This window comes from Tachysurus fulvidraco, chromosome 3 (assembly GCF_022655615.1).
Source record: "Tachysurus fulvidraco isolate hzauxx_2018 chromosome 3, HZAU_PFXX_2.0, whole genome shotgun sequence".
Lineage (NCBI taxonomy): Eukaryota > Metazoa > Chordata > Actinopteri > Siluriformes > Bagridae > Tachysurus > Tachysurus fulvidraco.
Genome location: NC_062520.1, coordinates 17,341,388 through 17,462,298, shown reverse-complemented (window position 1 = coordinate 17,462,298; position 120,911 = coordinate 17,341,388). Strand labels below are relative to the sequence as shown.

Here is a 120,911-nt window from a genome sequence, read left to right as displayed (position 1 = left end):
TTCCTCCCCCTGCCTTCACTTCACACTTTCCAATGCATTGAATATTCTGGAGTGATGTGAAGGCTTTGACCTCACAAGCCTTCTCTCTCTTGGATTAATCATCAGCACAACACCTTGAGAGGGGTGTGAATATGGATAGAGCTCTCATCAGGATCCCAATGTGCTCTTTTACAGTGCAGATACACTGTGAAATGCTCCACTTTCTGTGTGGATTACATCAGCTTTGTTGGCTCCTAAAGGCAGCAGCTGACCTGCATTTTCCAGTTGGACTGCACCATCATTTCTCTGGGAGCAGAAGAAGCAAGGCCACCAGAAACAGAGCTCTACCCACTTTCCCCAGCTCACTTCCCAAGCAACCTCTTCACTCCCAAAATGTTGGTTCCAGAAAAGCATCTGAAAGATATTAGCTTGGATATACAGCAATTCATTTTCAAATGTTGTGTATCGATTAATCAAACTTCAAGTGACATCAAACAGTGTCTTCATAACCTTCTGCAGATGTCAGTTCTCTTCTCTTCTCTTCTCTTCTCTTCTCTTCTCTTCTCTTCTCTTCTCTTCTCTTCTCTTCTCTTCTCTTCTCTTCTCGCCATGCAGCTGCATTTTGGATCAAAATGCAAATAAATATCTCATTTACAATGTTTTCCAGCTGATAAAGCATGTTGTATGCATAAAGTATAAAGTATGTTGATACTGTAGTTTGAGGATGAGGCTCAGTGTACTGTATATCTCACGAAAAGTCTTATTATATGAGTTCTCATTAGTAAAATTAAAGAGTTCAAAATGCTGAAGTCTGCAAGTTCTTCTTCTTCTTCTTCTTCTTCTTCTTCTTCTTCTTCTTTTTCTTCTTCAAAATAATACTACTACTAATAATAATAATACTAATAATAATAATAATAATAATAATAATAATAATAATAATAATAATAATAATAATAATAATATATGAATATAATAAAATACATATAAATACTACTACTACTACTACTACTACTACTACTACTACTACTGCTAATAATAATAATAATACATTTATTTAACAAGTTCTTTTGCAGACTGTAGACCACACACAGTGAACACAGGCCAGTGCAGCCATATGGGGAACAGGCCTAAATGCTTAAGCCCATGTGCTGAGGTAAGTGCTTTGTTAAAATGAGGGCAGAACAGAAACAGAGCAGAGTCTTAATCTTCTGCAAAGACATAAATACATTCCTAGAGACAACTTTGGTCAGTGATAATGTTGCAGGATTCACATACTGTAAGCAGCACAAAAGCGAATTAGCTTATTATAGGCAAATGCTGCACATGTACCAGAAAGTACAGTAATTTCTCCCGGTGGTCCACACATTAGTCTTGCAGTGGCTGTAAGAAGAGATATGACCTTCACTACAGATGCATGATAAATATATGGGGATAGATGGGGCATGAAATTACTACATTTGGTGTTTGGTGTGATTTTTACCTGATGCTCTTGGATTTCTGTTGTACACCACAAACCACAGCTGTCATCATGCAGACAAATAGACCTATTTTGTCTAGCTTTCTGCTTCACAGAGATTTACAGGATTTAAAAACACCTATCGAAGTTGATGTATAGTGTTTCCTTCACCATTAAGGGTTCACTGTAAATCAGTTTAATGCTCACCTCCACAAACCAAATGCAGGTTTGTCACATGAAGAAATAATCCGCCACTTTTGGTGCCTCTGCCAAAACCAAGATTACTTCTGTCATTTACAACGTATCACTTTTTCCTCATACTCTATACACTCTGGACCTTTGTCTTTTTTGTTTGTTTTTTTCCCTTTGAGTTTTATTTTGTCACACTGGGATCTATAGTGCTGTGTTACCTGGTGTACATATATAAAATAACATAAGATACTGTAACATGAAACCATTAAAAGCTGTACATGTTATTATATGTATATGCTATTAGAAGCGGTATTTATGCCATTCAAGTATTTATAGTTGTTGATTCTGCAGTGCTTGTGATAGGTGTCCAAGCTCGTCCCTTATAGCGTATACAAAAGGACAAGTATTAACCTCCTGGATAATCTTGATAATTAAAAGGTGTGAGAAACATGGATCTAATAACACTGATGCAGCAGACAGATTACAAAATATAGCTTTGATAAAAGCAACTATTTGCAGGCATCAATCTTATCCTCAAACTCTAGGCTCAAAATGTGAAATATGAATGGCAATTTTCATGATCATGGCTTTATTGGCAACAAGCATTATTTGTGTATGGTTTATGTTTCATTTTAAGTCTCCATTCCTGCCTGGTGATGAAACTGTTCTTATTTTTTAAAATGCTTTTTCATTAGTTTGACCTGCAACTCCAATGTCAACTCCAAAGTATGTCTGTTTTTTTATTGACCACTGCTATGCACTGTGATTATGATTAATGATTATGACAAAACACATACACATTTACATCCCAGATGTAAACATCAGCCATGTGAAATGCAAACAAATTAGGCCAGGTCATGTGAAATTGATTATTTCAACATATTTTCAAGAACCAGGCATTACATTTATAATAATACAATAATAATATTTCACCTGTTTAATCTCTGGCAAAAAAAACAATCTCTAGATGTTTTTTTTTTTTTTTCAAATAGAGACAAACCTAAAACTTTAAACTAGAAAGAGTGTGAGTTAAACTTAGACACATCAAAGAAGGTTGAAAGTTCAAATTTATGAAATGTGGCAACCTGCAAAAGATGCTACTGTAAATCAGGTCTGAATGGTTTATCTGCTTCTGCTGTCTCGCTGGCCTGCATAGGCAGGCTCAGTCGGGGTCAGCCTTCAATTTTAGACTGATAGTTCATCACACACTGCAGAATTATGAAAGTTCACCCCAAGTTGTTGGTGCACTGTGTAATCAATTATGACAAAGTGTCTGTATGTGACCTTAGTGTAAATCTGAATGATGTCCATCTTTATTTCCTAATAGGTTTGTTCTGAGTTTGATTCAGTAAGGTTGGTCAGGTGAGTGGATGTTGGAGGCTACAGGTAGCATGGCTCTTGACACTCACAGACCTTACCAACCCCTTAAAGCTCTCATCATGCTGACTGATTATGTGGGATCATTAAACCTTGGGAATATGAGCACAAGCTGTGCTGGTTTTGGCGTTCCCCACTCCTACAGTCTGCTTTTAATCTGTCTGTTTCTGTTTTTGTAGGAGGAGATAAATAAGGAGTACATGAAACAAGAGAAAGTCAAGAAGTGGGATCTAATAAAGGTAGTTTTCTTTGCTTTTGACCCAAACCATATTCTTTGTCTTTTCCTCCATTTCTCACAGAAGGCTCAGGGGCTTTTGTTGCTAGCAGATAACTTCTGGATGCTTAAATAAGGCCAGGCTCTGGATCTCATTCAATTTGCCCTCGCCCTAAAAAATCTGGCATCATTTTAATTCCCAGACTTCCGTTCACTTTCCTTATTGTTCCCACAGAGCAAAAAGATTTCTTTCAGCCTCTGTCTCATTCAGTGCCAAATTGACAAAGGCTTCATGTATGTTGTTGCTTGGTGAGTTCAGCTCTAGGTGTGTGGTTGGGAAAATTGAGGATTCATAGGAATACACACACACACACACCTTTGGGCTCTAAGGCCCTTTACTAAGGAACTGCACTTTTGGTTTAATGAAAATGGACATGACCCACCTTGGTCTCGGTTCACAGAATTCTAGTTTTTCTGTGTTTTGTCTATGTTCACTGGGTCAAGAGTTAGTCATCAGAAATACTATACGCTGTCTCTATCAGGAGGCTGAGCTCATCCCAGGCCAGCTGTTCACCTCTGTGATTTCAGTGTGTGTGGTCTGCAGCGTGCTAGTAGAGATCACATGGGAAGGGCTGAGAATTGGCTATAGGAGTGTTTCACTGGGCTCAAGTTTTCCAAAAGCATTGTAAATTTAAGATCCTTAACTAATAGAGACCGTGTATAATGTTACGTTCCCACTGCCATTATAACAATGATCTTTGTGTTATCATGATTTTGATCCTTGTCCGGATGATTGTGTGTGTGAGTGTGTTTTATCATGAAGTATTCATTATTTACATGATGTAAACTCTATATTTTAGCCAAACATGTAACATGTAAATATGGTAGCTGTATCTGCAACTATATTGGCATAATTATCTGATTTAAAAAAAAAATTCACTTTAGCTATTCAATTTTTAGAAAGAAATAATGTTTTAGGAATATGACAAATACAGCCCAAAATACATTCGCTTTTCTTTTTCATTTGAATGCAGTTATCCTGATTTGACCCCTTGTAACACCCTCCATCTCTCAGAGCCTTTGTATACTCTATTATATGCTCCTTTCTTCCACATGCACTCCATATGAACAATAGAAAGAAGCCAATTTGCCATGCCAGCAAATGCTTGTTTTCCACACATGATTTGATTGCATCATTTAGTGAACAGTCCTGCAGTAAAGCTTTCACTGGGAGTGTATATCCTGATGTATCAAAATCTGACACTCAGCAATGGTAATGTATTTTAACAGCTGCTAATTATAAGCATTGATGGTTAAAGTGACAGATTAAAGAGTGGCAGAAATTTTTCATTCTTATTCCCTCACTTTATTTCCTCTGCCCAAAATTAGATTGATTTGTTTATTTGAGTGATCTCATTTATCAGCCCGGCACATGTATCAAGAAGAAAAGCGTTAGACTTTTCCCTGGTGCCCATTACATCTCTCTCTTCAGTAGAGCTTTTTTTTGTGCCTCTGTTCTGAGATTAAATAGTGCTTTTAAAATCTGTTTTAAATTTTGTTTGCTAATGTGGGTCGAAAGTTTGACAAAGTATATCATTCTTAGATTTTGGATTGTGAAGTAAAGACACATTGCAAAAATAGATATGGCAATGTCATATAGCTCTTTATGACTGCTCTATGTACATACTAGGTGGTGTTCTTCCACTCCGTGCTGTACAGCAGGGACTGCTCAGGAATAATTCTGGATCCAGGCTATAGAGCTGAAGACCAAGGCCTCTGTAGTCACTACAGTGTCCTGTGTACAGTGTACTTAGTCCAGTAAAACATCTGTGAAGAAAGGACTGAGTAATTTACTCAGAGGAAAGCTTCACCAATAGCCAATTTGCAGCACATATGGGTAGCAGTTCACATGACATAGAAACAGTGCTGAGATGTTTCTAACTAGCTAATGCTTATGCAAGCTTGCTCATATTTCACAGACGAGTGATGTGGATATATGAGCAACTCATTGGCTAGTTTGATTGAGCAACTTTCATAGCACTGCACCAGGCACAGTAGTGTATATAAAAAGTCTACACACTCCTGTAAATCCAGAAACAACAACCAGAAACATTTTAGTAAAAATATACAAAAAATAAAGAATGATTATTATGCAATAATCTGGTTGCAATATGTGCACACACTTTCATAATTGTAAATGTGGCCGTGTTCTGAAGTAATTATCATACAGCAGTCATCAATTAAATTTTCTGATTTACGCTTGGATAATATTAGCTGGTTCTGTAGGATCTTCTTGGTTTCATCTGACTGCTGAAGCCTTGGACCCGTAAGTGCTTACAAAGCATGTGTGGTATCTCGCTAGCTGAAGGGTATTGATCAGGAGAGGGGTATAAATAAATTTCAATATCTTTAGATCTACCAAGGAACACTGTAAAGTTTGTCATCAACAAATAGAGAACATCCAACGGTACCACAGTGACATCAACAAGAACAGGACGTCCCTCCAAAAAAGGCCTGGGAGGCTGCAAAAGACCTACAGCAACATTAAAGGAGCTGCAGGATCATCTGACATGTACTGATTAGTCCCTGCATGTGACAACAATCTCTCATATTCTTGACATGACTGTGTTGTGGGGTAGGATAGCTAGGTAGAAGAACTTTATAAAAAAAAAAACATCCAGTTCAACTAAATATCACTCCAAAACATGTGGTGACAATAGCAAAACATCCTAGTTTACTGTAACACTTTATGCCTGTGGACCTGTTGATTTAGCACTGTGAGGACTGTGTTTAAGGGTATGTCAGAAGTGATGAAGATCCTTTCTAACCTTTGTTTTATATTGGAACGTATGTGAACTCAATAACTTCAATATTTTTTAAACTTAATATTTTCTATATAGTAATGAAAAAGGATGAAACAATCCAAAGTTTCATAAATACCGTTGAGTTCTCCTACTTAACCTCATGCTTATTTAACCCAACAAAGACACTGTTTTATCCCACTCATAGTATAGAAGAGATAATGTACAAACATTGGTATACGGGATAAATGAATGCACCAAATGTCTAAAAATATTAATGTGAAATCTTTATCCCAGTAAGTTAATTGTTCTGTTTATTGAAGATTAAATGGGATTTCATTAATTTGGAGAATAACAATGAGATGACAATGCTGATTGTTTTGAATCATTATTGTTTTGAATCATCAAAATTAATTCCTGTGACAAAGCTGTCTGGCTTGAAAAAAAATCAATACGCAGCTAAATAGCCTAAATGAAAATTACAAATGAGGCGTGTTCCCATTTATGTGTAGCATGAACAACAAATTATTCACTTAGTCACCGTGGTCTGCTTAAACAAAAGATCAGAGGAGACAATGAAATCAGCAAAAAGTATTTATAAGTAATTAAATACATTTCGTGGAGTGACATGTCTGGTCTTATTGGTAAGAGAGTGAAATAGAAATGCTGTTGTAACTTAAAGGTGTTTACAAGGTCAGTGTATTGTTCTTAGAAATAAACAGTACTTTCAGAGATAAGAGAAAAATAGTACTATCAGGGCTACAATAATCAGTCTGAAGAACAGATAAAAATAAAAACAATAGATAAAAATGTGGAGTATAAATAATATCAGCACAAGATTATACTTTCGACTGTCGACTAAATCTACAGAAATGTGAGGGGGTATAAACACTGAGAAATTACACTTTTACTTTTTTCAATACAGAACTGTGTATTGGTCAGTGCAGCTCTGTGAACACTATTGTATTTTATCCTACTGTCTCCCTTGCTTATGTTAACACACATTTTCATGCATGAACCAATATTTAGCATTAGTATTTGTCTTGCTACCTAGCCAATTTTAGAATCCAAAGCAGCTTAAGATAGCATTAGCAAAGAAAATATTTCAGTTTGGTTTAAGTTAGCCAAATTAGGTATTTTTTTTATTTTGGGAATGTAATTAAGAGTACAAGTATTCAGTTTCAATAACATTCAAGTAAAGAATGAATAAGATAAAAATAACACTCAATTTAGTAATGAAGTAGAACTACACAATCATTTTCCACCAGTGCAAGAAGGTCAGACTAAATAGGTCTTTATTTCTGCATAGTTTGTTACACTATAGTGAAATCGCTGAGGACAGAAGCAGAGATGTTACTAGCAGAGATGTATTGTACACTTTTAATCCAGTTTTAAAGAACACAAAGAAGCTGAACAAAGCCATCAGAGTGGATGTGGAAAAAAGGTTTGTTGTTTATCACAGATAGTTTCACACTCAGAAAAACACACTATAAAGCATCACACACAAAGCAGAGATACATTTCATAGCAGCACATAATACATGTTCATAGCAGTATAATAAATGACAGGCATTTAGACATTGTTTTATTTCAGATTGTCAAGAGAAGGAGTTTTTTTAAATGATTTGTAGGCAAATTACTTAAGATACCATATTGAAGTACTCGATTATCATGTTCTGTTACTGTAAAACATGTGCTGTTTAACGCTCTTTCACTTTTGCAACATTACTGAGCAGTGATAAAACCAAAGGACACTTCACAGATGATTAACAACCTTTATGCTTCACTGCACATATGTACAAAAATGTACACAAGCACACCCAAGGACCAGAATGATGAAGAAAACTAGAGAATCTTAGCTAGTAAATATTTTCTGAGGTTTCGATGTTGTCTTGGCATGAGTGGAGCTTGATGTATTTGGTAGATACGACTTTCTGAATCCCCACTGCCTCCAACTTTCGCAAATGTCAGCAGGAAGATTTCTTTGTTTTCAGCTTGTTTTTGTATGCAAGCTCTCCTATTGCTCCATTCATAAAAAAACATTCCTCCTTGTTGCCTTTTCAAAAGCCTTTCAAACTTGAGTCATTTCTTCTCAATCAGTCATCTTGCTTCACAGAGCTTCAGTGACATTAGTCAGGGTGACTGGTGGGCGGAAATATAATGCTGTAATTAACCCACTTACCATGACAGAACTGGTCAGATCTCAGGTAATCTTACTCAACCTAGACACTGTTTTTTTTTTTTTTTTTTTTAGAAATCTGGGTCAAACCTGTAGGCGGCTATCTTCCAGGTCTATTCAGAGGCAGTCATCTCTGTTGGCACTATCACAACATCCGGAGTGTAATTTTCATCCTATTGTTTCCTGAGATTCACTTCATTGTCATCAGACAACTTTTTTTAATCTCAGCTTTCTTTGTTTGACAAAAGCAACAACAAAAACCTCTTGTTTGTCATTCAAATAGTTGAATCTGTTTGCACAGCATTCACTGAGACACAGGGTTTTTATCTCCTCGTCACTTCCCATATTTTCTAAATATGCTAAAAGTCTTCTGAACCAAAATGTTAATGGAAAAAGGCCAATGAATAGTACAATAAAAGCTAAGGGAGTTTAAATCATTGTAGAGAAGAGCTTGTACTGTCATGTCTGGCATACTTGCTATAAAACATAATGATTTAAACTGAACATGCCTTTTAAGTACATTACCTCCACTTTAGCATGATAAGCTTTTCCTCAATAAATCCATATGGAACTTTGAGCAAAGATCATGTTACATGTTTGTAAGTTACGAAAATTGGGAACTACCCTCTTGGGAAGTTCTTTTCATATTGTATAAAACCTTTTTGCAGTATTTATCCTCAGATGATAAATAACAGTGTCCCACAGTACTTTTAGATCAATACCTAACAGCATGGTCTGAATGTACTGGTGGGATCTCTGCTTGTTTTTGTTTTCAAGGATTTTTGTCTGGTTTTCTTCAAGGAAGTCCCAATGAACAACGGTTTAGATTTCACCATCAGGTGAAATTCAATACAGGTTTGCTTCCTGTGCATGAGATATAGTGATATGCTAACATTAGCATTACCATAAAATATTCCTCATGACTTGGTACTGATGGAGCTACAGTATTTGTGTGTGCACGTGAGGTGAATAAGGTGAGGATAAGGTCATTTCCTGTGTTTGGAGTAGGCAATAGGACTATGTGGAGAGGACAGAGAGGTGTCAGGAGGAGCAATGGCATTATCATCTCAGGATATGAAGGGAGGAAATAGATGATGAGCCTTTAAATAAAGAATGAACTTAACATGCCCTCACCAGTGGACACGGGGTCCTGCTCTACTTTGCAGCCTCATTAGTCTACATTCCAGCCTCATTAAGATGACATAAAATCTGGAAAAAGCACTCCTGTTCTCTTCTGCTGTTTTGATTAAACTCTTCCTGCTTCTAAAATCCCCTAGCACAAAGTATGCCAGTGACTTTTTTATAAACATTTAGCTCCTGAGGATATTAAGAGGTCAGCCTCACCCATAGAATGTTGTGGTGGGAAACTAGGCGCTGTTTTGGTTTGCTGTTTACTTGTCGACATTTGACTAATGGCCACAAGCGCAGTAATAAATTATGCATCCGAGCAACAGATGCAGTGATTGTTATTTTAGCATTTGGATTTGTTTTTTAAAGCCATGATGACCTCAGAATTGATGTTAGCTGATGGCTCTGTGCAGACACAGAAAGTGGTCAGACGTCATACACATGCACTCACTGACACCAACCATTGTTTTTCTGCACCTCATATATGAACGGAAACTGTAATAAATAGTACATTTACCCTGGTATGGCGTGTACCTTCCTTTAATGAATGCCAACCTCTGTAGTCTGCATACCATCCATCATACTTTCTTGGTACATAGCCCCTCTATCCAGTGACACACAAACACACAATGTCAAGTACCTCATATTAATTCACAGGACAGACAGCGAATGTGTGTTTATTACTGGCTTACTGAGAATTAAACTTCCTTTTTTCTTTCCCCCTAAAAGCTTAAAGGTAACATTGTTCATTTATTGTTATGCTGTTGCAAATGGCAGTGGTTCATTTTGATCTCCTGTATTCAATGTATGCTTGTTTAAATCAACCTAAATGTGAAGGCACATAATGTGAAATTGTACAGATACTGAAAGATATTCCTCCCAATTCCTTAAATACAACCTGACCCATATACCATCTGCTGTGCATTTACATTCCAATGTCAACTTTTGACTTTAATAAAGGATGACACGTGTGACAAAGCTGTCTGTGTTGTAAATAAAGTGCTCCATATTACCTCAATTTCTCAATGTGACCGAATCTCAAGTGATCCCCTCTCACGCTTGCTTGCTTCAAAGCTCTCCCACACAGACCATAGCACGTGTGACAGGACTTCAGACGAAGTGGGTCGTGCTAAGGTCATGGGTCTGCTCCCAATTTCAAGTGCTTTCTTTACTTAGACCTTTGACCTGCTTTGATAGTATCTTAACCATGTCTCTATCTAATCAGCCACTGAAGATTTTCCTGTGCTGCCACAAATGGAGATCCATCATGGTAAATAAAAAACTACAGAGTGTGCAACACTGATAAGGTGCTACATGGTACAGTAGATGTGCCTTCTCTCTCTCACGCTGACATAGACAGATGTGTTATAGTGTGTTGCTTTTGTAAAACTGACTTTCCATGCAGTTGCTCTGAGTGTGATGTTTTGATTGCCTGATACTTGCATTAGCTTGTTGCACTGGCAGTGAACTTTTAAGCAAATCAGCCCTTTTTAGAAATACACTTGTAGGGCATGATGAAAGTGAGAGAAATCTAGCAAAATGCAAAGTGCTTCTATCTGCAGCCAAGGTACACACACATAAATGCTCTAGTTCTAATTTCTAATGTTAACATGGCATTTGTAAATTTAGAACTTGGCTTGTGGAAATGAGTCATTAAATTTGGCAATAGGTTTGTTTGTGCAATATTCATGGGAACTGAAAGGTTGCCAGAATTTATGCATTAATACATTATACATTGTTGCTTACCGCAAAGCTACAGTAAGTTTCACAAATTACTTGTAATATCATTTGCCATTTTGCTCCCAGACACTTTGTGGAGAATTTTTCATTTACAATAATAACTGATAAGAAGAATAGTATGGTTAGAAATTGTGTGCAGAGAAAAAATCATCGATATCACTTTCCTTCATACTCCGAGATATATACCTGGAGTTAACGGCACAAACCCGCAGGCTTCCAAACAAAACATTTCTTCTTCATACGCTATATGTAATTTTATGCATGTCTGGACCTTATTAAATGTGATTCCAAATAGGGAACAGAATTGGAGAGAGAGAGAGAGAGAGTGTGTGTGTGTGTGTGTGTGTGTGTGTGTGTGTGTGTGTGTGTGTGTGTGAGAGAGAGAGAGAGAGAGAGAGAGAGAGAGAGAGAGAGAGAGAGAGAGAGAGAGAGAGAGAGAGAGAGAGAGAGAGAGAGAGAGAGAGAGAGGAAAGCAGAGAGTGACTGGCCTCTAGGCCTTTGGCAATGGTGCAAAGTGGAACCATATGCACTTCAAGTCGATCCCAAACAAATACAGCCACTTCCCATTCTGTTCCACTGTGGACACTATTTCCAGACACAGACTGAGCGCCTCACTGCATTTACTGAGGGCACTTTAAAGAGATGTGATTGATATGAGTTTTACAGAAATCACAGGATTGTGACTTTAGGATTTCTCACTATAGTACTATAACTTTACCATGCTTTATTGTCAAGATCTCAATTATGCATTTAAATAAGTCCTTCAAATCTAAATTCCACACCCAAGCTATTGTTTAGGGAATTAATCCTTTAGTGGCTGACTATGAAAAAGAAGGAAAAGAGAAACTCTCTTACAGAAGCAAAGCAAGTTTGATAAAAATCTTTCATGCACATTTAATTGTTTGCCACATCTAAGAGAACAGCTCAATTAGATGAAGTTAAGTGGATTCAAAATGGACAATATGAGCTATAATCAGGTTGATGCACAGTTTTTTAAACAGTGTACTAAAATGGCTAGATCCTTATTAAGCAGCTAACAGGATACAGATGCCAACAAGCTAATATTAACATAAAAGTACTATCTAGACCAATAGCTAAATAGTTTCATTGGATATTTCTATTAAATCTTCTTTATGTAACACTTGGACATTGTCACAAACTCCCTGAGAAGACTGGAAGAAATTTTGAGAGGAAATATTCTCCTGAAGGTGACAACAAATAGTGATATTACGAGTATTCTATAAGTCAAACAGTTATAGTGAGTGTGAAACGATCTTCAGCAAGGAACACCAGTGTTTATTTTTGTTTATTTTTAAATTTCATTGGAGGTTTTACATGTGAATCTATAGTAACCAAGCAAAGCTATCCACTGAAGAATGAATGAGACTTGGGTGAAGACTTTTTTAAATGCAAACTTCAATCTTCAGGTCAGGATAGCAGAAGTAACAAGTTTCACGATGAATCAGTCTCAGGTCACCAGGCATCTCACCAGGTAGCAGGAGAATCTTGACAGAGAGAGAGTGAGAGATAGATAGATAGATAGATAGATAGATAGATAGATAGATAGATAGATAGATAGATAGATAGATAGATAGATAGATAGATAGAGAGAGATGTATGACGGAGGGAGGAAGGGAGGGACAACATTTTACTTTTCTTTTACCTACAGTGGTTTAGGGAGATGTGCAATTGGCATCATTTTTGCATTTTTTTAAATAGATTTCTGTGCAAATGTTTGTGTAAACCAAGCTGGACTAACACTTTTGAAAACTTTATGTTCTCTATGTGTGTGCACGGCACAACTTTTCACATAAGATATAAATATTTTAATAATGTATACTATTAATAATAATATGTAAGCTCTAGTGTGTGTGCCCTGCGATGGGTTGGCACTCCGTCCAGGATGTATCCTGCCTTGATGCCCGATGACGCCTGAGATAGGCACAGGCTCCCCGTGACCTGAGAAGTTCGGATAAGCGGTAGAAAATGAGTGAGTGAGTGTAAGCTGTAATACTTCCTTTAGCTGAGATATTTGTGTATATCTTATGGCTATGTGCAGACAGACTGGCCTGTCCTCCATGGACACATGATTACTCTTAATTTATGAGTTTCTGTTGGCTCACTTTCATTATTTTTATATTCTTTAATTAATTTCAATTATATTAAATGCCTGGTTTTACATAATATTCTCAGTGGTATTTTTAGTCCCAGTTCTAGTGAACTAGTAGCATAAGGATGTGTTTTTTGCTAAAGACTCTAAAGCACATTGATTAATCGAGTAAGGGCATCTGCTATGCTGTTAACAAAATAAAAAATACACAATTTAAACTCAACAGAATATTTCATATAGATAAGTGCATGTAGATTAAATGATTTGAAATCAATCAAGTGTTTTAGATTAGTTAGTCTTATTATGTGTAAATTTGCAGACCCTCAAGAGCATGATTATGATAAAAGCAGGGACTTCAGCACATCTAGCTATGACAGCGTAATTTAAAGGGAGAGTCAGAAGGTAACACAGGGATGATAGCACCCTGTGTCATAAAGCAGGCTGTTAACAACACTTCTAACGACAGTGAGCAAGGTGACAGCATTCAGATGTCCCAGCTTACCAAAAAGCTTTATGTCAAACTTTATGTAAAACTTCCAGATTTGCACCTTAACCTAAGAGAAAAACTATTAACATAAGTCTTGCTGAAATAAATAAGTTTTCAGTGTAGAGGCTTCAGACTATGAATGAGTCTTAAACACTAATTGGAAGGATGTTTTTAATCTGGGGGACTTTGTAAGAAAATGCTCTATTCCCTGCTTAAGTTCTTATAAAGAGCCTGAACCATTTGATCAAAACAGGACTGGTGGATCAAAAAAAGCCACAAAAGTTTTCTCAGGTACTGTGATGAGAGATGATTCAGTGCTTTATATTTGCTACATTTATTAGCAAAATTACAATGGGAGCTAATGTCGTGTGGATAAGATGTGGGGATGTAATCAATCCTCTGGTTCTAGTAAGGACCATAGCTGGTGCTTTTTGTTTATACACCTTCTGGAACATCCGAACAGCAAAACATTACAATAGTCCAACCTAGAGGTGACAAAAGCATGAGCTTGTTTTTCTGAGTGATGTAGTAATATATTTCAGCAATATTTCAGAGATGGAAATGCTTTTGTAGTAATTTTATCTACATGAGCTTTAAATGAGAATGTGGAGTTAATTATCACAGCAATGTCTTTCATTGCTGCACATGGCGAATTGAAAGACATCAACTTTATTGAGATGGTGTGTCTCATCTGGCTTTAGTGAAGCATACAGCTGTATGTCATTGCCATAGCAGTGAAAGCTAAGAACATGTTTACGAACAAGCACATATAGAGACGAAGGCATTGGGCTTGGAGAGATGAAACCTTACACTTAGCTAGATCAAAACAATGTAAAGCACCACAGAAAAAAAATAACTTTATTTAATGTGGCATATATAAATAAAATAGACAAAAATCATATTGAAATACTTTTGTAAGGTTCCAAGTGCCATACACCATTAGCTCAGATATCTCAATCTGTAGCTCAATCCTCACAACCTAGCACACTGTTCAGAGGACTGTGATGTATCTATTGTTTGTATAGATTACTGTACACTATTTAAAAATGGACGGAGATTATTCATTTGGGGGAAATCTTTAGGTAACCTACAACAGAGATTTTCTTCTTCCTTTTTGGAGAAAACAACACAACTATACAAAGAACATCTAAAGAACCCTTAAAAATCTCAATATATTTGTGAGCTGTATTGTGTACTTATGGTCTCACACTTTCAGAGGTCTTTTTTATGCCATGCCTCAATGGATCAGAGCTGTTATTACTGTCTTACACAATATTAGCCAGGTACTTTAAATGTTATGGCCGAAGCAGGCACTAAAGTTGATATCAAGCACACATAGCCTACTGCATACATTACTATCCAACAAAAACCTTAAATAAATATACTAACTTGAGCTGTTCTTAAGGCAGAGCAAGAATGTAGAAAACACATCACTATAGATAAGCCTCAGCATCAGAAGATTATAACTAGCACTCCAGCTGATTGATTGCATGTTATCATTTCTGACATTTATTTTGCCAGGCTTCCATCTGCCACCAACTCATCCTGTTTCCTACTTGACATTTGAGTTGAGTTGACGTCAGGCATCGCAAAACAGTGTTTAATAGAATCTGATGGGCTTGGAGAAGCTTTTCACTCTATCCCATCTTTCTTATGCTCTGATGAAGATAAAGAAATTGGCTGCTGAAGAAGATACCATTGAAGTTTGCTTGGCTGTCTTTAAATTCATACCATATTCCTCCACTCACTTTCATTATCACAAAGCCTGTGATGCAGATTAAATGTCAGAGTACAAAGAACATCTATCTGCAAATGAATTCATTAGGTGACAAAATGAAAGCAGAATGAAACAAATTGCATTCTTTCAACTACTGAATCTCTGGGTTCTGGCATTGCAAGAAAGGATCTAGGTCCACTGTTCTGAAGCACTGTAGACTAGTGCAAGAAACCTCGTTAATGCTGTTACACCCTGCATATTGCATTTCATTTGAACCATCTGTTAAACACACTAGCCTACAACATGAGCACCTGTACCAATTATATCATGTACAACAGCTCGGCTCCTGTTAGTGGTTGCCAGTTAATAATAATTCACATCAGTGTTGCTACATGGCATGGCACAGGAAACAGAAACAGAGGGAGAGATTGGTTACTGCTCAGCTCAGTTAACATGAAACATCTAGGCTTCTGATAACAGGAATAAAGTACAGCTGGGTCACTGTCTTCTGTAACAACATCCAGACAACCAACAGGAACATGTTTATTGAGTTTATTGATCTGATAAGCTTAAAACTCATGCAGTTACTTAAAATATCTTTATACCATGATGTGACTTAGCAACACATGTTTTTGTCTTGTCTAGTTAAAAGAATCAAGCACCTTCTAATCACCAGTGGTAATGCCTTTACCTCCAGTTTTTGATTTTAAACCAGTAACCATTCCTTATGATCTGATACTTGAAAAGACTAATGGAACCAGGCCTCATTTTGCAAAAAGTGTTCAATGGACCTCATTGTCATCTCTTAATGTTATCCTCTCCATACATGTGTTAAATGGGGTTATTCATATGCCCTCTTACCCTGAGCTTTTGACACTCGATCAGTTATACTGTCATTGTAGTGCCATCTCTTGAAACAGTGATGAATTTTTGTTCTTTTTTTAATCATTTTATCTCACCCAGACCGCTATAAATGATACTTGAAATAATGTTCTGGACACTAATTATTCATGATGCAATGTGCCTGAGGGTCATGACACTAAAGAGGTGTAATTTAGATTCTTTAAACACTTCATGCAGGGTTCACCATCTGTGACCTATTTTCAGTTTTTTTTTTTGTCTCAAGTGAGCCCTAGTGAGATGCTGTCCCTATGGCGACCAGGTACAAATGGCTTCATAATGCAAATCTAAATAGACCCCACATGCTGCTTAATGAAAAGAGATGGTGCCATGAGAGAATGAAAGAGATATTGTGGAATGCTGCTGTGGAGAGTTAAGCTGACTATTTTTCAGTTTTCTTTGGTATCACAGGCTTAATCTGACATCTTGTAACACGTCTTTATTAGAGACCAGTGTCCTCTTCTTGTTGCTCTCCTTGGTGCTCTTCATCTCAGAAGTTATGTTTTGAAAGGAAACAATCTTTTATACTGAAATGGGTCTATACACCACTTTTATCACACTACTGTTTGACCCTGAAAGGGCTCTTTACTAAGCCACAGTATTTTGTACATCATTGCCACCTACCCACTATGCTCCTGGAGTAGATTCATATCCAAAATGTTTTTTACTCATCCTCAGTAGCTGTTTTTTAAAACATGGCTTGGCTTGTAGTGGATCTGGAGCCTTTCCTGGGAACACTGAGCGCCAGGTAGGAATTAACCCTGTGTGGGATGGCAGTCCATTACAGGGCTCACACATACATATATAAATAAATACAATACATACACATTCACACATACAGATAATTAATAAGTCCATTAACTGGCATGTTTCTGAGAGTTGGGAGAAGTACATAGAAACATCCCAAGTGGACAAGGGGAGAAGATAAACAGCAACTTCAACTCGGGACCCTGGAACCCTGGAGCTGTAAGGCAACTATACTCTGTGACCCTCCACCCCATGTCCCCCTTCCCCTGTCTCCAACATGTTTATACCAATAAACTTTCCACTTACTGTGGTGTAAATGTTTGACAGAAATGACTAAGATCTGTTACGTTCAACATTTTGACAAATGTTTATTTGCTGATTTGATAAAACAACTTTGAGGATTCTAATTAAAACAAGGTTTATGTGAAATCTCTTTATCTTCTGGGACAGTACATAAAAAAAAACAACTTTATCTTGGAACTACAAATGAAACTGTGTCCAACCAGCTCAATAATTTTAAACATCACAACAAAGGAGTTTTATGGGGTCATGGAGCTGGACGAGTTTTAATGTTTCTGTTTTTTCTCAAAGGAATCAATCAGCATTAGCCACCTGTTAGTGATCAAGCCCTATCACTTTCTTTCCTGTGAGCCGACCAGGGCCAAAGACTCTCTCTCTCTCTCTCTCTCTCTCTCTCTCTCTCTCTCTCTCTCTCTCTCTCTCTCTCTCTCTCTCTCTCTCTCTCTCTCTCTCTCTCTCTCTCTATTTTTCTTTCTGGTCTTGTTCTTGAAATGAGCTCATGTTTGGCCTATAATTTTACACTGGGCACTACTCTCTATTCTGACAGCCATGCACATCTGGTAAGAAATAAAACTTTCTTTATCTATCTCACAGGAGAGCCCATTATTTTTTGTATCAGTTTAAAGCAGATTGTATAAAAATGTGCTAGCTTTTCACAGATTTCTATGATGCATTTTAACACATTTTGGCTCATATGCCATCACTGTAACCACTCTGTATTAACGTTTGGTTGCTTCATCCTCACACCTATCCTTCAACACACTTCTCCTAACTTCCCTGCTGTCAATGGTGTCTGTTTCTCTCTCCTGGCTATACTGTACCTTCACTTTATTCGGAGGATCTCACAGAGGATTTTCTATTATCATGCTCTCCATCCTTGGCCCTCGTTCTCAGCAGCTCCACAGGTGATGCTGGCAATAACATACAAAATATCTTTGACTCTTAATGCCTTTGAGCAGTTCTGGTTGAGCTGAGAAATTGAGGAGAAACTGCCAGCCAAGAGCTCCAGCATCTCAAGCCATCAGTCAGTGTTTCTTCATCTATCAATCCATCTGACTTTGGGCTCACTTATACTGAAAAGACAATGCACAGGAAAGGGGGCATCTTCACTGAGGAGTCTTTTCCACAACATTACGCGGCTCCCTGAGAGATGCGTGCATGAGATCAGGGCATTTATCAAAAGATGAAGAAGAGAAATGAAATGCACAGTGGTGTGTACTATGTAGCATGTTGTGCACCATCTATTCTTGTCATCCTGTTTGCTAACTCACCCACTCCGTATAACTGTGGTGCACAGCAGTTTGTTAATCGAGACACACAATTGTGTATACTAGAAGCATCTGCTTTATTCTACATTCAGCTACAAAATGCATTAAACAAGATATAGTAACATATAGTTTAGCAATATGTTGCCATGTAATGCCAGTATAAAAAATGATTTACATTGAATGACTCAGAGTAATTATTGATTCCCTCTGACACATACAAGATTGCCTTTTAATTAAACATATGACTCAGCGAGTGTGCGCTGCCATTTGTGCCTCACAAAAACATGCATGTTTGTCACACAGAGTGAGTAAAAGACCAAACACCCACATAACCAGTCAGTAACCAATTTATTACAGCGCATTACCACCTGGATCAAAATGTTTCTCTCTCATAATGAAGAGGTAGAGACAATCAGCTGGTTCGGTTTCATGTTGAAGGTCAACAGATATGAGATGAATAATTTGCAGCTGCTGAATACTTTCCCTTTCCAAAAGCAGACCGTGCATCATCCTTCTTCTGCAGCGTACAGGGTTGGTATATCATAGATGTGGTGGATGATGGGAGTGGGGGAATACACCACCCCAATGCCCAATGGCCTGTGAAATGTATGGCAGCTGGTGTTTGTGCTGCAGTATCACAGACACTCAATGCCGACGACCAATTCTTCTGGAACCATGTCCATATAATAGGATACATCTGGTCCTGCTTTCTCACTGTCCTCATCACTGGCTTTTCTGACAGAATCTTGCTCATTCAAACCAGATGGGCCAGAGAGGAAAGCTGAAAAAGAAGATAAAGGGAAAATTTAGAGCGGTTACCCAGACAACGATATAAGACAGAATGATGAGAAATATGACAGACCGGAAGGAAGAGCAAATGTTCCAATAAAAGAACTTTCTAATTCGATAAAGGCATCGTCACAATTGAGATGGGGACAGACAGTTGAGCTCTGAATTGATTCAAATGTTTACCCTGAATTTTAAGGTCTTGTGATTTTGATGGTTTACTCAAGAAACTGCAACCATTTCATATTTTAATATGTACGCTCCCAGGAAGAACACATTCTTAGGTACTCATTTCTCTTTCAGCAGTTTGATCTGATAAGCTCAGCATCCTTTCAGCACATTCCTATTGGAAACCGTTACAGTCAGAATGGACTATTCATGGGCCATAACTTGGGCCTGTCTAATGAGCTCTCTCTTTCTGCCACATCACTCATCCCTACAGTGATGAAAGAGTTCTCAGTCCATTACAGGGACCTGCAAGAAAGAAGACATATTTTTCAGGCGAGACTTTAGTACACCTCTGAATGACTGTTATAAAAACATCTAACCAGGTCCACTTTATACTCTAAAATGACTGTGGATGTTTTACTTTTGGTGCTGAGCATTGATTTCAAATACATTCCCCTTTTTGTTGTTGTTTTTGCCATGACTGTGGTAAGCATTACTTCACAATGGTTTTCTCTAGTGATTCTTTTTCTATTCATTTATTTTCAAAGCTGCACTGTGTCCTTCCAGGGATGTAGAACTTGCTGGAGTGGTTAAATATTGAATTAAAGAATTACAAATGTCTTTTTTTTCTTCCAGATTTGCAAGTTATTTTCACTATTAACAGTTTGCATTGCTAATGCTAATTATCTTCTGAAGATTATTATTGGTTTGATTTAAAGGTTTGTTACAGAACAAACATCATGGCATCCAGATACTCAAATAGGCCCATCGGTGATTTAGGTCACTGAATTAATGGTTACACAACATGAATGTATGAATGAATGAATTTGTTTTTCATGTCTCACATTATTATTTTGTTATCGTCATCTTTTGCTATAACTATCATGTGACTATATTTTTCTTCTCAGTCTACATATCCGCTTTGTCCAGTCTGACTCGTTTCCTCCACCCTGACTCATCTTTCCCATACTGCCATAGCTCCCGACATTCTCGTTATGTCTCTCCCAGTCTCTGTCATCACTCTCTGAGCCAGGGTGACCCCCGTTGCAAAGCCAGCAGCAACAATGCATGCCCTCCTATTCCGCTAGCTCAGCAATACTCAAAAGGACCACAAAAAGAAAAACAGAATCATCTCCTTTGGAAAATATTATTGGTCCTGTGCTGAAGTGTACACACGGTCTGCCCCTTACTGTGTACACAAACACAGATGAAATTTTGCTTTCTTCATGTAAGCAGCTGCTGAATTACAACATCTTTCCTTCTGCATCTGGGTGGGAGGCAGCTTTAGGGAGTGGTGGAGGACTCAGGACAGGAGCTGTGACTTCAGGCTTCTGGATGAATTGAATAATAAAGGGGAGTTCTGCTAAGGGAAGGGCTGGAGCTTTGTGAATACCAGGCATATAGAGTAGGAGAGCAGTTACTCATGAAGCTGATTGAGTGTGTCATTAAAGGATTAGAATCATAGAGCTCAGGGGGACAACTGATGATGATGTGGCTAGCCTGCAGCGATGAAGCAAACTCACATCTGGGAGTATTGTGTATTTGACACTCCCCAGTCCTCCTAGTGCTTTGGCTCTTTCAGAAAAGTCAACTGAACTGACCTGGTTCACATGTGAATTGTTTATATGCTAAATAACCTTGTATTTGCTTTATAGTAATTTTTTCATGGATATCGCTTCACACAGAGAAAGAGCAACGCTTAACTTTTGTTTATTGTGAACTCTGTGTATTGTTGACTGTAAAAAAATAATAAACAGAGAAAAGGTTTGTTTGGAAAAATGCAACGTAACTTGACATTTCTGTGTACACACACTGAGAGACATCCCAGGTCATGAACAAAGCACTTCTCGTCTCATAGCCTGAAACATCAGCAAAGATGGAATCATCCAGAGAAACAGCACTTTGACTGATGAGTCAGGGCTGAGTGCCCATTTTCTAATGGGATACAGGCTTTAGTGGGAGATGGCTGGAGATCTGGTGCTTTATAATTTGCTCTTTCATTACATGTCATTCTTAACATTAGGCATAGATTTCATTATCTTAACAAATTCACAGTTTGAGGTCTAAAACCTTCTCCAGGCTGTTGAGAACTCTTCACCTGTAGGGCACTGGCGTGTTTACATAAACCTCGGCTCAATCCACAGAGTACAAGTTTATAAAAAGGGAAAATGTTTGCAATTGTAATTTAAATGTGCTTTATGGAGAATTAAAGCTAATTAAGTTACAGCACTCAAGAAAAGCCAGTGAGCCAAGATCCACATGGACAGAAAGATTTCCTACATTTGCACCAGAAACCCAAGGGAGGCAATTTATACTTTCCATATTCACCGCAAATTAAAATGAGTGAGTTTCATCAAAGGCTGGGTTGGTTTTATACCACTCTGAAAATCTTCTTTTAACAAGTGTATGGTCTCAGACACAGAATGTTCATTTTAGAGTAAAGAGTAAAAACACATCATTGGGCCTAATGATCCCAGTGGCGTATCATTAAAGATGAAAGAAATAAACATCTATGAAGTTTAGTAAGAGTTATATATCTAATCAAAGTGTTCATTTTAAAGTTTAAATCAAACTCAAATCCGTCTTTGAAGAAAACATGAAAAACATGAAGTGTGATAACCATATGACTTTCTAATTTATTTCATCAATGACTCAGGAGTTGCTGAGTGATTTCTGAAGTAGCGTTGAGGAATATCACTCCCACGCTAACAGTATATAGGTGTTAATTCTTTCTGCAGTTAACAATGCCAATGTGGTACTTGTGATGTGTTGTTTACTGCATCAAATGAATGCTTTAGGCTAAACATAAAAACATTTTTGTTTAAGCATTATTACAAATGTTTCACCTACACTGCTGGAGAAGATGTTGTGAATGTGGCGAAGGTGTTATTTGAATCATAGGCGAGAGGGAGCAATCGGCGGCATTCATTATCTCTTTTCTGGAATTTGCAATTAGTGAGTTTCCGATCAATGAGCTGACAATGATTCATCTGTGTGTACAGTTCTGCTGATGAACAAGCCTCCACAGACGTAAGCCAATCAGAGTGAGGTTCCTTGGTGGCTATATCCCAAGAGGCTTGATTATATTATTCCAGTTTTTTATGTGAGGACATTTACAAGGTTTGTCGTATTTACTGAAGGATTCCGTGATAGAAAATGTATTTTTAGATCATTTAAAATGTAAAAAAAAATTACGTTTCTGAGGGTAGTCATGCAGGATTAATCGTCTTTCTGCAAATTACAGCCACGCATACCCATAATTTTTCATAATAGAATTTTCACATCAACCATCAGACAAGGGAAAATGTATTCTCAGTGATTTCTGTAACTACTGGGATTTTCATGCAAAACAGTCTTTAAAATAGAGCCAGAATGGAGAAGTAAACAAAAATAAACATCCAGTGAGCAGCAGTTGTGCAGATGGAAACACCTTGTTGATGAGAGAGGTGAACAAAGAATGGCCAGACTGGTTCAAGCTCATAAAAAGACAATAACTCAGATAACCACACTAATTGTGGTGAGCAGAAAAGCATCTCAGAAAATATAACGCATCAGAATTTAAGGCGATCAGCTAGAACAGCAGGAGACCATGCTGTGTTCCTCTTCTCTCAGAGAAGAACAAAAAGCTGAAGTGGACAGACACTCACCAAATCACAACAGTTGCAGACTAAAAATGTAGCCTGATACAGTAAATCTTGATTTCTGCTGAGGCAAAAAGAATAGTAGGATCAAATTGTGGCATGAACTGCATCAATCCATGAACCCAAGCTAACTTGTCTCAATAGTCCTGTAAGGTTTTCTTGTCAAACTTTAGACATAAGTTAATAAGAGTCGATTATTGCTTCGAATGTCATGGCCAATTTTAGTATTGTTGCTGAGCCTGCGCATCCCTTCATAGCCACAATTTACCATCTTCTAATGGCTACTTCCAGCATGATAATGCTCCATGTCACAAAGTAAAATTTATCTCAAACTGGTTTCATGAACATGGCAATGGGTTCGGGGTTCTTCAGTGGTCTTTCCAGTCAATGGATCTGAGTCCAGTAGAACATCTTTGGGTGTGGTAGAATGGGAGATATGCAGCATGATAGTGCACCAGAAAAAATATTTAGGAATTTGTGGGCTAATTTGTCAACATGCACCAGAATTTCAAAGAAATGCTTTCAACATCATGTGAAATACATGGGATGAAGGATTGAGGCTGCATTGAGAGCAAAGTGAGGCCCCACCCAGTATTTGAGTAGTGATCAAATCAATAAAGTGCTCAGTGAGAGTAGATTGCATTCATAAAGCATTACATTTTGTTGTAGTTAAACTGGAGTTCATTTGAAATGAACTCCCCTGGATTAGTGGAGTGTGATATTAATGTAGGCCTCATTTTGTCAATAGATAAAATCTTTATTCGCATAGATTGGGTGTGCGAGCAAACTGTGCAGAAAACTGTTTCTTTACTATTACCTTTCTTAAGCTTAAAGAATCACACCCACACACTCCCCAAATCTCATTCATTTCAGAGGAACTGGGATATGACACACACTTTTTGCTGTTTTATTCCCTCACAGAACCAGCACACATTTATTTCCCATTAACAGCCTCTGTACTCCCAGCATCACAGTGTACTCCTGAGTGTTACGATTTCAGTATGCACTCTGATTCATTATGCCAAAACCAGTAATGGCTGAGATTTAGTTGTTATTCCTCCTGTTGTGAACAAATCGGAAATGAATTAACCTACTGAGTCTGAATGTCAGCCCAGTGTAGCTAAAAATACAAACCGCACCCATGAGCTCCACGTGAAAGTACTGAATTTCACTGACCAAACTCTGTGTCAATTAACGATTAATGTTAAATTACTTTTCCCTGCTAATACCACAGCCTCTGGTCTGGGACCAGGACTGAATGAAACCATAAATGTGTAATTTAGAAGAAGTGTGTACCATGCACCAGTCTTAATATTCACTTTAACGCTGTCTGATTGTTCTAGATTTCAGATAACTTCCTGTAATAAAGACTTTGAGCAGAGCTGTACAGACAGCATTGCAATATACACCTATAAAAGTTTGAATCTCAAATTAAATAAGAACTACTCTGCTATGAGTCAGATGTAGAGAGCAGAGAGGTATGGTGCAAACAACAGAGGCGTAGATGGGGAAACGTTTTAAGACAATTGCAAATGATTATTCTTGGATGGTTTAGATACTCTCTGATATAGCTTTCTGATTATACAGAGGCGCTTGAAAGTTTGTATTTTCAAACAAGTCCAAAAAGCAGACAAAGGTAAACACATCAGAAAAACATATATTATACTTTGGTAATTTTTTATTCAGGAAAATGTTCCAATATTATATGTCTGTGAGATGTAAATTTATGTGAACCTCTAGTTTTAGTATTAAATTAGGTCAATTTAGATTCCATCTTATTTAAATCTATTGGATGACAATAAGGTCATTGTGTGTGCCCTATTTTATTTAAATAACAGAGATATACAGTATCAAAATCTGATATTCATTGAAAAGACATGTATGGTAGGTTGATTGGCATCTCTGGAAAATTGTCCGTCGTGTGTGATTGCGTGAGTGAATGAGAGAGTGTGTGTGCGCCCTTTGATGGGTTGGCACTCCGTCCAGGGTGTATCCTGCCTTGATGCCCGATGACGCCTGAGATAAGGCACAGGCTCCCCGTGACCCGAGGTAGTTAGGATAAAGCGGTAGAAAATGAATGAATGAAATTAATGAATGATGTGTGTTTGTGGAAGTGGATCATGGCAAAAAAAGGGGTGGGGTGGTAGACTACTAAAATCACTAGTCAGATTCTGTACAAATGGAGGAAATTTAAGCCCATTTCTACCCTCACCAGAAGTGGTCAATCAACAAGGATCAGGTGAACAACACTGCCGTCAGGTGAACACTGAACAAACTTGGAGCCACTCTCAAAAAGAACATTGCTGGCAAGGAAGTTAGCTAAAGATTATGTGGGCAAGCCAGTGGACTACTGGAAAAATAATCTGTGGAGGAATAAGAAAATGGTAGGTAAATAAAATGTTTTTGGTTTAAAATAAGAAGTGATGTTTTTGGAGAAAGGAAAACACTGAATTCCAGGATAAGAAGCTTATACCTTCTGTGATACATGGTGGTGGTAGTATCATGCTTTGGTCCTGTATTGCTGCATTTTGGCCAGGACAGCTTGTCATCATTGATGTAACAAAAAATAAATAAATAGGTCATTCACAAAGACAAAATAAAAAAGCCACAAAAGAAATAAAGAGGAACAAAGATAATATTGGAATGGCTAAGTCAGTCCTGACCTTAATCCAATAGAAATATTGAAAACCCACCAAAATGCCAGTGTTGAAGCTGTTGTGTACTGGAGAATGGGATAAAATTCTTCTATGCTGTTGTGCAAGACTAATCAAAAGTTACCAGAAACTTTACTTGCAGTTATTTCTGCACAAAGGCTCACAACAGATACTGAAAGCAAAGGTTTTTATACTTTTGCAAGTCAACGATATGTAATGTTGGATCATTTTTCTCAATAGTTAAAGGAATATTTAGAATATTAAGTATAATAAATAATAATTATATATAAGTATATTATTTTTTGGCTCATTTGTTTGATTGTGTTTATTTGTTTACTTTTAGGCCCTGCGTGAAAGTGTGATGTTTTGGGTCACATTTTTGTAGAAATATATACATTTCTGAAAGGTTCAAGCGACATTGTACAGTATATGTATCAAACAGCATTGTTTTTTCAGAGTAATTCTACTATAACAATGTTCATAAACTTTCAAGCAAGACATTACACCACATCATTAAAGATTATAAATGATATCAAACAAATGCCTCCCTTGCTTTCTTTAATCACACTCTATTGCTCACCAGCTACTATGGTGAGAACCAAGATGATGAATTTTCCCATTTATGTTGTACTATTCATCTTAGAAGACATAGGTTTGGGCATGGAGATGTCTAGGAGACAGAATGTGAAGTGTTGGAGGCTTTACTACAAGAGAAGACAGCAATAGGTACAGTAAATAAGGTCAGATGTAATTTCTCCATACTAGCATGTTATTGTAATACATTTCAGGGGAAATAAACGTCTCCCTTAACTAAATAATTAGGTATATTAATATAACCACTTCTGCTACTGCCTGGCATGCATGAACACATCATGCGTATCAATTTATTTGTATAGATCACGTGGTGATTTATCTATATTTAACATATTCCCTCATCCTTCTGAAATGAATTCCTGGCTATGCCATTGGCTAGCATCCCTAGCTCTTTCTTTCTCAATCTTGTAGCAGTATTGCCTTATAGTCTGGGATACTATTATTTAAACTTCCTGTGTAAATTGCACACCAATGTTGGGTTGAACGGCTATGAACCTCACCGGGGTTGTTGTAATTTAGCTTGGTGACCATACAAGTGACAGCTCAATCTAAAGCTCAAATCAGACAGCCTGCCTTGATATCTGATGAAGACGAGATGGAATCCACATTCTGGTCCCAGGCATGTCTGAGTCACAGTTCTGGAGAAAGCAAGCACTCAAACACAGATGCCCCATAAAAGAACAAAATATAGTGCAAATTCATGTTTTTGTTAAGGCGAAGGAATGTATTAACAGAGATTTATCTCCAAGTTTTTCTAAATTCATCACTGAAGGCGAGGCATAATGATAGTTAATGTTTTAAATGGTGCTCATTAACACAGCAGAACACATTCAGCAGTCGAATTCCAAACAGAAATGCTGACTTTAACTGTTGACTCAAAAAGAAAGTGCTTGAGTAGTTGCTCTCCATTTATCACAATAAATATGAAAGATTAAAAAAAAAGAAAAAGAAAAAAAAAACAGATTTATTAACGGTAACACTCAATTAGGAATTACAGGATGGCAAATGATTTACTGTTATTTGTGTTAGGTTCAGCTCAATCTGGATCTTGGATAATGATGTGATGAGTGTATTTGACTGCTGTATATTATTTATAAATCAAATGCTCTACTCTAAAGTAGAGAAGGCTAAAGGAGTCAGCAACCATGTCATTTTCATTGTCTATGCACATTTATGTCTGCATGCCAGAATAAAGACCTACGCAGTGTGTTATATAGTCTGGTGCTCCAGCTTGGCATCCTGTTTAGCATAAACAAGTTTCATAATAATAATAATAATAATAATAAAAAAAAACACCTTCATTTTTTTTGGAAACTTAATTTACCCTGGAAGGAGAAGGTGTAAAATGTGAACTATATTTAAGACAACAGCATAATAATTAAATCTCTAAATTCAATATTCAAGGCTTATTTGGTCCTTTGTGTAGGCATCAATAAAAATCCAATGTTTTATTCCATCTTGTTACTATTCCTCTTTTCCCTCATTCTTGACTGTGCTGGCTTCCCAGCTTCGCATCCTCTGTGGCAGCTTTAATTTAATTAAGAAATGGTTTAATTACTCAGAGGAACAGGCACGATGAAAGGTGATACGAGAAACAGAGGGTTAAGGTAAATTTCCAGTAGCCTAAGTGGGACAGCAACCTGAATAGACCCAGGTATAGAGACCATTTTCACAAGTAAGAGGAATTTTAAACAGACTTCTACACACGAGACTTTCTGCATATAGTGTGACCAATAACGTGCTACTTTTGAATCAGTAGAACTGATGGTGCATTCAGTGCATATCTGAAGATCTCAGTTATTGGTTAACTGGATAACAGGGATTCTAATCATACCTTATGTGAATGTTTACCTAAAATCTTAGGTCAGTGAGATTTGCTGGATAGCAGTAAAATCTTTACAAAGGCTTGGTCAAGCATTCTAACCGTACTTAAATGATTTTTACCAATGGTTGAACTTACTATTTAACCTAGACTTTACTGTACCTTTTGTTCATGGTCAAAGGTGATCCATCAAACTTATTTCACATGCTAACATGTTAACTTGAAAATAACGCCAGCCTGTGAGGGCTATGCTATCAACACTACTCTATTAACATTTTTTGTGTTTAAAGCCTTTTGTCTGTAATGAATGAACCTGTTGAGTGGATGTACACGGCACCACGAGGATGGTAACTAAGGCACAGTGGGGTGTGTGATGAGAACAAGCTGTGCCATGGAGTCAATACAGCGATTAATGGAGCTAATTTTCCCCGTAGTTAAAAATCATTTCAGCAACTTCACTCCCCTGTGCTTCTTTATGGATGAAACCTGCTGCACATGAAACATGTTTATACAGATGTACAGAGAATTGAGATTTATGTTTATCTGCAATAGACAACGAGGAAGCAACATTTAAGAGAAATCTGGGACCGAGAGCAGTTTCCCAAGCCTGTGAGGTAAAATGAGACAAAATCACAACTAAAATGTGGGGATGACAAATGATATAGAGGTGGAAATAAAACGCACAGTGTGCAAAGATATACAAAAATATCATGACTCATGAAAGTATGTTCAATTGTCTTTATTGATCAGTGAAATGAATGATGAAATGATATAGCACAAAAAACATGGCAGGGTGATGCCAGAATGAAACCAAAATATATAAGAAGAAAGTAGAAAAAGCTTTGGTATCTAGCTGTTCCTCTTAATGTTTAAATCTGGTGTGTAACTGGTACGTAATGAGTATGAATGTATAATAGTACAGGTTTAGGTAAAGTCATGAGAATGAACATGAACTGAGAATATTAAGACAAGAATTGCAGAAGCAACAGGATGGTCTGCAAACCTGAAGTGCACAAAACATGGACATGAACTGCACGCTGATACAGAACACCGCGTATATCTGCATCATTAAACATGAATTAGTGTGCAAACTGATAATAAAGCTGCTTCAAAACAAAACTTTCCTTAAGGATTTCAATATTAAATCTGGTAACTGATTCATCAATACACCAACATACAAATATGGATATTATTGTTAAAATAAAGTGGATTAATTCCTGCTTAGGTCACAGTCACACAAATGTAAATCCGCACTGAATTAAAAAATAGAATAGCACCACAAGATTACGTTGCCAGTGTAGGTCAAATTAGCACCAATTCTCATCTTCCCTAACAAAGCAGGAACAGGGGGTTTCCCACGTCTACAAGCTTAGTAACAGCACTGGTTAGGTGTGAGGCGAAAACAGTAACATGCCAAAGGCCCAGGTTTGAGTGTCCATTTACAGTTATTTTTTTGTACAGCTCCTGAAAGGTTTCAACTTTTTCAACTGCAGATTCAAATTGGACCTAAACTTGTCAGAATAAACTAAAATGAGCTCTCTGTGTGAAGCAGCTAGTCTGTTCATGTTAATCATTTATTATTCTAATTCTATCTAAATCTATTCTAATAAACATGTCAGTTTTCTCTAAACCTTTAGGAAATATGGAGCTTCATACACACAGCTTCATGCATACACACATGCACAACAACAGCAACAGTTGGGTAAGAATAAAGAATAAAAATAAGATCGTAGCAAGGCAGTTAAAGAAAGACGGTTTGTATTTTGCTTTAGGCGTTTAAAAAAGTGCATATGTATGAGCAAAAAGCATAAAGCCATTTGTGTTATACTAATCAATTTATTTTTCTGTCAGGACTCTTCCCTCGTCCCATTTGGAATCTTACATATAGTTGTCTCATTTGTTTTAAAACAAATATAAAAGAAAACATCAGCATGATACAGACCCAGATTCAAACTATGCTTGCCAAAGAGCAACAACATGTTTGTCAGTTTCTGTCAGTTAGAATGAATTAGTAACAAATCAAGATATTTCTTATGACCAGTATCAGCCAAAAATAAGAATTCCTGATGACTGCTCAGCTCTTTTGAGTACCACTTGTACCTTGAGGTTGAGACCATTCGTATTTTTTCTTCTTTACTGTACCAAGAATATAAGAAAACAAATAAAAAGACAATTGCAAGCAAGGTACTGTATATTTAGGAGTTTCAGAACAAGTCCTTCCAATGCAATAGGCTGAGTTCAAGTTGCATGCCGCGAGGCGCATTAACAGTTCTGGTTCCATCCAAATCGATTTTTTTTTAACCTACCATGACCGTATGATTTATTTATTTTCTTTCATCCTCTGTAGTCAGGCAGAGGAGACAAACGCGGACGTTAATGCTCGTATGCACAAGCAGTGTCCTGAGATGCTCTTGTCCATGTGCAGTGTGTGCCAAGGCTTTGGGATATCAACACCACCCACTCTAACAAGGCAGTCCAGAAGAGCTGACACACTCTCTGCTGACTGCGAGTTCTTTTCAGAGAGGAGCACCAGCACTCCCGGCTCTGTTGCAGGGCAGGTAAACAGGAACAAACTAGTTATTCTCCGAAGCGCTATCTGACTGATATACTGACAAGAGCACATCAGAGAGTAGCAGTAATACATTTTCTGATGTAATGACTAGAATCTTTCCCTTTTCTCCCACTGACATATTTCACTTTAAGTGCACACTACTGCTTGCTCCTGATCCAGTGACTTGGCAAAACCGTGCAGTGGCAAAACTGGTTAACAAAAAGAAGGACAAAGGTAGCAATGCAACAGACACCAACCACTGGCTTGCTGACAAAGCAAAGCTCAAAAAAAGACCAAACAAGAAAAACATGATCTACAATTAAGGCTGTTAAAAATATTGCAGAATATTTTGGCCCCTGTTTTTTGAGACAGACTGCCAGAACAGTCATGAGTTACCTACTTCTTATCGCTTTAAGTTTAGGAGCAGGGAGGAAAAAGAAAAGAAAGCATTAACAAAATAACAATAATAATAATATAAAAATCCTTTTTGGAGAGAAAACTTTATTTGGTTTGGACTCTCTTTTGCAGGAGTGCTTAAAGGGAATTACTGTAAATATATCTGGTTCAAAGTATATGAATCAAAGCCAAACCAAAAAAAAACTAAAAAATAAAATGAAAAGGTAAACGCTTAAGATGAATTTGTGAATTCAAGTAACTTATGATTTTTTCTATTCTTTTTTCTCTCAATCACACGTGCAGTTGCGAGTAAAACCTGGGCTATAGCAATCAGCTTTTTCCCCCACTTAAAACAGTTAAGACCTGATTTGACGCAGGACGTCGCAATGCACCACGGGAGTCTGATCTGAAACCCTCCCTAGTCTTAAAGCAGGTGCGCTGAGCTGTAGGGAAAGGAAATGAGAGTAAGGATGATGCACCCTTCCTCTCTTGGAGGGGGGGTAGATTTAGGCAAAGGCCCTCTCTGCTCCTCAGAGAAATGGAGCGAGACGGAGGGAGATCAAGTCAGAGCCGTACGCAGGTTTAAGGTGGGCTGTACCACCACGGCATCTGCCAGGGGGGAATGGGAGTAAAGGGGCTGGCCTTGGCAGGGCTCTGTCTCACACCCACTCCTGCATGGAGCGCTTGCAGTACAGTATGTGGCGTGGTGTGCCCTTTTTCTTGAACTGAAAGATGGTGTAGAGCAGCACCAGCAGGCACAGTGCCAGGATGCAGGGGATGACAATGGCGATGGCTTTCACTGTGCTGGCCTCGTTGTCCAACTTGATGACGATGTCTACATCCTCGGTGGGGAAGTGTTCAGGGTCAATGGGCATCAGATCACAGCCCATGAAGTCCTTGAGGATGGAGCGAGGGTAGCCGGGCTCCACCCGCAGCCTCTGATTGTTGAACTTCCAGTACTCTTTATCTTTGTAGAAGTATGTGAAACCTGCAAAACATTCACAGACATTATTTCACGTCAGGATAAAGTCTATCCTTGATGGATGACTTACTAATAATAGCAATATGATCTGTATTTCGTTCTGAGCCACACAAATGTGATAAGATTTTAGTTTGTCCTCTGGATAACTTTAGCCTACTAGCCTATATTCCTCTAACCATTGTGCGTGAAGAAGCAAGAGTGCTTCTAAAGGTCCCTGGTGAATAAAGTAAACGTTAGCTTATGACATCCTCAGCAGGACAATCTGGCTGTACTCGTCCTTTTTCTCCACATGCATTATTCATCTAAGTTCCCTAAGAAAAGGGAGGAAAACAGTGGCAGAGCCAAAAAAAACTGGAGCCACCGGAGTCCTGCTGATTGAGGGGACAGTGGAGTGTGTGAGGCAGGTGGAAATCACTGTGGCAGTGAAGTGAGGTGGGAGAGAGCTGAGTCCCTAAAATATTCAACCTGGGATATCAAACTGGCTCAGTTCAACCCGAGGCAGAGCACAGGAGGGAACAACCATGGAAGAGTATTCAAAACTTTAACTTCCCAGAAAGTATCCAGTTTTCTTGGCGGTGAAACGTTTGAGTGTGTGTTAGTTTGACTACAGAGAAGACGTTTCTTCAAAACATTACGCATTTCTATACTCCGTTACCTGCCTGAATAGGAGTGTTTTTAAAGTATATGTTTTACACAAGAACGCTGGTGCTCATGCTGCAGATTAAGAGTAACCATTTTGACAGGACTGTGAAGTGTGTTTAATTTGAAATGTGAGTCAGGGATCGAAGGGCATGAGAGAAAACCACTGCAGAACACTGAATGCTCATAATGCTAGTGAGAATAGTTGCTATTACCACCTAAGCCTTTGCTGGGTGGCAATAATGGTTGAAAATGAGGGTAAATTTTCTGTTCCCTGAGGCATCCAGGTGATATGCAGGGCCAATAGTTGAATGAAAGCCAGTGACTGCATTGAGTGTGCTCAAGCAAATGATTTCCCTGGAATATAGATTCACCCTTCATGCTTTGATGAATGCTGGAGCTATTGTGCAGATCTGGCAGGCAAAGATGAGGACAGATGGCATGCATGTGGCTCTCAAACTGTACACCTCTAGCAATAAGCTCGGCCAATGAGACTTACAACGCCCACTCTCGTCAGCCAATAAGAAGAAGTAAAAAAAGGAGAACAAAAATTCTCTCCTGTGGTTCCTTTAAGCTGTGCAGTTGGAAAGAATGAAAGCAGGACAGCAAAGACTAGGCTCGACACTGTGCTGAACACCAGCGAAAAGCTAAAAGAGACACTATAGTAGGTTGTTGGCTAAATATATTTAGCAGCAATTAGTGAAGTGAACAGTCTGTACCATTAGATTTGTCCACAAAGGCACCCTGAGGAGAATCTGGAACACCTTTCCACACCGCAATGGACTTTGGGTATCCAGGATCCATAGTCCGCATATCCTCGTTGTATCTCCAATATCTGCATGGAAACAATTAGTGCACAGAAATGTGGTCATACTCAAACCACACACACACACACGCGCGCGCGCACACACGCATTCAAACAGCAGATCTGTAGATTAAGATATCAGAAACACAAACACATACAGACCTGTCTCCTTTGAAGAAATAGGTCTTGGCTACATCTTCCCACCAGACGGCAGTCTCAATACTCTGAGCTGGCATGCCGTTCCCAAACATGGAGATGTCCTTTGGGTAGCCAGGCTGGAGTATAGTGTCCTTGAACACCCAGAACTGCTTTCCTACACAAGTAAAAAGCGCAATTAAATACTATTATGTACGACTGCTACTGTAGTACTGTACGTGGAACTGGGGAGAAAGTTTGTTAGCCAAATGAAAACGCTGCAGTTCAACACTTACCACAGCAAATACCCTTTAAACACTGGATGTCAATTACCAGCTCTTTCTTGATTTACAGTTTTACAGACCCTCTGAAAAATTCCGTCCTTGTGCACATATATTGTTTTCAAATCAATGATCAGTGTAATGGTTTATTTTGTAGGTCCTGTCATTATAGTAATTCATTTTTTTTAGGGTCAGCAAACCAGTGAAGCACAACACTGGCAAACTGCTGACACCCTGCTTGGCACGAGCACTACTGATATGAAATTACTTTTATCTCTGTTATGTTATGATAAACATTTCTTTCTCTTCAATAGCCATTTCATTTCACACCTCAGGCTGGATTGTTTACTTTTAATTACAACGAATTTTGCCTTGCCCGGCTCGTTTTATGGCCCCCTCCAGTTCATACTCATTAAAACATGCACTTTTAAATATCAGGGGTTCTGAAAAAGGCTGCAGAGGAAGTTATTTCTTACTGTAAGAGTTACTAACATTTCTTTAGAAAGAAGGGCTTTTTGTGGCCCACTAGTGACCATACAGCATGAAAAGGTATCAGTGCTTTTGTCACACTAAGTCACACAGGGTCTATACCATTACAGGAAACAGGAAATGCCTATCATTTCACCTGAGGGCTTTCTCAAGCTCCTCATGGCAGGGTCAGCATTGCCAAAAAGCCCTGGAAGCCAGACACAAGCCAGACGGAGGTTTGGGGGCCTCTCAAGCTGTATGTGTGTGTGTGTGTGTGTGTGTGTGTGTATACACATGTTTGTAAAAATATAAGGAAGAGTAGGCCTTGTTCTTTTTTCATTGAGATGATACCATGGATTAAGATTTATCCACTTTCCCAAATTCAGAGCGAGGTTTTTCTAGATTTGACACATTAATGACAAAAAACATTAAACCAAAGAACTGTGCTAGTCTAAATGACCAGCTTTAGTAACTATAAAAGGCAGGATGCAGTCATGCTAAATGGTTGGATTATGGTGCAGAAGTAAAGGGAAGTCAGGTTGGAAAACTCAGCGAGGGCAGAATGAGACGTTTGGGGAAAACACCATAATTTGGTTTCTCCCATCAACTGTCGATCCTCTTGTTTACGATTAATTCAACAATTCAATATGCAAAGCTTCTTTCCAGTCCTTTCAGAACAATGAAAGAACAATGTACACAAATTATGCGTTCCTTATGCCAAGAAATATACATAAAAACTTTGTTGCCAGTCTTGAAAATGTACCCAATGGGATGAATAACATTTTATAAATTACAGCAAGAATAATTTCAGAACAAAAATGCATGTTAGAAGCCCTGCTACAACATACGTTAGTAACAAAGTCACTGAAATTAACGTCCACTCTGCCTGGATAAAAAGAAAAATCCTCTTAAGAAGCAAACTGTACAAAAGATAAGAGATATAAATCTGACTGCTCATAACACTTTAGGAGAAGGTTTAAGACATATTTTAGCCAGCTGTTATACAAGTGGAAATACAAGACATCTGACATCCAGAACCCTTTCCAATACATTACATTGGCTGTGTGTTATGATACTGTGGTATCTGACAGATACCAAAGCTGGTGCAATTTGCTACAAATGACTGTAACAGTGACTGCTGTATTCAACAGTCTAAACATGGAGCTTTCTTTAAAACATCAAATAATAAGAGACTTCTGTAGTGAATGCCTGAGGTAAAATCTCATCAGGATACACTCCAGATAAGTTGCATGAAACAGGCAGATGGTATTATCTTTTCCTGAACTCAACATCTAAACAGCACAAGAAATGGAGTACGGATGTATGGACATTTATGGATGACAGATGTTGGATGATGGCCATTTGTGTATGAATCATGCGTGCTGCTGTGTGTATATATAAAAAACAAACAAACAAATAAATAAATAAAAATGACAGGCTAGATGACAGGATGTCAGAGACTTCTACTCACAAGATGAAAGGAGCTCATTAAGAGAAACTCATCAGCAGTAATGGGAAATTGTAAACCAATTGGGATCATTCTGCCTGGATCTGCTCCCCCGCCACCAGTTTGTGATGTGGGAGCTACTTCTAGCCTGTGACTAGCTGCAGACTGCATTCAAACAGAGCATGTGGGTAGAAAAGAAATATTACAATAGATGACAAAGCAAACAAAAATGATTCTATAAGCCTGTGACCAGGGACCATTAGTTTGTTTCTCAAGTATCTGAAGTAAGAAGGAAAAAAAAAAAGCTTGCTTTATCTCGACTCATATTCCCGACAGATCTTGTAATTTTCTTCCTCCCCATCTCTCTCTCTCTCTCTCTCTCTCTCTCTCTCTCTCTCTCTCTCTCTCTCTCTCTCTCTCTCATTATTTAGAGTTCTATATACTCACATGTGTTATTTGCTAAACCAGACTGATGTGTTTCTTTATTGAAATACACAAGAAATATTCACCTGTGAAATGTTTTTAAAACAGATCAAGGACAAATACAGTGATTTTGTACAGATTAAAGACTTGCAGTCTCAGGAAGGCGAATGAAAGATATGCAGAGTTGTTTGTGGAATGAAATTGTTTACACGTACACTCATGCTATACGACAGCTTTTACCATCATGGATTAAGAGTCAAATTGCTTTGGTTACAGTCATTCAAATGCTCTAAAGATAAGGCTCTTCGCTTTAATTCCTTTCCTGTAAGGCACTGTACTTCCAGCAGCTCTTGTTCCAAGGGAAATGAGGTTACAGCTCATCATAACGCTACTCTTTCCACTACTGCTAGCCTGATTACTGCTTTCAAGCCAAGCCCAAACACCATATAATTATGTGCTCTTTGGATGTCTGGCTTCTGTTCTTACCTTTGAAAAAGACGAACTTGCCCTCGCTGTTCTCATAGACGGCGTCTATCTTGGCCGGCAGACCTCTCCAGAACACGTTGATGAGCATGGGATAGCCTGGCATTACGGTATTGTCTCTGACCCTCCAAAACCAATGATCCTAAAAGAGATAGATGACAACACAGTCAAACAAACTGTCAAGAGAAAAGAAGTCAATGCAGCTCAACAGAAACACAGCCAATCAGGATGTCTGACACTCATTAAAGGCATTCTGCAGAACTAGGGAATACATGAAACATCAACAGTGCTGTTTTTTTTGAGACCCCAGACCAGCTCATTAACACTCCAGACTGCTGTGCAGAGCCTGGGATGTGTACATTCTCTCAGTGCTCCCCTCCCGGTGGAGTTTCATCTAGTCTGACCTCATTAGAGCACAGCTGCTCTCTTAAAGTATTGAGACCACGTGACACTTATCAGGGAGGCTGTCACTTAACACCCATCACTCCTGATAAACACATCGAAATGTGAGACCTAGACGAGATGAAATGAGAGCAACCAATGGCTTTTTTTTTTTTTTTTTGGGAACTTAAGACTCGGTCATGTCTCTTTTGAGGAGTTATAAGATGTGACAGCTTTGAGATGATGATATCAATGCACAATGGTATGCTTCGTTGGACGACTTCTTGTCCTACAGTAGCAACGTGAGCCAAGTGGATGCCAAACATGAAATATGTGAAGCCTCGACGTATAGTTTACTTTCCATCAAATCTTAATGGAGCTGGAGCTGAGCTGCGGGTTAATTTCTCTGCCGTTTGTATTAAACATAACTGACAGAAAGGTCGGTGCTTATAAATAACCCAAAATACACTTTGTATCATATTAACACACATACTAAGATCACTTGGGAATTGCTCATCACTTAGAATGCAATAAATTGTTTCCTTAACCTGAATTTCTGCTCAACAGACTCCAAATTGCACAAACAGACACGTGGGAGTTTGTTATTAGGTAAGATTTATTACCTCTTCATGTTCGTTTCTCTTCTACAATTTCCAAAAAAATGATGAATGAACAAAAAGAAGTTTTGACTTGATCCTGCAACACTGACTGAAAAGCTTCTTTAAAGGTGTGCTTTGTCATCAAGGATTTCAGTAACTTTAAGATATGAGGTGTGAGCCAAGACTCACAGGAAGGGCAATAAGCTGGAGAAGCCATTACAGCTCAGATATATGCTGCACCCTCAGGCTCACTTCTGGCGGCTGCAGCATCGGAATACAGTCTACACAGCAGTACAGCTCACTTCCAGCCTTAGTCCAAATAAAATCTGAAATCTGTTCGTATGAACTGATTAAAATGCCTTAAAACTCTAGGAAGAAGAGGAGAAAGATAGATAGAGAGATAGAGAGAGAGAGAAGGAGAGAGACTTTTCATGCAGCAGCAACTCCACACCCATCACTGAACTCTTAACTCTTTTACTTGCACACACAATCTACACAATGCTCTCCAGTGATCTGTGTCCTCTAGTGGAGCTGTTGGAGAGTAAACCCCTCCTAGCCCCCAGTGTGCCTCAAAAGCACTGATTAATTTCAGTTGTTCAGCACTTTCTTTCGTATGACACGCCGGTGTAAGTGAAAACAGATCAAACTGTGAAATCAGAACCGTTTTCTTTCTTTCCTGTCTGTAAAAAGAAAATGTAGTGCCTCCCTTCCTCCTTACCTCGAAGTACTGAGCCAGGCCATGATGAGAACAAATTCAACTGGTACTCAGTAATCAGGCACAGGCAGTAACAACACTAACCTTTTCACAAAGGCAGCCTTTCCTGGACACACAATACAAATCATTTCATTATTCCTTTGTTTAGACACCCTGGCAGTGATTCCCCAGCCAGTGGCTTTATAATCGGTCCCACAAATACAGAGGATCTGAGAACCGGTGCCAGTCTGTCCACCACAATACACTGGGTTGTAGTTTATGTGTGAGGACATAAGGGTAGGGTTTGAGACACAGAGACAGACACAAAGAGAAGGAGAGACTGAAACACAACAAAGATCCAGACACACTTCGGAGTGTTTGCTTCAGTGCCGTTATTCTCTGTTTATAAACATTAATTTGATGCATTCATGCTGATTGCAGATTAAATCTAACTCTATGTTTAATATAGCAAGAAAGCATCTACTTGTGTTTCTTCTTATTTGTCCATTGTTTATGTATAATGTCCTCTACTAGTGTCTCTTATGGGTGTGTGCTGATGTATGTGCTGAAGCTAAAGAGTTGTTTGATTGTTTAACTGCTTGTTTAATTGATATAATACATACCAGGCCTTATGGTTTATTAGCTAGTCTCTGCCTAGTATTTTACACAATTTGAACAATCCGATCTCACCTTCAGTCACAGCCTGCAACCTTAGAGTAACCACAGACAAATCAACTGTCCTTTTCCTCACGTTACTAATGTGACACGCTCATGTTGGTTTCTTCTCTATAACAACAGGAGTTGGCCATTTTTGTCCACACAGGCTGCTCAGGTACTTGTTTAGTCTCCTGTCTTTTCAAGACTGGACTAATGCAACTCACTGCTGTCAGATCTACCTGTGAACACAATTTGTCCTCTGCAACTGATCCAAAATGCAGCTGCACGACTTGTTTTCACCCTGCTTAAGTACCAGCCAACTGCTGCGCTCCCTATACTGGCTTCTGGTAGCTGCACGCATCAGATTCAAAACACTGATTCTGGCCTACAAAGCCAAAAATGGACCAGCTTGCTCTTAGCTTAAAGCCCTGATCACTTCTCTCGCTGCACCTCTCACCCTCGGAGCTACCAGTACTGCTCTATTGGTCCCACCATCTCTCAGGGTAAGAGGTAGCTATACAGCAAGACTCTTTTCTGTTCTGGCACTGAGGTGGTATAATAAACTTCCCCCAGATGTCAGAGTCACTGGGATGAAGACCTACCTCTTCCTGAAATACTTAAACTAGCACTTATTTTCCCTGTTTGTCTTATGTGTATATTTAAAATCAAACAAACAAACAAAATAAAAACCCTGAAGCGAGTTTTAGGTTGATGGTATGCCAAGTCTGTAACCTAGTGAACCAGTGTTATTCATCAATGGAGACTTTTGTACATTTTTGAATGTTGCTCTGAATAAGCGTGTCTGCCAAAGGACAAATGTAAATGTAGATGAAAGTACAGCTCCATGTCACAAACATGAAACAGAACATGAATAGTTGCAAGCTTTGTTTGCTTGCTAGATTAGATGCAGGAAAAGGCAACAGAGGCACCTTAACAAAAACAAAGGGTAGTTAGTCCAGGAGAAGCCCTGTCAGGCCTGCAGAAGTGTGCCTGCTAGCCAAGCTTAATCTCTTACCATTGTAAGATGCAACCTGAAGGGATGAAGAGCAGACATGAAAGACCTGGGCGGTGTGTGGTACCAACAAGGGCTGAGAGCGAGCCTACGTGCAGAGATAAGCCTCGCTTATCCAACAGCATAAGAAAGAAAAGACAGGTGGGCTCTCAGCATTGGAGTGCGCAAGAGATGGTCCTTCAGCACACGCCTGAGCTACAGTACATCAAACAGCATACGGCTAGTACAATATCACACTTACACACTTCAAATACACACTTCCAAGCAAGGGCCAAGAGGAGGGAACTATCGGGAAGAACTGTCTAAAGAAAATACTGGAAACATCCTCGAAGAAGCCTGGCTACACCGATGTAAACAGGTTCTGTTTGATTCTAGACATAACAATACAACAACACTGTACAGAGGGAATAAAGGAAGTGCACATGAAATGGTTTGTGCGATTGAAGAGATGCTTGTGGATCAATTGCCACTGATTTTACTCAGCCAGCATGCACCACCCAAAAGCAAAGAATGAAGCAACTTTCGATGTCCGTCTAAATCAGGCATTTTGGGAGACGAGGTCTGCAAGCACCGAAAGCAAGAAGCAGAATTTAAGTGCGTGGGTGTGTAGCTCATGAAGAAGTAGCTTTGTGCATGCTAATCACATAAGCCAGATGTATGCCTGTAGGATCTCTTTCTCTTGGCTGATCATGAGGATCATATATCTGCAACTTGCTGACATAGAATTTAAAAAGAGAAAACAATATGGGGAGCGTTTTGACACGGATAGACTCGAGCGCAGTTGAACACCATGTGGATGCGGCATTTGCCAAAAGTGCTTTGGCCTTAAGTTTTATTGCTTGTGCATCCTAAACTGAAATGAAGAACTAGCTTAATTTAGTCCATGTGCCACAACTTTACTAAAACATGAACCAATGAATAGTCCTGCGTTAATCATGTTTTATTAGAGATTCCAAAATGTAAAGAATAAGCATTTCATTAGAACGACTGGGTTTGAAATACAGAGTATGGATACAGATTGTGCTTGTGGTGACAAATTTAGATATTTAAAAAGGCCACAGTTAAAACTCCTTCACTGTTCAGCACAGAGGAACAGAGTCAACAGAGAGCTACAAGGCTTTCAATACTTCTCCATCACTTCTGAAGAGAGCCTCAAGAGGAAGGGCTCTCATCTTTAATTAATGTCCCACATCTTTGGTTCATAGTGAATCAATTAATTTCATTCTGTGAGAGGAGGAAGAGAGACTTGATTTTTTTTTTTTTTTTATCTTATAGTGTGGAGTAGAAGCTGTGGCTGTAAAGCCCTGTAAAGTATGTGCCTCTTTCTCCCTCCCACTTTGGACTTCAGCGTCACTTGGTATATACTGTATATGTGTTATTGAAACACCAGCGATGGGGGGTGATTGATTCTTAAGTTTGATGAGATAGTGACAGCAGATCTCGGTCTTTCCTGCTGCTCAGCAAATGAGGCTAATATAATCCTTCACACTCTGGCTTGCTGGGTCTGTACTTCTGAAGTCCAGCTTAATGAGATAGGTCAATTACCACCACCACTGGCCCTTTACACAAGCCACATCACTTCCAGTAAAAAAAAAACAAAAAAACATGTTTAAGCAAATGGTTCTGTAGAAAACGTATATAACCAACCATGTGGCAGAGTTCAGTATCATACACAATTATATAACCATGTAGAACTACACAGAACAAGCATTCAGGTGATGATGAAGCTTGAATAATGAATTTAGGTAAGGAACATTAAGCAAACAGAATAATGTATTAAACGCCTACATTTCAAGTGCCTTGATAAAATACCTTACATTTTAGATTAACCCTGCAAGTAGATTAAACTGACACACTTATAATTGAAGATGATTAAAAAACACTGCAGCTTGACAGAACTGAGATTTTGTGAGAACCTGCTCTAACAGCAAAAATGATACACCAATAAAATCTACAATCAGTCGATTTCTCGTTGTGGCCCGTGTCCGACACCAAAAACCTAGCTGAAGTGGTTTTAGCTCTGGGCTGTAAAAATGAAAAGACTATCTTCCTCTTCATAAGCAGTTACAATTCCTGGCTTTCTCTTCCAGGCATCTTGAAATTTCATGATGCGCATCAGCTTAGGGGCTGCAGGCAGGAAAAAACTCACGTTTCAAGATATAAATGTGCACTGATATGCAGACCAGCTTCGTTGCCTGCACTTTAATTATTCACTGAAACACACCAGAACAGCTTCCACAGCAACAAGTGCAACAAAAATCTAAAGTCTTTTATTCCTTATTTTCACCCATAAATGAATACAAAGTGTCCAGTGTTTCAGTGAAACTTCATCCATAAATTAATAAGAGATTGAGGCACTGCTCCAATTACAAGTTTTGTAAGAAATAACCAGCAAAACTACAATTTGTAAGTGAAAATAAACTGTTTATCGGCGTGGTTTCAGTCTTGACTTGCTGCTGCCTTAATATTTCCGATTATTTATAACCCTTGAAAGAATACAGATGATGAAGAAAACAGGATATATTTCTGTGTCTTTAAGGGGGGTTTATGGCTTGCTAGGGTACCATTTTGTGACTCACAGTTCAGGAAACATTAGAATGGCTCCAGGGCTCACGCGCTCATCAGCAGTTTGTTTGGAGGACAAAGATGATGCAGAGTCTTCCTCATACATATTTAGGGCTGGGCGATATGGCTGAAAATGGTATCACGATATCAGTGTTTCATATCGGTCGATATCGATAATTATTGATATTTTTTTATGACCCATTTAAAATATGGAACAGGAGAAAAATATATTACATTTAAACATTTTTATTTTAAACTTAACGTTCCTCTGATCATAATCCCCTCGGTTATTAAGACAGAAATGTCAACAACCAAGGAAAACTCAAATAATTAAAATGTAAACATAAGTCTAAAGTCACAATGAACAATTAAGAGTTATCTCTTAACATTTAAGGTGCAAAATGAAATAAAATGTAAGAAATTCTTAATAAAATGTAATAAAATAGTGCAAAGTGTTAAATATAAACACAGAGAAACCTGAGAATTTAGTGCAAGTTTAGTGCTGGGAAGTTCACTAGCTGTTCACCTTCTGGTGAATAAAGTGTTTTAAAATATGTGCAGTGTTTGTAAACATAAATAAAACTGAGGTAGACTGAGATACATCTGTAATATAAAAAAAAACATACCTGATACAGTACAGTAACATTGTTTGAAATATAAAACCTGCAGAAATATGAAAAAGAAACTCCTCAAGTTATTCTTACTCTAATCATACTTGAACGTGAACTATTCACTTTTTTATTGCACTCATTTTCTGCTTATCAGTTGCCGGTTACTGAAGAGAAATCCAGCAGACCAGGGTTAGGTTACCAGAGAGTGAGTGCCTTTGTTACTGCAACCAAACGCTTCGCAACCTCTGTTTTCTTCCGACAAAGATTTATTGATATCGATCACGTGTCTATCGCAATACATATCGTTATCATTTTATCACCCAGCCCTATACATATTGTTCATCAGAATCAGATTTATTGGCCAAGTGTGTTGACACACACAAGGAATTTGGTTCCAGCAGTTGAACAGAGTTCTGCTGATTCAAGGTAGATATAATAAATGACAGCCAAAGCCTAAAGAGCTGAGTAGCTTGCAGCTATACAGACCCTAAAGAAAGTAGTAGATTTGTTGGGTCAGGGAAAAGACACTCCTTTCACGTATTGTTGACATTTAATTCACCAGGAGGAAACCAAACACATGGAACACATGTGAAGCACAGTGCTCTCACACATGGTGCTGTAACATTACCTGATCTGTGCTGTTTTCAACAGGAGTATAACTGTGTATTCTGAGAAGTAGGACACTGTATAGCATTCAGTTAGAGCTAGTGGTGTTTATAATGTAGGAAAAGAAAAGGGCCTTCATACAGGAAGACCTTGAGTGGAACTGCTGCCCCATACAGTAATGACAAGGTTAAATGACCTGACAGTTGAATCTCGAAAGACAGACTCCTTATTATAGGCTGTAGAACTTAACCAAAATTTGCCACGTATGAAATCCAAGTAATGTCTATTAAAGTACCTTAAACACAAACATCTCCCGGCGCAGGATGGCGAGTGTGTTGAAGTCACCGTCGCAGATGTTGGGCTTGCCGTTGGGATGAGTGGGTCTGTCCCCCGTGGGTAAACGTGGCGGTCGTGTCTGACGGTCGTGTTTGCGTGGGTCTGAGGGGGGGTGAGAGCGTGGAGGTGGGGCTGTTGGTAAAGGTTTTGTAGGCTGAGGAACCTTGTCTGGGGGTCCTACAAAGAAGAATGATACATTAGATTAATTGAACATTAAATCACATTTTTTAGAAAAGAGACATGTTTATATGTAAACAAAAATATTTTTGACTTTAGGAAAACTGCATCGTGGTTGTGTGGCACAGTAAAAAAGGCCATTAGTGCTCATGTTTATTAAGGAAGTGATGGGTGAGAACAATCATGATCCTGCAATGTTGAGGCAAGCTCAGACGATTACAGGGATAGTTACACCTCCGGGTATCCTAGCATAGTCTGATCATCATGGGGGAGAAGGAGATTTCATTCACTGACTGAAATAATTCGATAAAATAGATGGTGAGTTAGAAGAGAAAGCCCCAGCTACCGTTACATAACGTCAGAAAGCAGACAGATAGAGAAAGAGAAACTTGTAAGAAAAAGCAGCAGCTTAAAAGGACTTTTGAATAAAAAAGTAACTATGGTCATGATACTAAATCTGGTTTGGGGATTCTTTAGTAGAAAAGATGATGAGATTCTGAACTACAAACAATAACACTGAATTTGCCTAAAGAGCTGAACAGCTATATTGTTGCAATCAGCAGCATGTCTGGCTACTTCTGCCTTCTGTGTTGTGTTTGTAAAGAGTGTTCTGTAAGTGTAAAGTCAAACTAATACAGCCAAAAAAGTTTCTGTCAAAACACCTGACAATCACAGATATGTGTTTCTTGAACATCCTACACAGCTTTACCCACCCACCCACACACCCACCCACCCCATTGCTGTTATAATAACCTCCACTCTTCTGGGAAGGCTTTCCAATAGACTTTGGAACCTGAAACTGCTACTGTTGTTCTTGGGCAAATCCTTTAGTAAAGTCAGATGACATCCAGTGAGGAACCCTCAGGTGCAATTGTTCCATTTTACCCCGATTGTGATTAATGGGGTTCACTCTGTGTACCTTATATATCTGATCTGCTTCATGGTGCTACAAACACTATATATAAACTATGGCATGTTAGAAAAATAGAAAACTGCTCTGGTTTGCATGCAGTTTTTTTTGTGTGCACACGTCATAGGCTGTTTGTGACTATTATCTTACACCCAGATCTACTTCAGACCTCATCCTGTGTGTATGGACTTCTCCAAAGAAGAAAGGCTGGAAAGGAAATGGAACAGGAAGAGCAGAAAGTGACTTGAGGGGGTGGGAGTGTACTGAGGATGTGAACATCTGCCCAAGGAGCCCAGGGCTGATCTGCCTTTGCAGTTGTATAGGATGGGCAGAATGTAGAGGAAAAAGGAAATCAGTGAAAGAGAGGAGGGGGTGAGAGGAAACGCTAACCTTGAGAAGCTCAGCCCTGACCAAACTGTTGTCTTTTTTGTTGCCATTCTGGCTGATTACTGGTAAATTCTTTTGAAGAATTCAAATTTAAAGGATCTGAATAAAATATGTTCTCCATTTCTCAATAAGCGTCACTCTAGCCTGCTGCTACTGACATGATGTTCAGGTGACGGTACGTACTATAAGCACAATAGAATTCTTGTTAATTTTCTGAACAGCAGAATAAACTTGCCTATTTCTGAGATGTAAATAAAATCAGATAGCTAGCTTAATTATGAAGCTACACGAATAAGATATTATCCCAACATGTTGATTTAAAAAAGGAAATGGTTTCTAAACAAATGTCCAACACTTTTTCAAACCTTTACCAAAGCTTCAGTGACCAAGTTGATGCTGAGACATGATCGGTTTTGAGGCTGTAACTCTTACCATAAATCTTCTGGATTCCCTGCAGGTCATCATGAGGCAGTTTGAAGTTCTCTGTGTCCATGTACTGGTAGAATGGGGCCATGATTGCTGTGGGGTCATTGGAGTGCTCCAAACCTAACGCATGGCCCAGCTCATGCACTGCCACCAGGAACAGGTCATTACCTACACACAAACAAACACACAGAGAGTGAGTCTCTGACCTGACCAATGATAGATGGAAATGATAGACCTGTATACTGCATGTGCATGTGATTGTACTTTGCCTCAGTACACTATATATATATATATATATATATATATAAAAAAATAAAGTCTGACCATAGCTACTGATGGGACCTATTATTGTATCTGGCACTGTACCTAAAAACATCCACACATCAAAATGCGGTACTTTCCGATGGCACGGAACACAGTGCCCTTACAGGTCTGTAATCATACTGTGATTTTACACTGCAGTAAACTGTGGAGGCAAAAGAAACCACGGTAGCAGTGAGCCAAGCTCCTGTCTTCAACTAGTACCATGTGACCCTATCAAAAGACTGCGAAGTACAGACACAGATGTACATAGCCACATCACCAACTACAGAGCACTAATCAGTCCATCTCAGCTCTCTTGTTTCCTTCCTCTATTCTCTTTCATTTTCCTCCAGTCTCTCCCTTGACTCTGTTTATATGTTTTGCCTTCATCTGTCCCCCTCTTTCTGAACTCTCTGTATCTTTGTTCTGATTCTGAAATACTTCTTGACCGTGTCATTAACAGGGTAAAACAAAGACAAAAAAATCTCAAACTGTTTGCACACTTTTATTTGCTTTAATCAGACATCCTCAGCTCATTCCATCACGATTTGTTGTGTGTAAGCCCTGAAAGTGACCGTGTGAAACGGTCAGGGCTAAACACTGCTGGAGATAATAAGCATAATGAAGTCACTTTGGTTTTGTTGGAAGTAACTCCACTGAGCCGAGACATCACAAAGCATTAAAGTGAGGAACAGTAAATTCTTGTTTCAATTTCTTCTAAAAAATTGTGCCCATCCTTCTAGGATACATGCAAATATGTAAAAATAAGAGTGAGAAAGTGAGCGTGGAGAAAGAGAGATATAGGAATCACTTGTGTCAGGAGAGGAAATGGGGCATACTGCTATGTAATGGAGGTGTTTGAGATGTCTACTCTACTCTTTTCTCCTGAGAGAGAGAGAGAGAGAGAGAGAGAGAGAGAGAGAGAGAGAGAGAGAGAGAGAGAGAGAGAGAGAGAATTATTGAGTTGAAATGAGCCTGCAGTGGTTTTCTTCTCCTTTTTCTCCCTTGACTCACAGATTGGCATAAACAAGGGCCATGGGTTGAGCCATTTTGTCTAATTAGCAAACACTTAAGAACAAAGTCCTTGCCACATAAAATATACTAGCTAGATGAACAGAGATAAACAACCAGTGTGATAACAGCTTAGACATCAGTACACATCAGTAAAGAAAAGCACAGAGTTTACAGTCTGACTTTTGCCTGGTCAGCAGTGCATCTAAACTGATACAGCAACATGAACAAACTTCGAAAAAAGTCTGCAACATTCACGTTTTATCCAGAAAAGCAGATTGAACCCCATGTGGGTAAAACAGGTATAAGCTTTTATTTTGCTGGTCTCTGCTCAAATAAAATGGAGGCTGACATGTCTAGATTTTAATATTCCATGATCTCTGGAGTGTTTGACAGGATACTTTGAGATGGTCCGACTTTACAAAAGTCCACAGTCATAATTTGAATGTATTCATTTGTAGAGAGCTACAGCTACATGCGGTAGCTGTAGCTCTACAAATAAATACATTCAAATTATGAGGCTGCATTCAGTATCTTTTACATTACCAAAAGACAATTATCCAAGGTTAGTTTTGAACAATCTACGACAGATATTTCCCTTTGCTGTTTATAATTATATAATAGACATTGTATACACATTGTGTGCACTGAACTTCATGGCAGCAGTTTGGGTGAAGAACCACTTCTGGGTGTGATGGTCAGGTGTCCACCACCTTTTGATCATATGGTAAAGTCAGTGAAATGATAAATGTTAAACAACTTCCTGCAGGGAAATGTTCGACTAATAGCTTTGCTTCTTGTAGTGATGGTGCTGCCCAACACACTGCATCCTGAACAGCTTGCCCTTAAACACCATCACTTTATCACAGCAGCACATTCTGGGCTCTGAAGTCTGCCCTATTCATAATAATTGCCATTTGAAGCAAAGATGGGAAAGACATTTGAATGCTTTTTTTCCCCCAAGCTGCACTATATAATAAGATAGTAGGTTACTTTATGCTTCTCCATACAGGAGCTGACAACAATATATAATATATAAAGTTTTTATGTGAAGCTGCTTCTCATGAAGCAAATATAGGTTGACATAATATTAATTGCATCTCTCTACCACCTCTAGGCACATGTTCTCTCTCTCTCTCTCGCGCTCACACACACACACACACACACACACACACACACACACACACACACACACACACACACACACACACACACACACACACACACACACACACACACACACACACACACACACTTCAGGCAACACGGCCAGGTTAACCTTCAGCACTACAAGGCTGTCCTAGCTCCCTTGTAAGATCCACCTGAAGGAAAGGCAGCAGTTTGCACGAAAATTAGCAGTTTCACTAGGCTTATTTTTATGGTTTAAGGAAACACTCGGTCACTATACACTAGACCTCATTAATAATAGCCAGTTTATTACAAATGAGACGTACAGAGTACATGTATTGTCATGCATTAAACCCCCCAATGCATGTGTCATATGCCCCATATGCTATCTTATCATTTATTTGAGAAATCTGTCCCCTAATGACTACAGCCCCATTGACTCTCTATGTAAGTGCATTGATGAAATTAACAGTTGGATGCCTCAAAACGTCCTCCAGTCAAACAAAGACAAAACCGAAGTCATTGTATTCAGAAATAAAGATGAAACTCTCAAGGTTAACACACACCTTGACTCTAGTGGTCTAAAGACACAAAATAAAGTCAGAAATCTTGGTGTAATTTTAGAGTCTGACCTTAATTTCAGTAGTCAAGTGAAAGTGATAAGCAAATCAGCTTACTACCATCTCAGAAACATAGCCAGAATTAGATGTTTTATCTCAAGACAGGACTTAAAGAAACTTGTTCATGCTTTCATCACCAGCAGGGTGGATTATTGCAATGGACTCCTTACTGGGATCCCCAAAAAGACCATTAGACAGCTGCAGCTCATACAGAACACTGCTGCCAGAATTCTGACCAGAACCAAAAAATCTGAGCACATCACTCCAGTCCTCAGGTCCTTACACTGGCTTCCAGTTACATTTAGAATAGATTTTAAAGTATTGTTACTCGTTTATAAATCACTTCATGGCTTTGGACCGAAATACATTACAGATATGCTAATTGAATATAAACCAAGCAGACTACTCAGATCATTAGGATCAGGTCAGTTAGAGATATCAAGGGTTCACTCAAAACAAGGTGCGTCAGCATTTAGTTATTATGCCACCTATAGCTGGAATCAGCTTCCAGAAGAGATCAGATGTGCTTCAACAGTAGACACTTTTAAATCAAGATTAAAAACACATCTGTTTAACTCTGCATTTACTGAATGAGTGCTGTGCTGCTTCACACTGACTGCACTTTTTATCTAAATCACTTTTACTCCTGTTTTATTCTTTTTAACACATTTTAAACTGTTTTTTATTAAAAATCACATTTATTTTCTTTAATTGTTCTTTGTTTTTATTATTATTTTATCGTGTTTCTTATTTTTCATATATATATATATATATTCCCTCTTATAAATTGTTTTCTAATTTCTATGTAAAGCAGTTTGAATGACCTCTGTGTATGAAATGTGCTATTCAAATAAACTTGCCTTGCCAAATCTGTTTCCATCACTCTTTTTCACATATCAGTAAAACGGCCTTTCCACCTAAATGTAAAGCCTTTTTTGCCCACTGCTTAGACAGTTTTCACAGTTTTAGGATTTTCAAAAGAAAAGAGCTGGATGGAAAACCCCAAAGTGATTGTAACAAAAGAGAACAAGACAGCAGCTTTCATTCCAGGTGACCTTATACAATTGCCTCATCTTGAACGCAGGCCTCTCCTGACCCTCAGGCTTTGGATGCTGGCTCAGCTCCTGTAATGTACACAAGGCTCTCCACAGGGACCTCTGCTGCAGCATTTTGTTCTGGATGACAATGTTGGCCCATGCCTGCAGGGCACTTACTAAATATGCAGTTCTCCAGGGGAACAGTACATCAAGGAAACAATACTGGTGGCCTTACAAGATCTCTCTCCCGAGCCTTGGAGCACTCTGCCTTTCTCTTGTCTGTTTCACACTTACAGTATGCGTTCTTCTCATTTCTCTAGAGCAGACGGAGGCAGAAGAAGAGAGAACTTTTGTAGGACCAGGTGAAAACCTGCCCGTTAGCCCTTTCTCTCGATGCGTATCAACATAAGCCCAAGCTAGAAGTAATGCAGGGAAGAGTCAGTCATAATCATAGCACAAATCAAGAATGATCTGGAATAAGTATTCAAATATCAGACAGTTTTGATGATGGGAAAACAATTTGCTTTTATTTTGCCAACTGGTTTCCGTTTGTGTACTGAGGTTTGGGTTAGTGTTAGATATGGGTTGAGGCATATCATTATTTATGCCAATGAAGCGTCCTTACAAAGATAGTAAGACATTTACATTTGCATATATGGCATTTGGCAGACGCCCGTATCCAGAGTGACTTATATTTTTATCTCCGTTTTATACAACTGAGCAATTAATGGTGAAGTTACTTGCTCAAGGGCCCAGCAGTGGACACTTGTTAGACCTGGGATTCGAACTCACAACCTTTCAATCAGCGGTTCAACAGTTTAACCCCTAAGCTACCACATGGCGCTATATGTGAGGTTGTGTATAATGGTGTGTGTGTTTTCCATGAACAAACATTGCTCAAGTAAAATGCTTGCTCAAGAGTTCACAGTGTTCATAGTTGTCTGGTCTGAATCCCCTGACTGCGAATATGACGCCACATGGTCACATGGCCATACTCTACAAAACATGGCTTTTTATAGTCGCAAAAAATCTTATGATACTGTTTATTTTTCCCTGCAGCAGCCACAAGTCTACAGTCTCCCACGAGATGAAGCTATACAGCACTTTATCTAAAATACGGGACAAGACATTGCTTCTGCACAATAGTGGATTAAAAACATTTTGTACACCTTTTTTCTGATGTTTTTTTTTCTTTTTTAGCAGACATGACCATGAAATACTGAGCTCAGAACAAGGAGGACTTTCTTTTCTATGGAGAAAGAAAGAAAGAAAGCTGAGTGTTGACATTCCTAGCATTCTTTTCATTATAATTTGCTAATTCGAGGGCAGATCAGGTTCTCAGGCTCGTTCATGGGTGTGAAGAAAGAGCCAGACAGACGGGGTATTGTGGAGGGTCCAGCTGCCTCTCCATCTTTCCATTTCTCCTCTCTCTGTCTGTACTCCCTGTCTGCACTCTCTCTCTCTCTCTCATTTCTAACTTCTAATGTTCTTGACTTTTGCTCTGAATTTCCTTCTTTTCATTCCCTCCAGCATCTATTGTTGATTTTGCACTGTTTCTACACTCGACTGAGGCTTAAATACTCCAGCAGACTGTGTTATCCTGTGGTCTATGTCTCTCTTTGATGTGAGCTGACTGCTGAAGGTCAGGGGAGATTAAGGACGGCGGTCCGTGTCCAGTCGGCTTGGCGAGCAGCACTGGGCAGGCGGAAGAGGCTATTGCTCCTCGCATGGAAAGTTAATGCTGGAGTCAGTGGGTGAGCAGCTATTTTGAGGGCTTGCCTAGTGGGTGACAGCAGGGAGCTCTCTCCTTATACAGTGAAGGATACTGAGCAAATGCAGCTCAAAACACTAGCTCTGGACATCTAGCTGTGTCTGACACAGCCTTCACATCCCTTAAAAACAAAAATCACAGAAAAACAGCCTTTCGTACTAACAGAGTGGAAGGGGCAGAGCTCTCAGTAAACTTCAGGATCTCAAGCAGAAGAGAAGGAAACGACTCTTTAATCCTCCAGATAAACTAATCAAACTGATGGAAAACAAGTGAAAATAAAAAAAAAATGTCCTCCAGCACACTTTTGCCTCACAAAGCTGTAAAAGAGATCAAATCCATACTCTCCCTCTCCGTCTCTGTCCCACGTGCAGACGGCAAGCTGATAGGCATCGGACCCATGTGGCCAATGAATAAATAAGACTTTTTATCCTTTTGCGGTTGAAGAAGAGCTATGCCTTATCAGGTGCACAGGCACACACATCCTGCCAATCATCCAGCAAGCAAGGAGACCGGATCAACAACACAAGGACACCGTCGGCCCCTTCACAGAGCCGAGCCTGAACCATTAATCCAACCTGGAGCACGAGAGAGACAGAACCGCTGAACCATGTGCAGACAGTATAAACACACAATCAACAAGAGAAAGCTCAATTTGTTGTAAAATTAAATAAATAAATTTAATAAATTTAATAAATAAATTGATGCTGAACAATTGTTGGAGTCCTTTAAGATTGCTTAATCTGTTTTATCTGAATGAGAATGAAAGTGATCCTTTTGATTTGTTTGCTATTTTGTTTTCTTAGGGTACATAATCAAACAAATCGAACAGAACCCAACGCATCACTTTAAGCAGCTCAGATCTACAAAACAACGGTGCGACCCAAAACGCATTGCGTGTCCGGTTCACTTCCTGTTAATGGATCGACCCGGGGTTAAATCCCTTTCTCGCTGCAGTTGAACAGCACTAGAGTTCACTTACAACTTGTTTTAATTCGTATCTAATTCTGAATGCTGTGTTCTCACCTGCACAAATGAATTGCTCTGAGAAGAGGAAACACACCAGGGTTTGACTGAAATTGACTCAACACAACAAAACCTGCGGCGTCCTTAAAGCCCCGGAGTTTAATTGACTTAGTTTTCGCTACGTTTTTATACAGTCATGTTCTCAGGTAGAGGAAATATTTCTATAAGCATACTTATACATCGTTTCATAAAACCCCATGCCCTTTTGAAGCAGAAAAAAAATTCCTTCAACTTTTCATTTCCTGCATGAGTAAAGACACGTGTACCTTTTTTCTGTACAAGTATAGAGCTATTGCAAACATCTTAAAGAACATGAAACCCTCCTAAATTCATATCCTTATATGTCAGTGTAGAGCATGTAGACTGCAACAGAACTATTCTCTCTTATCTGCTAGTGTGGTGCCATGCTGCCAGGGTATCTGCAGGGCTATTTACAACTAGAATATTTTATAGGTCTGCTGTATTCATGGAATTTGCTCTCTTCCTGTCTCGCTGCACTACAAGCATTATTAAAGTTAGACATCTGTCTGCTAGTCAGATAGAAATCTAAGCCGAGGAGAGCCAAGGGGCCATTTGCACCGCCAGCCCTCAAGCCTGGTATTATGCTATCAGTCGTAATTTTCTTGGTGTACTTTTAAGACAATTGTGACAACTAGTCATAAATTTTCCTTAACACAAGGTTTAAAATGTAGGCAAGACCAATTCAATGATGATAGCTTTATACATTAGCCACTGCTTTGCATCTCCAGTCCAGATTTATAGCAAGTAAGAAGGTGAGGGATGTAACGCATAAATGGATTCCTGTCCACGCTCTTTACTGATGATATTACTATAAAAACTGTAAAAGCCCATGAGTGGTATTGTTTTGCTAGCTAAATGTGTCCATTTTTCAAAATGTCTCTCAATTCTTTCTTTATACTTTAACCCCTGTGAAATGGTACACTTATTTACAGGATTTCTTATCCCTTATCTCTACTGTTTTACTCCTAAAGAGAGATGGTGACACTAGAGCATAACACAATCTACAGCACAGGCAGCCGACCAAATATTTAGCAAAGTAACTCTGCCATTTAGATCGGTGTCTCTTTTAAAAGGCTCTGATGCTACATCTCTGGACTAGTCTGTAAACTCAAACTGCTTTAGCAATGTTGACTAAATAGGCTTCAGCTAAATTATTGACATATTTTACATCAGCTATATAAAGATGCACAGCTGTTATTGTTATTTTGAATAATATCAGATCATGTTCAGCATCTTGGACACTGCGTTCTTAAACCCGTCTCAACCCGTCTCATCAGTGACAAAGAGAGGACACACAAAACCTACATAAAACAGCCCCTCCAAGATATAATAACATGTCACACACACACACACACAAACACACACAAAACCTACATAAAACAGCCCCTCCAAGATATAATAACATGTCACACACACACACACACACACACACACACACACATACACACACACATACACACACACACACACACACACACACACACACACACACACACACACACACACACACACACACACACACACACACACACACACACACACACACACACACACACACAAAACCTACATAAAACAGCCCCTCCAAGATATAATAACATGTCACACACACAAACACAAACAGAGGTTTTTGACAATGCAGACATTATAGCGCTCAGACAATTGGGAGTGTGAGAAGAGAGAAATAGTGACAGAGGAATGGGAAAGAAAGTGGGAGAAGAATCACAGGATAAAAGCAATGTGTCAAGTGCTCACCGGCCTGGAAAAATATTTGGTTAGCTATGAGTCACTCCTCATCCTCACAGGATAACAGTATGATTTATACATTACTTTCCTGCCCTAAATTCAGCACAGGTCATCTCTAGCATTTTTCCTGGTCAAAAAATGCATCTAATATATGTTGGTCATGTGTGTGTGTGTTGTATGTGTGAGAGAGAATGTAAACAAAGGGAAAGCAAGTGGATGAGAAGCAGACGAGAACAGAAAGCCTGAGGTGAGCTAGGGCCCAGACACTGGTGAAGAAGTCCACTGGCACACGTCCATGTAGCTCACTAAGAAAAGGAGGAGGGGTAAGAAGGCTGTAATCCCTCGCTCACAGCATTACACGCTCATAGTTGCTTGGCACCTCCCTAGCAACAGACCAACCAGAGATCTGATTTGACAATGCGTGTGACAATGTTTGTGTACTTGTCTCCAAAAGAAGTACATGGCACCAGGAAGGTAAGAGAGAGACAGAGAGATCAGGTAGGAGATAGAAATGGACAGGAAGAGAGTAACAGCGCTGGCTCTTAGACCCAGACAGAGTGTGAAGATTAGGTGATTCATATAGAAAATGTGGAACAGCAGAAGGGAGTGATACGCTCAGAGATATTTGGAGAGCAGGAGCAATAGGTGAAACTTATGAAAAATGGCCAGAAGAGGTGAGAAATGGAAAATTTAAATAGAGACGGGAGGCAAAAATAGAGCTGTGACTTGTAGATGTGAGATTTCTAAAAGATCAGACATCAGTAGCTGGTAACTGACTCAGACACACACTGTGACGTGCAGCATTCGCACTAGAGAGGGCCGTTTTCAAAATGTTTTTTATTGACATTATTTCTGACAAGCTGATATTATTATATTATATTCAGCTCGCTTTGATGACAGACACAGGCTTCCTGTTGCTCTGGAAGAAAGCAACATCAGTTACTGAGCTACACTTCAGACAGAGGTCATAGGTCGCCAGACAATGAATTCAAATAAATCGAAAATGAATATGAACTTTATGTAAAGACACCACAAGCTTAGTTCATTTTAAACTGTTGTTAATTCAATTTTGTTTGTTTATTTAATTTTGGTTAGATTTGGTAGATTAAGTTTTGATATTTCATTGTAACAGCAAAATAATTCTTTGTTTGTATGAAACTCTAATAACAATTGAGACCTAATTGCTATCATTTCATTATTATTGAGGTATTAGGCTCAAATATTACTGCAATATATGTATTTTTATATTCTTTCCCTGGGAAAAAGAAAGTCCAGTATTTCTATCAAATAACCGTGTTAAATAATAACTGTGATCCTCACCAATGTCTATAAACAAAACAAATAACTTCAGCTGACAAAACAACACAACAGATTTCAACATGTAGTCATTTTTTTCCTCAGATTTCAGAAACCAGGTTAGATGAAATAAGTACACATTTCCTACTTCTCACAGTTATTAAGAGAGCATTTAACAGCCGGTTAATTAGGTATGAATGATGCACAAGTACAGACCATTCAAGAAAAGTTCCAATCTATCAAGGACGAAATGTCCCAACAAACTGTGTCCAAGTTCAGCCTGATTAATGCTCATAAACATGAAGAAAAAGACAATAGCTACCTACATGATCATGACCCAAAGAACTCGGTAAGCACATTAAATGTTTATGTTAAGGAAGGAATGAAAAGAAAAGTCTGATTTTCATGGAAGGGTGGCTAGGAAAAGTTTCATTTCTCAACAAAATAGAGCTTTTCTGGAACAATATGCTTCAGACTGTTTAGACGAGGTGGAAATGTGGAAAAAAAAAAACATGGTCCAACCAACCAACCATTAAACCAAACAAACAATAAAACAAACAAACAAAAAACACACACACACAGAAAAAAACACCTTATACCAACTGTCAAGCATCATGGTGGAGTGGTGATGATTTGCAGTCACATAACCTGAGAAACATGCAGTCATTTAGACCAAGTGGAACTCCAGAGTATAGCAGAATATTATTGAGACAAATGTGAGGCCATCTGTCCTGCAGCTTAAGCTGGGATGATACTGGGTCATCTAACAGGAAAGTGATACAAAGCACAAAAATCAAGGTTTAGGAATAGGCAAGTCAAAGTCCAGAACTCAACCCCGATGAGATACACAGGCACGCACGCAGGCAGGCACGCACGCAGGCAGGCACGCACGCAGGCAGGCACGCACGCAGGCAGGCACGCACGCAGGCAGGCACGCACGCAGGCAGGCACGCACGCAGGCAGGCACGCACACAGGCACGCACGCACGCCGGCAGGCACGCACGCACACACACGCAAGCACGCACACAGGCAGGCTCGCACACAGGCACACACGCTCACACGCACACACGCTCGCACACAGGCCCGCACACAGGCCCGCACACAGGCCCGCACACAGGCCCGCACACAGGCCCGCACACAGGCCCGCACGCACAGGCACACACACACACATGTGCACGCACACGTGCATGTACACATGCACACGTGCTTGCACGCACGGGCACAGAGGCCCACACACACACGTGCATGTACACTCGCACACGTGCTTGCACGTACGCGCACACAGGCACACGCGCAGGCACAGGTGCACACACACACACAGACGCACACACACACACAGGCGCACACACACAAAGGCGCACACACACAAAGGCGCACACACACACAGGCACAGTTCAGCTGTTATATAAAAACTGGTAATTCAAAAAGTTTTTCTGAATGCATCCAATGCTGTGTGAGAGAGAGAGAGAGAGAGAGAGAGAGAGAGAGAGAGAGAGAGAGAGAGCGAGCGAGAGAGAGAGAGAGGAGAGAGCGAGAGAGAGAGAGAGCGATAGAGAGAGAGATAGCTCTTTCCTGAAGTTACAGGTTAAATCTTCACCACCATATCAGGACCTACCATTGAAGTGTCTCTCATTACCTTGGTAATAAAAGTATGAATTTACTTTGAACACTTTGTTTTTTACACATCTGACACATTTTTACACATATTTAATTTACATAGGTTTACATAAGCTTATTATTCCCCTGTCCTTCGTAATATACCACTTTTTCTTTTCCCAAACCAGAAATTAAGACATACTGAAACATAAAGACTTAATTGCCCCCCACTGAGCCCCACCGGTACACTGTCTTTGTGCAGAGCCTCCTCAGCCAACATCAGTGCTCTACATCACTAAAGGCTAAATTCCCACAGCCATGATCAACAATCTATTGGAAAGCCTTCCCATTATACCAGTAAAGTGTAAACCAACTCCACATTAATGCCCTTGGGTTTGGAATGGGACAAGCACATATGGGTGTGATGGTCCGGTGTTCATTTACTTTTGATCATGGAGTGAACTTGGCCTTGAACACGGCAAAAAAAACCCAAAGCTGTTTTTTTTTCTTCCACGCTTTAAAAGAGATCATATTACTATTCAGATTTGGGGCTAGACAAATTATAATTCCATTTGCTCACCCACCAGGCTGGCTTAAATGTGGTGCCCAGTCCGATATCTACTGTATATGTTAATCCCATTATGAGGGCACCACGTTTGCTCAGATTTTACAGGCTAACTAGCAAAAAGTTTAATCACACAAGATAAATATTTTTAACACATCCACAGGCTCAGAAAGAACCCACCATTGTATAATAAAACTAAATGACTTCTGGGCTGTCATTTTTGAGAAGCAGTGAAAAAGAGGCATTAGGGGTTAATGGTCACAGCAGTCGTTCTTTATCTGAAGCACTTGCGCACAGTGTGTACTGGACCAACCCCAGCTGTCCTACATTACTAAACAATTTCTATTATATCTGGAAGGAGCTGCAGAAGTAACTAACTCTTAGATTAATAGTATGTCTATGTGAAATGGGTCATCTTAAAACACCCTGTCTGATAAAATATCATATCTAGGCTAAATGGGTAAAATGCAGGATAGATATATAGCTTATTTGTGCCATAATACTTTCACGGCTCAGATGAAAGGAGTGCAATACATACCATCGTGGTTAGGGTTCCCTAGGGTCCAGGGCTCGTCTGAGTCGAAATGTGTGTCTCCTCCAATGCCTGGCCCAGGGAAGTAAGCATGTGCCAGAAAGCCCCCTTCCCCATCGAAGGGAGAGCTGTCTCCATGGAAGCCAGAGGCAAATATGATTGTAATATCCACATCTTTCTTATTTCGCTCCAGTTCGCTGTAGGGAATGGCCTCAAAACGCAGCGGTGTCACGTTCTGCCACACATCAAATGCCCGTCGGATGGCATCATGGGTCTCCTCTGCGCCCACCTTGGGTGTGACGTTCTTTATGCTGTACAGAGGAGAAGTAAGAGGTCAGAAACGCCACTGATAAACACTGAGGATACAAGGTGCAATAATTCACCAGGAAGATCATTTGACAATGATGCTGATCAAGTCTCTACATCATGATGAAATGTGAATCTCTCAATAGCCCAATGAAACACACGATAAAACATATGTACTGCTTCTGTATATAAAGGTATGGGAGGAAAAGCAGGAAACTTGTGCTGCGGTTATAAAGAAGATCACAGACGTGACTAATTTTTCTTTTCTAATTAAGAATGATCATCATCATCATCCTGGGAAATTTTCAAATCCCTAAATGTCTTAAAAGCAAAAATAATCCATTTATACCTTTGTTAATTTTGCAGGTGAAGCAGAAAGGTCTGCACATTTTGAGAAACTGAGTCCTGAAGCATGCCAGGCTTCTGAGACAGTGGTCATTGTCAGTAGTACTATAGAGCTCACAGTTCAAAACACACTCCTCTCTCACCTACTGTACTGACTGATGTGGCTATTTTATGACCACCTACTGGTTGTGTGTGCTCGGAGTGACTTGAATCAATATTTCATTCGTCATTCTCTCGTATCTCTGTACATCATCTCAAAGGAATTCTGCATTTCTGTCAGTCCATTCACGACTAGCATATTACACAAGCTCTGCCTGTGTGTGAGAGCACTAAACTGTGTGCAGGGGAAACAGTGCCGTCAAATATTTTCACTGGAAAATATATCATAACACTAACCCTGCTTTGCATTTCTGCCGCTTATACGGATCTGCCTATAACTGCAAATCTTGCAGTGAATCCTAACACAGTAAGTTCTGGCTGACTTTTACCAGCTCATTAGAAAATTTCCTCTCGCTCTTCTGTTTGCTTTGTTTACACTTTCTCACACTCCCATGACTGGCTGTAGTTCCTACTGCTCAGCTTTAGAGCCTGAAGTTTGGATTTGCTGTCATTTAACACATCGACTTTCCATTCACTTTCATTCAGATGTTTCAATTTGGTAAAAAACAAATGAATGATTTTATCAGCACAAGTCTGCTATAAAATTAGTCAGGATACAGTCGGCTTTCAGTGTGAGGTGATTTTACATTACAGCAATTTTTAGTGTTGAAAAATAACGCCTTCAAATTTTAAATCTTCAATAACAAGCCCTTAAGATGCCTTCCACTCAGAGATCAGAAACAGGTTTGAGATCACTCTTTACTTTGAAGATAAAGATTTTTTTTTTTTTTTTTACTTTTTCCTGAATATACTGCCTTAGTAGGCTAGAGAAAAACAGAATTACAGAAGTAAAAACAAATTTTAAAAACCTGAGTGTCTAATTTCATATTAAACAACACTCTGGATGGTGGTTAGGGAACGAAATGTGACGCAAACATTCAAATGACCCAGTGGGGAATGCCTCGGCTCTCTCCGCTTTCTCCTCCATACTGCTTCACTGGCATCTCGTTAACCAGCTTTATTTCCTCACTAATGGTGGGTTAGATAGTTAGATATGTTAGTTAGTTAGCATGTTTTATTCCTGAATGATTCCTAATACAAACTGAAATCAAAACTTTGGGAAAAATCAGCTCAGATTAGGACAGAAATCAGATTTATATGCAGGGATTAGAATGAGGGTCAGAAAAGAGAATATGATGTAGTGTAACATTATAACATTTAAAGAAAAGAACACGTGAGCTGAAAAGATTAAAGTATATATACATCCTGACTGGACTGGAAATAGCTGACTTAAAGCGAGGAAACGTTGACTGTCAGAGAGACAGAGAGGCCAAAGGGAAGGTGATCGCTTCATTAGTCCAATACTGCTGCTGGTTAGTTTACAGAGACCTGAGGTGTACATCTGCAGTGTGGAGTTGCATTTACATATAGCCTTTAAAATGCCAACAGGATCAGTGTTAAATCCAGGGGGTCTATGAGGCTACACATACTTACACCAATACATCACAGGAGTTTCTTCTTCTTATTATTATTATTACATAACAAAGAGGTTTGTACTCCTCACACTACCTGTACGTGATATGCTTGTGTTGCCACTTCTGTCCCGTGAGTGCGTAGCGTCGTTTCCGTACACTGAATCTGGAGGCGCCGCCAAGCTGGTCTGGTACACCACAGCGAGGCTTCTTCATCCAGCTACAGCACAGACAGAGAGGAAGATAAAGAGAGAGAGACCTGGATTACTCTCCAAACAAAGCGGTCAGGACATCATGATCTTTGCAGCCAAGGCATTAACAGATACACGTAATTAAAGAAATAAATAAATAAAAAACACAAACACGAGGGACAGAGTAGAACATTCCCAAGGTTTCTGAGGAATATGAAAGAATCCACATTTTCCATTGCTTCAGCTAGCGATAAAGAAAAGAGAGTACTCAACATCTAAGCCACACTTCTGACTGAGAGAAACTGTCCACTACAGTCTATGCTCTGTGTGTGTGTGTGCGCATGCGTGTGCGTGTGTGCGTGTGTGTGTGTGTGTGCGCGCGTGCGTGTGTGTGTGTGTGTGCATGAGGATTATTCTGTGCCTGAGATACCACTCAAAGACATTTCAGCATTCCAGGCATAACCAAGTTCAGGAAGCACAACTAGCATGTGTTTGTGTATTTGATCCTACTCAAAAACCTACTAAAATAGTGACATCATGTGAAGTGTCATGGTTAAAGACTGGCCTGTCTTCTGACAATTTATCAGTTCACCCATGGAGAACACACTCAAAACCCTGTCAGGATTCTCACAGAACACGATCAAATAATTCTAGCTTCTGAAATATTAGTATTTTCTCTAATACTGTTATCATGATCGTGTGATCATAAGAACAATATACTGTGTGTAGGTGTGTGTAGGAGTGTGTATGCATGTTGAGTAAGACCTCGCTCTCATTCAAATTTTGTTCCTGAGCATTTCCTCAGCTGAACAGTATGTACAGTAGTGTTAGGGGGACAGATGGAGAAGGAGAGGGGAAAAAAATTCTATTAGCTGGACCATTTGCTAAAGTGGTTGCACACCCAAATTGGTTGTCACTTCATATACAGATGTGAGGGTTAGGGTTAAGTACGAAAGAATGACCATAGTGTATGTGCGCGTGCACACACACACACACACACACACACACACACACACACACACACACAAACAAACAACAAGCAACGATCACACAAGAGAAGAACTGGTGCCTCACCTTATCGTGTTAGCGCTACGTCATTACATAGAAGCAAAAGGAAACAAAAGGACACACAACAATTAAGATATTAGAGGCACAAAAGGTGTTAGCTGTTGATACATCACATTGTGAGGAGCGCTTAGTAGATTCAGCACATCATGAGTACATATAAATATATAAGGTGGACAATTTGGGCCTCGTGGCATCAAGCCCAATAAAGGAGGCACAGCAGCTCATATACAGCGAGGACGATGAAGGAAGACGTTGGGCCGAGTAGATTTATGATAACATCAATCTAATAGCTCTGATCGACTTTGTGAGCCATATCAAATCTGAAGGCAGTTTATTTAAAAAAAAAAAAAATAATAAAATCATGTGACTTGTGTTATGCCTGGCATTCAAGTTCCTCTGCATCAGCAGGCAGTGGGAGACGAGAGTGGGCACTGAGCTGGGTGGCTTGATCCTGGTGTAGATCGGAGTTACTATACTTACTCTACGGTGTTCTTGTCGAGTGCACCGGTGACGTTGAGGCCGTAGAGCCGCTGCATGGCAGCGATAGCGGACTGCATACTCTGAGCTGAGCGTAGGACTGACATTCTAGGGTCTGTGGGGGGGAGGTAGCCATATCGCTGTAGCCATGCCTGTAGGACACAAAAGACACATGACAAAGGTCAATCAAGGCTCAACTACAGAAAGTACCGCATCGTTTACAGTAAACCTGAATGCAATAACAGATGATCGATGTTGAGAATGATCATAAAAGTGTGTCTAATGCTGTATATTTCATATCACTGTATATTTTGCAGTTTAGAGTCAATAAGAAGTGTGGTACAGTGTAAGTGGTGCCAAAAAACCTCCTGCCTTCTTTCAGAGTTGCTAGCATCCAACATCATCCCTGAAGGTCTTCTACCCACAGAATCATAGCGATATCAAAAAAGTGTGTTTGTGTGTTACATTACACATAACTGCACATTTTCCATTTCTTCATGCCCTTGTGGTTGTCTTTCCTATTAATAAAACAGCAAACACACATACACACACCACACACACACAAAGGCCATCTGGCATTGTGCATCACCTTCACACCAAGTCACCTCAAGCTACTTCGATGTAAAGGCAATGCAGTTATCCAGCTGGACACGAATCCTGCATGTTGAACTGAGCTGCAATCTTAAAAAATTCTCTCTACATTATTTCAAAACATTTCACCTGAACCAGAAAGCTTCATTATACATCCTCATCCTCCTCCAGCCTTTCACTTTGTCTCCCTTTATTCGTAGTTCTTGGGTTTGTGAGTGTGTACTTGGCCTTTTCTTCACTGCGCAGCGGATGGGAGATGCCTTCAAGCGGAGAAATGATACCAGCCTGCACTCTGCTTAGTCTTCATTACAAGACAAAAGCACTGGTCTAGTCTGCCAACGTGCTCCCGAGTAAATCAGAAACTCTTATCAATCCACTGCCACTCTGTCTGTAGGACGTAGATGTTCATACAGGGTTGAATTATTCATTTTTGTCAGCAGGAATCAAACACGCATCTTGTCTTTTGCTGTACTATCAAACCGGGTTCACCTTCAGAGGCTGGGTGTCTGGCAGAGTGAGCTATTGTTCACTACGAAAATTAGAAACCACGTATGAGCAGAAAAGATTGTACAAAGCCACTAAAGACTGTTTGAGTTGAATTTAAAGACGTACTTCTTCCCCTCAGTGTGTAATCCTCTCTTGCTCATACTGATGCAATCTACCAGTGTCTAGACATTTGGTTGCTTAATTATTCTGCTGGAGGCTTTGCGTTTCTTTTGGTTTTGGGAACACTTTCCGAAATAAAATAAAGAGTTTTTTTCTGGATCGCTGTATATTCATCTGTATATTGACCTGTCTAGTAAGTATTGCAAAGCACATGAGATTTCCCTTTAAATAGACAGTTTTAAAGGACGTGAGATATGATTTAAACTGCAGAGCCTGAGTGAGCCACGTTACAGTGGCCAGTGGCCCTTGTGCTGTCCTCACTGTCTTTGTGTGTGTGTTTGGTGCTACTCACCAGATCCCTGGCATAAATGCCAGTGAAATCAGGTCACCCACAGAAAGACACACAATCTAATTTATTTGCTTATAGACACTAAAGAGCTGTGTAGTCTGATGATTTTCACAGATTAAATATAAATAATCAGCAGACAAAATGAACAAGTCTGTTAAACTGAAAATGACTTTATAACAGGATGTGTTGCTTCATTCATGTCTTTGTCTTCCATCTGTTAATGTTTGGATGCAAAGTGATGAAGCGCTGAATAGAAGTTAAAAGTTAAGAGCTCACTGAAGCATTATAACTGGTGCCACTTTATTAAATGCTCCCTTTAAACCTGACATGCGGAAAGCTGTTTTGTGTGCACTACATTTATGTAACTCTTATCTGATGTGGCATAGATGTGTGTGTGTGAGTGTCTGATAAACCAGCACAAACATGTATTTTGACAGTATGGGTATGAATAAGCCCTGCTCCTTGGGTGGGCTGACGTCACAGTCTTCACCTCACGTCATATCATGTCTAATAGCAGCCCACATCTTTTGTTTAGTAAAATACACAAGCAACACAACACTACTTTTGTTTGAAATCTTAAATGATAAAACAAAAAAAAAAAATAAATTAAAAAAAGCTTAGAGAATGTGTGTGGTAGTGAAGACGTACGCCTGGTTTATACTTCTGTAACAGCAACTACAGTGTATGAGACTTTCACACTGGCAATTTAGTCAGAAACAGAGCATGGCTCACATGAAGGTTTAGTGATGTGAAACCAGCAAGCACACTACAGTACCAAACCTGAACCTGAGCTCTGTAGGAGGTTCGAGTTCGAGTGCACTGGACCTAAGCCATGAACCCAGCGAATGTGAACGCAGCTCGTACTCGGCTCTGCACTTGTTCAGGAAGTAAAGTAAGCTGATCATTCGCTTCCACATTACGTGCACCACGAGTGGCACTAAATAGAACCAAAGTAACACTCCATGTATAAAGGCTCATGAAGAATCCCGAAGAGCTAAATGCATGAAGCTCATTCTGAACCTCATACTCAGGGAAAGCCCTGCATGGACGTCAGACTTGTGGTCTAATGTTTGTTTACACAGTCTGTAGCTGGGTTTTGCAGATATTGCATTAATCTGGCCCTGCTGCAAAAACATGGCAATTGGCAGTAAATTAAATATACAGGAACACCCAGTGGTGACCAGCACACAAATACTCTGAGAGATGCAGTGACACAAATCATGCAGGAGAGAGAGAGAGAGAGAGAGAGCATGAGACAAAAAAAAGAGACTAGACAGTGAGAAACTAGACACAGAGTAAGAGAGCGAGTCAGAGAGAGAGAGAGAGAGAGAGAGAGAGAGGAGGAGCAGGGGACTGATAGATGATTTGGCTCATTGACAGGCCCCAGGGTCACTCCCATCACGCTTGTACACTTATTCACTATGTGATGTATGGTTTTCTTTGCTCTGCCTGTGTAAGGATGTTAAGTTGCACTGAACAGGTCAATAGTGTTTCATGCTCAGCTGTCTATCATTCAGTGCTACTGTAATTCGAGAGGATTCATGCTTTAGCTGCACACAGTGTTCAGCCATACCTTTTTAAATCCACCCTGAACTGCTGTGCACGTTAGACACAAGTTCGAAGTGTGTAAAATTGATTTGAAATAAAAGCACCTTGTGAAAGCTAACATCACAGTTTGTTAAGGTCAAACGACGCTGTTTATGTCTCGTGATGACCGAGGTCCAGGTGACTGAAGGCAGTGATGAACTTGCTGCTCAGTGAACTTGTGTGAACTTGCAGATATGATCCAGCTCAGATCAGTTCACTAACAGGCCAAAAGAGAAGTAATTAGCTCAGTGGAAACATCAAAGCAGAACCTTTAATGCTGCCAGAGCGCTTCATTAGCGACACGACACCATCGGAATGGTGATGCAGCCATGGCAACGCCAGACAGACTGTTGTCAATGGAAACAGGAAGCGCTTTGCTGGTGGCTGTCACCTCCCATATTCCTTGAGTTCTCCAAATTAGATTCAGAAAAATGCTATATAATGTGCTGTCTAATAGAACATTTTAACTGATGCATGCAATAGAAAGGGGAGGTGTAGTGGGGATGAGAAATGAAAATGAAAGGGTCACGAGAGCGCTGATCTCCAAGGCTAGATTTTCTACTTGCACTAATTTATACTCTCTTCATCTGTATTCTGTTTGCTTGGCAGTTTGTTCTCATTTATCCTAAGCATCACATCACATCTGTTAAGGTACAAAACAGTAACATATCTGTAAAGCTGGTAAAGAAAAACAATCTAATCCTAAAGTAGAGGCTCAGTGCTTAGTATGTTTGCCTCAATGAGTTTTATGACACAGCTTGTCTGTTGACAGACGCAGGTTTTAATCAGGCAGACTATTTGCTGCTTTACAGAAACTTTTGGCTAGATTTCCATTTGACTTTTCGATGAGTGTACTAACAGGTAACTAACATTAGGCTCAGGTTCCACACAATACTACCTCCTGTGAGCGACTCCATATTATCCAGGCTGTGAAAAGTGTCAAATAAAAACACTTCATAACAGCCTACTTCAGTGTGTAAAAATCAAGGCTTTTAATTCATGAAATGTCACTTTAAATATTTAAATACTTCCAAAGAATCAGGAGACACACACACATCCCTACAAACACACATGCGTGGGACCTCTCACACAACCACGGGCCCTGACACACAAACACACATGGGCCCACTCACACACGCACACGCACACACACACACACACACACACACGTGCGCGTGCGGGCCCTCACACACGCGCCCTCACACACGTAGTTTTATTTTGTATTACTATCCAATTACAATAGCTGCATGTTAAAACACAGTGTACATGAAGCCCTAAGACTAACATGCTGAAGGTTTGCTTCAGCTCCTAAGCGGTCTGTTTCAGTTCTGATTCACATTCAGTGTCATTTCTGAGAATGAAGTGTTAAGGAGTGACTACGCATACCTGCAGTCAGGCAACTGACTCAGTAAATGACTGCGAGTGTACCAGAAGCCACGAGTGCCCCAAACACACATTTTATTCATTGCTTGGTATTCAGCAGGCCTTTACAGCTTTTAAAAGACTCCAATAACAGGCACACAGGATCTGTGAGCTCAGCATGTACATGTGTGTGCACCCATTAAACAGCGCTCACGTCTCTGTCCTCACACAAGCTAAATAATTCAGCAGGACACGTGCCACATAGTGCACACAGAGTCCCTATGACAACCACCCTCCCGCGTGCTCGGCCACACTGTACTTTTGGGCAAATGTCAAGAAATGCCACAGCCCTTGTAGTGACTAGCGCTAGTCTCACATTACACAGCTACAAAAGAGTGAAATCTGAATTCCAGTTTCAGAATCTTCCCTCATTGCAAATCAAATGTTGACAGTTCAGGGCAAACATTAAAAATCAGACACGTTTGTCTACCAAAGGCTTTTTAAACACCACATGTAAAGTGTGGCACAACAAAAGCACAGGGTGAGATTTCATTGAGCATACAGCATCATGCAATGAAAGCTATTTGTCATGAGTGCCGAGTGTCTCATGTGCCCATGTGACTGTGTTCATCACCACTGGAGCTTCCAACAGCAATCAGGGTTGAATTGTAGCAAACAATATTTCAGTGTCTCTCAGCTGCTGTCCACTGAGCTAACACAGAGAGAGAAAGAGAGCAAGGTGAAGAGAGAGAGAGAGAGAGAGAGAGAGAGAGAGAGAGAGAGAGAGAGAGAGAGAGAGAGAGCAAGGAAAAGAGAGAGAGAGAGAGAGTCAGTGAGTGGTAAAGTGGTGCATCTTTTCTAGTCTAGGCTTTCCTGCAGAATTTTTTGCAAATCCAAACAGATTGTCTCATACTGCAGATTCCTAATGAACTTGTTTATACGTTATGTGTCCTAATGTCTCATTTGTACAGATCTTATCCAAAGTCGTGCACGTGTGTAGAGTGAGATTTTGTGTCAGTGTTACCATAACAACAAGGAAGGCATGCATCTGGTCAGCATGTTTAGCTGTTTAATCACATCACACTGCTTGTGTTGTTAACAAGTTTTATATGATTTCTGCATCAGCAATACGTCATCCAAGTGTGAATACTGCATGGACAGCGAGCAGCGTTTGTGACCGCAGTAAAGTTGCTTGCATTTCAGCAACAAGGAATGCTCTGGCTGTTGAGAAAAAAAACAAAAAAACAAAAACAAAACAGCACTATATAATGCAATCCAACCTTACAATGCACGGACAAATACAGACTAGATAATTAAATGAAACAGACAATGGTTTACAATCTTATTATTCTTTTAGTTAATGGATTATTAAAACAACAGAAATTGTAAAAGATAGCAGAAGAATTACAGCAATCTGTTTACTCTATACCAAATATAGCCTACATCATGATTAACATATCAGTTTAATTATTAAGGGATTATCAGGTGGCATGAACAAACAACTACTAAGTTTTTACTTTACCTATCCACTGTTTTTACCCATTATGAGGCAGTGTGCTAGGTAAACACACTGACATATCATAGGCACCCCAGGGGCTCACACAAATCTGTTCTCCCAGTAAAGCCAAGCTGACGTCAGAAAGACCATGTGTGAGCGCAACATGCTGCACTGAGCACAGAACACAACTCCCTGTCTTTCTTTCCTCTCTCACTCCTTCTCTCTATAAGCACATGATGACCCACACCGTAGAAACAGAATGTACACACACCCCCCTTGCAAAGTGGCTAAATGCCAAGTTCAAGCTATGTTTATTGCTTAACAACCAAAACCCTTTCTTTAGGCATAAAAGACACAGGGTTTGATTTTGTCACACAATGCAATTAAACTGGAACACCCAGGCTGACAGGGCTCTAGTAGCGCCTTGCACAGTTCAGGAAAAGCATAAACGAACTGGCATATGACTGACGAGGGTTCTCAGTAGTGGGTCTGCGTAAGAAACACAAGAAAGAGAACAGCCCTGGGGAGGCTGCCTGTTCTGGAGACACTCTTTAAGCAGTTTATTTCCCAGCCATAAACACTGAAACATCAGTTCCTGCCACATCATATAAACATTCAGACGGGTCATGGAGCAAAACAATAAACCTCTGTGTTCATTCATGACCCTTTAAAGGAGAGTTAGATGTTGTGTTGTCCTCTGTGACTGAGCTTATGCCACGTCAGCATCTGGTGTCACACTAGTGCCTTTCAATAATTCAGAGAGATCTTGAGAAGCTTGAACCGTCAATCAGCATTGTGTGGAGAGAGAAAAAGAGAGAGAGAGAGAGAGAGAGAGAGAGAGAGAGAGAGAGAGAGAGAGAGAGAGAGAGAGAAAGAAAGAACTATACCTCATTTTTTTCTGCATGCATACATGTTCATGTGGATAAAGTTTAATGAGAGACTGAGTGACTCCCACCAGGCTTTGACACCTGATGCTCAGCAGAATATAAGCACACTGACTCATTCATGCAAAACCACTGCTTCAGCCACAGAAAGATGCAGAAAGGCAAGGTGCTGTTTTTTTCCCCTCCACATCTGATAAAGTGTGAAGGAAGGAAGTCGCCCACAGTGCAAGTAAAGCTCTTTATCCCAGCTCCTGCTTCTTTGATTGTTTTATCATAACATCAACAAAATGAAAGATAACAAACACTAAGGAAAGAAGACACTCACTTTCCCTCTCTCTTTCTCTCTCACTCACACACACACATACACACACTCCCATTCTGAACAAAGTGACATTTTAACTCAGAATCTGTTGGAAGACAGCAATGATATTTAGCTAATGTTGTGCTGTTGAAAAAGACAGATGGCATTATTTCTTATTAAGAATAATATTGTCAGAAAATTTGCAGCAAACTGAATGTATTAAAATGAATTAAAAGACTGAATAATGTAACAGTGGGACCTCCCCCTCTACCCCACTTTTTAATTTCATGCGTTCAGTCAACCATGATATACAGAAATGACTTTGCTGTAGTTTGTGGTCATATTTAGTATTTTCTTTTGCCAAAGCCAACTGCAAAAAGTGCTGGCGAGATAACGAGAATAAAGCTTTTGCATGCATTGTCTCTTCTTAATACTTGTCTTTTTTGTTCACACTTGTTAATATCTATCACAAGCAATTAATAATGCCACACACAAAATAAATCTACAGGGAATGAGTGTTGTTTGAGAATCAAAGAAAATAAAAAAGCATTCGTTATGAAATATAATTAAATATTTCAGTGCCATCACAGCAGAATGGCCCAGAGAGAAGGAACAGCTTTTTAGCTATAAGCAAGAAGAACAAAAGGTGTGAAACTGTGAGAATAAGGACAAGGAAGCATGGAAAGTTATACAAGCGATGTGCAACCAACAGATATTAGACTGCAACCCTATGAGAAATAGCAGGCAAAAGAGTTAAAACCCAGAGCTCGTCCTTTATATCTAAAGACTCCCCATGTGTCTATAAAACACAGCAACAAATTTAAGCCAAGAGATAAGTGAATACACACCATTACAATTTAAAACGCTTAGCATTTTTAACCCTATGTTTGGAGTGTTTCTTTCTATCCCTCTCTGCAGACTCAATACTGATTCATGAACGTTAGAAATATTCACTGGGGCATCTTGGCTGATAAATTGAAAACTGATCGAAACCTCAGACGCTGACATTGCCACTCTACACACGTCTAGTTCTCAAAAGTCTTTCATCACCGCGCTGAAAAGTTCAAACCACTGGAAAAAGTGGTGCATGTGTTGCCTTAAAATAGTTTGCCCTCAGTCCTCTATTTTGGTGGGAGATCATCCCACTCAGTTCCTAAAATATATATCTTTCAGTGTGAATGCCTGCATGCACGACTGATTTCCAATGCAATTTCCAAATCCAACTGAACTGTAAAGAAACCCAGGATCAAGAAGATTAAGTTGGGGTTTCTTTTGTAATTGCAAAGTACACAGACATTTCCTTTTCTTCTGCCTAAAGACACCAATATACCGAGGTCACGTATTCTTTTCTGCTTAAAATCGTTCCGACGTCTCAGCTCTGTTTTACATTTTAAATACAAAGCAGGATCATAACATTAATATCATAATCTGCCTTCTCAGATGAACAGGTCATGTAAATGAAACCAAAGCACAAAGCCTTTTGTTCCTGAATTAAACAAGATTAGAAGGAATCGAAATACACCCGGTGTGTCACCAGCACCATCCAACTTTTATCTTTTTGGAAAGGTTAGACGACTCCTCTCTGGTTACACGGATGACCGAATGGACATCCAGTTGTATCAAGTCAATTCATTCCAGCAAGGCGCTGCTTTAACAGATTAAACAGACAGCATCAAATCCAGGAAAAAATGAACTGTCAGGAAAATATCAAGATACACTTTGGCTGTCTTTCCACTACTGGCCTTGTTAAACAGGATAACGCATGGATTTTGTAGGAAGCTGAGAAAGGAGCACAAAGTATCGTGTGTTGTTGATCCAGCATATGGTGTAGTGTTAGACAACAGACTCTTGTGTTGTTGTCTCATCTCTGATATCATCTGGACATCACACACCTCCTTCCTGACAGCTTTAATCAGCGACTTGTGGACTTGTTGTGTTTTGAACCGTTATGTCAGCTGATTCTTATCAAGTAAAGCTACTGACATAGGAAACAAAACAAGCCTGGATCTCTAACGGGTAACGACTCAAGTTGCGCTCAGTTTTGAGAAGTCTAACGCTGCGTCGCTGAATATAATAATAATAATAATAATAATAATAATAATAATAATAAAGAAGAAGAAGAAGAAGATAAAGAAGAAGGCAGGGTTTGGAGTATGGTGTCAGTATGTTTGTGAGGTCAGTGCTCTCCTTACCTCCACACTGAAGGGCTGCTCCTCTCCGTAAACACCACATACAATCCAAAGCACGAACTGCAAACCCAGCGGCCCCGGATAAACGCTAGTCAACCGTCTTCTAGCATGAAATGCTAACAAAAACATAATGTACACAGGTCTGGCTGTTTTTTTTTATTATTAGTATCAACAGTCAAACATAACCGGAAGGAATAAATCCCCGTTTTTCAGTTGGTCGGAAACATCGGTGAAGAGGAGGATGTATGGAGGAGAAATCCGGAGGAACGCCGTTAGCCTCAGAGTCCCTGCGTCGTGTGTGTGCCTGTGCGCGTGTATGCCTGTGCGCGCGCGCATGTGTGTGTGTGTGTGTGTGTGTGTGTGTGTGTGTGAGTGTGTGAGTGAACTGGCCGCTCGCCTCCAGCACGCCCGATATGATGGTGATGTTTTGTGCTGAGGAGTATCGAGGACACAAGCTTTACTGCGAGTTTTCATCCGTTTTCGACTGGTCTTCTGCGCATGCGCAATACACACACACACACACACACACACACACACACACACACACACACACACACACACACACAGAGGAGACGCGTGTAACAACAGTGCTGCTACCTAACACCTACCTCAGTCAAACCACCTCAGATGTACCATACAGAAGATAACACTGATGCTTTACAACAACAGCAACAACAATAATAATAATCGGATTAAGATATTTTAAATTGTAATTATTAATTTTTATTAAGAATATACAAATAAAAAATCGATTGCTATTTGTTATAATTACAATGTCTCACACACTGCATGCTATATTTCCTTTATAACAAATCCTACAATGTCAGCTGGAACAAATACACACACCATCTCCTCTAGTGTGTAGTAAATCTAAAGACTCCCTGTGTGTCCATAAAACACTGGAGCAAAGATGATCCAGAACCACATCAAAGCTGTAAAACCACACCACTGTACTCTTCAACACCTCCACTGTTTAATCCTGCAGCCTTATAGAATACATTTATTTCTTTAATAAATTCGTTTGTATTGATTACTGGTGTATTGTATGTTATTGAGCTATTGCTCAGCAGACGAAGTGCACAAAAGAAAAGAAAAAGAAAAGAAAGAAATCTGCCCACTAGAGGGAAGTGATAACCAAAATGTACATGTACACCAACAACACCACGTTTTCTTAAATACACAGTGGGTAGTATCTGTATTTATGCCCAATACATAATGAGACATTAAAAATCTTATATTATCCAAATCTTAGTGTTTATTTAAAATGGTTAACCAAAGACAGATGCAGATGTAACAGCTGATGATGAAAAATGGAATCAGGTTAAATGAAGCAGATGACTTTCCCAGCAGGGTCCACACCAACACCGTTAACCCTATTGAGGGGATTTCAATTTGCAAAGGGTCCAAAGGGTGTACTACACACACTAAATGGGAACCCTCTATGTGAAGGGAATAACATCATAACCATTAAAAATCAAAATCATTAATAGCCATCTTGACCCAAAGACAGTGTCTTTTACCTTTGCTAATTCACCAAGCACCCTAACAGACCTACGGCCAAACCAGTTAGTTGTATCAGTCATAAGAAGATTTTTAAAAAGAAAGAAAACGAAAAGAGATTAATAAACAATAATGATTATAGCAAAATGTTTCAAACTTGGCATTGCAAGAATTTGAAATCATTTCTGAACAGAAATGGTTAAGTTTTCACTCTGGATTTCTCTGCACGGTGTGTTATGTTCCTTTAGGAATCATGGTTCTAACTATATCCACCAACTGTCAGTGCTATTCACTTTTTTGATCTTGCGCCTGTGAAAAATGAGTCATTTATACAACTGGGACAAATGAGCTTTAATGTAAAATGTGAACAATGTATGCTTGGAAATGTAATTTTTTTTAGAACAGAGCTGAAGCCCCAAGCAGTTGGCCACCTTTTGGGTGTGGGGTTATGGTGGTACAGTATGTGCAGGGTAGATGCTATGGTCTGAGTCTTGGCATTTTGCTGCAGACATGTGAAGATAATGGCATCCTAAACTAGAGCACTCACACTCATTTCAGCAGCCATCTGTGCCACCATGGGTGCTTTTCCTCTCTTATTTCCTCCTCCTTCTCTTTCCCCTCTAATAATTTCCTTTTCAGCAGTGTAATCCTTAATGTAGGCTTGAAGTTTTGAGGCTCTTTCTGAGTGCCCCCAAACCTTCCTCTCAGAATATTTCTTCTAATGCTATAAGTGCATCTGTTCACCTTGTGCAAGTATGGCTCAAAATCTTACATTTGCTTTCCTAACAGATCGGCCATAAAACTCAGTGAAAGCTGAAAGTAAGCATATTATAACATGGTGTCGTTACTCTTGTTCTTTCTCCTTAAACCACCACGTTTAACTTTATTTCTTCATAACACAACCATCACTGATGCAATCCTGAGATGAAATGACCCGTACCAATGTACAGTAGACAAGAAAGCAGTTGGACTTCTTCGAACAGACAGAAATGCAGTAGGCAGACTCTGCTCTCCAGCATATAATTTTGATCGAGCCTGAAGCCAAGCTGCCAGAGTTGAAAGCTGAGAGCCCACAGGTCAAACCAAGTTCATAGACTTTTCACAAAACCAGGACTACTTCGCTGCTCCAGTTAGCCTGAACTAATTCAGGACTTAAGTGGAAATAAGTGTTAAAAGGAAATAAGTGTTACTGATAATTTCTCTGACTTTTAGATGACCTAATGAAACCTTTAAGAAATATGTATGCATGTAGCACAGTATAATATTAATAATAAGTTTAATAATGAGAATTTACACTGTGGAAGGAACAAGCCCTCCGTGGTCTCAGTGGAAATGTAGTGGAAATATAGGAAGAGTGGATAATAATGTAAGAAAATGTGACTTGGGAGCTACACTTGTGTTTTTAGTTCTGAATAGGTGGCTTATTCTGTTATTAAACTAAAAGTATATATTTATGAACTAATGAACTATTAACAGTCTGAAGAACAATTTGTGCTTGTGTGTCCCTGTGCATACTGTATGTCAGTGGGAGAGCGGCGATGGTGTCATGACGCAAGAAGAAGCTTGAGGAGTGATAAAAAAGAGCGATCACAAAGTTTTAGATGCTCACAGTGATATGTGGTCATGTACTTTATCCAGAGACAGCCCCCTGCCTGTTTGAGGGTGTGCTGAGAGCACTACACCATGCTGGGCATGAGTAAGGAGGTGAGACCCCCTGGCAAGGAGGAGCTGTCATTTATTGACAGGAAGCACTATTGGTGGGGAAGAGAGAAATGTCAAATCCTCATTGTAATACGACAGACTGAGCAGACCCACTCTTTGTGCCATCACTTTGCATGTCAAATCCATAACCCCCCTGCTGTAAAGCGGAAACGCAGCAACAGCCACACTCTCATGTCGTCCTCAAAAAGACAACAGACTGTCTGATTCTGGCCATCAAACCCAACATCACAAACAGACAGACATCACATCCATTATTAGATTATTCTGGGATTTCATTGTGGTTTTAAAATCAAATCATATTCCACAGAAACTTGCTATAAAATTAAATTGTATTTTCAGCATCATCGCTATTATCCAACTGAAAATAATTTATTAATTTAAACCATATAGCAGAAACATACAGTAACATATATTAAAAAACTACTAGCTGACTTTGATCTTTGATTCTAAAAATATTGGCTGTAGGAGGCTACAGGTTTTTTTTGTGTAAAATCTATCTACACACACACAAACACACACACACACACACACACACACACACACACACACACACACACACACACACACACACACACACACACACACACACACACACAGTATGTAATTAAGGATTAAAATAATCTTTTAGAAGGCCTAATTAGACAGAATAAAGAGAATGGGAAAGATGTGGGTCTTGAAGAAGGTTTTAAAAACAGCTGACACACATGTTCACAGAATCAATTCATGATCAATACTTCATCAGACAGTGTTTCTTGTCTATAGTTATAAAATCTGCAGTGCCTTTCTAAAATATCTGCCGCCTTAAATGAACAAATATTCTCTGTACAGATTGTCAGATGAAGTTCTAATAACAGGAAAAATAAAAATAAAAGTCAGCCAGAAAAGTTCAAGTAAATTTGTCAATTTGACCAATTTTCCAAGTACTAAGTTTAAACCTCTTTTAGTTGTGTCAGTTTGTCATTTTACATCATCATGGTCATTAGGAAAATAACAACTGCTAACTCATAATGTATGGCAGTAATACTCAATGCCCATTATTATATGAGTCACAATCACATCATCAAAAAAGTTAATCATCCTCATCCTCTGTACAGCATCAGGAGGGGGTTTACTTTTCCCCAGGAGGGAGTTGTAATGCTGAAGGACGTTATAAGGGTAATGAGTGATATATATGTGTGTACACGCGTGTGTGTGTGTGTGTGTGTGTGTGTGTGTGTGTGTGTGTGTGTGTGTGTGTGTGTGTGTATACACATGTCCCACATATAGCACAGTGTGATTTCTTTCTTTCTCAGCTTATTAGGAGTTCAAGCACAGGGTCGACTCTTGAACTGAGAGGGTAACAACTTGGCTCAAAGGGCTCAATCCACAACCGTCTGAGAAGTAATATAACGTATTTATTAAATTAAAACTGTCTCTAAATGTACTACCAGAAACACATGATGCTTTCCAGGTTATATTCAAAATGAAATAGAACTTCTAAATTATTTCCTTTTGAAAGAATATTCACTTATCACTATGGTGCCTGAGGCACAGTGACTAATAAAAAAATAAAATAAATCATATTCAGTCTTGCCTGTGTTGCCTAAGCAGTGTACTGCTAAGATTATTACACTGATATTCAAATGAGATGATAAGTACATGATAAGTACATCATGATAACTGATACCTGGTGTAATATATTATTGAAATACCACATTAAATTAGACGATGCACTTGTATCTTGCCATGTAAACTGCAGGCTCTGCACATTTTATTGAAAGTTCAGTTGCCACTTGGGTCTATTTCTATGACAAATAAGCATGGGCTGTAAACTGAAGTACTTTATAATAAAGCTTTAAGAATAACTTTCTGATATGCTTGTTTATGCTTAAGGGTCAGGCAAGGTAATATTTAAGTGACTTCATAAAAAATACAAATAACTGATTGTAATGAAAAGCCTCTGATTCTATCTTTTGAGCAATATGAACAGAACAGAAATGGCCAAACTGTTTAATACTGTTGTATCAGTATTATAGTTATTTAAGATACAATACCATCCGTGAAGTGCTCCATGGAATAAAACCACAGCTCAAATAATTGTAGCTAAGTTCATAGCAGAGCTATGTTACATTTACAGCAGGTATTTTACATGCACATATGAGCGACAGCCAAAACAAGATCCATGAGGAATGTCAGAACTGGACCATGCATTTGAACAGCAGGCAAAGTGGGTGGTGGTGGTGGTGGTGGTGGTGGTGGTGGTAGTGGTGGTTGGGGATATGAGTTATATGCAATTTCAACAACCACTCTTACATTAACATGGCCAAGTTGAAGAATTAAGTAGGATTTGATGACAGGATGGAGAACAAACATCTAGGTTGTAAGTTTCCTTTTCATTATCTAAATCACAGGTCCATGGGCTGTTGAAAGCCAAATCAATTTGCTGATGATTATGAACATAAAATAAACAAAGTATAAATATAAAAATACTAATAAAAATAAAAAAATTACTTCTAACTTTTAAGCTTAGCTCAAATAATTCAAAATAATAGCTGGATATGCTTTTTAATTATCTAACCAATTAATAAACCAGGATTCTGGCAGATTAAAAGAAGAGGTTTGAAGTTAGGGACTACCACACATAATACTGATTGTACAATCTATCATTGCTACGTTGGGTGTCATTTTATATAATATGGGTAGATGTGACTTTAAAAATGGTTCCTAATCCAGACTTCAGTTTCCAGTGCATCCCATAATACTGCAGGTTTTACAAGAAAATACAGACAAAGTTTCAGCAGCCTTGGATGATTATGCTTGAGTTTGTTTGACCTTTAACCCCATTCCAACATCAGGAGACTCTACCAGGAAGAGTTAGAAACTTAACATCATCTGCAGGATGGCAGAAAATCCCACAGAAAGTATAAGTAAAACTGCACATTAGGAAAGTTATCAGCCCTCTCCATCAGCCAAACTGCAAGTGTTGATGGTTTGAATTTTACTCAATACAAAACACCACCCTGTATAATAATAAATAAACAATCCAATTAGACGTCCATGTTCATTAATGATAAGTCATGATTACATGGTTACTGATGCTCAAAATTGTCTCTGTAAGTTCAATAAAAACAATTCGGATTTAAGTCTTAGAGAAATAATTTATGTAAAACCATTCAGTCAAATAACTGACAGATACGACATAAAGGCTACAACTGATCTACATGAAACATATAAGGAAGCCACAGGGGTTATCCTCTGCGTGTGTGTGTGTGTGTGTGTGTGTGTGTGTGTGGGGGGGGGGTGTCCTGCCACATGGCAATTGTACCCAGGAGAGATTCTGGACTCACTGCCACCATGACCAGGATGTATGAATAGTGTATGTAATCCTGTTTTTTTGAACATTGACATGAAGTGATATCATAGTTTTTGCTGAATAACTATCATACTATAAAACGTCAAAAGATTTCTCTGCTAGCTGATGTCTTAAACACACATGTTTCTCAAGCAAAAGTAAAAAGATTTGATTCTTTTTAAAAATGTACCATTACATGTACAGTAAGTTCTGCAACAAGATTACATGTAGTTTGTTACGTTCCATTCCTGAAGACAGCAGATGTACTGTATTATTGTATCAGCTCAGTCGTTATACAGCTTTGAAAGACTGGATGTTTGTTGTTAGGTTGTTCACAGACATGATACATGTTTTGAATGTTGTATACAGTATATGTAGACATGATGGTTGAAATCGGGCAAATGCATCCAGCCCTCGTTTACTTACATGACTTAATTTGTAACCTTGTGCTTAGAATTTTGCTCTGAAGATGAGATCGATATGATACCAAAGGACTATTTAAGAGGTTTTTTTTATTTACTGTTAATCTAATGTTTACATCTTTCTTCCTTCTTCCTTCCTTCCTTCCTTCCTTCCTTCCTTCCTTCCTTCCTTCCTTCCTTCCTTCCTTCCTTCCTTCCTTCCTTTGTTTCTTCTATTGTTCTTTTGTTCATATAAGCAGTTAAACAAGTGGCAGCAGAGGTGTGATACAATAACATTAATTTACAGCAATTTGCTGTTTGAAAAATAATCATAAATAAATGATTAAATAAATAAACTATTACTGTAATTAACCTTGCAAAGATAAAAATAATCCCACACAATTATTATTATTTCCAGCAATTTACCAGATAAAGACCCTTTCAGGTGAACGTCTAATTATGACCAAAATTATGAATAGCAGAAAAAAGTTAGAAAATGAAACAGGCATCATGGTTATTACTCCAATAATGTAATAGATGTTAATGTACAGTTAAAATAAATGACAGTAGACTTGTAAATAGAAAACACTATTTTATTATTATTTTCTGTGCAAACAAAATCTTTAATGGTAAATGTGTTGTGATAAAATAAAGACTAATGCAGAAAGGTAACAAATGCACACATACTAATGGAAACAAATTTCATGATGATTATTTAGATTAAGATTTACTGGCAAATATTTCTAAATACACACAATTTTAACATTAACTGTTACTATGCTATATTATATTTGAAAACTCGGAATACAAAAGAGTAAAGTATAAAATTCTTACAAATATAGGGGAAAAGTAAAAGTGCTTTTTTAAAAAAAAAAAATTACAAGGAAAACAAAAGAAACAAACAATACTCTTGGTGCTGCTTATTGCATTGCTAATGTTTTTCTCCGCACCATTAAAGTTAGTCACAATTGCAATAAGCAAGAGTGCTTATGTTTAAATAAATAAAAAAAAACATACAAAGAATACAATGCCAGTTCCATTTTATGATTCCATTTTATGATGGGTTAATGTTGTATAAAGAAACATATATTATTAGTGTCAGATCCAAACAACAACAACAACAACAATAAGAAGAAGAAGAAGAAGAAGAAGAAGAAGAAGAAGAAGAAGAAGAAGAAGAAGAAGAAGAAGAAGAAGAAGAAGAAGAAGAAGAATTTTTTGGATTCCTGAAGATATATTTGAAACCCACTTGGAAAAAAATGCACCTCTATTATACAATTCATCTCTTTTGTAAGCTTTTAGAAACAAAAACAGTCTTTGCAGGGATCTATGCAGAGTCATTGTGGGTTTACCTAGAGAAAAAAAAATATTTCGGACAATTACTGAAATGATGTATGACCAATCACCATCACCAATAATTCTTAAAATAAGAAATTAATAATAATTTATGATTTCTCATATAATACTTCACAATTTTCCTCAGTTCTGATCCTAATAACACTCTTTATACCTTATTGTTTATTTGTTTGACTTACTTTTAAGATATCAGATTAATGTTGTGTTATAGTGATACAGATTTATTTTTCCGGTTTAATTGTCATGTTCCCTCTGCGTGTGTTTATGTTTATGACTATGACTGAGAGTTGGCTCAGTTTGTCAGATGCCCCTTTACATGACTCACTTTCAAAAAATGGGACGCTTCACACCCACCACATTCTGTTCCCAGAAGGACTGACTTTTCAGATAATCTGACTGTATCCAACTCTAGTCAGTTCTTACCTCACCCCAGTGATCATCATCCCACTCTGTGTTTCTCCATCCAGATCCAACCTACACACTAGCCACATCAGACCCGGACACACACACACACGTATGAATGGTACATCAAAGACTCAATGAAGTGTTTGGTGTGAAAAACAAATAAAGTGTCAACTTTATTATCTTACATGCAAATTCTTATATATATTTCTAGCTTGGTTTCCCTGACTCCTTGCTTTTCTTTTGCATCACTCTGGAGCCCCTCCATGTGATCATCTCTTTTAATGGCTACAGTCACTGATAATATTCTACCGTCCTTGTGCTCTTTAATAAACATTTTAAGAACTTAAGAAATATATACTGTACTGTACCTCTTGCTTCTGCGCTACTGTACTTTACATGAACTCAACCGTGCACTTGCCGCTTCTCTGAATAAACTATGTGGCAGTCAAGTGCCCTTGTATTCTGAACAGAAAGATTCCAACAACACTTAAGCTTCACAAGCTTATTCAAAACTTCTGTCGAATTGCAGACAATTACTTTATCCTTGCCAGAGGGATTCGGTATGTGTTTAGCTAGCAGGGAGATCTCAGCTTCTCCCCTGACTAATAGTCAATAGTGGCTTAGAGCTCACAGCTCTTATCCCCTCCAAACAATGAGTTACACCCTGCCTCCAGCCCATTCACACAAATTTGATTAAGCAATGTTACTAAATTTGTGCAAAAGAACTTCTCTTAAAGTTTTAGTATATCATAGATTAGAATACACAGAAAAACTTTATAATACCAGTACAGAAATTATCAGGCTCTAATACCTGAATTAGTAATCACTTAAATATAAACTAATGATGATTTGAAAATACAATTGAAAATACTAAGAACAATACTTGGAACAATTGAAAATACTAAGATGCTAGAAACTAGAGGAACCCCATATTGAGAACATGCACAGAAAGTCCACACAGACAGTAACCCAAGCTCAGGATCACACTGTGGACTCTGAGAGTGCAACCCTATAACACCACTGTTAAATGCATATTTTATTATTTTTTTTAATATTTATTTTATTTATAAATTTATTTTATTTTTTTAATAATTATTTTTTTTTATAAATCTCATCTTTAGTGAGAACAAATGGTCCTTTGAAAAGGGTGAGTGTGAGAAAATAATTGAGGAAATAAAGAGTGTAAATAGCCTGGAGTCTTGCAGCCTTCGATGTAGCATACAATGTAGTGCAGATTATTCTCTGAGAATGCTAACAGCTTGCTTCAATAAAGCCAGATGTAGCTGCCTTGACTTCCTCATTATGAGTGTCAGGCTTGTGGAGAGTGTGCAGTATAAAAGCCAGACCACTTTAAAATCAATACCATTGCACAACATTAAACTAATCTACAATTGCTCTTTAATGTCTTAACAGAGTCACCTTTGTATGTGTGTGTGTGTGTGTGTGTGTGTGTGTGTGTGTGTGTGTGTGTGTGTGTGTGTGTGTGTGTGTGTGTGTGTGTGTGTGTGTGTGTGTGTGTGTGTGTGTGTGTGTGTGAGTTGTGCCTGATTTATCAAACTGGACACAAATAGATAGATCATTTCAAGCATTTACACATACAAGAATTTCATGAATACTAAAGAAATTGAGTATTTATGAAAATCCCATAAAAAAAAAAGGTTCTTTTACTACTACTGCCCTAGACAGTGTGTGTACATTTCTGCAGAACAATATTAATGATTTATGCTCAAAATCATCTGTAAATCATATAATGGATGATTTACTGCACTTGCATATAGAAAATAATGTCAAGTTTAATTAATCATTTTTATTTAGTTTACAGCATTTAGCAGATCCTGTTTTATACAGAGTGAATTATAGAAGTGCTCTGGAGTCTTTATCAAAACACATCCTTATGCTAGTTTACTAATCGATTTACATTATTGCAATTAAATAAAAAATATAAAAAAGAATAAAGAAAGTGAGCCAAAGCAAACAGAGGAATCAAGAGAAATAAATCAAATCATAAAAGATGACAAATGAAATTTCACCTTATAAAAGTAGGACGAGTTGGTCTGTCTGCACACAGCCTTAAGCTGTAAACAAATGCCTCACCTGAATGAAGATTTAATGTCACTTATTATTATTAATATTATATATTATTACATATTTTTATTTCCATAAATGTGAGTCAAAATAACTCGCTTCTGCTGTTCAGACCCCAATCCATCATTGTCAGTAAATTCCACTGCTGTGTTTGAGACTTTAACCTGACCGTTCAGTTTTTGCTAGCTCCCAGGTGTCTGTGCACTCAAACCATTTGCACTTGAGGTTTTGTGTGTGTCACAATATGCAAATCAGCTGTCTCGGGTATACGCTTTGTGAGCAACACATGCTGGTGAGTAACTGGTGGGCATGTTCTGTTCAATTTGGATTTTTTGACACAAACATTTACACACATCCTGGTGGATAAATGAGGCCCAGTGACAGTAAGACAAATGTGCTTGTGTGTGTGTGTGTGTGTGTGTGTGTGTGTGTGTGTGTGTGTGTGTGTGTGTGTGTGTGTGTGTGTGTGTGTGTGTGTGTGTGTGTGCATGTGTTGCATGCTAATTATAAGACATTGTAGTTATTCTACTCATCACCCCCTGTAAATGTTTATTTGTGCCTTGTTTGTGACTTACACAGATACATTTCAGCAGGTTTAAAATTAAAAATCTTAATTTTTATGATGCAGGTTTGACATTAAAAACAAAGGCAGATCATAGCTTGCTGAGAAGTGTTATAAAAGTGCACCGATTGCTGTCTTAAACTGTTTCCTCTTCTCAGCTGCTTTATTATCTTTCTCTACCAATAAAGGAGAATGGTGCTTGTTTCATTTTGGTCCTATTTGCTATTAAAGCACATAAGTGTTGCCGCATGCTGACTCAAAGGGTAATTTCAAATAAGTGCAGTAATGTTTTGAAAGCTGGTACAGCACAGTGGCAGTGTACAGGCTCTGTGGTATGCCTACACATGACGCACACAGATATAAATTCAGTAAGCTGCACACACACACACACACACACACACACACACACACACACACACACACACACACACACACACACACACACACACACACACACACACACTCTCTCTCTCTCTCTCTCTCTCTCTCTCTCTCTCTCACACACACACACACACACACACACAGACACACACACACTCACACACACACACACACACACACACACACACACACACACACACACACACACACACACACACACACACACACACACACACACACACACACACACACACACACACCAATCCACTTCAAATCTTTTTGTTTGTAAAACCATTGTGCATGAAATTTCACCAACTCAATCACTGTTGTTTCATACATAAAATAGGTCACTTAAATGACTGTTTTCAAGGCTACAGTATGTCTCGTGTGCTGGGCATTATATTAACTTACAAGGATTACTTCAAGGTTATTTCAAAATTCTCCTCTCCATGGAAAAAAAGAGCTTCTTTTGTTCAGCCCACACACATACAATGCTAAGGGGTACAAGGCAAACACTCTTAAGGGCATTCATGTGTTAAATCAACACCCAGCTTTGGTATGCCAGTAGAGGGACCCAATTCAAGGACCAGCCTACAATTTATAACTGTCAGAGCCATTCCAGGCTTAGACTTGACCTACATGCACCACTGACCCATGAGCACTTCCATTGTACCTGGAATGAAGCACTACCTCAAAGGAGATGTTGTGCTCTGTGCTGTCCCATGGGGCCCATAGAAAACATTTTGCTTATTTCTCTCAAACCTTTTCCTGCTTCATTCACACCTGTCTTGGACTATAATACCAAGAATATTTATTATCCATTAATTAGTGTTCATTGTTCCAGAGACTCTTGTTGGGAGTAGGTTTAGTTTAGTAGGTTTACCTCACTGATTAGTCAACAATCAGTTACATTAATAAGACATTTTTATATTTGATGCATTTACTTAAACAAAAACATATGTTCAATTCAAATGATTTGTTATTTGAGTATTTAATTATGTAAATTATACCTTACAAATGTAACCATAATGAGTAAGACAGAGTTAACAGTGGCAAGGAATAACTTCCTGAGCTGATATTAAGAAGAAACTTCAAATGCTTCTATCCTCATCTGTGTGACACTGGAAAGTGTGATTATAAATCATTTTCCTTCCATAACTCTGCTCTATGGTTAAAAGGTGCATCTGTAACAGAGAAATGCATTCCAATTTTAACATGAAGTTTATCATGTTAAATTTATCAACTGTTCACTGATGGAGGCTCAAGTGTCAAAACTGTTCATGGCAAATGCAGTCCAAATCCATCTCTGTGGTTTCTAAGTGTTATTAACCAAAGTGCTCCCATGTATCTACAGGCTGTCCATGTGGGGTCATCAGCAGGAGCAGCGAGCGGCCTCCAATCATCAGGATGGATCAAGCAGGACTCAGGCGTAACACAGAGAGAGAGAGAGAGAGAGAGAGAGAGAGAGAGAGAGAGAGAGAGAGAGAGAGAGAGAGAGAGAGAGAGAGAGAGAGAGAGAGAGAGAGAGAGAGAGAGAGAGAGAGAGAGAGAGAGAGAGAGAGAGAGAGAGAGAGAGAGAGAGAGAACACAAAATTATAATGGAAGAGTGAAAAATCTTGGGGTATTATAAGATAAGATAAGATAAGATAAGATAAGATAAGATAAGATAAGATAAGATAAGATAAGATAAGATATAATGGGAAGCCCTGCTCTTAAACAGAGAATAAAATCTTGCCAAGTACCCAAATACCAAATGTTTGTAGAATCTAATACAATACTTAAGCTGTTTGGAAGAGAGAGACATTACTGAGTCTGTTACAAAACATAGTGCTGCAAACTAAATTGCTTCTAAGATGCCCAGTCATTAGAAAAATAAACATATACTCTATTTAAACATAGTTAAAACATTTGTTCCATTAATGAACACAAAAATAGACCAACTGATTTCAATTTTAATGGTAAGACAGCAACCAACAGCATGGATGCAGAAAGATATGAGGGTCAAATAAACAATATCTAAAACACTGCGGTAGTTTTACTTAACTAGTGAAAGTGGTACAATGCTGTGCACACAGCAGAGATACTTTACCACACTGATTGGGCCCATTCACACCACTCCATCACTGATAATTTTTCCATAACAACAAACCTTTTTTTATGTTTAATTCCTTACTTATTACATGAAAAGTGTTTGATCATTTTTGTATATGTTCATTTTCTCCTCAATTTAGTTCCAATTCATCACCATTAGCTAACTCTCTCCCATCACACAACAGATAACAACTATTAGGGTAAACACTTGCTTCCTCCAAAGCAGTGAAACACACCCAGATGAAAATACTGTCTGCCTTCATTTATGTACAGGTCCTTCTCAAAAAATTAGCATATTGTGATAAAAGTTTATTATTTTCCATAATGTAAGGATAAAAATATAACTTTCATATATTTTAGATTCATTGCACACCGATACATTCATTGCGATACTCCAGACTCAGTCCACTGCTTCCACAGGTCCCCCAAGGTCTGGAATCGGTCCTTTTCCACAATCTTCCTCAGGGTCCGGACTTCCCACTGAGGTGCCTTGATACAGCACTCTGGGAACAGCCTATTCATTCAGAAATTTCTTTCTGTGTCTTACCCTCTCGCTTGAGGGTGTCAATGATGGCCTTCTGGACAGCAGTCAGGTCGACAGTCTTACCAATGATTGCGGTTTTGAGTAATGAACCAGGCTGGGAGTTTTTAAAAGCCTCAGGAATCGTTTGCAGGTGTTTAGTAGGAGTTAATTAGTTGATTCAGATGATTAGGTTAATAGCTCATTTAGAGAACCTTTTCATGATATGCTAATTTTTTGAGATAGGAATTTTGGGTTTTCATGAGCTGTATGCCAAAATCATCAGTATTAAAACAATAAAAGACCTGAAATATTTCAGTTGGTGTGCAATGAATCTAAAATATATGAAAGTTAAATTTTTATCATTGCATTATGGAAAATAATAAACTTTTATCACAATATGCTAATTTTTGAGAAGGACCTGTATATGCAAGAGCTCACAGACACCCTCCATTGGCTAGACTTGCTGTAATTGACAGGGGAGATGGTATAACATTTCTCTTACCCAGGACACATGATTAATTTTGCTACATTGATTTCTGATCTTGAATAATCTCTCAACAATAGAGGCAAGGGCTTTTCTATTGTGCCACTTGAGAGCACAAAATGTTTGTTTTTGTATTTGATTTTTGCAGCCCTATTCAGGAACCATGAGCCAAATGCCAAATGCGGGTATTGTCATTATATCCTGTTACGGATGCATATCCACATACAGATGTTTTAATAAAGAACAATGTCACACTCAGGTTCTAGTAAGTGCAACCTGACAGGGTCCAGGGTCTAATGTCCTGTGTCCTCATTACAATTCTAAGCAATCACAGTATTAGACCATATACTGTAGTACAGACCATATAGAATGTAGAAGCCAGTATTTTGTGCCACAAATATAGCACATGAACGTAGCAATTGAAAACCATTTGGGATTCAGCCTACTCTCTGGGGCGATGATGACGTTTCCATAGAAACAGCCTTTGCCACTTCATTATGAAGGTTCAAGTGTTTGTAATAGTTCAGCATGGTGCTCGGTTTCAAGTAGACAGGGGCCTGGTTTTGTATGACTGAAAAATTAGTCACAGGCAACATGGCTACCGAAAGGGTCTTTAGGGAGTCTCTCAACAATCACTGTACATTCCAGATACAAACCAATGGCATATGATTTTGTATTATTGGATAATTGGAAAAAACATGGCTTGATGTAATTTTCATTTGTCTCCAGATTAGCTATGCTATAGGTGACAAAAGGAACATTCATGAACTGCAAATGTGATTAAAAAGCACATTTGGGTGCCTTCATATTAGTTGCATTTGTCACTGTGATCCATTGTGCTACAGAAATGTTCTCTGCAACACAGCAGTAAAAACATTACACTCATCATCCAGCACAGGAGCACAACATTTCCATCTGTCAATGCAAGTTCTAATACATTATCTGCTTAAGATATATGAAACATCTAATGTCTCCTACAGATCCTTCTTAAATTTTTAAGCTGCATTCTAAAGGTAATTGGCTCAGTCCAAACCTTTTTATTCCTGAGAGGCATTCACATGACTCACAGTATTTGATTTAATGCTAGGACAATGAAATAATCTCACTTATTATCACCAATTCAGCAGGACTGATCTAGTAAGGCAGGTTACTGTGGAATTTATCCATATGAGGCTCTATATGTAAAGTGAATTTCACAATTGAGACAGACAGCTAAACCCACTAGAGAATATCAGGAAATAATTCCATTTAAATCTGGCAATCCGAAACGGTGAGCCTTTAGCCCTGATGACGGCAGATAACAGATTCACCAGTTGCTGATGTCAGAGTCTGAGAGAGGAGCTTTTTGTTGCCAGAGACACCTTTCCTGTCCTTCTTTTCAGAGATGCTCTCCACTGACCTGCAAAACTCTTAGAAGTGCCATCTGTTGCTGCTGGCATGGTAATGCCAAAAACTATACAGAATTAAGGCACTTTTTGTGTATGAGTGAAAAATAGATTCAGCCTGTGTAGACAAATGTTGTGTATTTAGTGATGTAGCTATGATTGCATCAGCTTTGTCTAAAAGACATCAAATATTTGAACAAATATATTTTATTAAGGCTGTATTTGTACAGTAGATGTACAGTATAAGCAATGAGGCGTTCATATGAACAATATACTATGGAGCTTTTTCATTTACAAAATATGTGTTAGATTTGTTGAGATTGAGATGGTTAATTTTTGCGGGTTGTAGTAGACTCTCTAAGTTTACTTTCAAGGAAGACGAGTACAGAGAAAAGAGAGTAGCCTAAAAGGGCCCCTCTGGCATATGTTTCAGTTTAATACAGTTCAGACAGAACAATAGCATATGATGTTTTGCACAGAGAAATGAACATACCTCAAGGAATGGTATTTCCCCTGCTTTTCCTAGTTGTTATACATTTCACTGTGATCATATGCAGTGTTCCTTGCCAATTCCCAAACACACCACAACAACTTACAAATACTTGGAGCATTTTCTTGATTAAAAACAAAGAAATTGAATGAGTTGGGTCATAGTAGAAAAGAAAAGACAGACTATCAAGTGCTGTCAAAACATTTGGCCAGTATAACTGCAATATTTTGAATATATTACTGATGCAGGGTACAATGTCTGAAATGGCATTTAGTTCCCTAAAGGGCTTTTAAGTTTGCATTAGAGCATTAGAGTGAGCAAATGTTTAATATGTTGATTATCCATTGTGCTTGAGACGGAACATTGATATTCATTGTATAGAGAATACTACAAAAAGGCAGCTTGTGAATTTTTTTCTGTGAGACTGGTGTCTATGTACTTTTAGAAAGATGGAACCACAAGAACTGTCCAGAAACTCATTTTTCCCTTCCCTTCTCTGTGCATCAGTAGACACATGACTGCATATTTCATTAGTACATTTATTCATTTGATTGCTGCTGCATCCTGGCCAGCTGCCTAATGTAGGCCAATTACCACAAGAACCTTTTCAGGCCTGTGTGCTGAAACTGAATATAGGTCCTGGCAATGGTTCTCTGTCTTCTCTGAGTGCTTCATTTCCACTGCGGTCTCGTATTACCTTTTCAGTCTGCCCCTGTCATATTTCCTTTTACGTCCCATCTTTATTCTGTGTTCTTTCTACTATCACAGTTCTATGGTGATTATACTGTATGTACATATAGGTCCTTTGTGTCCAACCTTTCATGCAGAATATGTGTAGACTTTGTCTGCAGATAATCTTTTTTTTTTTTCCAATGCATATATAAAGTGTGCTTAAAGTGAATTGTTATGGCAGAGACTAGTGACAGATGGTCATGATATTAAACAGGAAGACAGAATTAATAGAATGAAAATAGTAGGGAAATTCTACTAATAATTTGGTAATTTAACTTAATAGCAAAAGGTTTGTTCATAGGTAGAAGAAGCCAGCCAGCTAAACCAGCCAGCTCATTAAATTCAATTCAGTTAATTGAAACCAAATTTATTTAAAAAAACAAAACAAAAAAACTTCAGTCTGTCTTTTGTTCCATCACATAATTTGTACTTTGATTGGTTAATGCTTAATAAATAATGCTTAATTTTTTTTTTTTTTTAAATATTTTGCTTGTTATGGATGTGTAAGTGAAAGTAAGCTTAAATATATTGGCCCGTATGGATATCAAATCTAAGGGTATTTCGGTATGACATGGCTTTCAACTACAGGCTGCAAGATCTTACAGTCTGGGCTTGAAAGAAATGAGTCCCAGCCTCTACTTTTTATGTCAATATTGTCTCATGACTGATGCTATTGCTCTCAGTTCCATAGAGGTCATATATAATCCACTTCAAGCAAATTGCTAACTGATAATACAATGATGTGTATAGCAAATATCCAACCTTATCTTTTATATTCATATTCACTGCATTTGGCCAATACCCTTATCTACAGCCACAGACGTTTCTATCAGTGAATACATAAATACTTGTTCACTAAGCCTCAGACAAAGAATACTATCAGTCTAAATCTCTAACACAGTAAAAAAGCACACAGACAATTATTTTTTCAATTCATTTTTAATTTAAATTGTAATTTATGTATTTCAGAAAAAGGTAGGTCTTAAGTGATTGTTTGAAGACTTCCAGTGACTCAGAATTCATTCCATAATCTAGGTGCCACAACAGAGAAGAGTCTCTATCCAGGCTTTCCCTGAGAGATGGTGGGACCAGCTGAGCAGTGCAGCAGCATCAGAGAAAGCATGGTGCAGTGTGAGGTATTAAAAATGTTTTGATATAAGTGGGTGCTGGTCTGTTTTAGGCTTTATAGGCAAGCATAATATTGAGTATTTTAAATCTGAGTGGGCAGCTAACTTATAACCTTATACATTCTTGTACCTTGTGTCTTCTGTATGTCTCTGTGTGTAGAGAGAGAATCCTACAGAGTTCACATTTATTTGTCATGGAATACAAGTCAGACTACATCTGGTCTTACAGTGGGAGTGAATGGGCAAGGCAGGAAGGGAGTCCAGGCTGTGTTAGGCGAGGTTTATTTAGACTAGGTGTGAGAGTCTGAAGGAGCAAGATTAAAGGAAGAGGAGTAAGAGTTGAAGGGGAAACTCAGGGATCGGCCTTAAAACAGATGTGCGTTTGAACCTTGTAAAATGTTGAGGTTTGTGGGATAGAATGGTTTCAGTAGTGAGTGGGATTGATTTGTGTTGTGTGCTTGTGAAAGAGCAGGCCACCTGCTACTACCCAATGGGAAACACAACCTCCTGCATGATAGAATATAAATAACTTCACAGACATACGTCAATCACCTAAGTACCTACGCTTGATCCCTGGAAAGTAATAACAAATTTCCTCTTCCGCTTGCTTGATAGAGGCTGTACTCAGAGCCCTAATGCTGCAGAATCCTTTTGATGACCACTGATCTTTGCAGACACCAAGCAAATGAATCATCTATGAAACCTAAACCACCATAATGACAACTGAAACATGAATTTATAAAATAAAACACTTGACATTCTGTTTGATTTACTTTTATGTTGGCTTAGACCTTCGGATTGGGGAAGTAAAACTGAATGCTTTATAAGATAAAAAGTGCAAGACTAATGAACTATTCTGTCTGCATTGCTGATTTCATGGTGTGGATTGCTATTAGGATAGCCAGTAAGGGTGAGAGTAGATCATCTGATGCAGAGCTTGGAGGAAAGTATCCGTACACAGCCATAATATTGCAGCATATGTATGTAACCTATAAAGGACCTTTCAGCTCTGGCTGCCCTCTGATAAGACTGTAAATATTCATATGCCATTTAACTGAGGGTATGGGTTCTGTGTGTGTGTGTGTGTGTGTGTGTGTGTGTGTGTGTGTGTGTGTGTGTGTGTGTGTGTGTGTGTGTGTGTGTGTGTGTGTGTGTGTGTGTGTGTGTGTGTGTGTGAGACTGCTTCAGGATATATGGCATATTCTTAGAGATGGCATGAGGAAGTATTGAAAGCAGCATTTGGAGAGGCTGGACTAACCCTGGGGCATTGACCATCTGGGACTGCACAGCCTGCAACTTATCAACCTGGACATCATCTGCCAAATGAAAAGCAGGCCATTAATCATCAGAAGGAGCATAACAAAATGTATTATTAATTTGTAACTATTTCTACATTCATATGGCATTCCAAACATTTATTTCAATGAGACTAAAACAATAAATCATTTAAAAATATTTTTATTCATTATTTGCTGCTGCAATAGTAAAATTTACTTCTCCAAAGCCACATTTTTCCCAGAAACTCTCAATGCTAAGTTTATTTATCCATCAATTAAAGTTTTAATTAATTAATTTCCTAGGCAGGTTTTTTTAAGGAAATGACTTGGAGCTGTGTGGTAGCCTCTTCACTTAAGCCTAAAAGCATTGGCACACATTTCGCCTTGATCAGGCCCTTGAGCTAGTATAATGCACCTCATCCAGAGATGCTGTATTAAAAGCTTGTTCCTGTAAGACACTCTGGCTCTTTAAATCAGAGCTGAGGCTTTCAAGCTTTTGCTAACGGCCCACCATGCCAAGACCACTTTGGCAGTGTCTTCAGCTTTTTTCTCCATTATTTTAATTGCCTTAACCTATGATCAATATTTACTGCTCTTTCAGCCTGAGAGCTAGAGGACTAAGCATTTCTATCTCGGTTGTGCTGATTAAATTAGTGCTCAGCTGCTTTGAGGCACATTGTTTTTTCTGATAGCGTTGTTTTTCTTCAATTTCACATAACGCCCTCTCCTGATAAGCCAGACTTTGAGTTTCAAGTCAAGAGTCAAGAGTCAAGAGAAACTTTTATTGTCATTTTAAACATATAGTATAGCTGTTACAGTACACAGAGATGAGACAACTTTTCTCCAGGACCACGGTGCTACATAAAACAAAGACAGAGCTAAGGACTTAGTAAGTCCTAGCCACATGAAGTGCATCTGTGCAACCTGGTGCAAACAGAGCAAGACGAGACAAAATGTCAGTGCAGGACAAAAGACAAAAAGACAGTGCAGGACAAAAATACGAGACATTACACAAATGACAATAAACAAAAACAGTGCCGACCAGTGTAAATGCTGTATGTTCATACAATATTACATGTGCAGGAATACTGGAATCAACATATCAGTATTATAGCAGCAGTTACATGAGGTATACTTTACATGAGTTAAAGTATTGTGAAAAACAGCAATCAACTGAAATGTGAAAGACAGCATGTGCGAAAAGCGAAAGCAGTGTTCAAAACAGCATGTAAACAGTTTTATGTGGTGGTGCTGTAGACATGGATGTATACTGGAAGTCACTGCAGTCCATACAGTTTGTTGTGCATGTGTATGTTTGTGTGAGATTGGTGTGTGTGTGTGTGTGTGTGTGTGTGTGTGTGTGTGTGTGTGTGTGTGTGTGTATTGTGCTCAGTAAAGTTCAGTTCTGTTATTGAGGAGTCTGATGGCTTGTAGAAAGAAACTGTTACACAGTCTTGTCGTGAGGACCCGAATGCCTCGGTACCTTTTTCCAGATGGCAGGAAGGTGAAGAGTGAGTATGAGGGATGTGTGGGGTCATCATGGGGACAATGCTGTCGGCTTTGCGAATGCAGAGTGTGGTGTAAATGTCCATGATAGAGGGAAGAGCGGCTCCAGTGATCTTCTCAGCTGTCCTCCCTATCCACTACAGTGTCTTGTGATCTGAGATGGTGCAGTTCCCAAACCAGACAGTGATGCAGCTGCTCGGAGTGCTCTCAGTGGTCCCTATGTAGAACGTAGTCAGGATGGGGGAGGGAGATGGTCTTTGTAAGAAGTAGAGATGCTGCTGTGCTTCCTTGGTGATGGAGCTGGTGTTGACTGAAGTTCTTCACTAGATGAACAACAAGAAATTTAGTGTGCTTGACAATCTCTACAGATGATCCGTCGAGGTACAGTGGAGAGTGGTCGCTCTGTGCTCTCCTGAAGTCAACTGACTCGTTGTTGTTGCTGATGAGACCCACCACGGTCGTGTCATCGGCGAACTTGATAATATGGTTTGATATGTGTCTCCGCTGTCCTGGAAGTGGCTGTGAATTGTCTGGGCATTGCTTCTCTGATGGCTCGGGGCAGTTTGGCCCTTGCTGTTCTTAGGACTGCCCTGTCCCCTGTTCTGAATTCTAGGTCTCTACTCTTTAGCTGCACACACACTTTAGCAGTCATCTACGGCTTCTGATTGGAGCGTGTGGTGACGGTCTTGGACATGGTCACGTCATAAATGCATGTCACGTCACGTCATCATTGTACAACATTGTTGACTATTAGTTGACTATCAAGGTCCTTTGGAATAAAAACACATAATAGTCATAATTTTGATGTTTTTTATTACTGATTTTTCTATGTCTACAGTAGCAGAGAGAAATTTCAGTTCAGTCCCCTTTGGCTTTGCTTTACCACAAGGGAGTTCAGAAGATGTGTTGCATTAGAGCTACTGTAATGCCATGGCCTATGTCTCCTTCTCTATCTGGACAGCTGGCTGCTGTATAGATGGTCCCAACTGCAAGAGATGAGCCAGACAACGATCACAGAATTCACCAGATTTTACAGACTGAATATTGCTGAACCCATGTGCTGTGGTAAATGATCCTCACCCTCAATACAATATTGCATTGAAATCGATTATTAACCTCAAAAGAGAACAAAATCAGCACCAGAAGTAATGTAGTGTGAAATATCACAACAGTGATTATTAAAATCTGTAAGATGCAGTACTAATACTGAGATATTCTCAGTCATATATATATATATATATATATATATATATATATATATATATATATATATATATATATATATATATATATATATATAAAGAATGGTATTTGACTGTCTGTTACAGCATCAAGAGAAAGAAAACCCCTGTGACAATTTGAGTACACGATCCTCCTCAGACACAATCAGAGGAAACCACACTGGTGGGACAGAACGAAAGGTTACGTATGTTATTGTGGTTCTAAAACTGAGTGGAGGAATGCCTTGACCATCTGGGTCACTCAGGGTGAAAAGAACGAGCAGAAGTCAAGCATGGGGGCATTTTAAAGGTCACACACAAAGTAATACCTAGAAACTCCAGCAATTCTGAAGAAACTGGACATACAAGAAAACTTTCCTTAGTCTTTTTTCTCAAATTTCTTCAATATGGTCTTTTAAAAAAATGCAGATTAATAAAACAGGTTAAAATTTCACCTTCATGACTGTGTAATGGCTAACAAATGGTTTCCCCTTCTGTCTGATAATTCAGAAACCAAAAGAAGTACTGTACCACAAGCACATTAAAGAACTATTTGAAGCAGCGTTAATATATGCTAGTTCTAATTAACTAGTATTATTGTAGTTAAGACCAACACTTCAATCAGAATGCTTTTTAAGGAGATAACTTTACTGCATTACTGCAATGCTGCTCTGATGTAGCACACGAGCGCAGCATTTGTAACACACGAAATGGGTGCAATATCATTGTTAATGAAACAGAGTCAATGACTGGTTGTGATTGTGGCATTTTCATCCCTTTTTTGTTTATCATAGAAAGTGTCATTTCATTTTTCATTATTATGTAGGTTAGTTAGTATGTAGGTCACTATCAAACTATTTTCCAGCTTGCTTTTCTTCAACAACATAAATACCTACATAAATTAGAGGGAAGTGAGGGGATATATCCTAGTATATTGCAAAAACTGTAAAATGCTTGGTCATAACAGGTCAGAACAATGATGTCCTGATTTGTAAGATCAACAGACAGTGAAACAGAGGAAGAAAATAAGAGAAAGAAAAACACAGTGCTGCATTCTCAGTGTGAAAGGTCAAATGCCCACATGGCGGCTCCATCTGTCCCTGCTGGTTCATGCACGCTGGAGAGGACTCCTGGGATCAGAGCTGAGATGTCACTGTCTCACCTACATCAGCACTGGCTATATTCCCAAACTCACACATATCTCCAACATTTAATTTAATCTACAGCCCAAACAACCCCCTAAATTTTGTATTAGTCACATAATTACAAATACTTCCATTGCATAACTTCAAATAAGGTTATGTTGGATTTTCCATGAATTTGGTCTGCTCGCCAACATACCTGAATTCTTCTAATACGTAAAAGAAAAGTAAGCTGGACCAATTTCACAATGTTTATTGAAGATGTTTGTGTAGCATAGCAGTCTTCTGGAACTTAACCCAAAGGTACAGTCTGTGTGATCAGACGTTATACCTGGTAAAAAATGGATTTATGAAGATACAAGATGTTCCAAGATGGCGCCCGTGAGGTCGGCTGCCGTCACAACTGCTCCGGTTACACTTTGTCTTTTGCACTATGACACTTTAACTTTAACTCTAGACTGTCACTTTAACTCTAGACTTGCACAGCACAGTTCCACTTTATACTGTACACACCCTACTGCACATGGGCACTTTAAGGACAATCACAAAATTATTTAAATTTGTACTGTCAATATCTATTCTTTAATACCGGACAGATGTAAAAAGCATTTCACTGCATGTTGTACTCTGTATGTAGGTGTATGTGACAAATAAAATTTGATTTGATTTGATTTGATACAGTTAGAACCTTCTACTGGAGAACTTACAATGGACAGGATAGAAGGGCCATCTTGCATATTGATCAGTTGATTGCTTTACAGACAGGCCACTATACAAAGTACAGGTGGGATACAGGCACAGTGTAATCAGCAATTTGGTTCCCCCAATACAGTTATATGTAAATAACAGGTGGGGCACAGGAACATTAGATTACATATGAATTTTTCATCACACATAAATAAAATAAAAAAGAAAATGTATATAAAAACAGCTGCATGTAAATGTTTTTGTTGTCCACAGCATTAACTTTGGCACCCAAATCAAGCACTTTACCAGCACTAAAAGACACACAAGAAAGAAAGGGAAAGATACAGTATCTTGCCATATTACTGTCCATTTTTATTTTTGGCAGGACTCTACAGTGTTTATCACTGATGGTGTAATCTTCATCCTCAGGCGACAAGCTAAAGCCTAAAAACTTTAGTCCCATCATATCTGGACTCTGATAAACATTATGATCCTGTTTGTCCTCTCTGTTTGTCCTGATGCTTGTGGTCTGTAAGGGCGGTGTAATGGCCACTGAATATTTAACATTCTACATATCTCTTTACATACTGCAGCTGTAAAGTGTGTTCCTTGGTCTGAGTCTATACGTTCTGGTAGACACCACGGTGGAATGATGTCCTTCACCAGTATTTTGGCAGTGTGTGTTGCTGTGAAATGTTTTGTTGGGAATGCTTCCACCCATCTTGAAAATTTGTCCATTATGACAAGCACATCCTAGAATCTCCCACACTTGGGCAATGTTATGTAGTCCATCTAAAGATGTCTAAATTGACCAGATGGAGCTGTTGTTCTGACAGATGGAGTTTTGATTCTGGCTCCTAGATTGTTCTTTTCACATGTGGCACAGGTTTTTAGTCACATGCAGTGCTTGTGTGCTGAACTTGGGATTCCACCACACCTCATTGAACCTGTAGATCATTTTGTCATCGATTATGTGGCCTAGTGAGTGAATCTTTGTAGCTAAATAGGACAGAAGACATTCAGGAGCAACAGACAATGTGCCATATTGCCAGATGTTATTATCATGTAGTTTTGCGCCATTTTCCAGCCATGACCATATTTCTTCTCTTGGTGAATTACTCTGCATTTGTTTGATATCTGAAATTGTTTATTTCTCTTTTTCCAGTGGTCTTAATGCTGCTTTCTCCACATCCCTTTCTTTTGCAGCTTGTTTAGCAGCAAAGTCTGTGAGGGCATTGCCTTTGGTTTTAGCTGTTTTGTCGTTTGTGTGTGCTTTTACCATCAGAACAGTGACTTCACTTGGTAAGCGAAGAACTTCTAGAAGTTCTTTAACAAGCTGTCCATTCTTTATAGGTGTTCCAGCTGCCATCATGAATAATCTCTTTCTCCAGAGCTGTACAAAATCATGAACAACTCCAAACCCATATCTAGAGTCTGTGTATTTGTTTGCTGTTTTATCTCAGGCTCATTTGAAGGTTTCGATTAGAGCCTGCAAGATTGAAGCCAACAAGAACAAGTTCTGCTTGTTGGGCTGACATATATGGAGGCAGTGACCCTTTCTCCCAGCACACAGGTTGATCCATTTGTGAAATGAACCAGATCAGGATTATGCAGTGGTGTTTCTTTGATATGCTGATCTGTTTCCAGAGTGGTGACAATGTCTTCACATTTGTGATTGTCTTCATCAGTTTCTGCAGGTATCATAATGATATCACTTTTCAATCTTTACAGACCATTCAATAATCTGATTAAAGGCTATTCCAATGATCTACCTGTCATCATATCTGATTTTAAGAGTTTTTGAGAATTCCTGTTTTATCCCATTAACAAATGTAATCTTTAAAGGCATACTAGTATGCTTATCGAGATCTTCACTGTGATTCAAACCAGCATGTTCCAGCCAAGTTTGTCTAAATCGTTCCTCATAATCCACAACACTTTCTCCTGTCTTCTGGATGCAAGGAGTTATTTTACTCCAGTTAAACTCTGCAGGTTTCAGTTCAAACAAAAAGGCATTCACAGCTTCCCATCCTGCCTCAATGTTCTCTTGGGACTCACCAACCCTGGTTTCAACGTTTCCAGTTAGCCTTTTTTGGTCATTGTCTCTCAAGTTTACATTGAAAATCATTGCTTCAACTAGTGGATGTAAAGTGTAAATTTTCTGCAGGCTCTGAAGCATTTGCCAAACTTTTTGTGGTTGTTTGGCTGCATCTGGTAGCTCCTTCAACAACTTGTCAATTTGTTCTGGTGTAGCAGGTTGGTATATTCTGCAAGGGACATATTTCCTGACCATTGTTTTTACAATATGAGTTTGTCTCTTGCCATTCTCTTCATACTCCTCCTCAATGTCCATCTCAATTTCAGTTTGTCTGTTTTTTACAATGGCAGATACCTGTACAAGCCGATCATTTGAATTGTCCTTAGTGACATGAGCAAATGTGAATGATTCTTGCTCACTGATAACATGGCTCCATGTAGAATAATCGTCACTTTAAATATGCCTTTCAGAACAGTTGTTTGACCCTTGTTGTTTAGGTAGTGAAGTCATCAACCTGTTGTTCCCATCCAGCAGTCTCTCTTTATCTTTTTTCACTTTGTAGTTATTCAGCTAAAGCAGGAACATTTGCTTTTTCCGCATTAATCTCACATTGTAGTTTGTCCGTCTTGCATTTGTGCAGGTGTTATCGAATTTGTTTGCCCACAATCACAGACATCCATCTCTCCTAAGGTTTGCCCTAAAGTGCTGCGTCTTCCCTTAAGCAATTTTGATGTCAGCCAAGACCCTTTTTCCACTCTCTGACTGTTTTATACTGTACTTCTGGCAGATATCAAAAGAGCACTTTCTTATTCCCAGCCTTTTGTCCCGGTATTCATTCAGGTTTTCCATCATCTGGTCAATCGTTACATTAGGAGGCTCAGTTCTATGTCTCACTGTTGTTGGTTTCAGTGCAAGGCTATTACCTTTGATATGTGAAAACTCAGCCATGGCAGTACAGTAGATGTGCTCTCAAGTTTAAGAAACAGAACAAAGGTTTTTATAGTGCTTTTTCAAATAGAAATAGTTCTCTATGAAATCCTTGCTCAGAAAGGTTGTTTTACTTTAGATATACACTTAAAAACTTTCCAAATCTTTCAATGGAAGGCAAATTAACCTATAGTTCCTTAATTTTGACTTTAGGCCACCATTTTTCCAACCTTGTTTGAACGTTTATCTTAACCAAACAGTGGCTACCGATTAAGCACCCGGTAAAAAATCCTAAATTCTTGCAGCAATTTCAGTGCCAAACTATTTCAACAGCTTCCACAGTCTCAAGATGAACAGCCCAAATTGTTTCTTTAACAATTCCTACAGACACCAGGAGAAAGGACCAAGCCACAGCTTCTACAGTCTCTAAATGAACGAACCAAACTGTTTCTTTAACAATTCCTACAGACACAAGGATAAAGGCAGAAGCTTAATTAACAGTTCTACACTACGAAAGTTGGTCTGCTTCTTTTGAAAAAAAAAAAAAAAACAATGTTCTTTGAGAGAGCTGATAAGTTTCACTTACTAAATAAGGGTCTTTGAGACAAAGTCCAAATGATTCAAAGAATTCTGAACATGGATTCAGTCTGTTGACCTTTAGCTGAGGTTGTAGATTCTCCCAGATTCTTATGTTCACTTCTTCTTGTTCCAGTGGTTTTGTTGAGTTTTCTTCAGTTAACACATCAGTACACCAAGGAAAACATAATCCATCCTGGGTATAGTTTACAGTTCGCTATTACACAAAAATAGTTTTTTGGGCTACAAACTTTTCTACTGAGTTCATTCCTTCCCCGTTCTTAAGCAGAAAGGTACCACTAATCATGCACTAGTAAATCTAAATTTGCCAAAGCTTCTTAATGAGCACAAAATCATTTAAAGTAATATTTTAAATTAGAAAAATAATATGATTCAGAAGTTAGATGTAAAAAAAAAATGCTGGTGATTTTATAAGGAAGATACAGTAGCATAGGTCTTGTAAACAGCATGTATTCTCAAATATATAACAATGACTGAAAAGAGAAAGAAGTCTAAAAGCTGATGAACAATTGCACTCGACTTGAATAGTTCTGCACTTGTATTAGTAACACTATAAGCTATCTGTTCATGAATATGACTACTTGCAATCGTTCCATTGTCAATTAATATCTGATTTGCATAGATAACATTCTTAAATGCTTCCCCTTCACAGGGATATAACTGCAGATTTTAGGAAATGGTTGGCATGGCTCAGTTCCTACAACCACTTATGATCATCTTTGACAGGGCAGATTAATTGGCTTTAATGTGAATTTGTCTGGTTGGCATCATCTCAATTTAACTTTCTTTAAGTATTATACATGATCACACAGTAGGTCTAACAGTCAATGCAATAATAATAAAAATAATAATGATGATAATGCTTTCAGTATATATATCTAAAACAAAAGCTTATATTGCATTATGTTCTGCTGAGTCATTCCTCAAAGTGCTTGCTCAATAAGAGAGAGATGGATCTTCTGAGATGGAGAGACCAGATAGGAGTGTCTATGGGCAATTGGAGACTGCTGTTGCTGGCTCCTTCTTGCACCTTTGTGTGCAAAAAAAGCATGCTCTTGCCTTTATCACCCACACTTTGCAAATGAAGTTGGCAAGGATTCCCTGCTCCGTATCACTCTGTGTCTGATTTATGAGCTCTGCAGCAGTGTGTGCATTAGGAATATCAGTTTCATGCCTTGCCACGATTGGCAGTGGGCAATGGCCAAAGGGGACAATGTCTCCAGCTTTAGTGGTCCAGTGACAATAAGTTATTTATTTGCATAAGCAGTGTGTATGTGTGTTAAAGTAATGAAATTAGCATTTGTTGTTCAGCTACCTATTTCATTGATATGTCCACTTCATTCAATGAGAGCATATCTCACTAGCAGTTACCATCATGACTGACACTATTAAAAATTGTCACCAGACCCAGCAGGCTGATTTCCTGCAGTAGGTAATGGTTTGATGTGAAATAACTCTCTCAAAGATATCCTATATAGTGCTGCTGACTCTAGTAAAATTGAGCTGACACTTCCTGAAACATGGAAGGGAAACGAGAGGCCTTGGACAAATTATGTTGTCACAAACATTCACTTCAGATTTTGGAATTACAGCTCCAGCCATGCAGTTCCATCTGAGTTTACTGTTCATTCCATCCACATGGGTGAGATACAAAAAGCTCAAAAAAGAATTCAATACACGCTGCTGAAAGTAGTATAACACACAGTGCTTGTTGCTCAGAGAGATAATTCATTTGAAATTGTATATGCTAAGTCATGTCTTTCAATTTGAGCATGTAGTAACATTACTTTACACACATCCTGATTTTTTTGTGTTATACTATCTATCTATCTATCTATCTATCTATCTATCTATCTATCTATCTATCTATCTATCTATCTATCTATCTATCTATCTATCTATCTATCTATCTATCTATCTATCTATCTATCGCTTCTATCTGTCTAAATCTATCTAGTAAATGGAATAAAACAGATTAAAAGGTCCTGTGTATTCATTTATCTGAAGAATTCACATACTATCAAGCTTGGCTTTATATGGAAAACATTTCATCTTTAAACAGTCGTGGAAGCCAAGAGACCAAATAATATGATAACAGAGACGGTTGGATGAAAGCAACCAGTTTAGCAACCAATATGTTTGGATCCAGTTTACATAATCACTGAGGAATCTGTGAGGTTAAGAGGTTAGAGTGACTAATGTGATGCTTAAAAGAGTTAATGTGTGGATACTGTCATGCTCGATATAATCTATTGGGTTTTCTAATTTTATCCTAAAAAGAGAGTACGCCCCAAGACCATTTTGTTAGAAAAAGTCAGAGAAGTTTAATAAAAGGTAAAACAGGTGTCTTTTAATGGAGGTATGTGAAGTTCTTGGGGATATCAGAGGGAAAGCTACTATTTAGTAACTTTCCCTCTGATATCCCCAAGAACTTCACATTGATTGTTCAAAACAATCAAGAGTTGCAGGAGAACTTTGAAGATGTTATGGAAAATGTTAATGGAGTAAAACAATGCATCATTCATCATGCAAATGACTGTGGCAGCAGTAGGCTTTCACAAGCTGAGAAAAAAAATAAGTATTTAAACAAAAAACAAAACAAAACAAAACAAAAAAAACAGTGCAAAGACATGAAGTTGGAACTTCTGAAGTCTGTGATAATATAGTGGTTATGTCATAACCTGCAGTAAGGAACACTATATTCATCCAGGAATCTATGGCCATTAAGCCAGTCCTCAGGCGTGGCATCACTTGTGTCATTCACCCCTACATTACTATGACAGCTCAAATTTGTCAAATACCCAGAATGTCCAATTTTGGCTTCTGACCAACCAAGGGACTTTTTAAATTTCATTTACTATTTCCAACAGACCCACAGCCAAGAATGTCTGAATTTCTAGAAAATAAACCAGGTGATCTCTAAAGCAGCAACCCTGGGCAGAGTGACACCCAAGCTGGTAATCTGGTTTAAGAATAACCACTACAACTTTTGCAACAGGACATGCAGGAGTTGATAGAGCTCTAGTCATGTCATCTCAGTTTACATCACATACATAAGGCATTCATGGTAAGACTTGGTGTCAACATCAGCCTCACATCTAGTAGTGACCCAGAGATCAAACCCTCAGGTAGTGTCTCCACAGGAATTTTATAGACTGCTTGGGTGATTGCTATAATTTCATCCCAGGGGGGAAACAATGCCCATAATATCATTTCCTGTTTGTTTCTCAGCAGGATTCAGCACACCCACAGAGATGTTATTGCATGGTTCTGGTATGGAAGTCTGTCATGTTACACTAGAAAAGGGCAATCAGATGACAGAAATTACAAACTTGTGGTCACTGTAGAAAAAGTATTTATTGAAATAAAAGATAATGTAACAATTTTGTAGTTGCATTCACAGTACTTTGTGTCATACTCTTTCTATACCTTTTTCTTTAAGCCTGTTCCCAGGACCCCTTCATGACGCCTCCTCTAAGAGACACCGCCACCTGTTTGCGGAACCTGTCGGATCCACAGCCTATGGCATGAAAGCAGTCCTGATTTGGAGAGTGCTCATGGGTCACCGAGCTTCCCCCAGGTCTGTATATTTATAAATGAGAAATTTTTTAGCTCTAAACAGAGCCAGCAAAAGTGCGGTGAGGAGCAGTACAGCAAGTCCAGTAACTCCAATTCAGACTCAGGCAACTCCATGATTTTAGAACAATATACAATCGATAGTATTTTTTAAGTGCAAGCAAAAATCTACATTTTACACAAATTCTTTGCTCTTTATCATCTGCTATGAGTCCTGAAGAAAAAAAAAATCAATAATTTTCAGTAAGCTGCTTTATTGTTTAAATTGGTTATTACATAAATCATGTCCATTATTAACTACACAGCACTGATACATAGCAATAAATATACTCCGTAACATTCAAGCTTAGAGGCTTAAGCGTCTGCATGTAAGTTTTTAAGTGAATGGTTTTGCAAAAGATCACTGCTCAACATTGTCCTCATCCCTATGCTATACAGCTGTTGTCATGGGTTTTCTTAAAAAACATTACGTTTAGAGAATGTATGCAGTGTGAGTTAAATTGATGGATATACTATGAAGAGGCATCCCTTGTGGAATTTTTCTGGTGTGAATTCTCTGTAAAAAAAAACTGTAGATCGGCATAAACTGGACTGCAGATCCAAAGCAAATATGGCCAATTATATTAAGTCTATATTATTATTATTATTATTATTATTATTATTATTATTATTATTATTATTATTATTATTATTATTATTATTATTATTGTTACTTACACATATATTGTAGCTATCATAACCAGCAATAGTGATACACTTACTATTCATTCTCAATAAGTATGAATAAAATTCCTAAGCACACAAGAGCATGCCTGTGGAACAAGACTTGTGTGATGTCATCCAAACTCCATGTTGATGTCATTATCTTTATGTATCTTGGCCACTCAGATGCATTGAGTATTTTAATACAGTGAAACCTGAATTCCTGCTCTTATTGACTCAGGGTCAGAAAAGCATCAGATCAGCTCCAATAAGTTGATGAGGTCAGGTATTTCATATCTTTCCTTCAGTGAGTCAGGCTGCTTCCAGGATCAAATATCACACACAAACCTTGGTGGATGCTTAGACATAAGTATTGTTGATGAGATGAATAAGCATTATGCAGGAGAGTAGGCAAATCCTCAAAAGAACCAAGTAATGAAGTCATGGTGTGAAATTTATTTACTTTGCTAACTTTTGGGCCTGACATAATGATGACTATATGTGATAACGTGATAAGTGGTGAAAATGATGACATCAAATACAATTAACAGAGAAAGAAGAGACAGAGGGAGGGATGAAGCTCTCCTATGAGAATGACTTTAGTCTCCTTTAGTATATGTCTAAAAGAATTTACTCTTTATGCCCAAATAAACGTATTTCCAAATATTCAAGTAACTATGACATATTCTTCTGTAAGCACATTATTCAGATCTATTGAAATTATAGCCTTTAACAAAACAACCTAATTATTTAACTGTTGAATATGGCCATAGCACATGCTGACCAAACTCTTGTATTAAACCGGAATATTTCAGATTGTGGACAGATAGAATAACAAAAGTCTGTCTATCTTCAAGTCATGTAAAGTATGCTTTTCTAAAGGTACTCATAAAATTTGCCAAAGCCGATTATTTCTATTTTTCTAAGCGGATAAATGGGTTACTGACTCACTCAACTGAATGTATTCCTCATTGGCAATATGTCATGTTGCAGGGGATTATTTATTATGGGTCATGAAGCTTCTAGAGCCTACTGGGCACAAGGTTAGTGAATTCACACTGGATGGAATGTCAGCCCACTGCCACACACACACACACACACACACACACACACACACACACACACACACACACACACACACACACACACACACACACACACACACACACACACACACACACACACACACACACACACACACACACACACACACACACACACACACACACACACACACACACACACGTTTTAAATGGGGGCTGAGGATGTAGAGGATGTGTACAACAAACACATTGCTCAGTATATATTTAAACACACAGTTCATACCCTGAAATGGGACAACATGTTTAAAACAACTTTTTATTATAAAGTATCTATTTGAAGTACAATTGAGATCTATGTTCATAACAGGTAACCCTTTTTATGAACGGAATGCATTGTACAGATTTGAAATGGAAGCATCTAGCATCTTAACCAGATTTCAAGAGTCATAGCATGAGAGCAGAGTGTACCTTTTCTGTAAGCTTATAGCTGTGAGAATAACTCAGAAGGTTATGTAAACACACACAAACTTTGCATGTGAACACACTTCACTCAGCAAGAAAAATGTTCAATGACCCCTGCTAACTGTAGAGTGTAAATTCATGGAGGAGAAGAGACGGTGGCCATTCCTGTAGACTCCACAGAGTGTGACATTTCCCACACATTCTCTCAGTATCATTTTCACTCCTCTATGCTGGAGTGAGGACGGAGTCCCTCAGCAGGACTGAGGACACCAAGCAGTAGGGGGTGTATTTTTGTGAGGATCTAACAGGCCCCCGTTCCCACATTCCCACACACTCAGTGCAGAATGGAGTATGCTTGCCACCTCCCACTCTCTTATTATTATTATGGCTTAGAAACACACTACCACCTCATATTTGGATGTGTTGTTTTTATGGATGAAAGGAAACAAAGTCACAGAAGAATAAAGAAACTGACGGCTTGCCAGAACCTGATTAGCTTTGTAGGTCTGTTACCTTACTTACGCCATATCTGATTAAGATACTAATTTCACTGTCAATAAATGCTCATTCACAGACAAATTAAAAATAGAAGCATTATTTCTGAATCCTGACTGGCACAAAAAAAAAAATGGACAGTAGATCAGAAGTAATGCCACTGGATCGGGTGAGATGGATATCATTACTCTCTCTCCTGTCAATCAGAGTAAAGAATCAGTAAGATCATGTATTAAGAAGAGGTATATTCTGTGTGTTCTGCTGCAATGTGACATGCAGTAGATCTTCAGTAGATTAACCTGTCTTGGAGGAAGGTCTCATTTGCCCTGTTGTGCATTGAGAAGAGCTAGCTATTAGAGCTAGTTATTTAGTCTAAAACTGTGTATGTGTAAGTAAAGGGGTCACCCATATTCCAGACTTTCCACATTTTATGTCTCCTCTCGTGAATGCTGGATTTATCCATTTATTCACACATGAAAAATACATTTGGCTGAGAAAGGTGGAAAAAAGATGGAGGAAGACATGCTGATACAAAGCCAAAATGTTCACTGATCAAAATGATACATGCTGAAACGCAGGCTTTCTATCTACCATGTGTCTACCGTGTTCTACTGCTGGGACAATCAGAGTGTGTTTGCTGAACTAAAAAGTCAGAGAAACCACTGAGATATGCAGACTCATCTGACTTTAAAAGACAGATGGATTTCCAGTGAAGCACACTGAGATGGCTTTCTAGTTCATTACAGACAGTGCTTGTGAGTACTTGGGTGCTATACAGAAGATTGGAAGCAAATAAAACAGCAAAAGCTTTTAGGACTGTACTGTGAACCTTTAGATGAAATCTACACAACATAAACGTGTATTAAATGTGCATGTCTGTGCAGATAGAAGTAAAACTGAAATGAATTTGAGGTATGATACATAACATTTCATTTTGTCACTTATCTATGGGCAGTCACAAACAACTTGAGAAGCTAATAATGTGAACATGTTTATTTAATATAAAAAATGAACTGTATCATCTTGTATCAAGGCTTACCCTATGCTCTAACCATTAACCTCTAAAGTTGGGATATTCAAAGAAAGAATTTCCCTGTGCTGTAATGTATAAAGCCTTCTATTAAATATTCTCTTTTCAAAACAGATTTTACCAACATCTCACTGGTTCAAACCGTACACCATACAAATCTAGCAGAAAACAATGCATTACATTAAACTAGCACATTACATTAAATGTTGCACTTTCTCTTTATTCAACAGGTCACAGACTGTTTAATGCAGTCAGTTTAGCCAATTAGAAATTGCATTTTACTTAACATTTGTCAAATAATCTCTTTTCCAAGGTGGCAGACTGATGCAGCAGGTAGCATTGCCTCCAAGTAGCTCTGGGTATTGAGTCTGAGTTCCACTCATGTCCTCACAGCCACATGGGTTACAGATTGTTATGTGGGTTTCTCCTTAACTTGGCTAGTCATGATATTTCTCCCTATACTGTAAGTGAAGGAGTAATTATGTGTGCATGGTGCACTGGTGTTTCATTCATGATGAATTTATTCCATATCTTGTAGGCAGTGTTTCCTTGTTCGGCTTTGTATCCACCGTCAAAACTCATAGGACAAAGTTATTACTGAAGATAAATTAATGATATCTTTTCCACTAAGGAAACATGATAAGACAACCCATTGCAAAGCATTTTATTAGATATCATCTAGATCAAGGTTACATGTTTTAAGGCCTTCTGATGATTACAATTCTCTTGAAAATACTTTATTTTTAATGAATGGCTCTTGATTTTATTTCTTATCTAAACTCTTGGCTGACTGTTGATGAACAAATGGATTGTTCTGACCAGATTTCCGATATTTGCTGCTCAAAAACATGGTATTAAGTTTCAAGAATGATTCACGTTGAAAACACAGATGGTGCTTGTTGTGTTGCCTTCTAACCCCTTCATCCCAAAAACAAGCAATCCAGCTCTCTTTTTATGACTGTGAATGTTGACTATGAATGTTCGTCAGAGCCAGCAACAGAAGCAAGCAACACATTTGTGATGCCAGATTGTGAGTGGGTCAGGCAAGGAGTGGCTGATGTGCAGGCCAGGAGAGGAGGTGCTCTCCTGTAGACTCAAGAAAACAGGCAAGAAGCGAAGAACAGAAAGGAAACGACAGGAGTACATAAATATTTATTTGCATTTGTCTGTTTTCTCAGTTAAGCATTCGCTTGTCATTCCTCTGTCTCATTGGCTTGTTATTGTGTTTTCCATCATTCTGTAGTGTTTATATGCCACACAGTCTTTAAGTGAATAAAGATGTCCCTTGTGTTGCTGTGAATGTATATACTGTCTTGGTACAGGGTATGTGAGTACAGCTTGTGAGTTTGTCATCGTGTTACAGAGGTGAGCACAGTAACCTGTGTTATTATTGACTTGATAGAGTATGGGAGGTTTGTGTGATTAATCCTAGCTAGAGAAGCGTCCATCAAATGCATTTCATCAAATGCGTTTCCATATATATATTAATTCACTATTTTGATTTGCAATTTGTTAGATCTACTTTACGTTTACTGTCAGAGAAATCTGGAACAGAGGCGACAATCCATGGCTGACCCTGTGATCTTCTATCTTTCAGGCTGGAATATGTATAAAAAAAATCCCTGTGTTAAAGGTGTATATAGGTTTACAAAGACACTTCTTATTTTTGTGTGAAGGTTGTTATCATGTTTGTCGCCAACTGGTATTCCAATCTAGGGAGCAGTGTATTACTGCTTTAAGCATCTGCAGTTTATGTGCCTCACCATCTGATTATCAAGTACTTAATGAGTTTAATGAGATGTACTTACAGCAGAAGAAGTTATAAACTGTGCAGTTATGCACAATGCTGTCCAGTGCGACATACTGTATGCATGCTATTAAAGTTGGCACCCAGATGCACGGTCATTATCATTTCATATCTTTGCAGTCAAACACACAGAATACAAACTAGTGTCAGGAACCACCATATTTGCATGACCACCAAAGCAGATGCTGCCCATGGCCCAAATTACACTCATATGTACAGTATATATTTTATCTGAATTTCTACCTTGTGTTTAATATTATAAGGTAAAAACGAGAGCATAAACGTTTTTTTCCTCTGCATGAACCTAGCAATTGGATTAATGACATTTTAAATCATATTAATAATCATATTTTAAATCATATTAAGAATAAGGCATGTGGATGAATAAATGAATGTTCCTGGAACCTGGAAGTATGGCACTGAGTGATGGCTGTGAAGTGACATCATTGTTCTACTATGTCTCTCATTTAGAGATAATGAAAAAGAAAAAGTGTCACACACTCGACACTTGACACATTCTTTTGCTATTAATCTTTTTTAAAATGCTAGATAAAGGTCACATTATGAGGTGGAAAAAAGCATTATCAGAATCTCCAACCAGTGAAACTTCATTCCACAATCAATTGTGAGAATCAATTGTGCATTTAAAAGTGAAATGTCCATAAAAGGGGAAGTTTTAACAGAAACTACTTTATGGCTGCAGCCTATTTGACTGTACAACCCTGAAATATACAGCTCATTGTCTGAATATGTTGACCTTCCGTTGGCTCAAACTTTATTAAAAAGATTCGATTTTAAATCCCTGTCACTCTATAGAGTGCTGAATTTTACTTTAGTAAGGCTGAAAGTATAACCAGAGGTTATAAATCAACAGACCTTGCTGCTGTTTTAACACGCATGTATATTCCTGTCAGAGTTTTTACTGAAGGAAGGACACTTGCTATTTTCTGTCTATGAATATTTATTACAGCTGAGTAAAAATGGGACATGAATCAGATACATATATGGACTTCCAGCTAGTCCTAGTTGCTGTTTGCTTTGAGAATTACTCTGGGTGGCCTGGGCCTTTAGATCTTCTTCCTCAGCCACTCATTATTAGCTCAGCAGTAGTCAATAGTGTAGCAGGTGGGATACAGAGATGGTGAGGATCAATATTGTGTAAAAGCATGTTGATTACTCAGCCTGTGGTGGAAATAGCCGGCTGGAGCAGACCTCTAGTGCTCTGGAGCAGACATCCTAGCTAAAACTGATCCTGGTTCTATATGATCAGTGCTGCTTTTTACAGCATGGCAGGAGCAAAAAAAACTCCTGTGAAAATCCCTTTATATGCCTCTCTCTCTATCTTTCTCTCTCTCTCTCTCTCTCTCTCTCTCTCTCTCTCTCTCTCTCTCTCTCTCTCTCTTTCTGCAGAGTTAATTAAATTTAAAAGACTGCTTTAATATCTGCTGTCCACTCTGGATAGACACATTCACACAAAACATACTTTAGAACATCAGAGATAAGACAAAATGATATACAACATTGAAAACTATAACAATAAGTGAAATGAACATGGCACAGAGTTACGGCAAACTAGAATAAATTAGGGAGCTTTGGTCTTTGCATCTGTGAATATGAAGGCGTTTGACTTATTTTACAGAGAGTTACTAGGGAGGATTTCAGCTGAAAAACAGAAACTCTGGGTGTGGAGTGAAGATTCTGAGTAACAGTCTGGTCACAGCAATTACTGAGGACACTTCATCAGAAAGAGGAAGTGTCCGTTTTATTATTCTGTGAAAAAATGATTGCTTGTATGATTCACTACCTTCTGTAATGCGCAAATGCACATTCCACAAATAAACCAGACTTTCAGCATTGCAACTGTGGAAATCTGATTCTAGTGAAGACTGAAGTTAAGTTCATTATATTCTCATATATGCATTATATTCTCTCATTAAGTACAGTAAGTTTGATTAAAAGTGTTGACAGAATACTGTAAGCTGGAAGTCAGCATGTTGACTATTGCAAACCTTTTTGCCCACTTTGCTTTAAATGCTGGCAAAAAGTGTGACTATTTTCATGAATGTGTAAGATTTTTCTTCCAGAGTACTAGGTACTGTAGGCTAGATCGGACTAATAATTATTATTAAGGTTGTTAATTTGGTGTTGTTTTTATGTTGTGGGAGACAAAAACATATGTTACTGTTAATCCAGTTTACAAATCAGAATCGAAAGTATTAACAATTGCTTGTATACAATAATAATGTCCACTGTGTTACTTAGTAAGTTATTTCTTATTCTTATCTCTCTCTCTGAGTGCATGCCGGGAGCGAGTGGGTGGAGGGTTTGTGAGACCTCGAGTGTGTTTGCTTGTGCTTCTCAGGAAGCTTTTCTTCTCCTTTCTATATTTAATGTAACTTTTGTTTTTCTTTTCTTTTTTTGAAGAGATTTCAGTTACTTATCATTGTTTAGTAGTGTTGTAAATAGGTTTAGGGTGTTTGTGCACTTTTCTTCTCTTTTTTTTTTCACTACTGCTACCTGTTCTCAGGACAGAATGGTGGCCCACGGTGCAAGGGGTTTGGGTTTTCTCACACGGTGTCATGACAACGTATGTGAGTGTAGAAGTACAGGTGCATCTCAATAAATAAGAATCATTCATTTAAGTTCATTTATTTCAGTAATTCAACTTAAATAGTGAAACTCGTGTATTATATTAATTAGTTTAAGTCTTTGGTAATCTTAATTGTGATGATTTTGGCTCGCATTTAAGACTAAAAATATATAATAATAATAATAATAATAATAATAATAATAATAATAATAATAATAATAATAATAATAATAATAATAATAAAAAATAAAAAAAAAACCTTTTAGTGAATTGTTGGCCTTCTGGAAAGTATGTTCATTTACTGTATATGTACTCAATACTTGTTTGGGGCTTCTTTTTCTATAATTATTTCCTCAATTCGGCGTGGCATTGAGGTGATCAGTCTGTGGCACTGCTGAGGTGGTATGGAAGCCCAGGTCCTTCAGCTCATTTGCATTTTTGGTCTCTTGTTTCTCATTTTTTTCTTGACAATTCCCAATAGATTCTTTATGGAGTTCAAGTCTGGTGAGTTTGCTGGCCAGTCAAGCACACCAACACCATGGTCATTTAACCAACTTTTGGTGCTTTTGACAGTTTAGGCAGGTGCCAAATCCTGCTGGAAAATGAAATCAGCATCTCTAAACAGCTGGTCAGCAGAAGGAAGCATGAAGTGCTCTAAAGTATCCTGGTAAACGGGTGCAGTGGATTTGGTTTTCAAAAAACACAGTGGACCAACACCAGCAGATGACATTGCACCACACAGGCTGTGGAAACTTGACTCTGGACTTCAAGCAACTTGGGCTATGAGCTTCTCACTACTTCCCCTAGACTCTAGGACCTTGTTTGCCAAATAAAATACAAAACTTGCTCTCATCTGAAAAGAGGACTTTGGACCACTGGGCAATAGTCCAGTTCTTCTTATCCTTAGCCAAGCTAAGATGCCCCTGACATTGTCTGTGGAGTGGCTTAACAAGAGGAATACAAAAACTGTAGACAAATTCCTTGAAACATGTGTATGTGGTGTCATTATCGTTAGATCTCATGACCTTTCTCCCTCTTTCGATACCATAAAAAAAAAGTAACGATCTCAAATGTCCCTCAGTTTATTAGCAACAACATTTTAAAACAAGCCCTCTCTCGCTACAGGAAACTAGTCTCCCAAATTAAAAAGATCCTAATTTTCTGTGAATCTCCTACACTGAAGCATGTTGCTTTGTTCAGGAGATTCACATACATGATTGTAAAAGAAAGAAAACAGGGAGACACACAAAAAAAGAAGAAATCCAATGAAAGACAGAACCAATGAATCTAGACTACTTAAAAAAATGCCAACTTAGATGAATCAGAGGATCAAAATGAAAGTGAAAGTAAAAGTGAACTATTAGACTCCAGGACAGTTCTGTCTCAGAGCGAGTGTATATGCCAAGGTTAATCACAGGCGAATGCAGATCCATTTGCAGTTACTCCTTTAATAAGCAAAAACAACAAACAATCAGGAAAAAAACAGATCAGAACACTGAGCAAAACAGAGTACATATAGTGAACGAGAACCAATCACAGGACGGAGACAAACAAAGACTAAGACAAAACACTTGGGGAAGAGATTGAGTGCAATTAATGTCCATGGTAACAAATACTGTAGGTGGGCAGGGTCAACAATTAACTGCAGGGAATGACAGCAGGCAGAAACAAAGGAGAACCCAGACAGACTCATTACAGTATAGGCCCTGACTATAATGTAGATAACATTAAACTAAAGAGAGGTGCACTTTAAAGAATATTTCCCAGATTTAAAACAGTTTACAGATAAATCTAAAAGCTGAAGAGAGTTTTACAAACAACGAAATCTACAGACTAAAGATAGTGAGAAAACTCAGCATAGAACATAATAATTTCAGTGCATTAGATTCAGAACCCCAGTAATTAATATCTTCTGTTGAGCCTGACTTTTTATTTTTTTCAGTACAGTTTGCTTTTCTTAATTTAAATGGTGCTGGCGATATTAAAAAAGAGCTGAATTGTTCGAACTTGTAAAATAGAAAAGATTAGATATCACTTTTATTTACAAAATGCATAGTGATTTTAAAAATGCCACTGACTGGACACGGTAATGGGAAGGGATTTCTGTCCTTAGCCACAACATCACTCTCAGTGGAGGAATTGGCATTTTATTTGCAAAAAGATTTAGTCCTGTGTATTATCAAGCTGTAGAAATTATAAAAGGAAGACTGCTAAAAGTTCTAAAATGATGTCTTTCTTTTTGTGTGTGTATGTTCCAACCTCAGCAATAGAGAGAATGTTGTTTTTAGACACATTATGTCTCACACTGCAGAACTGCTCCACTTATTAACTATTTCTGGAAGGTGGATTTAATTGCACAGAATGTAACATGGACAGAAGCCATGTTGAACCTCACTTACCCTCACGAAATCGTCTTATTAAAATTATTAAAACACACAAATTAGGTGACGTTTAGAGGCACTTACAGTACATGGTAATCAGAGGCAGTACACTTGGACACACAAACAGACGTGATTATGTTTATTCCCTTGCAAGATCAGACAGATTTTATGCTTTTATACACAACCTTAGCCTTTTTAAAAGTTGTATTATCTTACCAGTCAGTTTCTCAGATTACAGTATGGTACAGAGTTATTTTGTCCTTAACTCCATCAAGCCTCAAAGCACTTATTGGCACTTCAACACTGCTCTACTAGGTGACAAGGATTTTAGAGAAAAAAATTTTGGGAGTATTTTAGAACCAAAAAACTTTCTTTTCAATCAATACAAAGTTGGTGGGATTTTGGCAAAGTGCAAATAAAACAGTTTTGTCAACAGTATGCTATCAACAGCTCTAAAGAACTAACCAAGTCCTTGAAAGCCTTAGAGGCCAATATAATTAAACTACAAGAACTAACAGAATCCACATAAGAGCAAAAATATACAGGGCTTCTCTCTAGTAGAAGCACTCAATTGGCTGAAATTTTAGGTGTGAAAGCACAGGGGGCTCTGGTTCGGTCCAGGTTCCAAAATGTAGATCAGATTGTCGCACCATCTACTGTAAGTACTTTTTCGGCCTAGAAAAGAAAAACGGACAAAAAATACTCATTCATTCCCTATGTTCTGATACCAGGGAGATAAGAAAGAAGGCAGTTTGTTTTTATGAACAGCTGTACAGAAGCGAACTCAAGCCAGAATACAATCAGTTTGTCACATTTTTTAATAGAAAGGCCTAAGATAAGAAAGTTGACATACCCTGGCACAATGTACTCGGTCTAAACACAAGTGTAAAACCAGGATGGAGATCCCTGTATAAGCCACCATTAACCAAAATTGCAGGAGACTTACAGTGAAGAGTTCTACATGGGGCAGTCACTGTTTATGCTTTTATTCCTGTTTTAAATCCTGAGGTTGGAACAGAATGTCCTTTTTGTTTAAACAGGGAAACTGTGTTTCATGCTTTTACACAATGTCTAAAATTGAAACCTGTTTAACTTTTTTAAGAAATCATTTTCAATGGAGACCTTTATCCTTGATTTTATGTATGTTCGTAAGACGCATTTTACTTGTCAGCTGCTAAATTTTATCTTTATTTTTTCCAAGCAAAACTGGCCTTCTATGTCAGCAGAAAAAACAAAACGGAAAAAACAGGAAGTCATGATGCTTTTCAGCATATGTCAAATCAAGAGTGCTGATTAAGGTGGTGTAAAAATAAAGCTTTGTGCTTGGGTAAGGAAGGGGGAGTCATTTTTACACTATTTTAAATACACCCTGCCTTTTTTCAGCATTTATTAGAATAATATGTAGAGGAAGATGTTATTTATTTATTTGTATGTTTGTTTGTTTGTTTGTTTGTTTGTTTGTTTGTTTGTTTGTTTGTTTGTTGTGTGTTGTGACTTTGTAAACTTGTTTGCATAAAGAAAATAAATGCACTTTTAAAAATCAATCAAAATCTCCTCTCTCTCTCTCTCTCTCTCTCTCTCTCTCTCTCTCTCTCTCTCTCTCTCTCTCTCTCTCTCTCTCTCTCTCTCTCTCTCTCTCTCTCTCTCTCTCTCTCTCTCTCTCTCTCTCTCTCTCTCTCTCTAGTTTTAATCTGAAAGTCAATAATATATCCAACACATTGGAAAGCATCTGGTTTCATTGTCTTCCACACATCTCTCATGTACTTTCCTCTCAGCTTTCAGTATGAAAAATGACCGGGAAGAACAGTGTGTGGTTTGATGGAGCATTTTACCACAGGCTCCAGTACATCACATGTAAGCATTACTTCACCCTCAACGTCTTACGTTCAAATAAAAGTACAGGTTGTATTTTCCTCGAGACACAACAGCACTGGATGCTGTCTCCACACAGTGAACACTATCTATCAAATTAAACCAACTATCTGCTCTGTAAAAAGCTCCATGTCTCTTGCCACATATCAACCACAGCATGCTATAAACTGCAAGGATGGGTTTATATTAGAGAGCATCTAAGCCATGCATAATAAGCCTAAGAAATTTATACATGCAAGTCAAATACTGCATATCTGCTTATTGGTTTTATCTACAGTATATGTCATTCATGTTTTATTGTTAAAAACATTTTATGGACATTGTATGGGGTAATTAGTTAACGAACTATCTAATTAGTATTGCATATATAAATATATAAATATAAAGCACATATGTAACAGGTACCTGTAAATATAAATTGGACTCATTATATCCTCAGCTGCATTAACATCAATCATGTACAAGATTAAATATGAGAGATGAGCAGATCTGCTACAGTATGTGTACAGTGCAGAAAGATCACGTACAGTCATTTAAGGTGAGATTTTTTTATTCAGTTTCAGAATTATTGACACCCTTAGTACTGACATGCTTGGTAAAGAAAGGTTTTAAAAGAAAAAAAAATAACATTAATAAAATGTATTAATAACTTAATAAATAACTAGCTGAGGGCCCTGAAGGATTAAGAGAAATTTTATACTGAGGTGGTCACAAATTCCTTGCAAAGGATATTAGACGCTACTAAATAGATGGATGCTAATAATTATGACACATCTTTTAGTTAAAAATGAGTTGATAAGGGTATTTTTCACATTTTCATAGCCTTTTATTAACCCATCTTTATTAATAGTAGCAGTAATTATCTAGCTGACAGTATGGGCAGCTTAGGGCATCACAGTACATTTTAATTTTGTTTTTAGGTCCCATTCTCTTTCACATGATCTATATCAGTGAATTCATTCATGACCACGTTGCAAGAAAGTCACATTTAAAAGAGGACATTAGCTTGGCAGGAAGACATTATGGAGGAAATGAAGAAGAATATGTTTCTTTTCTTGTTTCCCTAAAGCGCATGATAATTTTCATCAAATTTTAATTAGAGGAATTGGCTGACCACACAGACTCATCAAATGATCAACGGGATTCACTGCAGCTGCATTTTCCTATTCCTGTTGTGTCACTAGAGCATGTGATTCTTCCCTCCTGTCTCCCTCCATCCCCTCTTTTCCTCTTTACTCACTGACATTCCATTCAAATCTTTAATGAAGCAAGCAAAATTCTACACCTCTTTATTCAGACACTTTGACACATTGCAGTTTACTCTGTAGCCTGCTTAGACTTTCTCTTTTTCCCTGGCTGCCATGCATCCAGTTTCTGCTCCTACCTCTCATCGTAGCTTGGGGGCTTGATACGCTCTGATTGGTTGTTTTGCCAATGCTTCAGGATGTGGATTCTGGCTTCGTGATGGCTTCTGTGATGAAGATGGATCTGCATGTGAGCAGAATTTTTTTTTTCTATTGTATCTAGGACAAAGCAGAATGGCCACATGCGTGCACTGAATAGTAAATTTTAGAAGAATAGTAAAAACTTGACATCTAAAAGCATTGTTTGATCATCTGAAAAAAACATTAACTCACTGATTATACTTATATTTGCCTAAATAAATCAAATTAAAAAACACCAAAAGTGTCATGAGGACTAACATAGGCATTGGCATTCAGTGCGAATCTGTTTACACACACTGTTCACTTTATCATGCCTGTAAATCTACACATTTATACAGATACTGGTCAAGAGTTTCAGATGTTTATCTCAATCATCAGGATGAAAAAAATATGATCTCTGTTACATTAACTGTGGCATAGATGTTGGTACCAGATGGGGTGGTTTGAGTATTTCATATTGTGCTGATCTCCTGGGATTTTCACACACAACGGTTTTTAGCATTTTACACAGAATGCTGCAAAAAAAAAAAAAAAAAAAAACACCCATTAGTGATAGAGTTTTAGCTGGCAAGAAGTCTATAGTAACTTAAATACTCACTCTTTACAACAATGTGGAGAAGAAGAAGCATCTCAGAACTCACAACACATCAAACCTTTAGGTGAATAAGATACAACAGCAAGAAGACAGCACCAGGTTCCCCTCCTGTATGCCAAGAAGCAAAATCTGAGGCCAAATCACAAAATCACTGGCACAATCTCAATAGCTGTGAAAATGAACAGGTGATTTTTTTTTCTATTAGAACTGTCTAGTTTGTTGGTAGCCTCAGATTCCTTCAGGATTTGGTTTAGGTTCATGAAATTTTATGTAGTAGTAGTTGAAGCTAAGTTTTTTTTTATTATTTTTGAAATTAAGCAAATCCACCATCCAGTGTAACCAAGTTGTTGTTAAGAATGTACAGTTAAATTATATCGTGAATTGAACTGAGTTGTGAACAGAGCGTATTTTTACACCATCAATCACGGTGGAATTCTGTGCAAAATGCTCATCATAAGCAGATAATATTGTTGTGGGAGACAAAAACACAATCTGCTGCAAAATCTGCAATGACTACATACATACAAACACGTACACATACACACAAACAAGAGCTCATTTGGGAGTTGCTTTTTTCTCAAGATGGAGAAATATGATGAGCAAGAAGTTGAATAGTGAAAGGTTGAAGATCTAATTTTACACAATTAATATTGATATTTTATTTAACCAATATTTTATTAGTTCATCCATTAGTTTATTTTATTAGTTTGCCATCTTACACATTCAGTAAGAATCAGCTGTTAGGATTACAGTTCACAATTACTCTGTGGTGGCTCAGATTAGATCAATCAAACAAAAGCAAAAGCGTTAAAACTCCTTGCACAGAACCACACAGAGAGCATGCACGCTCTTCATTCATGAATCCGCTTCTTCCCCCCAAAAAATCTACATATCCCATAATGCTTAGCACTCATGACCACAATCCATATATATAATGTATTATTATTATTATTATTATTATTATTATTATTATTATTATTATTATTATTATTATTATTATTATTTATTTATTTATTTATTTATTTATTTATTTATTTATTTTGCAGATGCTGATTTCTTTGAACAGTACAGTTGACATGCAGTGAAAATATAAGTTCTGTATTTATTTCTGTGAAAAGAAAGCTCTGCTATTGAAGCATTATCAGATTAAACACTGAAGCTAAAAGTGTGCTGCGGCTGCTGCTGTAAGGTGAGTTCATGTCTCATAAATTTTTGTTAATTTTGCATTTTTAGTGCGGAAACTTAAGATACAAAACCAAAAGACATTCGGTGTGATGAAATAAATAAATAAATAAATAAATAAATAAATAAATAAATAAATAAATAAATCATTTGTTTAAAAAAAGAACATGCTCTGAATAATTGTGATCAACATTACTGATTCACTGTATGATACACATGGCCAGCTGATGATACACATGGCCAGCCTGTAATATAAACTTATGTAGAAGAGATCTCTTTCAGGGCAACGTGTTTGTCATACAGTATAAGGAAAATTCTCTGTTATGGCACAGTGAATGACATTTTTGTAGGCATTTTCTGTAAATCATGGTAGGAATATATGAAAAGCATTATTTTTTCTTTTTACTAAGACTGTAATTGTGACACACCTCAAGTACCAAGAGAAATTCTCAGTGTGAAGTCGTAAGTCAGACAGATGTGTCCATATGATTATCCATTGGAAGCCACCGATAGGAGGGTGTTATAACCATGATTGGACTTGAGAATGTTCCAAATGCCATGTGTTTAAATTTTTTGTCTGATTTCTGCTTCAAATATGAAGTACCTTCCACAGCTTAAAAACACTTTTGAATTCATTTAAAGTTTTTTTTTTTTCTTTAATTGGGGCACAAATAACTAAAGCCAAAACTGCAATCACTAAATAAACCCTTCTGATCTTTTAATCATGATTTTGTTGTTGAATTTTGGGTATCCAGGTTGAATATGTTTTCTGTATGTTTGTAATTGCAGAAACAAATTTTTTTTACTGTGGGCTTGCATATTGATTTTCAAGCTTTTTGTTTTCAGAATGTTTTAAAAAAAAATGTTTTATTTTGTTGTTGTTTTAGCACTTAAAGTATATTGTAATTTTTTATTTGGGAACACAAAGCCACAGAAAACAAACTATGTTGCTTCTGACTACAGATTTATCTAGTGTTCCCCTCATAGTTAAAAAAAAAAACTCCTTGGAAAATAATAAAATGGAGAAACTTTTCCAGGTTGATAAAACAGGTTTGTGCTGGAGCTTGAGGAAGCGAAGGAGAAGATGTCAAAGGAGAACGAGCGATTTGAGCTCCATCGGAGAGAGAATGAGGCCAGAGAAGAGATGGAGGCTCTGCTAAAGGAAAGGGATGAAATGTGTAGAAGAGTTTAGGTTGATAAAGACAGCTTGATGCTCCAGCTTGAGGAAGAGAGAAGGAACACGGAGAAGGAGATAGAGCGGTTTGACAAAAGGTAGAAGATCACTGAAGGCAGCTTGAGGAAACGCTGTGAGGTATATGACAAAAGAGGTTTGTGACCTGACAAAAACTGTGGAAGAACTTAAGCAGCTAGAGACCGTAAAGCCAGTGAAGCTCAGTCAAAAGAAGTGATCAACATTCTGGTGAAGGAAAGGGTTAAAATAAAGAGACAGTTGGAGCTTGAACAGGTAATCAACATCTTGGACGGAGTTGCTTACAGTTCTTTGTACGCAAGGAAAAAGAGATGGGAGCTGATGAAGAGCAAGGAGAGAGAAGTTCAGTCA

At 38.4% G+C, this 120,911-nt stretch overlaps 1 protein-coding gene and 1 long non-coding RNA gene across 3 annotated transcripts in view; one reads left to right on the top strand and one right to left on the bottom strand.

Moving 5' to 3' along the window:
- Positions 1–28,983: 28,983 nt before the first annotated feature.
- On the bottom strand, positions 28,984–72,688 carry LOC113644451 (matrix metalloproteinase-16-like). Of its 2 annotated transcripts, XM_027149309.2 has the most exons (11): positions 72,205–72,688; positions 62,838–62,986; positions 62,364–62,378; positions 61,196–61,318; positions 58,883–59,187; positions 46,237–46,398; positions 44,290–44,507; positions 36,873–37,011; positions 33,795–33,945; positions 33,547–33,662; positions 28,984–32,194 (listed from the first exon to the last, which is right to left on the bottom strand). In XM_027149309.2, exons 1-11 carry the CDS (start codon positions 72,328–72,330, stop codon positions 31,866–31,868), a joined length of 1,833 nt encoding a protein of 610 aa, XP_027005110.1. In that variant the 5' UTR covers positions 72,331–72,688; the 3' UTR covers positions 28,984–31,865. The 2 variants fall into 2 exon arrangements, with proteins under 2 accessions (XP_027005110.1, XP_027005111.1); XM_027149310.2 differs by lacking the exon at positions 62,364–62,378 and having other exon boundaries at positions 72,205–72,687.
- A 44,703-nt stretch (positions 72,689–117,391) lies between these two features.
- The window catches only part of LOC125140888, a 4,604-nt gene continuing 1,084 nt past the window's right edge, over positions 117,392–120,911 (top strand). Inside the window, exons 1-3 of the long non-coding RNA XR_007140200.1 lie at positions 117,392–117,622; positions 119,215–119,357; positions 120,388–120,911. The exon at positions 120,388–120,911 is cut by the window's right edge and continues 1,084 nt beyond it. This is a non-coding gene — a long non-coding RNA (uncharacterized LOC125140888). The remainder of the gene's footprint in view (positions 117,623–119,214; positions 119,358–120,387) is intronic.

Bases quoted from the DNA above. Each gene is read 5' to 3' on its own strand.
- LOC113644451 (XM_027149309.2), bottom strand. From the start codon at position 72,330: ATGTTTTTGTTAGCATTTCATGCTAGAAGACGGTTGACTAGCGTTTAT. The intron at 59,188-61,195 runs GTAGTGTGAGGA...TCCTCTGTACAG, and splicing joins CACAAGCATATCACGTACAG to CATAAAGAACGTCACACCCA. The intron at 33,663-33,794 runs GTCTGTATGTGT...GTTTCCATGCAG, and splicing joins TATTTCTTCAAAGGAGACAG to ATATTGGAGATACAACGAGG.